Source organism: Dipodomys merriami, unplaced genomic scaffold (assembly GCF_024711535.1).
Source record: "Dipodomys merriami isolate MVZ:Mamm:240054 unplaced genomic scaffold, mDipMer1.0.p SCAF_5, whole genome shotgun sequence".
Taxonomy (NCBI): Eukaryota; Metazoa; Chordata; class Mammalia; order Rodentia; family Heteromyidae; genus Dipodomys; species Dipodomys merriami.
In genome coordinates this window covers 70,090,444-70,198,966 of record NW_027206068.1, presented here as the reverse complement: position 1 = coordinate 70,198,966, position 108,523 = coordinate 70,090,444, and the positions used below count along the sequence as shown (strand labels likewise).

Sequence of the window (108,523 nt, the reverse complement as noted above, 5' to 3'; positions counted from 1 at the left end):
GACAGCAAAGAGAGAGAGAGAGACACAGACAGAGACAGAGACAGAGAGACAGAGACAGAGACAGAGAGAGACAGAGATAAGAGAGGAGAGGAGAGAGAGAGAGACAGGGATTGGCCAGGTAGAAAGCTGTCTTTCTCATCCATACAGCATGTGAGGAAAATTGGAAACACAAGGCCACAAAGGTGTTAATGCCAATTTAGCCTCAGGCTGCCAGGCTGCCCCAAGTCAATGACACCCAAGATCATTCTGTGCAGAAGAGAGTTGGGGTGACATATGGGTGGACCAGGGAAGGGAACAAGTCCTGAAGGCCAGGAGCCCTGCAGAAGTGCTAAGGGGAGATCTCCCAAGGAACACTTGGCCCTTCAAGGGGAGTGTGGGTGAATGCTGCCCCCTGGTGGACAGACGCCACCCTCACCACAGGTGCTGAGAAATCTCCCCAGTGTTTTTTTGCCCACAGCCCACATCCTCTTTGGCCAGTCTCCCAGCTGCGTGCCCACAACGGGTGTACACTGCTGATCTGCACTGCTCAGTCCCTGTAGCATGTTGACCTTTTATAGGTTTGTGAGGATAACAGCCTTCCCCAAAGCTTCCAATTGGGCGAGCCAAAATCTGCATCCAGAAGCTGGGATTCAATTATTGTGCAATTCAAGTAGAGAAAGGCATCCAGGAGACTCACATGTGGTTGGGGCAAGTATGGGGTGGGGAAGAAGCAGGCTGGGGCGGGCTCTGGGCAGAGGAGGGCAGAGGGGTTGGGAGTCTGCTGTGTGGTTTTTATTCAAATGCTCCAGCAGGGCTTCTCACTGTGTCCTGGCTGCAGGTGCAGTACAGGCTCCTGTCCTGGGTCACATTAGCCACTTGCAATCTGAGTTCCGTGTCATTGACCCGTGTGGCCAGGTAGTCCGCTCCAGGGAGGGAGATGGCCTCCTTCTCCCCAGGACTCCTTAACTTAACCAAAAACTTCAGCTGCCGCTGGATATCTTGCTGGAACCAGCTCATCCAAGGGTACTGGGAATTCTTCAGGAGACAGCGCAGAGTCTTAGCCCCTCCACGTCGTACCACAGCCCACCGGGGCATTTGCTCCAGCAGGTGTGCGGTGGGATCTGAAATACAGGCAGGTGGAGATGAAGGCAGCTGGAGTTACCCAAGGAGTGCCTGACTGAGCTAAGACCTAAAGATAGAGACTCAGGAACCACGCTGGTAGGAGCCTGCTGGGAGCAGATGAGACTGTGGACCAAGAAGAGTGGCTGTGCCCATGGAAGCAGGCTGGCAGGTTAGGGTTAGGAAGGCAATTCTCTGCCTATGGTTTTTCCCCCTCTCTATTCCCTGGCTGGCTGCTTCTGCTTGCCATCTGACCTGCACTCATGACAGCCACCAACCCCCAGACACACAGCATGGAAAACGGCCCCATCCTCTGGCACCTCACACTCCCTCCAGAGGGTGTGAGGCAAAGCCAGCCAGGAGAGAGAGAGCCGCAGCCCACCCTGGGTGAAGGCCATTGGTTGGCAAACTGGGCCTTGGCTGCAAGAGGGCGTGGCTTCATCCGGACAGCCAACATCTTGTTTAGTCTGAAACACAAACCTCAAAGCAAAGGTTTTCAGGCTTCCTGGCTTAAAGAGCTCCACCTTGCATTCCCATTGACACCCCTGCAAGGGACTTAGTCCTGCACCTCCTGGATTGCAACTGACATGTTCCTGGAAGGGATCCCAATGTGGATCCTGGATTTTTGCAAGGGATCAACACATCTCAATGCCAGGAAACAATACCAAGAAGCAGGCTTCTCTCACCCCCAAGGCCTTACCACACACAGAGGCTGTCCTAGGGCCACATCAGACAGCATGACAATGGACTTTCAACTCTGTGAGGACAAATGAAAACAAGAGGCCACATCTCCCCTTTCATCTAGAATTAGGGAAGAGACTCTTGCTATTCCCTGGGAATAGCAAGTTCTTCCTGTCTCTGACTCCTTGAAGTGTGTGCAAATTTCTGAAAGGCCACATAAGTCCCTTGCTAGTTGTAAGACTCAGGGAGCATATTTTATTTTTCTCAAGGGATTGGGAATGATTCTGAAATGTCATCTTCAGGGAATGTACTCATCCTTCATTTTCAGATTCTGAAAGAGATGAAGCCCTCATTTAGGAGGTACCATAACTTAGGAAAGAGCACAGTGTAGAAGTTCAAGTTCAAGCTGACACCTGACATTGACGTGCAAATCCACCTTTCTGTTCTGAAGGTATGTTTTACATTATGGCTATGGCAAACACTGGTGTCATCACAGTTGCCAGGGGTGAATCTAGCGTAAGGTGGGTGTGACAGATGGTGGCTGAGGACTCTTTATGGTTCACCTTGGAAATATATATATATATATATATATATATATATACATATATATATATATATATATATATATATGATGCATTGCATCTGCTAGGGCACAGCAGAGGGTGAGATTCCTGGCTTTATAGTCTCTCAGTGGGTCGAGACTGACGGGTATGTGTCACATTCCAATTTAATGCCTTTTCACTAATGAAACTGTTTTCTTTTCTTTTCCCCTTATGGGGATTTTTCTTTTCTTTTTGTTTAGTTTGAAAATATTTTAATGATTTAGTAATTCGTTTGCTATAAGTAATTGATTTTGAGTAAATAAATTATCTAGGTATAATTGCACAATAGTTAACAATACTTTCCCAATCACAGATAGGAAGGTCACTGACATGTAGTACAGCTTTGGCCGCCAGTTCCCTCATCTGAAAATAGAAATCATACAGAGAACTCTTTCATAGGAATAAATTCATCCATACATGAAAATGGCTTAGAATAGGCATTGGAGAGTATTGCTTTTATTGTTGCAATGGAAAACTTTAATTTCAATTAAAATGTGATGGAATTAATAGTAGTAATTGTCTTCTATTACCCATTATGTAGGAACTAACCAAGATTGCAATACTAAGTCCCAAAGACCTCCTTATTAGCAATCAATTTGGAAACCAATGTCTAGGAAATTCAATTTAAAAGGTCCTGTTTAGTTTCAGCATGCCGATATTTGCTAGGAAATTGTCCATTTCTTCCAGATTCTCAAACTTATTATCATAAAGGTTTGAGAAGTATTCCTTTATAATGTTCTGAATGTTGGTTGTTTCTGTAGTGATGTTTCCATTCTCATCTCTGAGTTTGTTTATTTGGGTGTGTTCTCTTCTTTTTCTGATAAGATTTGCTAAGGGTCTGTCAATTTTGTTAATTTTTTCAAAGAACCAACTCTTCATTTTGTTGATTCTTTCTATGGTTTTTTTGGATTCTAACTCATTCAATTCTGATTTAATTTTAATTATTTGTTTCCATCTACTGGATTGGGGTTTAGCTTGCTGCTCTTTTTCAAGGAGCTTCACATGTCTCATTAAATTGTTGGTTTCAGATCTCTCCAATTTGTTGATGTAGGAACTCAGAGCTATAAACTTGCCCCTGAGTACTGCCTTTGCTGTGTCCCAGAGGAGCTAGTCCTGTTTCTACCAGCTCTCCAAACTCAACATTTTATAGAAAACAGAGAGTGAGACCAATGTATCAACTCATCTTACTGTTTCAAGGCCTGGAATACAAGGTAGTTCTGCCCATCATAAACCCTGGATAGTTATGGACAAGACACCAGATTCGTCTCCCTAAGGAGCTCCCATGTAGAGCTTAGAAAAGGCCTCATGTCTTGAGTGAGGAAGCTGGATGGGTCCAAGGGAACAAATGGCCTAGACATGAATAAATGGACTCTTCAGTTCTGTCCTGAGAACCCTGCTTCTTTCCTAAGGACAGTGATCTGGCCAACTGAACAGACTTCCAGATAAGGAATCTTGGGCCCTTCTCAGTTTACAGAGCTGGCTGTCCTGTCTCCCTGCTGTGTCCCTACTCTCCTTTAGCCTAATCCTCAGATGAGATTGGGATCAGGGTGTATTAAACACTCCCGTTATCTCTCAAGGTCATTGTGTCCCTGGAAGTTCTGCCTTGTCCTCTCTTCTTGGCTGAGTCCTTATCTTGGGCCACAGTAAGCCTCTTGCTTCCAAGAGGCTTAGCTTGCTGCCTTCTCTTCCAGGCCCAGAGGTGGAGTTTGTGTTTGGTCCTTTGAGAAATTTGTTTGTTCCCCTATTACATCCCCAATTACTACGCAAGTGCTCACAACAGCCTTTGAGCTCAGGAAGTACTTCAGTGACCATGCCTGAACTGATGGCATGGACAGAACATCGTAGCACCTTTTCACCCTTCCTTGAGTTGAACTCCCGTGTGGAGATACCCAACTCACTGCATATTGCAGAGGTCTGCAGAGTGCATCCTCCAGTACCATGGAGATTGTGTGCACTCTGTATGTGCTCTGGGACCAGGGTCACACGAGGTGACTCACTATCCTGGATCAGCTGTCTGAGCCACCAGGAGAAAGTAAGTCTGCAGCTAGAGCAAGATTAAGAAGCAGTCTGAGTATGACACCAAGAGTTGGGGATTTACCTCTGTGGCAGAGCACTTGCCTGGCAAGTACAAGGCCCTGGGTTCAGACCTCAGCTATGAAAAACTAAAGAAGAAGAAAGAAAAAATGATACCAGTTTTCTCCCAGTAAGAACACATCATGGTGGAAAAGCTTGAGCGAGTCTGCTGCCCTGTGGTTATCGGCAATGACAGTGCTCTGGGCTCTGTATTAGTTCAGCCACTGGCAGCGGATGTATTAAACACCATTCATGCTCCCAAGGTGTTACCAAAAAATTAGATAGATTGCACTTGCCTGCAGTTGAGTGGGCTTCAAGTTTCTATGTTTCCACTTTGATATCCTAATATTCCTTTGGTGCTTTTGTGGCTTGTAAAACCCATGGGCTTACAGGGAGAATCATGAAAGGCAACTCACAGAAAGAAGAAAAACAAAGCACAAATATCCTGAAGGGAAATTCATGTCTGCTTCTCATTTCTCCCTCTCCTTCCCCTCACTTTGTCTTCTCCTTCTTCCTCTCCAGGAATGAAAGCTGAAAATCAGAGCTGTTCCAGACTTGTCCACCAGAATACCAATTTCAGCTCTTTCACCTCTAGGTATCTTTTGTGTTCCCTGCTAGCAACTTCCTTGCTTCCTATGCTGTAACTGGCCAAGGCTGAATGGCTGGGTTAATTTGCCCTCCTGCCTCTATCCTGGACCCAGACAAAAAATGAGATATCTGAGGATATAGCATGCACAGGAAGGAAGGGCGGGAAGGAGAGACACAAGGGAGAAAAAAGAGGAGCCTGAAAACCTCCTTAGCATTACTGAATCTCCTTGGGCAAGACATTGGCATGGAATTAAGCTGGGAAATGTGATTTACTGCTGATAATTTCATGCCAAGTCCCTGCTTCAAGGTGAGAGAAAACTCCCCGCTCCACTCTCCAGACACATCTCACTCCAGTTATGTAAGTGGCACCACTTGGAAACCAAAGGATAATCAGCTCAGCAGAGTCCCGGCCCGCCCCTCCCCAGTGGCTCCAAGCCAAGCACAGGGAGAGGCACATATAAGTCCAGAGCTCCCGAGTGTTCATCTGCAGGAGAGATGCTCTGGGCCCCAGGAGCCATGAGCTTTGTCCTTCTCTTCAGGCTTTTCCTACTTCTGGGCCTGGTAATACCTTCACAAGGCAGCCGCCTGGGTCCTACATCTCCCCTGCGCTATTCCAGGTTCCTAGATTCTTCCAATATAATTTTCCTGCGCTGGGACTTTGATCTTCAGACTGAGATCATCACTTTTGAGCTCCAAGTCCAGACAGCTGGTTGGGTGGGCCTTGGCATTACCAATCGTTACACCAATGTGGGAGGTGATCTGGTGGTCGGAGGAGTCCTGCCCGATGGCAAAGTCTACTTCTCGGTAAGTCTGAGGGTGACTTCTGGCCAGAGGCCAACTTCCTGTCTGGGTTGAGGATGTCTTCATAACTTCACATTTTCCAACCAGGTCCCCCACCCCCTCTATAGCCTCCTGATCTCTCTGCAGAGATGTTCCAGTGTATGGTTCACAATCTGTCTTCCAGCACACACATTGCCAAGGCTGCTAAGAGAAAAAAAGGTTTAGGATGTGGACACACCTTGCTAATAGCCCAGTAAATTCAGGTCACTGGGGAAAATTCAAAGCTGTGGAAGATACAGTTTCCCTTCAGCCCAGTCAGCTGGATCACAACATTAAATTCGGCAGCAATGACCTCAGTGTCTTAAAACGGTTGGATACTCTGGTTTCAGCTGGCATGGCTCTGACTTCTTTTCATTTTAAACTTCATAACATCACTATGAAGTATATGATCATTGCAATCCTCATATTTCCGATGAAAAAGGAGCTTCACTCTGCTTTCCAAATCTCACTGATTCCGAGCTCAGAATCACTATCTGAAGCACACTGGCATAGGAAAAGTTTCTGTAATATAGTGTAAGGCAATATATGTGAAGAGCCACATGACAAAGGATGAATGGTTTAGATGATTCTCAAAATAAGTGAGTTTCCAAAGGTCATGGAGGTAAGATTCGAAACAGGAGAAGAGAAGTAGATCATGAGGTGAAATTCCATCAGACATGGTCAGTCTTCCCGAAGAATCCATGTCGGGGCACCATGCTGTACGGTAGGTGGAAGCTACTCACAAAGCAGATCTGGTTCCACTACTTCAGTACCTTGAGCTTGCTAAGAGGACACTCACTGCCCCAACGCATGATCGCCTGGGCTCTTGTTCTCACTTCTTGGCCTTCCCTGGACTCTAGGATCAGCACCTTGTAGATGAAGACACCCTAGAGGAGGATGGGAGCCAGGATGCTGAGCTCCTGGGCCTGACAGAAGACGGCCTGTACACAACCATGCGCTTCTCCAGACCCTTCCGCTCCTGTGACCCTCAGGATCAAGATATTACGGTAGGCCACAGAGAGGAGAGACGCAGCTATTTTTCCTGCTGAGATGTAATCACTGCCAATCATACAGTCAACGGCACTTCTCTAGAATGCAATCCTTTCCAGAAGTGTTATCATTCCTAGGTATTACCCCAACCCCTCACAGGGTCACCTCCCGGAGATTCAGTGCCCACCCTCCCTCCCTCTCTCCAAGAACCCTGCCAGTGTCATGTAACGGTACAGTATTAGGATTTCCAGTTAAGTCAATTCTTTGATTTACAGATATAGACTCCAGAAATGGCAGAAAGACACTGTGTTCAAAATGACCTGAAAGATTATCTTTGGAGACAGAATAAGTACTGGCTCCACTTTACAAGTTCTTTCCACCAGACAGTGGTGGCTCATGCCTGTAATCCCAGCTACTCAGGAGGCTGAGATCTGTGGGTCGTAGACTGAAGCCAGCCCAGGAGAAAAATCCCCATGAGACTCTTAATTCCAACTAACCAACTCCAAAACCAGAAGTAGAGCTATGGCTCAAAGTGGTAGAGCACTAGCCTTAAGCAAAAGAGCTCAGGGACAGTGCCTAAGCCCTGAGTTCAAGCCCCATGACTGACATCCCCTCCTCCCCCCAAAAAAGTTCTTTCCATTCCCCTGGGCAGACATGAGTTGCTTGCATAGAGCCTTGGCTACAAGGTGTACAAAGGGCTATTATTGGTGTACGGCAGCCCCTCAATGCTCATGACACCCCCAGAGTGACACCATGAGAGTCCTGACCGCCTACGGCCTGGATGACACACCCAAGCTTCACCGGAAGCGAACCTTCGTCAAGTCCATTTTCCTGCTGCAAATATTCTATCATGATGACACAGATGCTCCCGAAGATGCCATCATCTATGACCTGGAAATCACAGATGTGAGACCTGGGGCTCTACCTACCTGCCCCCAGCTTCCTTTCCATCTCCCCACTCAACCTAGACTGCCCCCACTTCATACCCAATGTTCAATTCATTCCTTGGGGGCCATGTTAATGTGGCTTCCCTCGTTTCCCCGAGTACCACTAGTCTAGCTCTAAAGCAAATGCCCTGGCTTGCTCTGTTCCTCCTCTGCTTCCGGGGAGGCCCCATTCCCATCCTATTTAGTGTCTTTCACCCTCTCCCAGTTCCTCATTCCAGAGGCAGACACCACATACGCCTGCACCTTTCTTCCTCTCCCCATCGTCAGCAAGAAGCATCACATCTACAAGGTACTCCAGGCAGATTGACTGGGGAGCTACAGATTGCACTTTAGCTACAGAAGGCACTTTAGCAGAGATATGGGCACGTTGTGCCCTGAAAGATAGTATCCAGAAGTTTTCTGGGAGGAAGCAAAGGGGAAGTAGATGGGAGGGAAGTCAGGGGAGGGGTCAGGCGGGGCTTGGTGAACAAGGAAGTGACATCATTTCCTGAGCCCAGAATCCACTCAATCCTCACTTGCAGTGGACATTACATTGGAAGCTACTAGTTAATAAGTGTTTTCTAAGAACCAGATTTATCCTGCCTCAGAACTCTGATTTCTTAACCTAGAAGGAGGTAAAGTCAGGAGGAGATGTGGTCAGGGCTCCTGGAAAGTAAGCAATCTGACAAGAAGAGTGAATTCAAACGGTTATTTTACTTCAAATTTGAAAATTTTCATTTTGACCAAGTCCATAAAAATATGATGTTTGACAAAGTGCTAAAGATGTGGGAAACATGTTTTTTAAGGTAGAGGTGCATGCTTGAAGAGTGTGACCTGACTAAAGTTACGGAAGAAAGTCAGAAGTCTTGGAAAATCTTAGCTGCTTTAGCACCATGTGCTATGTTTTTGGGGAGAGGTTCAAGAGGCTTAAAAAGAGTCAAACAGAGCTGGGCAAAAAGGTAGCTTGGGAAGAAGACTTGAGAATGATTTAGAAATAGGAAATAGCCAAGCTGTGAGAGTAAGGATTTGGCAGAGGGAAATCCTCACTGAGCCTTGCTCTCCTTTCTCGGTACAGTTCGAACCCAAGTTGCTGGCCCACAATGAGACGATGGTGCACCACATCTTGGTGTACGCCTGTGGTAATGCCAGCACACTCCCCACGGGTATTGACGAATGCTATGGGTTTGACGCCGCCTTCTCCCTCTGCTCCCAAGTCATCATGGGCTGGGCTGTCGGGGGCCCTGTGAGTCTTGTGATGGGAAAACGCATAGCGATGGGAGGAGCATGCTATTTGGACAATGGGGCTGGTAGAAATCTAGGAGATAGCGAGGTCTGGAGTGAGGGTTAGAAAAGGAGCACAAAAGCCCTGGATTCCCGAGTCTAGTCCCCAGTTCTTCTTGCGGCCACATTTCCCTCCTCCCCCAGAGCTACCAGCTTCCTGATGAGGTGGGCATCTCTATTGGGACCCCCTTGGACCCTCAGTGGATCCGACTGGAGATTCACTACAGCAACTTTCACAACATTCCTGGTAAGCTTCCCCCGAGGGCTGAGCAGGGAGACGCTCCGGAGCATGTGCTCTCCGATTGGTCACACCCCACCCCAGCTTCCTGGGCCTGCCCTCCTGCCTTCTGCAGAGGTGGTTTCTTTCCCTACTAGGTATCTATGACTCTTCAGGGATACGTTTATACTACACCGCTCACCTGCGTAAATACGACCTAGGAATCCTGGAGCTGGGCGTCTTAACTTTTCCCATCCACTTCATTCCACCGGGTGCTGAATCCTTCAGGTCCTATGGGCTGTGTAAGACAGACAAGTTTGAAGAGGTGAAGCTGCCTGCCAGGCCTTGCCTAAGGGTTCTTCATTTCCCAAGACAGCTGCGATCTGGTCCCAAAGCACATATAGCCTGAACAGCAGACCTGGAGGATGATTGGAGCCTGGTGCTTATAGGAAAATGATGAACGTCAATCATGCAAGGGACAGGATGAGTCTGGGATCCTGGGTTGGTGGGAAATGGGATAACAAGAGGGGCAGAAGGGCTTAGTAAGAATTAAGGAAGTTCTGGTCAGCCAGATGAGGAAGAGGAAGGTCAATGTTCAATAGTAATATAGACAGAGCTCAAGATCAGAGTTCTTAACACATCAAGTGTGCCTCTTCCCTGCTGCAGATGAACGGAGCTCCTGTAAGTGACATGATGGTAGCAAGCTACCTCCTCCACACTCACTTGGCTGGCCGGGCTCTGCGGGCTGTGCAGTACAGGTAACAGAAGACCGTGGTTGGAAGCTCTCTCTTCTGAATATGGGAATAGATATTTACTTTTCGGCATGAGGGTATATTCAGCTGGGAATAGGAGGAACTTAGAACTATCCTTCAAATCGAGACAACCAGAACAAGGCTGTGTAGGAAGGAACCTTTGTGTGTATTTTGGGGACAGACTGTGTTCACAGTGACTCGAGCATACTGCACCTTTTTACGGCGGGCCTCCTCTCTACTCCATCTTCATCTCAGACCTGCCTCCTCTCCTTCTCTCCTTCTAGAAATGGAAAACAACTCCGGACAATCTGTAAAGATGATTCCTACGACTTCAGTCTGCAGGAGACACGAGATTTACCTCATCTTGTGGACATCAAGCCGGTGAGAGCCGGGGGACGGGGGTGGGAGGTGTGGCTGGAGCTAGGGAAGAGCAGCATCGAGCTCAAAGGAAGCCACAAGACTGTACCTGAGTCCTTCCCACGCTTACTTAGTCTTCCTATTTCCTCTGAACAGGGAGATGAGCTGCTGGTAGAGTGTAACTACCAGACACTGGATCGGGACTCCACAACGTTTGTAAGTATTGTGAGCCCTCAAAGAGAGCTCAGCCCTGGCTTTGGCTATTCAGTGATTGGTTTTTCAGCCAGCGCCCTTTCTTCCCTCAATGACATTACGCATTCATATGGAACATTTCATGCTCTTCTTCTCCCATGTGTCCAAGATGGGCACAGATCAATGATGCATTAAGGCCATGGGAAGACAGGATGTAACAGTGAAGGCCATGGACTCTGAGTCTTCACTGGCCTGCCTGGGATGCCAACATAATCATCTAGTAGCTTTCTAACCTGAAGCAAAGATTCAACCTCTTTTTACCTCAGTTTCAAAATGTGTCCAAGAGTCAATACTATACCTATCACATAAGATCGCTGTAAATATTGGTCAGCACCTGCAGGACAGCTAGATTGTTGCCTGCCTGTGGCAGGTGCTTGCTAAGGGATCACTGTCATTGCTATGGGAACAGTGCTAGAAGTGGTTCAATGCTTCTTGCAAATTTCAAAAAACATCCATGCCTTTGAGGAAGAAAATGTAACCATACAAATGATTATAAGAAAGGAATATATTCTACAAGAGAAAAGTGGGGATAAGGGATGGGGGGGAGTTATAGAGAAGGACAAGAATGAGAAAGCCATGGAGTGTGCATGGAGCTTAAGGCCTGAAGGAAGTACCAGTCAAGCAAGCTAACTAAGTTAGAGTGAGGCCCTGAGTTCAGTCCCCAGTTCAACAAATGAGAAAAGCATAGAGAAGAGAGGGGAAAGGAGAAAGAAAGAAAGAAAGAAAGAAAGAAAGAAAGAAAGAAAGAAAGAAAGAAAGAAAGAAAGAAAGAAAGAAAGAGAGAGAGAGAGGAAGGAAGAAAGGAAGGAAGGAAGGAAGGAGGAAGGAAGGAAGGAAGGGAAGGGAAGGAGGGAAGGAAGGAAGAGCTCTTGGGTAGAGGTTAAAGGGATTAGGAAATATATCTGAAGGAATGGCACACAGTTGAGGGGAGATGAGACTCAGAAGGGTCCCGGAGCAGGGTGAGGCTGCTCTGCCTGTACTTTTCAAACAGCAGGGTCTAACTCTGCCACATTCTAAATAGACTCCAGGCAAATAAATAAGCATGGATTTTATTAACTATTTACTGGCAGCTCTAGAGAGGTCATTGATACTAACTGCAAGACAATCTAACTCTAACCCAAACAAGGATGATGGAACAGAAATGGAGAAAAGAAAGAAGAGGCATGGGATATTTCTATCCTATCAGCAATTGTCCAGTGATCAAAAATATAATATCCGAAAAGAAGATCCATGGACTCGCTCTCCAGAAAGGCAAAAATAAGAAGGAGTTTCTTGAGCAGAATGACTATCCGTGCTATCTTCTGCCTGCCTCGGGCCCTCCTGTCTGCATACCTCTGTTCTTGGTCTCTCTCTCTTTCACCTTTTCCAGGGAGGCATCAGCACCATTAACGAGATGTGCCTCATCTTTCTCTTCTACTATCCGAGAAATAACATCTCCAGCTGCCTAGGCTTCCCTGACATCATCTATGTGGCCAATGAGCTGGGGGAGGAGGCATCAGAGTAAGTCATCCCCACAAGGGTCGGGGAAGGGCTGGAGGAAGGAGGAAAAGGTGATTGGCCCACTACTGCCCAGGTTGATGAGCCAGGAGTCATCAGGGGGTGGCCAACCAATGCCTGCCCTTCTCATGCTTTTCTTAGTGCCTGATTCTCCAATCAGATTTTTGTGTGTGGGGGGAAGGTGGAGTTTGTGATGTCAGAAAGACTTTTGGGAGAGGCAGAAGAGAGCTGGTGGGCAAGTCAGATCCCTTAGGCACAAATTCTGTCTTTCTCACTGTGCCCCTTGACTCAAAGATTATTTGTACATTCAAGTCACGATCTTCAGATGTTTGGACGTAAAGGTCTCTGAGATGCTCAGGAGATTCCAGAAACTTCTAAGAAATAAATGTGCATCAATGCAGACACACTCCATTTCCCATGGAGCTTCAGGGTGACTACAGGTTTCCTGAAGTCGGTCCAGTCACATGCTTGGTTGTTCTGGCTACTCGATTGATTAAGAACCATGCTTAGATGTGGTTCTTTTCCCTTTCTCCAGTGTCTAAGATTCTCCTCTCTGATGACATTTTTCCTCTGTCAAATTCACGGTGGTGCGCCCTGAGCTATAAGGCCGTCCACGGGACTTACACTGACATGAAACTCACGCTCTTGAAAACACAGATGAGGCTTTCAGTGTATTCGCTGGAAGCTCTCAGTCAACCCAAAGCGAATCTGTGTATCCCCATCCTCACCACACCACCCACAGGAATCCCATGGAGAACCTGATCGTCTTGGAAAACATCGACTGGACTCCAGAGAACATAAGGAAGGCCGAGAAAGCCTGCAAGGAGGCCCTGCAGACGGTGATGATCAAAACCATCAATGTGGGTGCCTGGGGATCAGGTGCCTTCTTAGACCTAGGGCCAGGGCGGGGGAGTCGGGGATTGTGTTGGCCCAAGGCAGGAAAAGAGGAGGATGACTGAGGTGAGTGACAGTGAGGGGTTTCAGGGTAGAGAAAGGAGGGACTGAAGCAGTAGAATGACTAGTTGTTGCTGCCTGGGCGGGGGTTGGGGGTGGGGTGGGGAGTGAATGGAGGCGCCTAGTTAGCCTGGACAGAAATGATCTGGTAAGGTTTCAAAGAAGGGAAAGAAGGATGAGAAGCTTCTGGATTTCCCCCTTTCCTCCCCTCTCCTGAAGGAGCTGATTGAAAACACCACAGGATGGATTCCTGACATCACTCCTGCTCCTCGAGGGCCCTGCTTGGAGTCTTCTGGAGGCAAAGTGGAGCCTCAGGACAAGAACCCTGCAGGATTCAGGGCAGCACCTGTGGCCCTCCCACATTCCAACATGGCCACCCCTGCAGCCTTTCCTCTGGCTGCCCTCTTGTGGCTCCACGGTGCCCTCTTGTGGCTCTTGGTCATCCTCTAGACTGGAGCGTGATGCTGTCTCCCCCTGCCCCATCCTCAGAGCTCTGTCTCTCCGCCCTCCCTGATTCTCAACACACAGACAAGAAAGATGTCCCCCACGGGTGCCGTGACCCAAGCCGCAGCGAGCTCTAAAGCATCGTGCACAACTCCATCTGCAAGTCATCTTTTTAATGCTTTAAAACGATGTGTTCTGGCAATCTCTGACTCCAAGGCTGGATGTGAAATGATGGATCCATTCTCTGAGAAGTCGGTGACTGAACTCCATCCAGAGTCACGAGTTGGGATGGGCTTAAGTGCAGAAAGAGCCAAGCAACCTTCTGCCCCAGCATATCTCCATGACCGCTAATTCCTCCTTTCTAATGACTTGTTTCTGCCCTCTCTGTGGCGCAGTGGCAGTAAGCCACAGACATGGTGAGCTAGAGGTGATCTGTGGTAAAGGGAAGGGCTCCATGTATCAGAACAAAGTTCCAGGCCTCACATTAAATATAACTCAACTTGCTTCCTGTGTTGCCATCTCTTTCCTTTGAGCCTTTGGTCCTGGAGAGGGAGCTGAGTGATCTCTCCAGGTTCTCAGATAAGGTATCCAAAGGGCATGGAAGTTCTAGAGGGAGCTAAGTGATCTCTCCAGGTTCTCAGATAAGGTATCCAAAGGGCATGGAAGTTCTTGGCTGACTAAAATGATATTTACCATGCAATCCTTGACATTTGCTTTTGTCTCCACGGTTGGGTGATCTTTTTATTTCCCCAAATGTCGCATTGTCATTCAAGTCACTTTCTCTCAAGAGCCTTACTGGACAGGCAAACTGAAATGGGCTCTGGGAATGGATGAAGAACAAAGTGGAGAAAGGCAATCCTAAGCCCAGAGAATCAATTAAGTATAAATGCTTTGGGGAACCACAGCTGGTACCTGTGGTTTCTAGGAAAGGCTGCTCTGGGAGTTTCAAGGATATGCCTCTATGTGTTCTGAGTTTGAAAAGCTCATCCCCACACTAAAGGATTTGAAGTCACTCTTCAGGTGTATGGATTGCCTTGCTCCATGTGTATTGTAAAAGGCACATCTGCTCTGGCTGTCCTTGAGTGTTTAAAGGGATCTTAACCTCCAGGGATGTAGTCTCAGAAAGCTCCATGTTGCTGCTCCAGGGACTCAGCCTGGGGCATCACATCAGAGTCCTGCTTTCTGAGGAAGCAATAGTCCTCTTCTGGAACCGGGCAGATGCACTGGGGATATGGGTTGTGTTCAGCAGTGACCTTCACCATCCTTGCCCATGGGAAGGTCAGTCTGCACTCTCTGCAGTGCAGCACACTCAGTGCCCTCATTCAACTCCTGCAGATGTGACTTGCATCAAATTGATTGGAACTACATCTCAGCCCAAAAATGTGTGGACAGGGAAAGAAACAGGTGCATCTTAATTCTGGATGACAGCATGCAAGGGAAATGGAGTGCTTCCTTCATGGTAATAATCCTGAGCTGCCTTCCAGTTATCTGAAGGCTATGAAGTACTTTCTGTAACAAGGATACACATAAAAGCAAGATCCAGGTGAAATCTTAAAACTCAAATTATTTCTGCCAGTTCACAGTGATGAATGAGTACGTCTGACATTTCTGTTCTCACTTGTATTAATCCAGGGCTTCTCAGACAAATCATTGTTTGTTGTTGTTGTTGTTGTTGTTGTTGTTTGTTTGTTTGTTGTATGTGCTGGTACTACAGCTTGAATTTAGGGCCTAGGCACTATCCCTTAGCTTTTTTGCTCAATGCTTGAACCATAGCTCCACTTCCTCTTTTTGGTAGTTTATAGGAGATAAGAGTCTCATCTTGGGCTGGGAAGGTGACTCTGTGGTAGAGCGCTTGCCTTGCATGCCTGAGGCCCTGGGTTCGATTCCTCAGCACCACATAAGCAAAAAGAAAAAAAAGCCAGAAGTGGGACTGTGGCTCAAGTGGTAGAGCACTAGCCTCGAGCAGAAGAGCTGAGAGACAGTGCCCAGGCCCAGAGTTCAGGCCCCATGACCGGACCCCCCAAAAAAAAAAAGTCTCATCTTATCCTGTCCTTCAGAATGGCTTAGAACCACAGTCCTCAGATCTCAGTCTCCAGAGTAGCTAGGATTAAAGGTGTGAGCCATTGACGACTGGCTTACCAAACAAGGTCTTTCAGCCTCAATGCTCCATTTAAAGATTGCATTCTGGCTAGGTTTCTGATGCTAACCTTGGGTCTATACTGCAGCCTTACCTTAGGAAGTTTTGAGCCAGCTGGGCAGCTCCAGGTTCTGGCCCAACACAGATCTCAAGCCCTGTGTTCCTCCCTTTCCATTTCATGTTCCTCCCTGGATTTCCTTTGCTTTCTTTCACATTCCATCTGCTAAGGAAAGCTAGCATGCACACACACACACACACACACACACACACACACACACACACACTGACCCACCTTTGTATGTTCTACATATGTCAGGAACAGGTGTTAATATACATAATATAATATTTTATTAATTATATACAATTATATAATATATAATTATTATATGTATTATATATGGATTAACGGCTTAGCCTAGTACTACAGGAAAAATATCTTAAGATATTCCCACATAGGAAGTGACGCTGTGGCTCAAGCAGTAGAGCGCTCGCCTTGAGCTGAAGAGCTGAGGGACAGCGCCCAAGCCCTGAGTTCAAGCCCCACAGCTGACAAAAAAAAAAAAAAAAAAAAAAAAAAAAACAAATATTCCCACAGAGCTGTGTGCCCAATGAGTTAATGCTCAAGTTCCTTTTGAATGTTTTTATACTGTGACTGAAATTTCCCCAACTACTCAAAATCAGAAGCCTTTAGAAACCTGGCAGACACAACTGCAACCAAGTAACAAAATTAATACCACCAGTAATAGGTAAACAGACCTCACCTGAAACCCAAGTTGGGTATGATTGCTTCTGTATTATTTCTGCCCCCAAAGGCATCATCTCAGTACAATCATGAGAAAATGGAAAACAAACCAAGTACACAAGGGACATTCTACAACAAACTGGCTTGTCATTTCAACAAGTGTCAGAATCATGGAGAGAGAGAGACAGGCAAGGGGGGAGAGGGAAGAACACACACGGAGGGAAGATTCTAGAATAAAAGAGACTAAAAAATGAACCCAACCAAAAATGCAATAGGACATGTGTTCCTAGACTAACTTCTTTTATGTTTTTGCTTTTTTCTTGCTTATATTGTTGTTTGTGTTTCTCATAAAGAACATTGGCAGCACAATCAGTGAAATTTGGCTTGGGACTGGGCAGTAGGTGATGTTATTACTGCATGTTGATTTGCTGCATCTTTTTTTTTTGGTTAAATGTAGGCACATGAAGAAATGTTCTTTGTTTTATTAGGAAATTCATACAAACCTTTCTAATAATAATAAAACACTCTACAAACTCTCAGCTATGTAAGGCAGAGGGGGTACATAATTTATGACAATGATCTAGAGATCTGAGTGAATAGTATACCAGAGTTTTCTCTACTATTGTTGCGACTTTTCTCTAATTTTACTTTAAGTTTTCAAATATAATTTTATTGTTACTATGATGGTGTCGTACAGAAGGGTTACCATTTCATGAGTCAGGTAATGAGAACACTTCTTTTTTGGACAATGTCACCCCTTTGCTTTCCCAGTTTTTCCCTTTTCTCTAATTTTAAGCTTACTTAGAAACAAAATTATAATTAAAACAATCTAGCCCTGAATATATAACACTACAAAAAATGGAGGTAATATTAAAAACAAAGAAAGAAAAATAAGGCAGATAATGAATAACCTGGAAACAATGGATTTAGAAAAATCAATTTTCACAAGAAAGAACTTTTGGCCAACTCTTACTCTTGAAAAGATTTTTGGTCTTCAACTCTAGTATAGTCCTAGCCTCTCAGCGAATATCAGCGTCAAGCACAAATAAATACAAACTGCGTATCTTCAGATGCAAAGCACTAAAATAATATTTTAAAGACAATTATTCCTATAGCCACAAGATGGCGATAATTTAATTGAAAGTAAACAGTCCCTCCTTAGTTGTTATTTAATAGTTTAAGTCATTCATTTTTGTGGTTGGTTGGGGAAGAAGCGTCTGCATCTGGAAGAGTACTGTTTGTTGTGACCTTAGTGGTATTTGTTGTGTAAGATGGGGTTGTGGTAAGAATGGTATCATTACTGTTGGCAATAGTGCCTGTAGAGAAAGGAGTAGCTATACCAAGAAGAGTACTACTAGGTGTAACATCAGTAGTACGTGTTGTATAGGATGGGGTTATGGTAGGAATAATTAGAATAGTACTGGTGGTAGTATTTATAGAAGAGGTAGTTGTGCCTGGAGCAGTAAACTCCATAGTGTTTGTTGTGTAAGCTGGGGCTGTGTCAGGAGCTGTGACATCAGCATTATCAGTGGTGTTTGCAGAGATAGGAGTACTTGTACCAAGACTAGTACTGGCAGTTGCATTTGTAGAAGAAGGAGTAGTTGTACCTGACACAGTACTGTTCATTGTGACCTCAGTAGTATTTGTTGTGTGAGCTGGGGTTGTGATAATAGCTGTGACATCAGTGTTGGTGGTTGTACTTGTGGAGATAGGAGTGCTTGTACCAGGACTAGTACTAGCAGTTGCATTTACAAAAGGGGTAGTTGTACCTGACTCAGTACTGTTCATTGTGACCTCAGTAGTATTTGTTGTGTGAGCTGAGGTTGTGATAAGAGCTGTGACATCAGTGTTGTTAGTACTTGTGGAGATAGGAGTGCTTGTACCAGGACTAGTACTGGTAGTTGTACCTAACACAGTACTGTTCACTGTGACCTCAGTAGTATTTGTTGTGTGAGCTGGGGTTGTGATAATAGCTGTGACATCAGTGTTGATGGTTGTACTTGTGGAGATAGGAGTGCTTGTACCAAGACTAGTACTAGCAGTTGCATTTACAAAAGGGGTAGTTGTACCTGACTCAGTACTGTTCATTGTGACCTCAGTAGTATTTGTTGTGTGAACTGGGGTTGTGATAGGAGCTGTGACATCAGTGTTGTTAGTACTTGTGGAGATAGGAGTGCTTGTACCAGGACTAGTACTAGCAGTTGCATTTACAAAAGGGGTAGTTGTACCTGACACAGTACTGTTCACTGTGACCTCAGTAGTATTTGTTGTGTGAGCTGGGGTTGTGATAGGAGCTGTGACATCAGTGTTGTTAGCACTTGTGGAGATAGGAGTGCTTGTACCAAGACTAGTACTAGCAGTTGCATTTACAAAAGGAGTAGTTGTACCTGACACAGTACTGTTCACTGTGACCTCAGTAGTATTTGTTGTGTGAGCTGGGGTTGTGATAAGAGCTGTGATACCAGTGTTGGCAGTAGTGCTTGCAGAGATAGGAATACTTGTACTGAGAATAGTACCGGTAGTAGCATTTATAAAAGGAATAGTTGTACCTGGAACAGTACTGATTACTGTGCCCTCAGTAGTGTTTGTTGTATAAGCTGGGGTTGTGATAGGAGTGGTGACAATGGCGTTGGCAGTAGTACTTGCAGAGTCAGGCATGCTTGTACCAAGACTAGTACTAACAGTGGTACTGGCTGTGCTTTGTGGGGTTGTGATAAACACAATGGTACTTGTAGAGAGAGGGGTGATTGTGTCAGGAACAGTTGTGCCGGTGGTACTTGTGGCCCTAAGCGTGGGTGTGACAGCAACAGTGATTCCAGCTGTGGTGTCAGTTGTACTCCTGGGAACAGTGGTTGAGATGGGCGTGGTACCATTGCTTGTGGTAATGCCTGTGGTCACAGAGGTGGTGGTGGCCTGGGTGCTGGTGAACTCGTTCACTGATGTAGGTGGGGAAGAACGTGTGGAAAGGGGGGTGGCTATTGTGGTCGTGGGAACTGGAGGGTCACCACGAACCCAAGTGACCTCAGTTAGCTTCTCCAGGCTGATGTTCTTGTCAGTCAGTTGAATAGTTAGTGTCTGCCAGGAAAGAAAATAACCCAAGTTGTCCATGAGAAATGTCTTCATATTATATTTAAATCCCATCTCAAATTAGAATTTGAAAATGTGCTGTTTCCCAAGAGAGGAAGAAGATAAAAACTTCTCTTTTCATGTCACATTGATTTTGCTCAGGTCAGTAGGTGGAGAGGTTCCATCTGTGTAATTGTCACTGCAATCCCTTTCTTCTACCCCATGGGTTCACAATGATGTCTGCCATCATGTGTGGTAATTCTATGTGGCACTTGATGGTCTAAAATGCTTGCTTATTTATATATGGCAACCAAAGCAGGCCCTCTAACAGTGTCTTCTATTTATGTCAGTTTGTTTTGTTAATCTAATAAGTTTATCTCATACTATAGATGATATAAACTCATTTTTGGTCACTGCAGATCACCAAGTTAATGACCCCTCAGCACACCCAAAGTTGTACATACTACAGAAAGGAAAAAAGAATGGTCAAAAATTTAGGGAGCTACTCTTGTCTTTGTCTTAGCCTCTGAGCAACTTTCACTACATTACCTAGAAAAACCAATCCATTCAAACCTAGCACATTTCCTCAGATAAGCCCTCAGAGAGCTAGCATCATTAATCTTGGACTACACAGGGTTAGTCATTTTATAACATAACCCAACATTCAGAAAACTTCCGGAATACATCTATTGCATACATGTATAGCCTGACTAACAGGGTCAAATCCAATATGTTTGCAACAGTGACGATAATTGTTCAGGGTAATCAGATTAGTTTACAATAATATTCATTTCAGGCATACCTGATTATAAGGGTCATGGATGAAATAGGCCTCTGTGAATTGCTGGGTGTCAGTGGTGACATTCACTTGTGTCACATAAGTGGCGTTCACTCCCCAGATCTTAATATAGCCAACTTTCAGTGGATTCGAGTTACTCAGATACTCGTTGTGAATAACATAGATTCGTAAAATGTCCTATAAGGAATATGTAAAGGGAAAAAAGTATATCAGAATATATGGGTAATAGATTATATTCTCTATTCAAATATTTAGACAACCAGTTTTCCATTTTATTTTACTTCACCACTTCATAAAGTCATACTTCCAGTGTACCTGGTACAAAAATCTGGGTGATGTCAAAAATAAGTTTAGGTATTAAAATCATAAAAGTTATTTTATGTGTATTAACAGAAATCGCCATTATCTCTGTTTCACTGAGAAAGAAACTGAGGCTTCAGGAGACCCTATGAACAGCCCAGACAGCTGACGGGCACAAACAGGGAAGGGTGATGATGCTCCGTGTTAACCCACAAGTACACAAACAAACACAGATGAACACAAAAGTGTTGGGAAACAGTCCTAAGACTAAGCACACTCTATGGGAATGTAAGAAATCAACTAAACCATAAGCTGCTTCAATAGCAATACAAGGGCTAAAGCAAGTCACAAGATGCTGCATAATTGAAGCCAAATAAAAAGCAAAGCAAACATTTGTTATGGGTGTTAAGAGCAAGGAAAAATTAACCAAGCACTCAGTGGCTCATGTCTATAATCCTAGTTACTCAGGAGGCTGAAATTACTTAGGATGCTGAGATTTGAGGATCAAGGTTCAAGACCAGGGCAGGCAGAAAAGTCCATGAGACTCTTACATCCAGTTAATCAAAAAAGAAAGAGAGAGAGGGAGGAGACAGGGAGGAAGGAAGGAAGGAAGGAAGGAAGGAAGGAAGGAAGGAAGGAAGGAAGGAAGGAAGGAAGGAAGGAAGGAAGGAAGGAAGGGAGGGAGGGAGAGAGAGAGGGAGGAGGGGAGGAGTAGTTTAAGTAGTAGATTGCTGCCCTTGAGCAAAACAAGGCTAATGAGGAACACCCCCCACTGTGCATGTGAGCACACACACACACACACACACACACACACACCCCACACACAGACACAGACACAGACACACACACACACACACACACACACACACACACACACACACACACACACACACACACACACGGACATACACATAAGTGAAGAAAACGAGTAGCCATGAAAGAATTTAGTAGAGAAATGGAAATACCAATGACATGGAAGGATTGATAGGGTTTACAGAGGCACCAAGAATGTCAGGGGATGGAAGTACGGATATTTTGAACAAAAACTCACTTGCTGATTACAAAGACAAGTCTAGCTGGGGCTAAAGAAGCTGAGAAATGACCTGGTGGAGGGTATCAGATGTGATGAGCCTGGTCAGGGATACAGTTTCTGTAGAGTAAGCCATTAATGTCTTGACTCAAGCAGTACAAAGAAAATGGGACAGGTTCAACTGGCACTATGTAGATTTCTTTGGTTTGATTGGGCAGGCTGAATCAAGGGAAACAAAACTCAAGCGAATAAAATATAAACTGAATTTTAAAATATTTTATTTAACTCTATTTAAAACATTCTTTCAACATTAATTCAGTATAAAACTATGAGATGTTTTATCATCTTTGCTCACATTAGACACTTGAGCATTTCCAAGTAGGCTAGTCACACTTCCAGTGGTCAACACCTCCACATGGCCTGTGACTATCATATTGGATGGTGGAGGCCTAAAGTTTACTGTCAGTCCTCAGAACCAGGTGTCAAGACTATTCTAGATTAACTGTCTTTCACTCAGAACAATTAGATTTTGAAACCAGTATAAATACAAAACACAGGACAGGCGAGGTTTGGCTGGAAATGTATGATTTTTAGAAGAGAAGACAGAGGGATAAATAACAGAAAACAGATAAATAACTTTCAAGCATAGGATGCACTGATTTGTGCTACCAAATTCCTTATTTCCAGCCACTAAGTTAAAATTACAGAGAAGCAGATTTCAGATATAGAGTGATTTTCTGAGTTTTCTCATTAGTAGTATATAGAATGGATATCAGTGTTCTCTCATTAGCAGTTCATAGAATGATTATCCATAAAAACCTATGAACACACAAGGTATAGTGCGAGCATTATTATCTTTGCTTATTTATTTGTGTCTATCTTTATTCTCTTCTATGTATTTTTTGTTGTTGTTGGTCGTGGGACCTGAACTCTGGGCCTGGGCACTGTCCCTCAGCTCTTCAGCTCAAGGCTAGTGCTCTACCACTTGAGCCACAGCACCACTTCTGGCTTTTTATGTGTATGTAGTGCTGAGGAATTGAACCCAGGGCCTCATGCATGTGAGGCAAGCACTCCACCACTGACACAACTTCCCAGTCCCTTCTATGTAATTTTTATACTATCGCCTCTCTAGATGAGATATGTTACACCTCTGGGTTTGGTGAAGTGCCATTGTTTTGCTAATTGAGAAATCGATATCTCCATGTAAAAGGTGATTTTTAGTCACTATTCAGGCCTTTCTACTTTTGCCCTTTCCCATACCATCAAAAGCTCATGGACAGACCTTCTTATAAGGTCATTTAAAGCTCATCAACAGGTCAGCTGACCCACAAGATACATGAGTGAATGGATGCAAACTCAACCAAGCAAACAGACCAATGGCTGCTGGCAGATACATATGAGCTAGCCTTGGTCAGCCATGTCCAGCCCAGATCACCTACACTCTGAAAATCCACAGAGAATTAAGTTTTATGTCACTGCTTTTGAGATTGTCTTTTCTGCAGCCCAATTGCCTAATAGATAACTTGTGGCACTTACACTTCAAAATTATTTCAGCCAGAAAAATTCCCATCTCTGGAAACAAGTTATATATTTAAGGATGGAATTTTCCCTGGACTAATGAGTTTCAAGTTTCTTTTAATAGGATGATGAAATATTGGTCTGCTATAACAAAGCTGAGTTAGAAAACACTAGAAGAATGTCCTGTTAAGATGTGAGAGATTAGATTTATACAATTCATGGAACTAGAAAAGCATTATTTATAAAAATAAAAGACTTACCAGAGCTGCTATAAAGTTGGCTGAGAAATAGTTTCCCTTTTCATAGGTATCTGCAAGCAAGAAAAAGAGACATATGAAGAAATGGACAACATTATTAGCCAAAAAGGAATTGCAAGTCAAAACTAATACACTAAGATTCCACCTTACCCCCATCAGAATGTCCACCCTCAAGAGAATAAATAACAAATGCTGGTGAGGGGAAGAAGTAGTAGAGCACTAGCCTTGAGCAAAAGAGCTCAGGGACAGCATCCAGGCTGAGTTCAAGCCCCATGATAGACAAAAAAAATGCTGGTAAGGATGCAAAGCAAAAAGGAATCATGATACTGTGTTGGTAGGAATGCAAACCAGCACAACCACTATGGAAATCAGTATTCCTCAAAAATTTAAAATAGGTCTGCCTTATGATCCTTCCATACCATTGTAGACTAGAGTATCAATCAATACATGAGAGATTTCTTTATCCCCAAGTTTACTATAGCTTGTCCTTATACACGATCGTGTATACACATAGGGAACATGAATGTAATGTTGGATCACTTGGGATGATGAGGAAGAGGATGGAGATAGGGAAAATTATTGATGACAACTAATAATGAAATAGATGGTATTTATCTATATGTGAAGAGAGTATAAAGAAAGTCATTGAAAACTATTAAACAATAGGTGGCAAAGAACGCCGGTAAAAATGACAGCAATGAAGTTATCTGAATTTATTATAATATACAGATCCATGGGAAAAAAGAATCACAAGAAAGTAAAACAGGGGGTAGTTATCAGCAGGAAATGGCAGCTAATGAAGAGAGAGAGAAGGAGGCTGGATATGGTCAAAGTAATTTAGATGCCAAGATGAAAACTGAATGACAAAATCAGTTGAAATTGTATTAAGAGAGGGTGGAAGATGAGAGAAAGTGATACATGGGGTGAGTTTGATTGAATATATATTGTATTTATGCATGAAATGCCAGTGAAAATCTCCCTTTCAGAACTAACATGTGCTAATAAAAATGAAGAGATAATTTTAAAGATGAAAAAGAATTAGCATATTTATTGCCTCAATGATAGCAAATGATCTCATGTACATTGAAATAGCTTAAAATGTGCAAAACGCATGCACTGAAAATTACAAAACACTGCTGAGAGTAATTACAGAAAACATAAATATAGAAAGGCTCCATACAAATGAAACATGATGGATAAACAGGTCGATAAGATGAATGGATATCTCAAAATTGATCTATAGAATCAAAGCAATTCTAGTCAATATCCCAGCAAATTAGTTTTTTGTTGTAAAAAATTAGCAAGCTAATTTATAAAAGTCTGTATTGTATTAAGCATAAAATGGCTACAATATAATTTTAAAGTTATCAAAACTATGCTCAAAATATTATTTGTAATAATAAAACTGAAAATATTCTCTACAGGCAGGTTTTTATAGAGTTGGATAAATTGTGGTAGTTTTCTCAACAAAAATATAGTAATAATGATGCATATAAAGGACTCATAGATATGTGTCTATCATTCAGTTAAGGAAAATAAACAGTATTCACAAGTTAAACTTATGGTATCTTTTCAGCTGTATAAAAACATAAGCTATTCTCTTAAGTTATGTGAAAGCAAAAGCATACAGAAAATAGTGTTATTGTTTTACTGTTTTTCAAAATTTTTTAATCCTAGCTACTCAGGAGGCTGTGATCTGAGGGTCATGGCTCAAAGGCAGTCTGGGCATATCTCCAATAAGTAACCAAAAAAGCTTGAAGTGGAGCTGTGGCTCAAGTGGTAGAGCTAATCTTGAGCAAAAGAGGCTCAGGGACAGCACTCAGGTCCCAAGTTCAAGCCCCAGGACTGCCCCTTCCCCACCCTCCAAAAATCATGCATCATCTTGGAAGACTAGAGCGTTCTGATATAGAGAGGTAAGCATAAAATGATTTCTGGTTGATATTAATATTTCTATAAAAATGTCCAAGGAAGGAGGTATTCTAATTATGACAGATTCCAATTACCTAAACTAGAATGAGAAGAAAATAATAGCAAAGCAGAAAGTCTCTTTGCAGCAATAGTCAACTCCCCATTACAAGTCACCAAGACAATTTTGGGACTCTAATTTTTGTCTCCCCAGCAGACCTAGTTATGGAGGAAAAGAAGCCTGGTTTGAGTAGCCGGCCCAATCACGGAGTCACCTGTGTCCATGGAGAATGAATGGACTGTCACCTGATATTTGCTTCCACACTGCTTTTCCAGTGAGGTAATCCAGTGGGGTACAAGTCAGCCATGGGTGAATCTACACCGCCAGGCTTCTGAACCCACAGAACTAGGGACCAAACCTGATATGTGATCATTTGTAGTGGAATATAAACAAGGAGACACAGGCCACACAACATCCCATTGTTGCCTTCTTGGCAATAGCAAACACGAAGGCGTGTCTTCAGTCTCCAGTAGGGTCTGTTGAATCTCAATGGTATGGCTTTCCTGAATAACGCACGGGGACCCTGGTAGGTTCACACTCACCAATGCTTTGCCCATCATCCCAGAACATCTGGCCTTCAGCCTTCCCATTCTCATCCAAAGCCACGGTCAAGCCCATACAATTTTGTCGACTATAAAAGACAAGAGTTATTTCTCCCTAGATTGTAGGCTTTAAAAAATGAGAAACAGCAACTATTTGAAAATACAAGCCAGGTGAAGTATTTTATGCCTGCCATCTTAGCTGATTGAGAGACAGAAATGGGGGCGGGGTAGGGAAAAAGGAATTGCACTTCAAAGCTAGCCTAGGTTAAAAAAAAATTGTGAGATTCTATCTCAACCAATGGCTGAGCACAGTGGTCTGTCATACCAACAATCCAGGAAAGCACAAGTATGTGGATCACAGTCTACATCAGCCATAAAGCAAGACTAACTCAAAAATAACCAACACAAAAAGGGCTGGTGAGTTGGCTTGAGTGGAGAGTACAAACTTAGTATGTGGGAAGCACTGATTTCAAAACCCAGTACTTTAAATATCAGATATACTTATTTTATAAATAAATATATATTACAATAATATAATGAGATACGAATTCCTCAGGAAGAAATCCCAAGAACAAATGTCACTTCCATAGATTTCAGGTTGCTATAGCTTAAAACCCCAAATTCTTAGCTTGGCATTCACAGCCCTCCCATGATTTAAGCTTAACCTGCTTCACTTATATTTATTTACCTTTCCTTTGTCTGAATGGTTTACTGGTCCTCAAACCCAACTCAACTTTCACCTGCAGTTCCTTAATCTTCCTGGAGTATATCTATCTCCCTTGTATTCATACTTGCAAATCGTATTAGCTATTCAAGATGCAGCTCAAAACCCTTTCACGTAAAACCATGCATTATGCTACAGACTGAAACTTCTCTTTTGCATTATTGCTATTTTTAGATGCCTCTCTTGATACAAATTATTATTAACAAATGAATTCATATAGATACTAAAATGTGCTCTGTGTGTGTGTGTGTGTGTGTGTGTGTGTGTGTGTGTGTGTGTGTGTGTGTGTATGCTCTTGTAGTGTTGATCAAGGTAGACCTGGGAATGCTGACTATAAGGCCTTATGAGGCCCTCACAGGTGAAGGTGCTCATGATCTCCCCTCCTTTTCTAACAGTGTAAGAGGAGAAACATGGCTTCTTCCCCCAGGAAAACTTTCTCCATAAAATTTAGTTTTGTGACACAGCAGCACAGATGAAAGGTTTGCCCAGGATGAACTTCATGAACCAGTCACCCTCCAGATCCTATTCAAAAGATACTCACAGAAAGAACCCACCCATGAAACCAATAAAGTCCAACCAATAGAGACCATCTGTGGCTGAGGGCATGATTCGAGTACTTGTCTAGCATGCACAAAACTCCAAGTTCAAACCCTAGCACTGCAGAAACACAAAACCCATCTGAAAGTTAATTTATCCATGCTGCCCTGGTACAGGTGGGAAAGCCTTGTTATTTTCAGTTGCTGAAGGGAGGTGACCAAGCAGCGCCTCTTCTTACCTGAAGTGAGTGTTCATTGCAGGCTCTTGCCATGGCAGGATGTGGCCTCCTCTCACATGAAGGTTGATGTGGTCTAAGGGAGCCTGCAGCGTTCTCCACACACCTATAGATTCATAGCCAGATCCCTAGAAGGAAGCAAGCAGGCCAGAAACACTGACAGAGAAATAGATTAAATGCGTGCATAGGCTGGCTCTGCACCTCTGTAGATCTCATAGGTAAGTCTCTTTGCAGCACTGACATACCTCAGAGAGATTTGAATAAAATGAAAATTCATTTGATAGCAAAAGGAGCTGTTCTTGTAGTTTAATCCTATAAGGGAGCTCATGTCTCTAAAGTACTAATCTTCCAAGAAATAAGGAAAATTACATTCTTAAAAAGTTGGTAAAAAATAAAAAAATTAAAAATTTAAAAATTTAAAAATTTAAAATTAAAAAAAAAAATAAAAAATAAAAATAAAAATAAAAATAAAAAAATTAAATTTTTTAAATATTTTAAAAATAATTTAAAAAATTAAAAAAATAAAAAATAAAAAAGTTGGGATTATGGAATTTAGGTAATCCAAGAAATGAAGATGATGATGATCTTTATGATTTGGGCAGAAAATCCTCTAAAAGTCTTATTTTCTAAGAAAGCTTGTTAGAAAATAAGCAAAACTCTGCAAAAAAAATCTTTGCATTTCATTTTTGGTTTGGCCTCTGAAAATTCTGTCTTTCCTCTGTGTCTCCAGAAAGGGTTGAGGATAGGTCTCTGTGGGACACAGGTGCAAGGAAGTAGGAAGAAAACTCGCAACACCTTTCTTGCCTGCACAGGACCATCTGACTCCCCAAACTGCAATCATACGTACCGTGCTATAGTCATACCACCGGGCTCTGGGGAAATAAGCAGGGATCTCAAAAGTGTTCTGAAAGCAAAAGAATTGCACATGACTACAAATATGCCAGTAAGAACGAATTTCAAGTTTTAAAATGATTTCTGTGTGCATAGGATCATTAGGATGTCAGAAGTTTGAGAGATTATTGAAAATCGTCTAGAACATTTTTCCCCAAATACAGAAAATCGATGTTTCATAAAGTGAATTATAAAAGGACACAAGGTGATAAATTTTCCTAATGAGAAATTAGATTTATGAAGCTTTCATCAGTGAAGATTTTGGGGGGGTAAGTGGGGGGTAAGAATTCTTTTAGATGTTCAAGAAAGCCATTTGCTTAACACAGTGACCTGGACAAGAGCAGAGGATCTTGGAAATGGCTTTCCTGTGGCTTTTGACTATGCAGTTGGGAATTTTATGATCCAGACTAGAAAAACTCACATTTTCCAGCACGGGGCTGATCAAGATGGAGGGGCCCAACATGAACTGCTGGTCTATATCCCATGTTGTGTTGTCATCTGTAAACCTGAAAAAGTAAATACAAAAATCTCTCCAAGCTTCTTGCAACTGAGGGTTATTGGGAAGCCTTATTGGGACCCATTTCTTTTTCTTACTCATGGAGAAGAGGTCGGATGACAGTATTGCCATTCACGTGTGCTTTATGCATCAGTGTGTAGAGATAAGGCAGCAGAGTGTATCTAGTCTTCAGGACTTCCCTTACGTATAACTCAAAGGTTGAATCCCAGGCCACAGGGTCTTGTCTCTAAGGAGATACAAGAGCAGATAACAAGTTGCTTTTCACCCCATCTTAGTGGTTTCCCAGAAGGTTCATCAGTAATGATTTGATATCTAGAGGTCACATCACTCCTCCATTTCTAGTCTACCCACTCCCCTGCCACCTTCCAAAGGAGAGTTGTCATTCTTTATTGCTGATTCCTAGGTTCCCTGCCCAGATCTAGCTTTGATTCTGTATATATGAATGGGTCTTGTATATAGGTCTCTGTGCAGCATTGATATACCTCAGATGGATTTGAATAAAATGCAGATTTAATATTCTTGAGAGCAAAAGGGGGAGGGTCTTATGTTTTAGTCTCTTAGGGGAGTTGTAGAATTTCTTGTCTCTAAGTACTTATTTCAGAAGTGGAGCTATGGCTCAAGTGGTAGAGTGCTCTCCTTGAGCTGAAGAGCTGAGGGACAGCGCCCAGGCCCTGAGTTCAAGCCTCAGGAACGGCACACACACAAAAAGTTGATGATACATCCAGGGTTGTAGAATTTTTAGGTTTTCCAAGAAATGAAGATCCCAGTTATCATTATGATTTTGTCAAAAAATAAATGTAGTAGTCTTTTAAAAAAATAAAACAATGGTGTGATTTGCAGCATGAAAACGGCCACCTCACCCTGGTCCCGATGGTGTTGTGGTTCCTGGAGAAGGGGTAAAAGGCCCCCAGCTGCATCCAGCGAGCACACATCTCATACTCCGCATCTCCAAAGAACCCACAGATGTCTGCCCCTGTCTGAAAAGATGCAAAAATCAGAGAATAGAGGAGGACGTTTTGAGAATTCAGATACATTGAAATCAGGTTAGCAGGGTGCCACTCTATGACTTACATAAGGTATTCCAAAGAGACTGAACTCCATCATGCCTGCAATGGAACCACATAGTTGTGTTAGATGACGAAGCCCTGAGGGAAGCAGAGGGAAGGGTTGACCCCCACTTGCCTTTGATCTCACGGAGGATGAAATTATCCAGAGCTAGGGATCAATGGTAGGTAATAGGAAATCCAACTCCTGATTTTACCCCCCATGTAGATAAGAACCTAGACATCACCAGTATAGCAAACTAACACACACTCTGATGCCCCTCCCACCGCCAGCAGGGCCCTGGGAGCAAAGCCACACACCAATGATAGATTTCTTCAGCTGGTCCCAGGCAGCAGTGTTGTCTCCCAGCCAGTGTCCTGCCCAGCGTCCAGAAGAAGGGAATGTGGAGCGGGCGATGACGAGGCCTCGCTGCCCTGTCACCTCCTGCACAGCCCTGGTTGGAGGGGAACAAGTTGGAGGATTTGGAGATGTACAGACATGGAACTCCAGTTCACACAGGGCCTAGCTGCAGTGTGGTACACAAGGCAGCAGTGTTATTCTGTTGGGAATCAGAAGGTCTTCCTACCCAAAAAAATCTTCTATTCTCATCCAGACACCTAGTTTATGCTTAAATGATGACAGAAAGGTATTTGGGGGACATCACTAAGATTTACCAAGTGATTACAACAGGTTTATCTCCTGTGGGTTCATTATGCCATTTAATTTTCATGCGGGAAACACATGCTATGATTTCCCATAGTCGAAAGATGGAAAAGGCTATGAGAAAATGGCATTCATGAATGGTGAAAACTGGATCTGATTTTAATACCTAAATTCTAAATAAATACATCAGCAGAGAGAAGGTAAACAAAGAAAATTCATAAAGAAGTGAGCATCCAGGAAGGACCATTTGTGGAACCAGCTTTCCCCTGGCGAGAGACAGGGCTGAGATGAGGTCTCCTCCACCAGGGGGCGGGCTAGGACATGGAAAGGAGAGCTTCCCATTGGAAACTCCAGCACGTTTCCATGCAAGAGAACATTCTTTAAGATACAATGCAAATGTTACTTCTTCTGTGAAAGGTTTCTGCATTATTTTAGTGGAGTTAGGTGTTTTTCCTTCTCATCTAAACAGATTGTGCCTCCTAGAGTACTGGAGCTAAACCGTATGCATTTTTAGATAGGTGTAGAGTAAAGTAACATTTGGGAGTGTAGAATGATTTTCTTTGTATTTCTTAGGAAGATATGGATGTTTTCTTTCTTTTTTTTTTTTGTTGGTCATGGGGCTTGAACTCTGATGGATGTTTTCTTAAATAACAAGGCTTAGTGTGGTCTAAAAAACCTTGGCAAAAAAAATAAAAAATAAATAAAAAATAAAAAACCTTGGCATAGGTGAAGGAAGGAAGAGTAAGGAACAGTAAGGAAGAGCAGCTAACAGATTCAGAAGTAATTGTGAGTGCATGTGTGTGTGTGTGTGTGTGTGTGCGCGTGCGCGCGCATGTGTGCGTGTGTGCGCACACGTGTGTGTGCATGTGTGTGCGTGCGTGCATGTGTGTGTGCGTGTGTGTGCATGCGTGCGTGTGTGTGCGCGTGTGTGCGTGCACACACATGTGCGTGTGTGTGCATGCGTTTGTGGGAGTGTGCGCACACATGTGTGCGCGCACGTGTGTGTGTGCATGTGTGTGCGTGCATGCATGTGTGTGTGCATGTGTGAAGGGTAGGGAGGACCTCACCATTACTGAGTATGAGGACCTCCCATGTGTCAGTGATTAGCTCAGAGTTAAACACGGTGAGATTCCTCTGAGCCTTGGGAACATGAAGCGAAGGTTCAGATGCTTCACCAGTGGACACAGGAGTAGGAAAGATCATTGTGGATGGCAGATATTCTCCTCAATGAGTTGGCACAATTGGATAACCATATGCAAAAGGATGAATTGGATCCTTTACACCATAAATGACACAAAAATTAACTCAAAATGCATCATACATCTGAGTGTACAGGTAGACTGTGAACATTTTAGAAGAAAATAGAGAAATACTAATTATGGCCTTGAGTTACACAATAGTTTCTTGGATATGACATCAAAATCCCAATTGATGAATAAATGAATTAGTGAATAAATAATTGAATAAATGCTTTTGTAAAATAAAAATTGTGCTTCCAAAGGAATTATGGAAACGTAAGAGTCTTAATAACTAAGAGAAAATATTTGAAAATCATCTAACAAGGAACATGTATCTAGTATAAAGAGTTTTTGCAATTCAATAAAAATAGATATCTATTCAAAAGAAAGAAAATATATTTCCATCTAAAATCTTGCCACAAATATGCAAAGCATCTCTATCTATAATAGCCCCAATTGGAAACAAATTAAAGGACAAACAAAATGTTGCATATCTATCTATTCAACAAAACCCTATCCATCAGAATAAAAGGAAAGAAATGCTGATTCACAATTCAATCTAAATGAGCCTTAAAAACACTGTATCAAGTACAAGAAGCCAGACACCCAAAACAATACATCGTATGATTCTATTCATATGAGACATATAGAATAGAAAATCTAAGTAGACATAAAGTAGGTTGATCATGACTGGGCTTAAAAACAATAGTAAGCATGACTGCTAATGGCTCGATGTATTTTTCTTCTTTGAGAGAGAAAATGGTTCTTAAATTGCATTTTAGTGATAGATGTTCCATTCTGCTCACTCTAACAGGTGAGCTTAGCAACTTCAATGACAAAAGTATTGTGGCTGGGCAACCAGGCCTAAGGTTTTAAATTTCATTCATTTAACTAATATCGCATAGGGACAAGCACAACACAACTATGAAACAGCAAAAGGAACAATGGAGGACATTTCTTTGCTGCTAGGGAAGCAAACACGCACTCGTAGGTGGGTCTGGTCTGGGACCAGCCATACAGGCTGTGGACGTCGTAGTGCTGCACCCGCAAGTCGTCTGGGAGGATCTGCTCGCTCTCCATGCACAGGGTCTTGCTGCTCAGGCCTCTGTCCCGAGATTCCAAGTCTGAGAGCAAAATGGTTAATTATTTCTCAAACCATTTAATTTGCATATCAGCCCATGTCTCAACAGAACTCCTTTAGTGTTAGGACTCTGTCGTCCACTAGATGGTATTATTCCCAACGGAATAAATCTTGTTTCAATCAATTTTCCATCAACTTTCTAAATGATCCGATCTTTCAGATTTCTTAAATGTGTCAGCACTTGCCTGAAACCTAAATGTGATGTGAAAAGAGAGGGCAGCAACCTAATGAATGAATAAATAAGGTAATGAGTAACAGATCACACAGAAGACATCAAGAAACTTGAATTCTCTTAGGAACTCTCTTCTGTTCTTGAGACTCTGATCAATGAAATAATTCAGTATTCTGAGATCTCTAATCCTAACCTCTTATTTTAATTTTTACTACAGTATGCTCAAAAGGTTAGAGGACTAGACTTTCATTTCTAAGCAAATTTCATGGTGTGTGTGTGTGTGTGTGTGTGTGTGTGTGTGTGTGTGTGTGTGTGTGTGTGTGTGTGTGTGTGTGTGTGTGTGTAAGGGAGTACTTAAAATTTTAGCAGTCAGGTCATGGTTAACAGAACAATCAAATGGATTCCTTGGTGTCTTTTCTAACATGACATCATTGTTGGTGTATGTGTAATTACTAATTTATTAATTTGCATGTATTCAAGGCTGTTTTATTTGAGATTTTACGTCATGTTGAAAGTTGTCCTTATAACTCCCCTCCCCCCAAAACAGGCATTCTTTGACTTTAAGAAGAAAACACTGGGGATTTGTAAGCAGAAAAGAATGTGATGAAGTGCGTAGCCCTTTTACATACTTGGCATATAAGGTGGGTTGTTGAGAATTTCACTGCGGCAGCCCCCAACAGATCCATCCACAAAGTTTGATGGTTCATTCATATCCTGAAATAAGTTAGCAAAAAGGATCCCATCATGTGAGAAGGACTATGGCCTTTCCTGTAGAGGACACTAACTTCTAGCAGATGATCGGGTTGTATTCAAGCCCTCGCCTCAGCCAGTGCCTCTGCTATTCTCCCTAGTCCTTGGCATTGACCCAGATGGGCTAAGAATCCATGTGGGCTGTAGTGGAGTGTTCACCTTCTTCCAGATGACTCTGGGGTTTTTCTAACTTACAAGGGTTATGTCGTAACAGCATAAACAAGGAGTTAATACTGGTTGGAGGATGGGAGGAACTCTCGCCATTCATCTGTCCCACACAAGAAGGAAGCATGTCTTTGCTTTTCTACTCGTGGATTATGTGCTTATAGTGAAGGGTGCTGTAACCTTCCTCAGTCCTTTCTTTTGTACTGATTCTGATATTGGCATAGAGCACACACAAGGAGAGATGTCTCACTGTGCTTTAAATGCACTCTGAAAAGTTGTCATAGCTCTGAAACAAGTCTGGAACTCAATCACGTGTTGGGGAATGTATAACTCGAATGAGAGACATTAGAACCCCTGAGAGAGTATCAACTGACTACTTTATCAATTAGAAAAGTTAAAATGTTGTCTGTTGTACTACCTTAAATAGGCCATAGTAAAGAAAAGTGCTCATTATTTTGCATTACCCAGCTGCATCTTTCTCTCTGGGAACAAATAACTCACAGTTATAAACTCTCTTGTGTCTCAAAGGTACCCACAGTTCTTACTGTCTGGTTGCCTTTGGGGTTAATTTGTGCCTTTCTAAGGTCAGCCCTGGACCTATCTATTCTGACAGGGCAGGTGGCCATGATAGTGAATGGGTTTAGAGGCTTGTCTCTGAATGAATCAGGAGCTCTTCCCTTCTGAGCTGAAGAGCAGAGAGAGCTCTTCATAACCAGCCTACAACTTGTTTTCAAGCCACCTGAGAGTGGAGAAGGAACTCATGGTACTGATTCACCTCCCACTCCCAGGAATGGAGGAACACTTGGACACACAACCCAGGAATCTCTCTTCCTAAGGCCCACTGAACTCGATGATGCAGCTGACTGAACAGGCCCTGTAAGTCGCTCAGCCCTCAGGGTAGCCTGCACCAGTTCTATGGTGAATGTCTCTTGGTTTTGCCCTGTCTGCTCCCAGCTCTGTCCTATCTTGTATGATGTGCTTCTAGACATCTAGAGAAGTTTTGCCAGATGGAAGGTAGAAAGGAGGAAGGTGGACAGTGGAGGGTAAGAGATATCAGGCCACCTTCCCTTCCTTCAGGCTCTGGTACATCTCCTTTGTGGGCTTCAGTGGCCCAGTGCAGACCCACAGTCACCTCTGCTAACTCAGATCATGTAACATCACCTCTCTCTTTCAGCCCTCCCAGCCTGGCTCTCTACTTCACCGTCTGTAGATTGCCCTCTACCTGACTGTGTGAATTGCTAACATGTCCAAAGAGCAACAAATAAAGGTGCACTTACAAGCCACAGCCCATCAAACTTCAGGCTCTTCCCTGGCTCCCGAGGGTTGGCATACAGCTCTTCTATCTCTTTTTTCCACCAGGAAGCTGTGCTGGGACGCAGGAAGTCGGGAAAAGCAACGTGTGCCCTGTACAGCTGTAAAAGTAACACACACTCTCACGGAGGGGCCTCCACCTATCCAGGAAGGGGCTTCTAAGATCAGGAAGTGGAAATGAGTAGGTATTTGTGCCTGCTCAGCTCCCAGAGCAGTCTCCGATGTAACCTCAGGCCTGCTACTGCTACTCCTGTTGAGTTTACCACTGACATAGAGATCGGGGAAAGCTGCTTTCATTCTGAATTTTCTTAGAAAGTAGTTAAATGACTTCAAAGTCCCTTTTAGACATAAGACGTGTCTTATGATGAGACACTTAACTATGGAAACTAGAAAGCTAAGCATCTCTAAACCGTTGAGCTTTAGCGGTACAAACGATTTGTGTAGATTGACTACATAAACTGAAGGGAAACCCATCGTACAAGGCAAAGTGAACTGCACAGGGGCAGTGTGGGTAGGGGCCAGGGATGTGATAGTGCAGACTGAGATCAAGGACTTTGTCCTTTCAGCTTGCTAATATTGCCTTTGAAACACAAGCCATTCATTGAAATCCACCTGTTCGTAATGGAGATCATTCAAGTGACAATATCCTGGACCTTGACTCATTATTTGTTTAGTCAATGTAAGATTTGAGTCACAGCCTTTTAAAGGCATATACACATGGGATGTCATGGATGCTTATCATGCATGTCATGGATCCTCTTATGATGTTTCCATTTATTTTTCATCTGAGAATCTTTTTGTCAAAAACTACCTGCAGACAAATATGCTCATGTTAAAGCTACATAAGCAAAGAAATAAAGCCCCTAAGTATCCAGATATTTGGGGTAAGGTAGATAGACAAGTATAATGCAGCAGTACCTTAACCTGAGTCTCTTGGTCAAGAGATCCATCCACCTTCACATCTGGCAGCTCTGGCCAAGTCTAGAAAAAAAGAAGTTGAAACCCTTGAAGTCATTGTAGAAGCTGGTGATGGTAGGCAGAGGACCTTTCCAGGAAGGGCAAGGCCCTGAATAATCCCAGGACCACCAAAACACACATCGAAGGTCATTAGATACAGACTAAGAGATGCCAGATTCTAATGCTAAGACATCTTCACAAAGTGCAATGGTATGTTTGTCATATATTAAGTTGTAAAGACGGAATATATGAAATCCTGCTCAATACTGTGAGAAATGGGCTGGCATTTCTTGTGTTGTTGTATATGTTTTCATGTTTTAACCAAATTCATTTTAAATGTATCTTCTGAACAATCATCTTTTGAGTGATTACTCATGTCTCCCATCTGGTTTCTTTTTTACCTCTAACAAAAAATCTCTTTTATAAATAGTAAACATAAAGTGTGACAATAAAGAAAGACAAATGACTTCCATTCACAGCCCAGAAGATTCACGTCAGTATTTTTAAGAGTTGGGGACCACAAGTGTATGTAGCATTTTAAAATCCACAGTGGCAATGAACTTCATGTGATTATTAGGACCTTAATGAAATATATTGATTAATTAATTCAAAGAACACCAAAATAGCACTTGCACTGTTAATCACTTATAGCATCTGTACCTTCTAGGATTTAAGTAGGAAATAGCACTTATTTCTAAGAGCTCACAGTTCATGCATAAAAGTGTACTACATGCAATATCTGAAGACAATGGCACAGAAAAACAGGTTGAGCTCCCACAGATACTGAGCCCCTCACAGGGAAGATTTGAGTTGGTCTTGCAGTGTAGATGTTACCTGAGAAACTGAGAAGGTGATATTCAAAGTGAACAGGGCCCATCCTCCGGGGAAAAACAAAATAGGGAGCAGAGTTTGAATGTGTTAAGAACCATTGTTACATTGGGTGCACATATGCCATTGCTGATTAGAAAACATATGGCCATGAGGAAGTGAGGTCATAAAAAAGGAATTCAAGGAAATGAGAGAAAAAGAATCAATAGGACATGGAGATCTGTTTGTAGGAGTATAATAAGCATCATTGGTCTAGGCTGAATTCTGGGTTTGAGTGTAGGTGTCTGGGGACATAGACTTCAGGACCTGTTAAATAACCCACAATACATGAAAGATGGGAAGTCAGAACATTTCTAGGCAAGGCAGAACAATGAATATTTCAGAGGATTATATTTGTAATCTTGATCTTAGCTAATGGTTGTTAAGCTAATCAGCATCACATAGATTGCTATTTGCTCATAATCTGTTAATTACCCAATAGATTTTGTCCAGGATTTATGAGAACCTTTTCTGAGTCAAGAGAAAATGATGTCAATTCATGACTGATGCTTTCCCCAAGCCTCACCTTTCCCCACACAATGCTGCTGGTGTTAGGCCATTTGATGAATACGTTGCTTTCCTGTCCTCTGGTGAATGTTGGATACTGTGTTTCATTGCCAGAAATGGCTGGATCCTATAGTAAAAGTGGTAAAAGCACAACTATGAGGAAACCATCTTCAAGAAAACATTCCAAGTTTTTGATAATTCATAGCTCTGACAGAAATGATGCATTAAAAATCATATTAAATAAATGAAGAGCCATGATTAGTTTCACATCTGTTACTGGTAAATTATTATAACCAATGAGAATGGAAAATTGTCTGAGGAATCCAACGATAACTCATAAAGGTCAACCTCTTTCCAAATGAATAAGAATCTGTGTCAATAAAGGGAGACTTCCTATGTTATAAAAAGAAACCACTCAAACTGTAACTAATGAAGGGGCAAAACCTATAACATCTGAATGTTGACACGGTATGAGTGGTATTTCCAATAACATAGAAATTTATGAATAAACAAAGTCATACTAAGATTTGCAAAGCTAGAAGAGGCATTTTTAAGTGACTGCTTGTTTATTTTGCAAGATGCAAATTCAATGTAAGTTCGCATTCTCAGCTTAGCTGTTTGAGTTGAATATAGTAGAAATAAATCCCCTGAGATCAGCTCTGCTGAAGAAAGATACAAAGCAAGGGATTGTTGAGCCCTCTGATTTGGAGACAAGAAGAGACACGCTGCTCCTTTAGGCACATAGCCTGAAACAGTGAGACTCTTCATTCTTTTCCTCAAACGTATTAGTAAATTACATCCTATTGATATGAAAATATGGAAAAGCATTAATTCTTAAAGTTATTTTCACTTAAAGTCATTGTACTTCTGTCTGTTTTAAATATATATTTATGTCTTCAAAGCAGTTATCGAAAAACAAGACAGTTGTTTTTGTTTGTTTGTTTGTGACTCTTCATCCACTTTATCCCAGAAGTATTGTTTTTGAACCATGATTGAAAAAGGCATTGACGCTGTCTCAGCACCTACCAGAACGAGAATAAATCTCATGCCGCTTTTCTTCATGTTCTCCATCAGCACACTGAGGTTTTGAAAGCTGGGGCTGAGAGTGAAGTCCAGCTTCCGGTCCATGTAGTCGATATCAACATGCTGGACATCCTACCAGGAGGAGCAGGCTGGGCACTTAGGGCTCACAGTGCACACCAACAGTGCTGCCCAACTCCAGCTCCGGCTGCTCGCTGACACCACCCAGGCCCCGCCGAATCTCTCTTCTCACTACACTGGCTCTCCAGAGGTGGACTGAGATCACTTCCTGAATCCTGCTTGAACTTGTCCTCAGTCTTCCTTCCTCTTCTCCCCAACTCTAACTCTCTCCCCTTCCCTTCCCTCAATTCACGGTGTCCTCACATTTCAATTCTCAAGCTCAGCAAGCCCATCAAACAACATACTAGTTGAAATGTCCAAGGTTAGACAGTAGGACTTCTAGAAGGCACAGAAAAGATTTATAGTATTTACTATAAAGTAGTATATAGATTTATACTATACTATTTTATAGTATATGATAAAATATAGATTGATAGATTTATAGTGTACTACTTTATAGTATACTATAAAATATTGTATATATTTTTACATATATACGTTTACATATATCTATATCTGTATATAACTATACATCACCCACTCTGGTGTTTGCACATGGAAACTCATCTACTCACTGATTTTTGAACAATAAAGAAAATAGGAAAAAAGTTTTTTTAATCTCCCTTGCCTGAAGGCTTTAGATAAAACTTGTTTGCAGAAATAGGCCTGTGTTGCCGGGCACTGGTGGCTCACGCCTGTAATCCTAGCTACTCAGGAGGCTGAGATCTGAGGATCGCGGTTCAAAGCCAGCCCGGGCAGGAAAGACCATGAGACTCCTATCTCCAATAAACCACCAGAAAACTGGAAGTGGCGCTGTAGCTCAAGTGGTAGAGCGCTTGCCTTGAGCTGTAAGAGCTGAGGGACAGCGCCCAGGCCCAGAGTTCAAGCCCCACGACCGACAAAAAAAAAAAAAAAAGAAAAAAGAAATAGGCCTGTGCATAAGCCAAAACTTTTAAAATAATGGACCAATATATTATTGGCATTGATTGTTCTTGTTAAGGTAGATCAGTGGATTCTTTTATCCTGTAATTTTCCTGTTTTTTTCTTGCTTCTTCTTAACAAGTAGGATAAAAGGTATGTAAAAATTAAGTTTGGATATATGTGTGTGTGTGTGTGTGTGTGTGTGTGTGTGTGTGTGTGTGTGTCAGATTGTCTCTGATAAGAACTTCATAACACTTTATTCTCATCTTAAAATCATTGATTGCCTCCTGAAAATCTTAAGAGGTGAATTAAAAACTGAGAAGTCATGGCAGACAACTGATAATTATGCAAGGAGAATGGTATACTATTTGTGAAATTTGCCTTTTTGACACCGATTGACTACAGTTCTCAGGGCTTTCCTGAGGCATTAGATTGCCACTGTAGGATATGCATAGGTTTATACATGTTTTAGAGAATGTGAAGACTTGATTTAAATTGTCTCCTTTCATATATTACTCTATATCCATCTCTCCAAGGTCTGTCTCTATTTCCAAATCTCCAGAGACATAGCTTAAACACAGGCATGCCAACTGCAGGACATTCCCAATAACTGGCACTGAGGGCCAATATCCTCAGATCATTCCACAAACTGGTGAAGGATTTATGCAATTCTTATAACCTTGACTTAAAAGGATAAAATGCAGTAAGTTTTTAAAACCAGTGCATTCTTCTGAGGACTAACTCCCAGCTGCCTTTTTTTTCTACCCAAGTGATCACAGCAGTAATTTGTATGAAGCTGTTTCAATAATGATAATAATGATCTGGCATGAATTCTAGGTTTCATACATAGGGAATATGGGCTGCCATCATTTCATCATACAAACTGGAGATTTCAGTGTCATTCTGGTATCCATAGCGACTCAGCTGAAATCCCAAGGCCCAGTATGGCGTCATGGCTGGCCGACCAATCAACTACAATAGAAAAACATGAATTACCCTCATTTGATCATTACATAGTGTACACATTCATCAAGTTACCATACTATGTACCATAAATATTTACAAATATTTTATCAATATGAAAATTTCAAAGTGGAAAAATAATGGACCCAAGTAGACTTCTTAAAGAAGAAAATAGGTACTGATGACTGGTGCTTCAAATCTTAGCTACTCAGGAGGCTGAGATCTGAGGATCTGGATTTGAAGCCAGCCCTCCATGCCCCGCCCCAATTTTTATAAAATTCTTATATCCAATTAACCATCAAATATTGAAGAGTAGCGATGTGGTTTAAGGGGTAGAGATGAAGCCTGGCACAGAAAAAGCCAAGCAAGAGAGTGAAACTCTGAATCTGAACCCTGTGTGTATGTGTGCATGCATGCACATGCGTATGTGCACATACACACACATTAAATCAATCAATCAATCAATCAATAAGACAATATGGTTGAAGCAACCTAAACACTTGTAGTAGTGAATACTGTCTCCTCACTGAAGCTAAAAGAAATAAAAAATAAGAAAGTGAAATCACAATAAGAAAGCGAATCAATGTTGCACAACCTGGAGATGAAGAATGATACAAACATTGTGGCTGAGGTTTCCTCAGATGTTCTAGCCATCACTGCAGAAAACCTGAGGCCTCTATGGTTATTACTCATTAGTACTTCCTAAGTTATTATAGACAAGCAATCAAGAGAAGTGTGGGATGCTGGTATGCCTTTAGCATCCTATAATCAGGAAATATAACTTTCAGAAAAAATCGCAACAAGCTAGTGAGCACACCTAAGGAGAAAAAGAATAATTGGGCCTCAGTACCAGATTATCATAACAACATGCAATAAAAAAATAATTGGTGAATTGTCGATGGATGGAATGGCCTCCCACCTCAGTGTATTGTTGAGTTACAAGTTCAGGGGTTGGTCCCAAAACGACATAAAAGTCCAAAATCCCTCCTGTGGTGCGGTATGTCAGGGCAGGAGTGGGTTGGAGTGTCACATCTGTAAAAATGAAAATACAAAGACTAGATCAGGAACAGTTCGTGGATCTTTCAATCACTCAGACAGGGAATTTGCTCATTCTTGTTCTCACCCCTTTCTATCTCCTCTATAAAGTCTTTTCTCACTCTGTGGAGTCTGAGATGGCTTTGCAGGTGCCCAAATAAACTATGTCATCTCAACATTTCATAATACCCTGTGATAAGGAGCTAAAGTAGCCCAGAAAATTAAGACCACCATTAGTCACAATTTCATACTTAATACCAGGACACTTAGTAACTCCTTCATGAAGGAAGGAAGGAGTGAAAGGTCAGTTTGTTTTTCCTATATTCTCATTGCTCCTGGATTTCCTTCTTTCTACCAACATCCCAGCCTCTGGTGAACGAGGAGCACACAGCTGCCTTACCCATGGCGTTGCTGTTGAGCAGGAGCACTCCGTGAGCACTGCCGTCCTCCTCCAACGCCATGTAGTACGGGTGGACGCCATAGGAATTCTTCTTGTACTGGTTTAGAAACATGTCATGGCAGTAAACAACAAAGTGAAACTCAGTAAGTTATTTGCACATCACAACCCAAACAGCCAAGCCAACCCAATTCAATCACTGCTCTGCTCTGCAGAGCCTTTCTTTCCACACCCAGTAAAAAGCCACGTCTTCCCCCTCTGTGCCCTCTTCCTCATTCCATAGCTCTAGCCTAACACTGATTACACTGTGGGGTCATTATTTCCACACCTATCTCTCCTAGCTTATGAACCTTTGATGCACAAAAACAGTACCATATTTACTTTGTGCTAAGCACCCAATGTGCTGGATAGAGAAGATACATTAAGTGCCAGACACCAGGGGCTCACGCCTGTAATCCTAGCTATTCCTGAATAGGCTGAATCAGATCAAGGTTTGAGACCAGCTCAAGCAGAAAAGTCTGAGACACTCTTATCTCTAGTTAACCACTAAACAGCCATAAGTAGAGAGGTGGCTCAAGTGGTAGAGCATTAGCCTTGAGTGAGAAAGGTAAGCATCCAGGCCCTGAGTTCAAGCCACAATACTACACAAAGAAAAATAATAAAAATTAAGTAATGGAATGTAATTGTATAATCAAGAAAATCTGGGGTCCACGGGAGGGGTAGAAATTATAAACAAAATATGTGTTTTACAGAAAATACTGTATGATAGGTGACCTCCTGCAACTGAGAGCAGAATTAATTAATTAATTAATTAGCTAATTAATTAATATTGTTCTCTTTTTGTGCCAGTCTTGGGGCTTGAACTCAGGATCTGAGTGCAGTTCCTGAATGGTTTTTTGCTCAAGGCTAATACTATATAACTTTAGCCACAGCTCCACTTCTGATATTTTGATGGTTAATTGGAGATACAAGTCTCATAGACTTTCCTGTTCGGCTGGCTTCAAATCATGATCCTTAGATCTCAGCCTCCTGAGTAGCTAGGATTAAAGGCATGAGCCACTAGCACTCAGCCAGAATTTTTTATAATTTAAAAAAAGGTAAAGTTGATGACTATGGCATCCTTTATGGGCAAGGGAACTAAAATTTACATAAAGATCAAAGTGATTGCTAATTTATCCCCATCCTTACCGCTGGTGGTTCATCACGAGCAAACATTCCCCACGTGTACCAGCTCATATTTCTTCTGAAAGCTGTGTGCTCAGTTTCCCCAAAACCATAGATGTACTGAGAAGGGAGGCGAGTGGAGATGGAAAGGAACATGTCATCAAAGGTGAATCCAGGAAGCTGAGAGTCCCAACTGCAACACAAAGAAAGAGGTTACAGGCAAGATATAGGGAGTGTGGCTGATGGTTCCAACACCCCTGAACTACTGGGCATCTGGGTTGAGTGAAAATATTGTGAAGTGACTCTGGTTATTACAGTAGCCATATCTCATGCTTTCATTCTTATACTATGGTTTGCAAACCTAAGAGTTCCTTTTCCAAGTCATGGATGCATTGAGATCCAGCACTGCTGTCTCATTCATCCTTCTATTCTTAGTTCTCAGTACCTGGCCTATCAGCTCGAATAAACACATGAATGAATAAGATCACTTGCAAGTATTTTCCAACAGAATATATATATATATATATATATATATATATATATATATATACACACATATATATTATATTAGAAAAACTTCTCTGCATTCTAAAGAAGCTACTAGGGTTAGGAAGGTGGCTCAGTGGTATAGCGCTTGCCTTGCATGCATGAGGCCCTGGGTTTGATTCCTCAGCACCACATAAGCAAAAAGATAAAAGCCGGAAGTGGCGCTGTGGCTCAAGTGGTAGAGCTCTAGCCTCAAGCTGAAGAGCTGAGGGACAGCGCCCAGGCCCAGAGTTCAGGCCCCACGACCGGACCCAAAAAAAATAAAAAATAAAAAAATATATAAATAAATGAAGAAGCTACTAAAGAGGAGAAATTGGATATAGAGGTAAACACAGGAGAAGGCATTACAAAGGAAGAAACATTGGCACACACAGGTGACAATGCCGGGTAATGCCAGGAGCCTCATTCCAGGCAAATCCACACGTTGTGCAGCCAGACAAGGCATAGGTAATGCCAACGGCCAATTCCTTTGTGCTAGCATTGTGGACAGACTTTGTTTATGATGACAATAGAAGCAAATGCTATATGAAGCCATTTCTCTCTCCTACTTCTTCAGATATTATTTCTTAAAAATAATATTTCTTAGTGAAGCTTAAGAGGGAGCAGACTTACATCTTAGGTTATACATTGTAATTATTCAATAGAGTTTTCTGCTCTGCTTTACAAAATTAACATAGAGAACATATTTTTTTCTGTGGAATCAAGCAACAATTTGTTTGTTTGCTTATTTTTGCCAGTCCTGGGGCTTGAACTTTGGACCTGGGTGCTATCTCTGAGCTCCTTTTGCTCAAGGTGGGAACTCTACCACTTGAGCCACAGTGCCGCTTCTGGCTTTTTTTGAGTAGTTTATTGGAGATAAGAATCTCAAGGACTAAGGAAAGTCCAACCCAGGGAAGGAACCCTGGGTTGGATTCAAATCATGATCCTCAGATCTCAGCCTCCTGAGTAGCTAGGGAGCAATACTTTTTTACAAAATCTTTAAATACTGATTTTTTTCTGAGTTAATGACTAATAGAAAAATTAATTCCCTAATGAAGCAGGACAGAATCCATGTACCTCTCACTGTTATACTCAGTGTCTGAGATTAGCATTTCACTCACACCAATGCATATCATTGTGAATACACCAGAACCATTCTCAGAACCAAACCAATAGTGCTTACATCACAGTGCTGGAGTTTTTGCGTCGGATCTGGATTCCAAAAGGATTGGTCTGAACCCTGACATCATACAGGCAGTTTTCAGGGGAGCCAGCTGGTGAAGAAGGGGTGTTCAGAGGTACAGGTACCTCATACCTTTTAGTAGTGGGATCATAGATCTGGCAAAGAAAAAGAAGAAATCTCTTTTGGATGGAATCATGCACTACAACCTTTCGTGCCTACCAATATAATGCAATTCTGATGCTGTTGTGTGGCTGAATTTGAATCCACTTTAGGACATCAAATATCTCCAAGTAGGAAGATATGACTTCTGCCCACCTGCTATGGCTGACACAGATGTTGAACTTCAAAACTGCCCCAGTAACATTCATTCATAACCAGGGAGGGCATGCTCTCCAGACAACTCATGATCTAAGAGTGTAGAATCTCATAGACAGAACATATGTACACAAACTGTGTGTGCCAACTCAATGCATGTGTGTGTAACTACGCAATCACGTGTGTGAGCCTGTGGGTGTACACAAGGAAACAGAAAATTGAGTTCATATGGATTCCAAGACTCCTTCCTCTTTGAGCGTCTACCTGTGGCTCAGATTTTACACTCCTGAAGTTTCCCTTTTGTACCAACCACTGTTCTTGCTTACTGAATAGAATTGGTGTGTAGGGAAAATGCAGAGTGAATCGTGCTATGCCAAGACATTAGAAGCCAACATCACTTCCTCGTGGTATTGGTATAACGTCACTTCCTCGTGGTATTGATATAACACTTTATGCTTTGATGGAAGCATTTTCCCCCCTAAAGCCTTGTTTTTCAAAACTTCTCAAACCCAAAGCAATGGTATGGCATGGGGCCTTGCCAGCCAATGCAGATTTTTAGCCCTTCCTCTCGAGCTGCTGACACAGACCTTCTATTTCCCCAAGATATTCGGGTGCTTTACAATGCACCCAAATGTGCAAAGCAATGCAGCCAGCCGAGCTGACTGATGCCAGGGTCCTGGGCCACACATGGATCCTGAGTTCCAAGAGTTTCCAAGTCTAAACTGATGTTCGTTGTGAGTGCAAAATACACACCAGTTTTAGAGGTATGACTAAAGGACTGTGAAATCCTGCACAATTTAATTTGGATTTTGAGATGAAATGGTATTTATTTTAACACAGCGGTTAAATAAAACTTTACTAAAATGATTTTCATTTGTTTGTTTGTTTTTTTCAAACACCAATACTGGCGGTCAAGGGGAGGGCGACAGAAGAATGGAGAAAGAGTGGGCAAATGTTCTCATGATATCATATACCATACACGATATACATATATCTCAGGATACACATAGGTGAACCATCTGGAGCCCGGTAACTTGAGGGAATGGGAGGGGTTGGAAGATAGAAGAGGATGATAACAGGGTGACACTGATGAAGACATACCCATAAACTGACAATGCTGAATGAAACACATTTCTACAACTACTTGAGGGTAATAATTTTTTAAAATGAGAGCACAAAAACCAAGGCAGAAATAAAAACAATACTATGTGGTTCACATCTCATATCTAAGGTAGATCCAGGCAATAAGTTGTGGAGTGTGACTTTTGACCTGCAGTGTCAGTATCACCTGGGAACACATTAGAAATGCAGATTCTCAGGCCAGACCCTCAGAATTGGAAACTCGGGAGGTGAAGTGCAAAAGTCTGGATAATCACAAGAGCTGAAGGTGATTTTGATGAATGCCAATGCTTCAGCACCACCATTGCTAGATAAACTACTAGAAGTGCTGGAGTAAGTTAATGTTTTTATATGCATTAACCATAAAGCAGACCCATGTTCTCCAGATTAAGGGATAATTCTTTGAGGACATTTATGACTTGGAAGATTCTCCATTGTAGGATATTCACAATCCTTATGGATCTAAAAAGTCACATACTGGTTCTATTATCTACTAGCGTTGTGAATTTTACCTCTCTGGGCCTTAGCTCCTGTGTCTGTGAAATGAAGAACTTGAGCTGAAAGTCTTTTACAAACTTCTATCTCTACCGAGCTGGGAGTTTTTCTAGTCTGAGAACCAGACTCTGCCACCTGTGAATTACCTTGACCTGAAGCATGGTTTCTGTATGATAGGTCACGTTCAGTTTAAGGCTGCTGATCTTTGCAGAAAGAGACTCAGAGATGCGAGTGGCAGCCGCTGCTGGCTTTGAAGGAGGAACTGCTGTTCTTGCAGATTCTGGGGCCTCCAAGAGGGTGAGGTCAGTGGTGATGCCTGTGGACCAGTACTGAATGTTGCTGGCAGCATAGGCAGCAATGGTGTCATAGTAGCAGCTGGGCACACCTGGAGCTGCTGTGTACTGAAATGACAGAAGAGCTCCTGGTCAGTTTCTGTGACCACACTGAGATTCCAATGACTGAAAGAGCTGCTTAACAGACTCAGAAGCTTTGCCCATCACTCTCGGTTCCACTGTGACTAGCTACCAAAAGATCATTTCTAAGCCTTCAGCCTATGGATGGATGGAACTGCTTGAAATTGAACTGGATTGTTGCAGATGATTGAGATGTCACTCCGATGAGTTCTAATACAGTGTAACTGGTGACCTGATTAGCAGGGAAAATTTGAACCCAAAGGTGAACACACACACACACACACACACACACACACACACACACGTATGCATGCATGCACACACGCACACACATACATTGTTGGTCTCCGATAATGAGTGAACAGAACAGAAGCAGCCAGAACACTAATCTGGCACCTGGATTCTCAGCTCTAGTCCAGCTTACAGTGAATTATTGCTCCCAATTTAATTATGAGGAAATCTCTCCGCTTTCTGGATTTTGCTCAGATAAAAAGGATGAGCTTGCCTTACCCTTCCTATTTGGGCTTTCCAAAGGATTGAAAAAAATCACTTAAAATCACTTTAAAAAAATCACTTAAAATACTCAGTACTGCTGGGCACCAGTAGCTCATGCCTGTAATCCTAGCTACTCAGGAAGATGAGATCTGAGGATCACAGTTCAAAGCCAGCCTGGCAGGAAAGTCCATGAGACTCTTATCTCCAATTAACTTACAGAAAACCAGATGTGGCGCTGTGGCTCAAGTGGTAGAGCATTCACCTTGAGCTGAAGGGTTCAGGGACAGTGCCCAGGCCCAGAGTTCAAGCCCCACAACTGACCAAAAACAACAACACCAAAAAAAAAAAAAAAACTCAATGTATTGAATAAATGCCTTTTCTTTCTAGCACATAATAACTAATATTTTAATGATTATGGATGACAATTTGATGCTATACTGGACCCTATATTTCCCTCCCCCATTTCCCTTCTTTAATTGTCCTCAAATGTGGTTTTGAAGGATGTAAATGGACAGACAATGAGAGGGTCACTGCACTCCTTCTGACACGGGATACCTGAAGGCAAGGCTGTCCCATGTTATTACACAGAGCTGACAAAATGCATGTTGGCACATGGTCATGATAGTCTCCAAGCCGCCACCATTCCACAAGTACTTCCTAGTGCCTGGCGAATGCGTGGGGAACTGTTCACCACTTCCTCATCCCTGCGCCCTCTGTTCCTGACCATTACCTCCCAAAGGCATCCCCGCTGCCGGCAGCTGGCCTCCGACACAGCAGGATCCTCAGGGTAGCAGTTGAACTTCTCCAGGTCACTGACTAGAAGCTTCCACTCAATAGAGAATTCTCGTCCGAGTGCCAGTCCCTTGAGATCCGTGATGGTCAGCACCTGGAGGAGGAGGACAGGGACCCTGGACTATGTGGCTTATGCTCCTGCCTCATGGTCTGGAAGCCTCCCATGCCACTTTGGAGTGCTTGGGATTGGCCTTAATCTGACATTCCATTTAGACTTACTATTATCTGCTTAGCAAAATGCTTTTGTGGGAATAATGATAATAGAAGCAGTAGCTAAATTTCATGCAGCATTCCTATTGGACCATGATAATCACTTTATAAGCATTAGGGCCATGAATCCTATCAATTGGTCCCTTACTATGAATGTTATGGCTAGTTCCACTTTACAGAACATAAAAGTGAACTATAAGTCTGATATCGTGCCCAAGATGTCACAGTAGCTGAGGACTGGAACCCTATTCTGCCTAAACCTAGAAAACAAGCTCCTGCTCTCTGCTATATGTATTTTCAAAGTAGAAGATGACTGAACTAAGGAATAATTAACTTCCCAGACCTTCAAATAATAATTGGACTCCTCTCTCTGAGTTTATCATATAAAGGAATCACTCAGTGAGAGCAAACCCAGATTCTCTTGTGTTTGCTCCCATTCACATTTTTTCTTTCTTTTCTTCTTCTTTTTTCTCCTTCCTTCCTCCCTCTCTTCCTCCCTCCTTTCCTTCCTTCCTTCCTTTTCTTCTCTCCTTTCTTTCTTTTTGTGCTGGTACTGGGGCTTCAAGACCTCAAGGCCTTGCATTCTCCCTTAGCTTTTTCACTCAAGGCTGGCACTCTACCACTTAAGCTATATCTACACTACAGCTTTTGCTGATACATTGGAGATAAACTCTCTTGCATTTGTCTGGATTCATACTGTGATCTTCAGATCTCTGCCTCCTGTATAGCTAGGCTTACAGACATGAGCCACCAATACCTGGTTCATATTTTCTATCATGGAATAAAACTAGCATGAAACAGTGGCATTAAGGAAAATACATCCACGGTGTCTCAAAGAGATAGTTTCAAAGTCGCTCAAAGAGAGTCTTTACTGAGAGGACACTTATGTAAGTACTTGCTAGAAATAGGACAATCTATTCTGCAGTATTTTTACTGTGTCACATCTGGGGTCTTCTTGTCTTTTAAAAATTGAATTTCAGGAAAAAACAGCATGTTCCCTTATGATACTAATTCTTGCTATCTCCTTTAGGGCCTAATGCACACAAAGTGAGCAGGTCTGTATCATCCTTCTTCCACATCACCCCTGTCATGTGGCTTTCCCAATAAGCTGTTAACTGTACAAAGTCAAAAGAGCAAGAGATGGTCAACTGTCAGAATCTGAGGCCAGAGCTTTTCTCAAGGACTCTACCGATGGAACAATCTCTCACCTTTGTTGAAGGGCTATACGCAATGCTTGAAATAGATGTGGAGGCATCATTAACTACGACAATGAAATCAGATGGCTCCTTGTCCATGCCCAAGATTCTGATATTGGTAAACATCAGGTTGTCAGGGTCCGTGTAATTGTTATTTATAATCTTTGCCTGCAGACGGTTCTGGGGAGAAAAAGTCATTTTAGAAACTGTGCCCTTTGTATTCAACATCTGCTTCTGAGATCTAAGTTGTTTCATTTTTCTCTGTGGTTCTAAAGGTGACTGTCCTCAAGGAATACACAAGCTCAGACTTAATGCCCTAAACCCTAGTGTGAAATTTCAGAGCTGCTTTGGTTTACTAATTCTTTTCTGGTTCTATTTTTCTGATGATATGACCCTGAATTATGGAATTTTAACGTAGTTGCAATGCAAACAGAGACAAAAGCACATACAGAAACACACTGCCTCACAGCAGAGGCAGTAATTTCACTACCCCAATCACTTTTTGTTTCTATATTAGGAACAATGATAAAAACTCAATGAAGACTTTCCATATGCCAGACACTGTGCTAAGTACTCTACATACATCATAATCCTCTCAGCAGGCTGAGGTTGAAAGTATAATTGCGTCCATTTTCGATGAGCTTACAAAAACACAAAAAGCCAAAGCTAAAGAGAAAACCTCAAAAAGGACTTTGCCACTTATCACCTGTCCCGCGTGCCAGGAGCACCTCACTCCTCAGTAAAGACGTGTCTTGCAAGTCAGGACTCATCATGAAACTTCAAAGGCATTACATTTTTTCTAGGATAAAACTCCACAATTTCTGCACAGAACTCATACTAAGGTTCTAAACGTTCACGCCTCTGACACACACTCAACACCTTGATGTTCACTTGAATCCTCTGTGGGATCTTCATGGTCAAAAACAGTCCTTGTTTCACATGGCTGTGCCACTACAGATCAGCAAGGACTCCACAAGCCATTTTACGACAAAGCTCCTCAAAGCCAGTACTTACAGACGCCACGGAGAAATCGTACAGGATATAATTCTTTCTAGTTACAGCATCTGAAAGAGAAAAATGCATGTCTATTACGGGAAGCAGAGGAGCTGTGGGATCGTTTTCTACTCTGGAATGCTTTTGCATTTAATTCTTCTTATCTGAATCTTGCCTATTGTGACTCAAATTATAATTATTTCCACCAAAGCCAATATTTATGCTACATTTATCTCTATATCTTGGGCATATAGTATAATAATATAGCAGCAAATGCTAAATATTTAATATATGTGTTATGTAGTATAATATAATATAAATATAATATAATATAAATATATTCTTTAATACTTTTTAATATTTATTAATAATTTTGATTTCTATTAAGGGAAGGTGTTTTTTATAACAGTCTATCTAAAAGTTTATGTGACATTCATCTGAGGTTCCTTACAGTGGAAGTACATGAAACAACCTCTATACTTCTGGTTTACTGGTACTTTGCACAGTTATTAACAAAATACATTGCTTGGTATGAATAATGACATACACAGAAACTAAAAACAATGGTGTCTATTGCATGGAGAAAGTCCGTTACATACTTGGAGTCTATTTTAATTCATTATACTTGACTAACAAACCTTTTAGATGAGTTGTAACTCATCAGTTCTAAGCTAGACTAACAAGCCATTACTACTAGGATTACTGCTTTTGGGGTCAGGCTTCGATGATTAACGTTCACCCAGAATCCCAGCCATCATCCCCTGAGAACGACTACCTTTAGACATGCCATCATCCCAGTACAGCTCTCCCTTTGCTTCTCTCTTATAATCCAAAGCAACAATGAGTCCCAGGGAATTCTTCCGGCTGAGAAAAGCAATGCTCAGGTTCAGAGAATGAAGACATGGCATTGTCTTCTGACGTCCCCCAGGATAGGTTCCCCAGCATTTACTCTAGAACTGGAGTAGATATTATCATTGTGCATAGAGAGGAAGATTGATTATGTGTGGGCAGCAGAGTGAAGTAGAGCAAGCATAGAAAGAATGCTAGAGAACAGAAACCCACTGAAATCTCGTGTATGATCATCTATCATTGGTGCCAGTTGTCATCTAAGTATGATGCTATACACATTAGCATTATTATTAATCCATTTAGCCCTCATAATATATGTTGAAAAGGTCAGACTACTTTCTTCCTCCATTTACCAATTACAAGCATGAACACAAAGAAATAAATGCCCCAGGGTAAACATACCTAGTATATTGGAGAGCCAGAGTGACCTCAAACTCTTTCTTCTCTACAGTCTGAGCTCTTAAGCTCCAAGCTACACTGACTACCACATGAACACCATCACCTCCTCTTTAGTTAGCATTCCTTCTTGTCTTAGAAAAGGGTAACTTCCAACCATAGTTATAATGATTGCCTTGATTGTTCTCATAAGCCAATTTAATTGGATTGTGAATAACTACAGAAATATAAAGGAATTGACACTAGATGCATCCCCTACTAAATGAGGGTCCCAAAGCAAATTTTGGTACAATTCTGAATAGAGAGGAAAATTGCTGAGCGGATGTATTTTCTCTTGGCCCATCAGCCCTCAGTCCCTGTTTGTGCCTTCATTATCCTAGAGCAGACAGGAGCTTACCTGGTCTCCGTGGTTGTGTTTGGCTCCTGGGTAGGAAATATGCATCCCCCTCGTAGGTGAAGTCCTATCCTATCATCAGGAAATAGCATATCTACAAATTGCTTCCTCCATTGGATGGCCTCTCCCTGATTAGCAAAGGGTAAAAAAATTAGGTCATAAACTGGACCAGCTAGGAAGGACCCTAGAGATAGATCATCTAGTTCAATTGCCTCATTTGAAAAAAAAAAAAAAAGAACAGAAAGTGATTTTTTCCAAGATGCCTAACTAGTACAGAACAGAGTTGAGAATCCAACTTCTATTCCTATCTCTATCTCACACAGTATACTCTATGCAGGAATGTCCCCCAGAGTTCAGTTAGTTAAAGAAGAGGGTTTCCTCTTGACACTTGGGAAGGTGATGGAAACTGGGAGCGATGGGCCCTAGTAGGATGGTTTAGGTCATTGGGCATGTTCCTGTGAAGGGAATTATTGTACCCTGGTCTCTTCCTTCTTTCTCTCCAGCATTTCCTGGACATGACTAAGTGGTTTTTCTCCACCATAAGATTTCACCAAAGGTCCAAACCAATGGAGCCAGCTGATCATGAAGGATAACTTCTAGAATTTAAAACCCAAACAACCTTTTTTCTTTTGATGCATTGATAACTGTTACCTGGAAAGCTAACTCTACAACTTAGCTTGAATTCTCTGTTATCACAAAGACCAAAAGATAGGGGCTGGGAAGGTGGCTCAGTGGTAGAGCGCTTGCCTTGCATGCCTGAGGCCCTGGGTTCAATTCCTTAGCACCACATAAGCAAAAAGAAAAAAGCCGGAAGTGGCGCTGTGGCTCAAGTGGTAGAGTGCTAGCCTTGAGCTGAAGAGCTGAGGGACAGTGCTCAGGCCCAGAGTTCAGGCCCCACGACCGGACCCCCCCCAAAAAAAAGACCAAAAGCTAGCACATCAGTAATCAGATTGAGTCAGCAAATTTCCATAAATCTACTCCAGCTGTACCATAACTGCATTTTACTGTACACTGGAAAAGTTGTCTACTATGACATGAATGTTGGTGTCTCTCTAATATTCCTATGTTAGAACTCAATGTGACAGTATTAAGGGAATGAGAACTTCGGGTAATTAAGCCACAAAACTCCAGAAAGAGTTTACCATCAATGGAGTAGTCAGCCCTCTCCAAATACTAAATGTAACCATGCCTTGATTTTTGGTCTTCCATCGTTCATAAGTTCTCCAGTGTAAGGTATTTTTTAAACCATTCTAAATAGACAGCTACCCTTTACAGAAAAGTACACAATCAACTAAACATAAAACCTTGTGCTTCTATCCAGCCCTCAGTTCCCAAGTCTGCTAGTTTAAAATGATCCTATGCTATAGGCAGGTCTCAGCGACAGATGAGGATACTTTACTTACTGTCTCATAATTATACCAGATCGCATCTGGGATGTATGCTTTTACTTGGTCAACGTCCTGCGGAAAGAAAAACAGCTAACGTGATCATTGTCCTTAACAGTTTGTAGGCTCTGCCATGTGTCACTGCCTGAGGTATCTGAACAATTCTACAGGACAGTTGGACCATCTGATTCTACTAAAAAACACAGAAACTCAGCAAGACTGGGCAGTGTATTCAAAGCCAACCTGTTACCTAGAAATTCAGTTCCTTCAGTTTCAGTTTCAGTGTTCCTTGTTTTCTAGAAAGAGAGGCAGTTCATTCTCTGAGTCATGCCCTTTGACTGTTGGTTGGGAAGAGCCAGGGGGCCCTCAGGCCCACAGCAGACCCTTTCATCTGGGTCCCTAACCAATTAGCACAATCTATCCTCAGCTGATGTGTTAACATTCCAGCCCAAAGAGCCTTGGGCGTGTGCACATTGTCAATCTGCCATCCTTACAATCCTGAGCTTTCCAACCTACTTCTCCACTCACTCCTGCCCAAATCACACTTAAGTAAGTGTGCTGCACATGGCCTTCATATATAGACATCCTTCCTTCTTCTCCTCTTCACACCTATTCTTTCCTGCTGACTCAACACCAAGAGCAATCCCCTCTGGAAAACAAGGGGCATGCAAGTGTACATACACTTGCACACACATACATGTACCTACACACTGTAGGATATCAATGCTCATATCAGTACTAGCGTTAAAGGGCTATAAATACAGGTTATAAAGCAATGTTATCACATGGAAATTTCTTTTACTTAGTGGGATATTAAGAAAAAGAATTCCTATTTTCCTCATTTCTAAATATTCATGATCTGTCTCCTTTATGTTTCTATTAAATCTAATCATAGGCACTGCAGATCCAGCTCATCCAGCTTATCTAGGACAACTGTAATACTCCACCCCATTGTTTAGGTTCCAAACATACTTCATACAGAACGGGGGTGATGAGGAGCCCAGAACCCCATAAGAACTGCTCGTGTATGTCCCACGTGGCTGGGTCCTGGTAGAACCTAGAAAACAGAGCCCCGTGAGGCAAGTGAAATTTTCAATCTAAGCCTACACGCACCGACCTTGTCACCAAGAAGGTCAAGTGAACTTGTGATCTGAAGAAAGTCTTTGAGGATCAAGAAACTCACTCATGTACCAGGGGCCTCGCTACTGTGTCCCCCCGAGTGTGAGCGCGATAGAAGAGGGTGTAGAGGTAGGGCAGCAGGGAATAGCGAATGTTCAGATAATGTCTGGAGGAGTCCAACAACAGTGAGTCAAAACCAAAGGCAGCGGGGTCCTGGTCCTAGAAGGAAATGGAAACAATGACTGAATATTTCTTTCCATCATACTTTCAACTGTTTTCTTTGGATAAGAAGCTTTCCCAGATACACACAACTATGTTCTCCAACTCAGAGAATATCAGAGCATTCTCAGAACTGAATGGATTCTGGCTCTGCTCTTTTATTTTATGGGTGAGAAAGTATTTGTGAAGATTACATGACTGACCCACTGTGCTATTGCCAACAATTTGGTTTCCTTCTTCTTCTTTTTTTCTTTTTTTTGGAAGTTGGGGTTGGAACTCAGGGCCCTTGCACTTGCTAGGCTAGTGTTCTATCATGTGATCATTTGACCCATGCCTCTAGCCTGGCTTTTTTTGCTTGCCACTTAGGAGATGAAATCTCACATAGCTTTATGGGAGAATTTCCAACATTAAACCCATTCAATGAATGTTGAAAGAGGTGATGTTGGTGAAGATATATTGTATTCATTAACTGCTTTGTTAAATGGCAACTCCTTTGGACAACTACTTAAAGATCATAATAAAAATTTAAAAATTAAAAAAAATCAATGCACACACACATAGCTATTTCCCTACAATCTCACCCAGATGACCTACTTTTAGGCTCCTCACCCAAGATTTCCTTATCTTCCTTCTTCAGTTAGTGCCAACATGTAGGATTTTCCTGAACCCCTTTGTTGAGAACTAGTAGATGCTACAATCAAGGTGGTTCCATCACTTGTCCCGAGCCCCTTACCCTGTACCCTGGTCCATTGTGGTTCCTTGATAGTGGATAAAATGCTCCAAGCTGCATCCACCTTCTGCAAAGTGTTTCAGTCACATTGTTTGTATAACCACAGATGTTGGCCCCCACCTGGGAATCAGCATATACACAGGCACAGCAGTCACTTAGAGAAGCAAAAGCACTGACTACAGACCTACACGGTTAAGGAAAAGAATCTGGTTTTGTCCTCATTCCTTGTTTCGAGAGATCCCATTGCCCATCCAAAGAAAAGAAACAAGAGTGTGAGCTATAGTATAGACCAATCTCCTAGAACTAGGGGTTTTCTTCTTTATTCAGTTCCCAACTTTATACTTCCCAACTCACTGATGCTGTCCAGATGGAACTTCTCTGATTCTAAAATATTTTAGGCATGGTATTTCTTTCCTACCTCCAAAGATTTCATGGAAGGCCACCCATGATTAACATTTTTCCAACATCTCTTCTGTAGACAGTTCATCACACACATAGAAATCAGCTTTTCTAGTGAACATTAATTACAGTGTGACATTGTAACATGTGTTGTTCTTTCTATTTGTTTTACTTCTTTCTTTCCTTTCTTTTTCTTTTCTTTCTTTTACCTGCAACTGGGGCTTGAACTCAGGATTTTACCCTTGTTTGGCTGGTGCTGTACCACTTGAGCCACACCTCCTGCCCTTCTATTTGCTACTGATATTGGTGATGGAGTCTAGCAAACTCTTCTGTCCAGGTTGGCTTCAAACTGAAATCTTCCAGATCTCTACTTCCTGTGTCATTAAGATTATAATTGCAAGCCACCAGCATCTAGTGCTCTTTAGTTTTACAAACACCCTCTAAGACTGGCAATGGAAAGAGTGTCAAAGGGTACTGAGGTGTAAAAACAACTTCTTGGTTGGAAATGAGGCTCACCATTGGGATGCCAAACAGGTTGAACTCCAGGATGCTGGGAATGGACCATCGGAGGTCATCCCACGTGGCCTCATTATCCCCCAGCCAGTGAGCCGCAAACTTGCCAGAGCCAGCAAAAGTAGATCGCGATAAGATGAAGCTCCTTTTATTGGAGAAGATCTTCCCCATGGCACTGAAAAGTATAGCACAGCCTGTTGAGTGTGTGGTAAGCCATTGCAAATCTAGAACTCACTTATACCAAGGTAGCATGGGATTCTCAGCCAAACCAGAACAACAACAACAAAAACCCTTAAAAGTATCAAAATCAGATTTCCACAGTTGGCCATGTTTAGTTATTTTCTTCTTCCATATTCTGGGTAAGGTTTCTGATCTCTTATAAAGCTAATATAAACCCTAATTTCTGTCCTCCAAAAGTATTCCTTCCAGGTCCTGTCCTAATTGTGGTTTCTACTTCCTGGTAAAGAAGATCTGGTTTCGGTGTGGCCTATTAAAGGCCCCACCTTTACCTGTAGAAAATATTTTTCTACCATCCCTTGCTGCCCAGACATAGAATCCTGCTTAGCACAACACCACTTCACTGTCTTCACTACCCCTTGTCATAAACAAGCAAGTACCTCACCTTTTCTTGCCACTGGCTAGAAGCTTATTGCCCGTGCAATCAATGATTGTGAAAGAAGCACGTAGAAAGTAAAGCGAAACCAGGATGGAGATCTCTCAGGTTAAATCTGTGTCACTATGGTCACACAGATTAGATAACACTGGTTATTCCTGGGTTAGAGAAAACACCTGATTGAGAGCCAGATCCCTACAATTCTCTTTTCCCTCAGACCTGGCCTATTCATAATCAGTTCATGATCATGAGAAGGAGCTGTCTTCTGCTTTTAGGCAAGACAGAGGTGAATTGGACTCTCTGGTTAGCTCAGTGACCAATGTCCCCAAACCAAACTCCCACCTATGGTTGAATTGAACCTTCATTAGACCTGCAACTTTAGTTCTTCTGATGTCCACATATCACCAAATGAAAATTTTACCTGACAATGCCAGAGAAGGCAGAGTCACCCACCACTCACCCAGAAGTAGTTACCATGTAATTATTAACAATAGCTATTAGACTATAGTAACCAATGAAGTAATTCAGGCAATTAAGTAATTTGGAATTCTCTCTCCTTTAATCCTCCCTTACTTTCAACATTTATTTACATCAGGACAGAGACAATTGTAAACATCAGTTCAATTCTCTCATAAATGAGAGCTTGAGTCTTATTTATTTAGCTTATTTCCTAGAAAAGGCAGTATGACTAAGAGAGAAAACAGAAAAGAACAAAATTAGAAGTTGTTGCCTTGAAAGGATCAAGGTCCAGTTTCACATAGAGTCATAAAAGAAAGAAAGGATGATGGGAAGTTTCTCACTTCAGAGTCTGGGAGATAGAGATGGTGTCACCAATAACCAAAATAAGGAATCCAACAACTTCAATAATGATTAACCAACCAAAGTGTGGAAGTTAGTGAATGAAAAGTAGTAGTATATAAGGTATTGTAAAGCATTCACACAAAAGAGGTCAAACAGAGTGAAGTTGTGGCTTACATCTGTAATCCTAGCTAATTGGGAGTCAGAGATTGGGAGATCATGGTTAGAGTCCAGCCTCAGCAAAAAACCAAAAGAATTTCTATGAGATTCCATCTCAGCCAACAGTTGGAACAGGTAGAAAGACCCTGCTATCTCAGCTGTGGAGGAAAGCAAGGGCAGGGCATTACATTATGCACCTGTCACCCACAGTGACAGGGGGAAATGGGACCTCACAAGAGCCAATGTCCATTTGGGGGCTCCGATTTCCTTACCAATGATTGCTTATAAAGATCCTTGAAATAATAATGCTTCTTAATCCCAAATCCATCAAAGTTAATCTTGTATAGAAACCAAGCATTTTTTTTTAATGAGAGGACCTCTTAAATTACCTGTCACACCAATTTCTACATGCTTATGACCACAAAAACATATTTAAACAATATGTTTGTGGGTGAGAAGAGAAATCCTCCCACCTCCCGTTTCCACTACCCCAAACCTGGATTCGTGTAGAAAAGCATGTTCTTACGAGTCTGTGGCTTTTGCCATGGTGTAGCCGTACAAGCTGTGGGTGTCGTAGTGAAGGCCCCAGTAAAACTCTGTGTCCATGCACAGGGTTCTTGCAGACAGTGAATGGTTCAGAATGCCTAGGGGGAAGTACCCATCAGTGAGGCCCTTTCCCCTCCACACACCTCAACAAAATAGCCATCAAATCCCTTTCTTCCTGGTTACTGGACCATCCCCACCAATCACCACTGACAGAATCTTTTCCAGATCTTTAATTCTACCCTGAATACCACATCTTTTCAGGGCCTACATTGAGAGGAGGGAGGGATGGAGGGTGAGAGGGAGGGAGGGAGGGAAGAAAAAGTGTCACAGACTTACTTACTTCATTGTAAAGTATTTGTATCTTAGAGAGTTTTGAAATTCTCACAAAATCCATAATGGACATCCTGAGAAATTTAGAGGTGATGAATTGATTGAAAAAGTTTGTAAATCTGGAGTAGAATAACTGCCAGAGAAGGGAACAGGCTCAGGCTAACCATTTCTACCACAGGCTGCCCTGGATCACATCAACAAACTAGTCATCAAAGACCAAGCACCACCACCAAGACTGGAGTGGAAGAGGGGTGTGAATGTTTGGGGGACTCACAAGATTGGGAAGTGAATTGCTCTTTGCCACACTGAATATCACGGATATCATACCATCAGCAAACAAGGGGAAACTTACTGGGAGTAAAAGGAGGAAAGTTTAAGTTGTTTGCTTCACACTTGTGATCAGAGCCTTGGGCCAAGGTAGATACTTCATCCATTTCCTTCAAAGACACAAAGTAGAAAAGAAAACATTGAGTTACAACTAGCTGTTGAAGGGTGTTATCTAACTAGAAGTCAGGCTGTCTAGGGTATTCTGTTACCTGGCTTTAGATCTGAATTGTCTCCCCAAGTTTTCCTGGCCTCTGTTTCAACTTTTGTAAACTTAAGTCAGTGGGATTAAGTTATAGCTAAATTACATTCCGTCTTGGAATAAGAATGAACACATTTTACTTTTGATAAATTGATTTTAATCTATTAAGAGATATAATTCCAAATGTGCTCTTAGAACTTGTGAAGATCTTATTGATGGTGTCACTGTGCTACATGCTTAAAGAGCCAAAGATTGAGTAATTGTTTTGTTCTATTACTTTTCCTGTCTCTTATTCCACTAAATAAGAAGTAATAAGGGAAAACAGTTAAGGTAAAACTCATTTATCTAAAATGACCTAAAAATAAGTGATATCTGCTGTTGTTGACAAAAGTATTTTTCAAATTTCAAAGAAATCTACCTATTGCTGTCCAATAAAAACCTTAAGGGCCTCATTATTTTCTAGTGATTAAACTTGTAAAAGCCTATACTGTAAAAGAATAGCAATAATAACTTTTAATAAAGCAATAATTTAAGCTGAAAGAGAGTAATGGAGGGAAAGCCAAGGCCTTCAGTAAACAAAGTGAAAGGTCTGCTCCTGGATGGCCAGCAGACTCCACCCTCCTGGCAGCAAAGTCTCTGCCCAGTACCTGCGTTACCTAGGCAACTAGCACACCTGGAAAAAGTCACATCTGCATCCACTGAGGTCACATCTGGATTCAATGTGGCCACACCTTTCCCCACCCCTACCCTAGACAAGGCTGAGCCTGGTACCAGATGCCCTCTTTTCCAGGCTCTTACCCAGCCAAGTGTAGTGCCATCATGGCCTGGTGCCACCCGGAACGATGAATAAACCTACCCCTTACCTGAATACCATGTGTGTGGTGTGGTTCTTACTCGGCCACCTCTTCTTTAAAAACCTAACACAAAGTACTAATGAAAGGGAACCAGTTGATTGCAAATCCAGAGTAAGAACCCAGGGTTTTGAGAAGAATAATTTGCTATAGCTGAAGCTCAGCATTAAGTAAAAGAAAGCTGGCTGCAACTATCAGGAGCTCATGAGAGCTGATCATACTCATGATTTTCTGACTGTATTGACAACAGACAGCCAACCAATGACATCATGTTGTTAGCTTGAAATCAACCATAATAGGAGTAATTATACCTTGGAAATGGATAAAAGACCCACGTGAATGCTTACCTTATGTCCCTAAGAACATGTTATTAAGCATTTACTAGCAACTACTGACTAGTATAACCTTTAATATATATAATTTCTTTTTTTGTGGGTTGTGGGCTTGAACTCTGGGCCTGAGTGCTGTCCCTGAGCTCTTAAGCTCAAGGCAAGCACTCTACCACATCAGCCACAATGCCATTTCCCATTTTCTGAGTGTTTTATTAGAGATAAGAGTCTCACAGACTTTCCTGCCTGGGTTAGCTTTGAACTGCAATCCTCAGTTCTCACCCTCCTGAGTATCTAGGATATGTCTGTCAAGTCATATTTTTAGTTCAGTTAATTTTATTCACTTTCACTTGAAAATCTGAGGTGTCTGCTTCCAAAGGGAATTCGGGTCTGGAAGGATTACTTACAATCCACACACCATCAAAGTCCAGCTGGTCATGAAAATCTTTGAACTGATCTTCCCACCACTCAGTAGAAGCTGGATTGCTGAAGTCAGGAAAGACTGACTCTCCAGGATATCCCTGGAGAATGAAGCAAGAGGCTCTAGAAATGCATCTGATAGTTAAGTGATCCGTTGGTTATTGGCAACCATTTCTTACTGGAAACTCTGGAGTACTTGTCATTTGAGAGTCCAAATTTGGAACTCCCCTAACAAAAACTAAGCAAGCAGTAAAATACATACAAGGAAGCAAAGGAAGAAAAAAATAGAAGGAAACCTAGGCTTCTCTTAAGTAAAAGCCCATCACATATATTTTTCAATGAAGAAAGTAAAATTTTATTACATCAGACCAAGGTAGAGAAGGAGAAGGAGAAGAAGAAGAAGAAGAGTGGGGAAAGAAGAGAAAGGGGAAGAGGAAGAAGAGGAAGAAGAGGAGGAAGAGGAAGAAGAGGAAGAAGAAGAAGAAGAGGAAGAAGAAGAAGGAGGAGGAGGAGGAGGAGGAGGAGGAGGAGGAGGAGGAGGAGGAGGAGGAGGAGGAGGAGGAGGAGGAGGAGAAGAAGAAGAAGAAGAGGAGGAGAAGAGGAGGAGAAAGAGGAAAAGGAGGAGGAGGAGATGATGAATGGACAAGAGGTGAATAAATAAGGAAGAGAAGAAGCAAGTACAACAAGAAGCCATCAATAACCTCAAAAAGAAAATATTTGCAAGGCAATTTTCTCAAGAACCACAAAAACAGTAGCCACATGAACTTTTGAGGTTAAGTACAAGTTTCTGTAAATCCTACACAAGCCTAGTATCTAGGGTTGATCTGACATACAAGTGAAATCAAAGGTTGCTTATATGATTTTATATAAAATAGATATTTTCAGAATTCGGGTTCCTCAATAGTTTATTCCAATATCTGAAACTGATACCTTAAACTCAAACATGAGTTTTATCTACAAGTATATTAAAATATATTAAAAATATATGAGCTGCAGAGGCTTTAAGAAAGAGTAATAAAGATTCTAATTCACCCCCAATTAGAATGGCTGCTATCAAGAAAAAAATAACAACAAATGCTGGCGAAGATGAGGCCAAAAGGGATGTTTAATACACTGTTGGGGGGAATGTAAACTTGTAAAATCACTCTGGAAAGTAGTGGGAGGTTCCTCAAAAAATTAAACATAGAACTACCCTATGACCCAGCAATTCCATTCCTGGGAATTTATCCAAAAGAACACAAACAAGGTTACAATAAAGCCAGTAGCACAACCATGTTCACGTGGTGCCATTCACCATAGCCAAGATATGGAATCAACCTAGATGTCCTGTGATGCACAAGTGGGTCAAGAAAATGTGAGTATACACACACACACACACACACACACACACACACACACACACACACACACACACACACACATACACAATGGAATTTTATACATCTATTGGAATGATATTGTACCATTTGTAAGAAAATAAAAAAACTTGAGGAAATTAAATACAATATAATATAATATATATAACATATTTGTTCTGGTTGTTGTTATTGTTATTATAACAGTGATGCACAGAGGAGTCACGTTACATAAGTCAGGTAAAAAGTAATTTTCTTTCTGGACAATGTCACCCCTTCCCTTGCTCTCTCCCAGTTGGAATAATTTATATTAAACAAAGTAAGCAAGACCCAAAGAAACAAAGGTTGCATGGTTTCTCTCATTTGTGGTAGCTAGAATGAATCTACAAGAAAATAGAATCTACGAACCTATAAGTAAACATATTGAGAGGTATGCAAGTGGTTACAAATGAATTAACTGTGGGAAAGGGTGAAGAGAGGGGTAACATTGACCAATGAATGAAATGTACTCATTACCTGATTTACGGAATTATAACCCCTCTATACATTGCCTTCATAACAAAAATTTAGAAAAACAAATGAATTAACTGAAGTATAATACACTCTATAGAGAGCTCAAATCATATAATTTTTTAGAAAGCCTAGGTCAAAGCCCACAAAATCAGCAACAGGAAATGGATACATGCAAGTAGAGAGAGGTAGATGAATGAAAGGGGAAGGAGGGAGGGGAATGCAGTCAAGATTTCATTGTATAAAATCACAAAATTAAGAAAAGTAAGGGAAGGGGGGGTCAAAGGTGGTGACACTCATCAAGAGGCATTGTATTTATAAAGTGCTTTGTTAAATGGTGCCTCCTTTGAATACCTACCTAATTTAAAACACAATTAAATTAAAATAAATAAAATTACATTTAAAATCAAAACAAAAAATAAAATCCTATGAATCCTAGAGAAAAAGAACGAGTAATGTAAAGGGGTGGATTTGATTAAAGTACATTATATACAAGTTTTAAATATCACAATTGCGCTCTTTTGTATAATTAATTTATACTAATAAGATGTCCCAGAAGTATATATTGGCTAAGATTAAGATTACACATTAATCTATAAGCATCCTGCTACATTAGTGCAGTTGAATTTCATGTCTTGGAAAAGAGGTAGAAAGAATTTTCTTCTAATCATATATTCCTTTTCAACCGTCTGAAATATTAGTAGGTCAGGGACTAGCTTTTTTTATATCTGCTAGAATTTTAATCATATTACCATTTCCTCTATTGGTTTATGAATAGTAATGAACACAGGGCACATGAGTGCTTCAAGTGTGTAATCCTTGGTACTTGAAAGAAGAAGACAGAAATTATAGTTCTAGGTCAGCCTGGATTGAAAACACTTACAAGACTCCATCTCAATCAATGGTTATACCCAATGGTTCATCTGTACTCCCAGCTACAGGGGAAGACAGTGGCTGTGTACAGTAGCATACACCTGTCATTCCAGCAAAGTGCAGAAGCACAGGTAGAAGGGTCAAAGTCTAGTCCTAAAGACTTTATCTTAAAATACCAGCACAAAAAAGAGTTTATGAAATGGAATGGCTCAAGTGGCAGAATGCTTACCTCACAAGAGTAAAGCCCACAGAATATACTGAAGGAAACGTCTAAAATCACGACAAGAGTGGCAATAGTATAACTTCCTTTTCACTCACCTTCATACCAAAGAACCAGATTTCCCCAAATGATAGTCATTTACTCTAAATTTCTAAGAAATTACCTCCCCAACAGCAAAGCCACTGTTCCCTACGATCCATATTCTCTTTGTACTTCCGTTGGTATAGGCCTCATAGTCAGAGGATTTGAAGATGCCAGGATTCTAATAAAAAAAAACAGTAGATAAATGTTATTTTTAATAAATTTTCTTTTGCCCTCTGAAAGAAAATAAAATTGGAAAACAGAGACGTGTTTGAACATACCGTGATAATTATATATTTCTGCCCATGGTTATGCAAGTCCGTGACAAAATCTGAGATGTTGGGGTAAGTTTGATGGTCAATAGTGAAATCCTTTTTTCCTTCCATGAGGTCTATGTCTGAGTACTGCACATCCTGAAAGAAAGCTTGGGCCGATGATCATCTAGAGGAATGATCACCAGGTTGACGGAAAGGGTTTTGACTCTGGTGTGACCATTCAAATGGAAGCCAGAGCAGGGAGAAGGAAGGAAGAGATGATGTTGCTCAAGATGCATTGTACTCAGAAACTGACATGCAGAATTGTACAACTATTTAATGATTACACACATACACACATGCAAACACACACACACATGTGCAGCCACATTGCTTACTCGTCCAGGACCCTTCAGGGGGGCATGGTTAGTTCTTTGAGAAATGGGGCCCCCACTTAGGAGAGAAGCTACCCTAATTAGACCTAGGATAAACACTGTGCTCTGTCTCTGCAAACTGAGAGCCTTTGATGTGTGTAAATTTATTTAGATGAGTATATAGATAATGTTATAATTACATACTACCTTAGACCCCACACATCAAGCCAGAATATAGGATAAGAGGAAAAGTAGTCTTTTACCCCTTAGAAAACTACTTAGAAGAATAATTAACAAAGATAAATGACAGAGAGAGAGAGAGAGAGAGAGAGAGAGAGAGAGAGAGAGAGAGAGAGAGAGAGAGCTTTCACTGACTAAATTTTCTTTTGTTTGCAAACCAATGTATGAGGAATAGATAATATTCTTAGTGAAAAGATTGACACGTGAAAGGGTTGAGTGACATTTCCAAAGTCATAGGACAGAGGGTGGTAGTTGGTCATGAACCCTTAATTCTTCCCTTTCTTCTCCCCAATCTTCCCCTTTCCTCAAATACAAAAGTCCTCTATGCATATTTCATGTGCTCGTGTCTTAAAGGACTCCTGCTGTCCAAACAAGTCCACCTGTCCTGCTACTGGACAATCACTTATAACCCAGGTGTCCCTTGCTGTCACATAAAGAGGGAGGAAAGCCCACTTCTTCCTGAACTGTCAGCATCGCAGGAAAGCCCTTATCAGAGGCAGGACAGAGCGACCAGGCAACCTCCATTCTAACCAAATGCCCTACACCCAAATCAAGAGAAGAGTTTTTAAAAATGAATGACAAGGTAAAAAAATATGTACTTGCACTGGTCGCGCCACTGAGCTAGTTGTGCAACCTTGGGAAAATCCTTAAAACATACAGCATCTCCGTTTCCTCATTTACAAAATCCTGCTAAATGAGGGCTAACCAGAAATAACAAAGCCCTCTGCAAAGTAAGAAAGGCATAGCCGAATCTGCTCTCAGCCTCCCTAGAACTGGATGCTTTCAGACAGCAGATATGGGGAAAGTAAAACGAAACACAATACATTTCTTTCTCAATATCGAACAACACAGTGGGCATCTCATTTCTCAAAGGAAGACACGTTCCCCTGCCTGGCCTTAACAATATGCCATCTTCCTTCATACGCTCACACATCCACCCGCATTAATGTGCTGAAGTTGCACACAGCTAGCCCCTTATAAGTTCTTTTGATTACTTCACCAACCATAGGCTATGTATCTCCTTGGGGATCTTATCGAATACTCCACACTTAGAAATTATCTTTTGATTTACAGGTGAACATTGAACATCAAAAATAGTTGCAGCCATAGAGCTTTGAAGTTTACAGTCTATCAGATCTGAGAGGAGTTTGCAAGTTCACCATGAGAAAACTGTTAACTTTAAATTATTATTGTAGTTGCCAGTTGTTACTGGTACATGTCACTTCGGGTGCTACTCTCTCTTGAAAAGTAACAGCTAACTTTGATGGACTTTATTCCCTGACCTAAGTATTATATATTTGCTTTATGAGGTATTTCTTTATATCAGCCCACCAAGTCTTACATTTTCATTTTACCAGTGTGGAAACTAAAATTCAAAGGTGATAATTAATCATCCCAGATTGTGTGGAGCTAAGAAAAAGGCTTGAAGTCAAAGGCATATCCATTTGACTCCACAGACTATGCACTCTCCATGATCAGATGGGTGAGTCAGTGTACAAGTTCATGACAGTAAATATATCTCCCCCGCTATAATCAATCCTTTTCTCTATTTTTCCTAATAGGTTATTTTTGATGCAAAAATAAAAGATTGCAAATGGTGCCTAAATCATAATAAGAGAAGTCCAGCTTACATATGGGATCCCAGCTTTACGATTTCGGTTTACAACCTCTCTCAATCCATGAATACCACCATAATCTCTGCGACTAAGCTGGAACCCAAGACTCCAGTAGGCAGGCAGGAATGGCCGTCCAACAAGCTGGAAAGAGAAGTGGAGAAGTGTCAGTTATACCTCTGTGACGACAACCATACTTAAACCATGATTAACATGGGGACTGTTTGCTCCATTTCATTTCCTACAGAGTCCTCAGTCTAACAAATGTCAGAGAATTTCCCATGATGATCTGAAAAATGCTACAACTCACATCCTTCTTCACTAAACTCATAAATGCATTCCCAACAACTGCAATATCAGACAATACTAGGATTTTTAGGAAACGCTCAATTAATAGAGTCATCATGGAGGAAAGCAATAATTTTATCTGTTTGGTTGGTTGTTTTAAAGCCGCATATATTGAATCCGGGGCCTTGCACATGCTAGGCAAGTGCTCGGACAATGAGTGACTTTCTTAGTCCTGGAAAACTTTAATATTCATTTGTTTAGCGAGTTTTCACAGAATATAGGTATGGAGAACACAGTGATGTAAAGCAAACATAGCTTCTAACTTTCTAGAACTCAAAGCAAATAAATATACCTAATATCATTTTATATACTGGTATGTGCAGGGAGAGAGTAATAAGAATTAATAGGATTAGGATTAGGGTGGTTGAAGTAATATGAAAATAGCTTTGAAATCTGACTTTTCCAAGTAGTTTAAGTCACCACTTTAAGAAGACAGCTGACCAAATCCTGCCACACACTGTTCCTTAAGAGCCAGGTCCATCTAATATGAAGGAGCTTTCTCTCATTCCTCTGAATTCCTTCCATGAAACTGTTATACCTCAATACTAGCACATAGTAAGAGTCCTCCCTATTACAAAGGGTTCAGTCTGTATCATAGTTTCTTCTATTTGATTGTAAATTCACTGGCATCTGGAACTATACTTAATGTGCCTTTGTGCATCATCTTGAAAACACCATCTTTCTGTGCCTGTGTTTTCTGTCTGAAAAGTAAGAAGTTTAGGCAACATAGTGTCAAGTCTCCTTTATTCTGCAGTTTGAATCAAATTCCAGTTACCTAGCAGCCTTACTTTCACACACTTCCTCTTCACTGAATTTTTACTTGACGATCGATTGGACTTTGCTTATGAGTAGCTGTGGGTCCTTAAACTGATAGATTGTAGCTGGATGAATGATGAGCACCTTGCAAACAAGCAGTGATGAACTTATTTTGCAATTCTCATGGCTCCAAAAGTACCTTTTACTATGCAGAAAGGGTCCAATAAATGTTATCATAATGTTAACAATGGGAGCATTTATATTCATCCTACTAATAACCTATATTAGTATTCTAGAAAAGATCAGTGAATGAGATTGTGTATAAGAAAAGCCATACCTCCAGGTACTCCTGGACCACTTGCTCTGGGGTTTCTCCCAGGAACACATAAAAGTCCAATACGCCCCCAATTGTGCGGTAAGTGATTGCAGGAGCAGGCTGCAGGGCAATCTCTGAGAGGATTGACGTGAGGTGTTAGAATGTCTTGGCTGAAATCCTGTTTTTTTCTCTAAAGCATGAATATCTGAAGCATTCAAAATCATCCCAAGCTCCTTCTCAAATGGAGAAGAATCACACATGTATTTTTTTTATTAGAAGATTGTTGAAGTTTGCCAATGTATTGAATGAGACACCAATTTAGAATTGAATTCTGTTTTGATTAAGAATAGTTAAATCAAAATTGAATGACATAACAAGAGCAGTGGTGAGAGTGGGAGATATGGGGGAGTATAATGAAAGGAGTGAAAGTGATTTAGAGTCATTGTACTCATCACCTGACTGATAGAACTGGAATCTCTTTGTATAAATACTTAGTAAGAAAAGGAAGATCATAGATTAGGATCATGAGAAACAGCCCACCCAAAACATCCATTTGTCTAAAGGCAGGTGGATTTTCTGAAAGGGATGTGTTGAGATATGTCTATCAGTGGATTCTATTATCTACAGAACATTAAGAGACATTAGCCATCAAAGAAGACCTCAGAAGCAAATTTCAGTCAAATGGCTATAAACATAAGCTCTATGTTCTAGACAGGCGAAAGGACTTTTAGATTCTAGATTCAATAAAGGCAATGCAGTTTTGATATGCCTCTGTTAAACCATGTTCTCACCATACTTTTATTTTATATGAAAGTAGTGTCTCAAAAGTTAATCTCACTCATGGAAGATACGAGGATGTTCCTTACCCATGGCATTGCTGTTCATCAGAAAAACTCCAAAAGAGGACCCACTGGTGTCTTCCAGGCACAAGAAAAATGTATGTGCTCCATACAGATTGATCATGCCCTGTCAATGAGATAAGGGAAAGAGAAATAATCACACTGTATGTAAAAAAATTATTCTTTTAGGTATGATGGTGATGTTTCAAATCCCAGCAACTGAGATGTGAAGGCAGGAAGATCACACTTGGGGCTACACAGAGTTCTAGACCAGCCGGGGCTACAAAGCTACTAACCCATCCATCCTATTAAAAAAAAGTATATACCCATGAGTATACTTGATCAACATTTGATAAAGTATTGTACTGAAAATGTTATCATATTCTTAACATTAATTAGTGGTACAAAGGGACTTCATTTTGAAATGTCCATGTATGCAGGCAAAGTACCTTGATCTGACTCCACCTCTCCCACATCCTTCCTTCCCTTTCCCAAACCAATTCAACAAGCTTTAAAGTCCATTTTCCCACACACACATGAAGTTTTTTGACCATAATCTTTCTCCTTCATCCTTTGTATTCACTTCCCTCTTCCCACTAATACACCCAACTTAGACAGGACTTGTTTTATATTCCTGCCACTCATTATGTTAATGTATACCAGTTGTTCCAAAAACTTTCACCTTGATGTTTTGCACACCTACATTTACAGAACTTCAGATTGACCCATTTATTCTCCCTTTCCCTATCTCTGTATTCAACAGCTTTTGGCAAGTTTTATTTTACAATCTTCATTCATAGATGCAACGTATTCCAACATGGTTCACTTTCTAGCAAAAGGGATTGAAATGCTATCATTAATCAATAAATAGAGAAAGAAATATGGTATATTCATTCAATGGGATATTTTCTTGTGATAATAAGACAGAATACATGTTACAACAAAGTACACCTCAAAAATGTTGTGCTAAGGAAAGAAACAGATACAAAATACTATACCTACACTGCATGATTCTGTTTATAGGAAATGTCTGGGAAACCCAGATCCATAGACAGAAATACTGTTGTCCGCAAGAGGTTGCCTGGAGCTTTTGGACACACTGGGTTATGAATTGGGGTTAAGTCTAAAGGGGCAAGAGGGACTAGAGGGATAACAAAAACATTCTAAAAGTAGATCCTAGTAATGAGCACAACTCAGCAAGTGTGCTTGAAACCAGTGAATTCTACTTAAAACAGGTGAACTTTATGTGAATGCTATATCCCAACCATTTATTCTTGAAAGATTAGAAATAAATAAAAAATTGCAGAATATGATGACATTATGAGGAAATTTGAATTCTTTCTTAATTCTCAGTGTATTTTCTAATCTTTCTAAATTCAATAGGCAAAAGTAGTAAAGATTCTTGGAACTTTTTAAAAAGACATGGAGCCTCAGAGAAGGCTGTGTTGAGCTCTGACCTAGAAAGAATAAGGTGTTTGTATAAAGCTGTGTTATAAAATAGCAGATACTGAGGTGACAAGAGACAGAACATTTTCTCTAATTGCCTGTGGTGTGGCAATATCACAATCAGCCCACATTATGGGGCAATAGTTCTGATCATGGTATAAATTCCAAAGGGAAAAATGAAAGAAAATCAGCATTATGTGCAAAATAGACATGATCAGCAGGCCAGATCTGAATTTATATTTAAGAACAGACATGAAATCAACATTTAAAAGACAGGTGAATTTTTTAACTTTTTAAGGAAGAAAAGAAATGACTAGGAGAAAAAGGGAGAGAGGAATGTGAGAGGAAGGGAATAAGGAAAGACAGAAGAGAGCAAAGGAAGGGAGGGTAAGGGAAAAAGAAGGAACAAAGGAAACAGAAGGGAGGGAGGGAGGAGGGAGGAAGCAGAGAAGGGAGAGAGGGAAGGAAAACTATACTTAATCTAATCTGTAACTATATAACTGAAGAATTTCAGCTGTAGAAAGTCAAACAGTATGATGTTGAGGGTATTTGCTAGGGCTGTTGACCAAACATTGTAGCTTCATTTTTGTTGTTTTTAAATCATTTTTGTTTAATTCAGTAAGACTATCCCTTCCATTGCTTCAGATATTGGTAGGAGTGTTACACACTAATGTGTTGCTTGCATTGGTTCAACTTTTGCAGAGTATAAACTGCAAAACATCAGCTTCCTCCTCCCTTACACAATACACCTGCAGCTCTTGTAAGGGGTCTGAGAAGGACTGCAGACACAGTGAAGGCTTGGAGAAACACTCTACACATAAATGTTACTCAAGGCCTTGTCCAAACCTTTACTATCCGCCGCAACAAGACAAGTGCAAAAATCAAAGGTAAGCATTCAGAGTTTTTTCATAACAATTTAAAAGAGCAATTTTCAACCTGTTTAATTTGAATGCTCCAGGCTTGTAATGTGTATGTCTTTTGGTATTTGTGTTTCATTTTCCCAATGGTGTACCTTAATTGTATTGCACAAAAGTATTGTCCATACTGGAGAGCCAAAAAAAAAGAAAAGATAAAAGAAGAGACAGAAAAGATAAACTAAAGATAAAGCTAAGTCTTAACTCCAGGTAAATTGGGAGGAATAGGATGAGATTAGCCCTGCTCCCACTTTAACGCACCTCTGATTCACCTGGAGATCTCATTACCAGGCAGATAAGGAAATTGGAAATCAGTGGGTCTCAGAGCACTTCTGGTCTGAGATGCTACATTTCTATCACCAGCAAGATCATGTCAACAGGCCTACGTTTGAAGCACACTTCAACTAGCCATCTACAAGCTGCTAGAAAAGGAGCATTTTTCATCTATGAGATTCCACTGACTTTCTCCTAGTAAACAAAAAGTGATCTTATGAATAGGTTTTCTAATACCTACTGTCTTAATTATTAAGTTGCATCTCCTAGTATAAATCAGATCTTTAAAAATTACCATTTCTAGTTGTTCACAACCAGAAATTCCTCAATACCAACACTGCTAGTTAAGCAAAAAGATCGAGTTGTAATACGTAGGCTGTTTGGGAGGAAGAAGGGAGAGCAGAACTGACTGGGACCAAGGGGCAGGGCAGAGAGGTGCTCACCGCCGTAGGGGTGGTGTCTCGGGTGAAGATGGGCCAGGTCTTCCAGCTCAGGTCATGGCGGTACCACTGATGGACGTGTTCCCCCAGCCCGTACACGTTAGTGCTGGGCAGTCGGAAAGACAGCTGCAGGTACTGCTGGGCGAACAGGAGGGGCCCAATGCCGGTGTCCAACCTGGGCCGTGCAGGGAAAGAAAGAGTTACTGACACCCCCTCTTGCCTCTGCCAGTGCGCCTCTCCAAAGCACGCAGAACTCAGTTACTACAGGTGTTATCAGCAATTTTCCTGCTACCTTTGATGCCTCTCCTAAGGTGTCTCTATTTCTTTGAATCCAGGGGAGTATTGTATTGTATTGAATTGAATTGTACTGTATTGTATTGTAAAGATGCTGTATGGAGGGGTTACAGTTACATGAGTAAGGTAATGAGTACATTACTTGTTGATCACCAGAGGAGCATTTTATTAGTGATGGACCCCAGAGGCTTAGATTGAATGATCGGGGGTGGGGCAGAGAGAAAATGTGTGTCTTCAATTTCTGTGCATCTGCTACATGCCAGAAACTATTTGGAATACTTTCTTTGTAATTATGACTATAATTATTAATATCATCTTTAAGTAGTTGTACAAAGAGGCTTCCATTCAGCATGTCAGTTTGTAATACAATCATTCTCCCCCATTTCTCCCAACTCCACCCATCCCCTCAATTTCAGTCTCTCCAGGATTATTTTCAAAGTAACGTCCCCATTTCCCCTAGCATAAATGAATATTTTGGTCCTCTTTTTGCAGACAAGGAAACAGATGTTGAAGAAATGAGCTCTAGTGCCTTACGTTGCACAGCCAACTGGTGATTTGCTAGTGCCAGGATTTTCTCCTGGCAATCCCTAAGATATTCATCTCATACTACCACGAGGTGCTAAAGGAGAAGGTTCACAGGACGTGATACTTTGGAACCATAAAAGAATGATGTTGGTATAATTTGTGGAGGGGAAGGGAAAAAACAAATTGTTTAAATAGGGATACAGGTGGACCCATTGTAACAATGAGATGTACAAGATGTTATGTCAAAAAACGAACTTTACAACTTTGGCCAGGGCGGGAGAAGGGGGAAGGGGAGACGTGGGGCGGCGGTGGGGGGGGGGGGGGCGGGAGATTGGAAGGGATGGGAAGGGGAAACAAAGGAGGAGGCAACAATGCTTGATAAGAAATGTACTCATTACCTTGCCCATGTAATTGTAACCCCTCTGTATGGTATTTTCACAATAAAAAAAAAGAAAAAATAGATAAAGTTTGAATGCCAGTAGGAATGGTAACTGTAAACAAGAAAGTTTCCTGTTTCAAGGTATTTAAACCATGTGTATATATGCGTATTTACAAACATTATGAAACACTACATCTTTATATTTTTTTTTTTGCTCTACAATCATGACAGTTTACCACTGTTAATTACAATGTGTCATTTGGGATTTTTCTAAAGTTGAAATATATCTCGGAGCCATAATCATTTACTCTGTACCCCACATGCGTCAAAAATGAATGATGTTCTGACTCCATATGCCAGTAGCTGAAAAAACTCACAATACTTTCTTGTTGCTTTTCCGAATTATTCTGAAGCTAAAGGGCTTATAAGTGACCTCAATGTCGTAGTTCAAGGTAGATTTATCAGCAGTCCTATTAACGGGATTGATGACCTCAGGAGGGACTTCATAGCGTAGCTCATTGAAGTCAGTTATCTGTCAGGAGAAAAGCAGAAGACCACTTCTTTGCAAAGCCACCAAGGATATTTCCTCTCCAACAGGCCCCCATGAGAACCATTTCTGATTCGGAATCCTGTGGTTTCTGATGTGTGAGGAGACACCACCCAGATGCACATGCCCTATCAAGAACAAATTCACCTCTCCATCCCACACAGAGATTCTGAGAGAAAGAAGGGATGCTGTCTGTCTGATCACATTTTGTGCGGTGCATAATGGAGGGTGGCGTGAACCCAGGGCGGAGCGCTGTAAGCTGCAGAGATTTACCTTGAAATGAAAACGATTGGACGTCTGGCTCTCAGCTGTGAAGAGGGCATTAGCGATATCATCTCCAAATAGAGATGGGGATGGAGACCTTCTCAACCGGGCAGTGAAGTCTAGGGTTGAAAAGGAGGGAACGAGGGAGTTTTAGCTCTTCTGTTTCACTCACTTATCTGGGCCACCAAGAGTTAGTCCCTGAAGCCATCTTGGCGTGGGCTCACCTGTACTTCTATTTGTAGGGCCATCTTGGACTTCGTAGCCCCAGTTCCTGGGGAAGAAGCAACTTGGGATGTTGGGATCTGCCTCATGCTTCCAGCAGCATTTATGTTGCCAGCGGCAAATCTCCTGTAACGAGGGGAAAGAGTTGGCATTCTACAAAGTGAAGGAAGCAATTATTATTTGACTGTTTATTGCCCATTTTAGTCCCAGGAGAATTGAAGGTATGCCCTAATGACATTCATTTCTTTATTCATTCCAAGCATCCATCCATCAACAGGCATTCATTACCTACCATTTAAGGAAGGAACTGATGACACAGATTAATAAGATACAGTTTATGCCTTCGGCAAACTCACAGTCAGTCATAAATGAAGACAACTAAAAGAGCTGTAATGCGATGAGTTAAGTACTCCAACAGTGTGCCTAGGAATTAAGGAAGCACACACAGCACCCAGGCTGGAAGGCTGGGAGTGGAATGAAAAGGTCCTCTAGGTAGGAAAAATGTAAAATCAATTCTAAATCACTAGGAGGGGATAGACAGATGGAGAGCAAATCAGTGCTCCAGGCAGAGAAAGTAGTAATGCCTGATTGCTCATGTAACTGTAACCCCTCTGTACAGCATTTTCATAATAAAAAAACTTATAAAAAATTGTGTCAAGAGCAATGAGCTCTTGATCAAAAGATAAAGAAAGATGCTCACGAAGCTGGCAACGTGATTCCAGGGAGTGGAACAGCACGTAGAAAGAAAACTTTTTTTTACAATTTTTTATTGTGATTAAATGACTACATAAATTTCACAAATTTCACAGAATTGTGGGATAGTGATAATTAGTTCAAGTCACAAGCACATTCTAATCTTCATGGGACAAATTGGACTAGGTAAGTTTTAAATCAATTTTCAATTCTTCATTGCTATAGGACAAAATTGTCTGATTGAAAAGTGTCATAAAATAAAAAAGCGACATAAAATATACTGACAATTCATCTACTGAGGGGCATCTGGCTTGGTTCCATGTCTTAGCTATGGTAAATAATGCTACAATAAACATAGTTGTGCTGGTAGCTTTAGTATGGTCTTGTTTGTGATCATTTGGGTAAATGCCCAAAAGTGGGATTGCTGGATCATAGGGGAGTTCTATGTGGAGTCTTTTGAGGAACCTCCATACTGATTTCCAAAGTGGTTGAACAAGTTTACACTTCCACCAACAATGCAGTAGGGTTCCCTTTTGGGCACATCCCCTCCAGCATCTGTTGTTATTAGAGTTCTTGATTATAGCCATTCTAACTGGGGTGAGGTGGAATCTCAATGTTGTTTTGATTTGCATTTCTTTTATGGCTAGGGAGGTTGAGCATTTCTTCATGTGTCTATTGGCCATTCTTATTTCCTCTTCAGAGAAGTTTCTCTTTAAGTCTTTAGGCCACTTATTTATCAAGCAGTTGTTTCTTTGAGGATTTGTTGTTGGGGTTTTTAATTTTTTGAGTTCCAAGTATATTTTAGATATGAGACTCTTGTCTGTTGTATGGCTAGTGAAGATCTTCTCCCAATCCGTGGGCTTTCTATATATACGATGGAATTCTATGCCTCTATCAGAAAGAATGGCATCACCTCATTTGTTAGGAAATGGAAAGACTTGGAAAAAATTATATTAAGTGAAGTAAGCCAGGCCCAAAGAAACATAGGTCCCATGGTTTCCCTTATTTGAAATATAAGATGATGTTAAGCGAAATGGACCCCAAGATAAGGATACAAGTGGGTTTTTCTTTCTTGCTATTGTTTCTTACATATTTATAAGGTACCATGTGATTTTTTGTGTTGCTTTGTATATCCCTCCCCCACAATATAACCCCTGGTTTCACTGTGTTTGATGTTGGTATAATTGGGGGAAGGGAAAAAAACAAATTGTTTAAATAGTGATACAGGTTAACCCATAGCAACAAGACTCGATGTTGAAAAACGAACTTTATAATTTAGGCGGGGGACGGGGGAGGGAGAAAGAGAGTAGGAGTATAGTTGAGGAGGTGAGAGGGAAGGAATGGTAGGGGAAAAACAAAGGAGGAGGCAACAATGCTTGATAAGAAATGTACTCTTTACCTTGCTCATGTAATTGTAACCCCTCTGTACAGTATTTTTACAATAAAAAACTTATTTAAAATATATATAGACAAAAACTCTTGAAAAAAGTTTTGTGTTAACAAGAAAACAGAGATAGACTTGTGAGTGAACATGATTGTTCAGACTACAGTTTACAAGAGTATTACTGTATTTTCAAATCAATACTTCCTTGCTTTATTCTGTACATAACTATTCAGCCTGAATCTTATTGAATTCAGCGTTGGTTGTGTTAAATTCAGTGTTGGTTGTGTTATTTTTAAAAAATAAAGAAGATGTCACAACACTACTTGTCTTAAATATGGATAGTACTGAAAAACATTTCACTTGTCAATATCTTCTGTCATTGTTCTGGAAAGTCATGACATGAATTTAGTACATTTCATATGTACAATGAAAAGGCAATCACATTGTCGATATGCCATCACTTAAATATTTATTCCTCATAGAATAAATAAAAGTTATTCATTCTCCATAGAATGAAGCATTTCTACCTTCTTTTCAGATAAGAAACTTCCTAGAAGGGATCAGCAAAGAATTTGGAGCCTCTGGGTGGCCTGGGAATTACTAAGTTTTTCTAAGTCTGGGGCAGACAGTGATCATCTCTGCCACCCCTTAAACTGACATCTGTAAAGTCCAGAGGGTGAGTTTCACTGTTACAAATGGTTTCAAAGTCTACAGATCTCAGAAAGGGCAATAAACATTCAAATAAATACAATATCTTTCTGTGTAACCTGCTCTGATATCCTTCTTTCAGTCCCAGAAACTAAAGTGTCTTGGGGATAATTACTTAACTATTATTTAAACTCGATATCTCTTCCAACACACACACACACACACACACACACACACACACACACACACACACACACACACACACACACCACATATACACACACGTGTATTATATATAATATAGATGCATATTACATATCATATATGTACATTACATAACATATATAAGCTATTCCTATTATATATTATATATTATACATATTAGTATATAGAAACAATATTACTTTCCTTCTTTTCCAGTGTCACAATAATACAGACTCTTGTAAACTATAGTCTGAACTATCGTGTTCACTCACAAGTCTATTTATCTCTGTTTTCTTGTTAACACAAAACTTTTTTCAAGAGTGTTTGTCAGTATATTTTATGTCAAATAAGTTTTTATGGTACTTTTCAATCAGACAATTTTGTCCTATATCAATGAAGAATTGAAAATTGACTTAAAACTTACCTAGTCCAAGTTATATTTGATGCAAGCATTTCTTCAATTAAGTCTCTAATGGATGCTTAAATTCTATAAATGATGCATAACCAACTTCCTCCAAAATCAAACAATCCTTTTATATTCATTGTTTTACTAAAATGTTATGTAACATTTGCTTAGAGAAAAGCAGCCTCCAGAAAGTCCCATTTTCTAAAACATACTATGGTTGTGCATCTCCTTTTTGATGTACAACCTCAAGCAATATAGAAATTTTAGAAAGGAAAAAGAACTTTGGTGTTTTGAGATAAAAAGATAATGGGACATATTAGAAAACTACTTTAAAACATTATTATTTGATGTAGCATTGCTATATCATGAGATTCCAAAAGATTCCACAATAAAAGAAACAGAAATGGGCCAGGCCCTGGTGGCTCACACCTTTAATCCTGGCTACTCAGGAGACTGAGATCTAAGGATCACGGTTCAAAGCCAGCCTGGGCAGGAAAGGCTGTGGGTCTCTCATTAATCACCAGCAAGCCAGAAATGGAGCTGTGGCTCAAAGTGGCAGAGCACTAGCCTTGAGCAAAAAGAGCTCAGGGACAGAGTCCAGACCCTGAGTTGAAGCCCCATGACTTCATGGGGCGGGGGGAGGGAACAGAATTGATGAATAAAAGAAAAGTTATTTTGCAGTTATCCACTAAGCGCAAACTTGTGTCCTACAACCTGGAAATTCCATTCCTAGGGCCAGGCCAATGGAATCCTCCATGTGGTCACGTGGTCACCAGAACACATGCTGTTTAGTGTTCCTGGCAGCACTATGGAAACATACTTATCAAGAGTATAGTGGATTTTTACAAAATTGTGTTTCATTTCATACAGTGAAAAACAATATGGAAAAAAGGATGAATTTCCCAAAACTATGCACAACACTAGGATAAATCTAAGTATTTCTCTAAGTCTACATCTAAATCTTAGGACAACTCTAAGTTGATTAGCTTGAAAGTATGAAAAATGAAACATGCTGCTATAAATATTCTAGTCAATGGGAGAATGGTTAAAGAAACTGTGCAAACTCATCTGTTATTCTTTATTATTAATTATTTGTTAAAATAATTTTATATACAATGGAAATATTTTAGAATGGAAATGTCTGAAACTATTGAGATATTAATCTTGCTTAACTTAATAAAAATTCAACATAGTCCTAATTAATAGGATACTACAGGATATTGAATGCAAACTCTGGGTGAGCTAAAGAAATAGCTCACTTTGCCTAAACATAGCTTTTTAGGCAAAGTTGCCTAAGCAAAGTCAAAGTCGTTTAGGCAAAGTCACTATGTGGGGTTCAAATAGTTGATATTGTTATGGAATCTAATTAGGGAGGGGAGAAAAATCTGTACTTTTGCCACGTTTTTTGGGGGACTTGCCAATAATAATTCTAGAAGGCTCTTCTTAGAAAAGTTACCTGAGGGGCTGGGAAGGTGGCTCAGTGGTAGAGCGCTTGCCTTGCATGCTCGAGGCCCTGGGTTGGATTCCTAAGCACCACATAAGCAAAAAGCAAAAAGCCGGAAGTGGCACTGTGGCTCAAGTGGTAGAGCACTAGCCTTGAGCTGAAGAGCTGAGGGACAGCGCCCAGGCCCAGAGTTCAGGCCCCTCAACCGGACCCCCCCCCCTCAAAAAAAGAAAAGTTACCTGAGTGCTGCAAGTGCCCGGTGTTCCACATGGCTTGATGATCTCATTTCCAAGGAAAATAAAGTGCAGCTGTCAGACACCTAACTTTCCATGCTCAACCTTGAAGTCACAGTTATGATCCATTTAGCCACGTTTCTGCCTTTCCTCCTCTTTTGGGCTTTTACACTTTTATCTCCTCCTATTGTTATCTCTTTTTAAATTCTTTTATCTTGTTTCCCTCACTTCCTTATTACCAATGTCTATTTTATTAAGACAAGAAATAAATGCCTCCAAAGAAAAGACAGATCCATAAGCCTCTGAGACCCTCTCCCCACTGAACATACTCATTTCTTCTTCTTATTATTATTAAGTAGCTGTACGAAGGGGTTACAGTTCCATATGTCAGGTTTTGAGTACAATGCTTCTTTGGTCAATGTCACCCCTTCCTTTGTTCTCCCCCATTTCCTCCTCCCATCCCTACCCTTCAATAAAACCTAGTGAAGCCGGGCGCTGGTGGCTCACGCCTGTAATCCTAGCTACTCAGGAGGCTGAGATCTGAGGATCGCAGTTCAAAGCCAGCCCGGGCAGGAGAGACCGTGAGACTCCTATCTCCAATAAACCACTAGAAAACCGGAAGTGGCGCTGTAGCTCAAGTGGTAGAGCGCTCGCCTTGAGCTGAAGAGCTGAGGGACAGCGCCCAAGTCCAGAGTTCAAGCCCCACGACCGACAAAAAAAAAAAAAAAAAAACCTAGTGAGGCCCCAGGAGAAACCTCATTGCTCTGACCTCTGTCACCGTCTTGCCTGGTGCGCAATCAATCCTGTCTGACACGGGGATCTCTGGGCATTCCGGAATAAATGAAGTGTCTGCAGAGAAATTCAAGAATAAAGTTGAAAATTTTCAGGGAGATCACAGGCCCAGATAAGAAGGGATCAGTTTCAGACTTTTACTCAGTTCTGAAATGAACGCATCACAGGTAGCCAGTCATGACCTCTGCACACATGTTTAACACTTCTCCAAATATTAAAAATACTTGATTTCTTGTTTTTACAAAAAAGTTGTTGATAGGTTGGTTTTTAGAGACTGAAGTCACATACTGCAAAATGCACCTTCATAAAATGTACAGTTCAAATACTTCACAGAGTGGCACCATCAATAACCAGTGACTAATGTTAAAACATTTGCATCATGCTGAAATCATATGCTCCTGAGTGATCATTTCCCATGACCCCTTTCTCCCAGGATTTGGTAAGCATTCATTTGTTTTCTGTTCTGTGGATTCACTGATTCAGAACATTTCATGTAAACAATATCATAAAGTAAGTGGTGAGTGTGAGTATGAATGTGTGTGTGTGTGTATGTGTGTGGTGTGGTGTGCCATAACAAAGAAAGAGAACAGTTTCAAGCATCTATAGAAATATCATGGCTATTTCAGTCATGTATAGTACAATGCAATCCACCCTGAACTTCCCAGTGACTAAGATTCTTTACTATAGTGCAATGGAGTTGGGAAGCATCACCTTAGCTGGAGTCCCTTCTCACTGAGGCCTCTCTTACTTTTATGATACTGGCTGAAAGGTAGGTATCTAATGAGTCTAATTTTTCATCCTGTTAAAATGCACCAGGTAGGGCTTAGGAGAATCTGAGTGTCACAAGCTTTCAAGGTTAGTTGTAAAAAAAAAAAAAAAAAAAAAAAAAAAAAGAACTCTTATCTTAGAGATTGACTTAAATTAATTGCGGACATGGATTTTTGAATGCTGCCATACAGCCACACACTGAAGAATGAAGACATCAAATGATCTCCTTGGCATTCAGAACACTTTTCCTTTAACCATTCTTCCCATTCAGCAGCCCCAAGATCTCCTTTACCTGAAGGTTTCTCCAACACAAGAAGCAGCAAGAGGATATCCAGGGCGAGTACAACTAGGATGTAGACAATCAGAAGTATTTCCAATACACTGAGCTTCCCCGCCATCTAGATGGACACAGGTAACCAGATCAAAGCAAAGCATAGAGTCAGATCAATCCACGCGAATAGATAAGCATCGTGTCGAAGCGGTACATTGGCTTATGCCTGAAATTGCAGCTACTTGTGAAGCACAGCTAGGAGGATCCTGGTTTGAGGCCAGCATGGGCAAAACGCTAGCAAGACTCTATCTCAAAGAACAAACTGGTCATGGAGGTTCACACCTTTAATTCCAGCAGGCAGAGAGAGTAAGGTTTTAATAGGAGGCCATCCCAGGGGAAAATTTGCAAGACCTTATCTGAAAAATAACCAAAGCCAAAAGAACTGGGAAAATAATGTGATTGCCTAGCTTGCCTGAATTCAATGCCCAGTACTGCTGCAATCAATCAACCAATGATCAGTTAATCAGTAAAAACAGTATATGAAATTTCTGAAGACCACTTTGATTATCAGCATCATCCAGAGAATATTTGTGGCTGCCATCAACATGTTGCTCACTAACTCCAGTCTTTGCATCTAGCACTTCTAGAACTCTTATCTTTCTCTCTGAAAAGATAGGGAGTAGGTATATGTCAGGAAAAGTATGTCATCCATAACAAGCAGCGAGAAGGGAGAGTATGAGGGGAGGAAGTGGTTCACAAGGCCCTATCCGATGCCCCTTCAGCCCTTCAACCTTTATGTTCACTGTGAATAGTTGTAAAGGGAGAGAAGAAACAGGAAAAAGGGAACCCAAGCTGTTGTCTCCTACTTCCTGAGGCATGACCAGGGGTGTTTAGCTGCTGAGAAGACACTGAGCCTATGAAGAATCTGGCAAGAGAAACCAACCTGATTCTGGTCCCCAGCACAATACCTACTTGGGCTCTCAGATACTTACTGTATTGCAAGGTAGAATGAACAGGAAATCAAGGGACTCGAATTCCTGGCCTAGTTTTCTAATTTGACAGATAAGCTGTTTATCCATTGCATTTCTTCATCAACAAAACTGAGGTCAGATTGTCGGAATCTATGAGAATCCCTTGGAGTCTGACATTTTTTGCTCGACTTCACACAAATCTAACGTGATATTCATCTCATAGCTCTAGGGCAGTTGGACATTCCAATACCCAAGAGTCCACCACACTTCCCTTTCCACCATGCACACCTCATCTGATGTTATCCTCCTGCGTTGTTCTGCTTCCTAAATTCTGAACCTTCATTCTCATTTACTCATCACAAGCTAGGTCCGCCTTTTGCCTCATTCCGATCTTCTTTGTTGTTCCATCATGTCTGGGTTTCTGTCCCTTTTCCATTTCCCTTGTTCTCTGAGTCCTTCCTGGAGCCTGGATTTCATTCCTACCTAGTAGGCCTCAATACCTATTGTTTAACTTGCCATGGGTATCATCTTTCTTCTGTATTATCTACTAACAAAAACTATATAATGAAACCACTAGACTGAGCGTCTGTCTCTGGATTGACAAGCCATTGCCATGTTAAAAGCCATTAGGGATCACATTTTCCCCCTTCCTTTTTCACTGCGGCAGTTTTGTTGGTTTTGTTTTTGTTTTTGTTTTTGTGCTTGAACTCAGAGAATTGTCTGTCCCTGGGCTTTTGTGCTCAAGGCATGCATTCTTTCAGTTGAGCCAACTTTACTAGCTTTTGGGTAGGTTAATTGGAGGTAAGAGTTTCACAGACATTTCTGCCTGGGCTGGCTTTGGACTTTGATCCTCAGATCACATCCCCCTGAGTAGCAAGGATTATAGGTGTGAGACATTGGCACCCAGCAAGTGCAGTTTAAACAACAACAACAACAACTAATTCTTCTTTCCTAGACCCAACCTTGGTCATCAGCAACATATTATTTTTTATTTTGTTCTCTGAATGAGAGATAGCTCTATCCCTACTTGTTACTTTTCCACAATATCATCCCCAATGTTTGTGGAAATCATCTTATCTTCTCACAGCTCTACCCACAATTTTTATTTTTAAAATGCGTAACTAGATAAATTCCTGTTTATCCTCTGATCTCAATGTAAGTTTCCCTCTTCTTATCCATGCACAATCCTACGTACTCTCTAGTTTTCACTATTTTTAAATGATTGTTGTATGCATTCTTTCTTTCCTGTTTTATCAAACTATCCCTCCCAACATTTTTTTCCCCTTCATAGAGAGATGACAAGTCCCCTTAGACCACCCATGACTCTGTTCTTGTCAAGATAGCATTTTAGCTTTCGGTTTCCTTTCATAGCTAACCTTCTATAACGATAATTACACCTTGCTCTTCTCACTTCCTCATAGGTAACTGGCATGCCTTGTGTTTTCTACATTCCCATGACACTGCTTTTGCCTGACAGCAGTGGCCTGGCTGCTAAATACAGGGGGTACTGTCTTCATTACCCAGCCCAAACACCTCTCTCTCCTCCTTGACACTCTCTGCCCGCAATGTCTTGTATTTCTTTCAATCTTGGTTTTCCTGTGGTCTCTTAACTCTTCTTGGATTAAGTATTGATAGTCCTGGAATTTTCATACAACACTCCTTGAACAATCCCCTAGATTCATGTAATTTCATATGGCATCTGACAATTCATTCTGCAGTTCTAGCCCAGAGATTCAAGTTCATCTATTCCTGAGCGATATCTAGTATGTCCCAAACATCCAACCAAAATGAGCAGGTTTAGACATGAAAGCATCTTTCCCCACACTCCAATTCCAGTTTTGCCCTACCTGCCAATCAATTACTCCTCAAATAATTCATAGTTTGAAGAAATCCCCCAAATTTTCATTTAACACATACTGGGAAACTTTCTGATTTCTCTCTTTCTGGAGCCATTACTTTCTAGTAGACAGTTACTCCCAGTTCAGTTGTATCTTTGGTTCATTTTCCCCATGACCCAGCACAAACAAGGTCATTAAATCTCCTATAGTGAAATCTTAATTGTTCTCTACATAAACTATAAATCTTTTCAACCTTGGGCTCAAAATCCTTATGACTCCTCTCATGCCCAGGTGCTTAATGCCTTCTGTCCATATTCTCACCTACTAAACCACCACCAATGCACCAACAGCCAACCAATGTGCAAAAGAATTCATTAGGTTTTGTTTTATGTTTTGCTCTTCCTCTCACTTTACATTTCCCTTTGCTCTTGACTTTCTGCAAGACAACACTATGGCTATTTATTTCTATTAGTATTCCAACATTTAATGGAGGCAACCTTTGAATTAGTGTGTAATAATCCAAAAAAAAGGAGCATTTAAATATTTAAATGAGAGTGGAAAGCAAGGATCAATAGATAATTTACCAAGAAGGATTTAGAAAAATAATCCTTAGCTCTTGGAGAAACGGAGCCAGATGATTGAAATTGAGATTTATTACCTATTCTACCCTACGAGTCTAAAGCTATCAAGTGTCTCTTTTACAGTACAAATCATTCTGAAGATTGATTCTATTCCCCACAAAACATAGATCACATTATTTGTTTTTAAATCATTCATCAAAGTTGAGCTAGAAGGCCTCATAACTTCCATCTCATAGATGGAGCATTAAAAATTCTATTTAACAGTTATTTGTGTTGGAATTGAGGTAAACACGGACACCTCCTCTTTCCTAAGCCAGTACTTGAGTGCTTTCTGTGCATCTCTCAGAGAACAAATCATCCAGGGTGGGATTTCAGGCCCTGAAAAAAAATCCATAGGACTCACCCAAACACTCATAATTCCTAGCCTGCTTTCTCTTACACAGTGCTTACAAGTCAGCCTACAACACAGCAGACACCTTGATCATCAAAGCACTTCTTCCCCATCTTATTTTTCTCCATGAGAGATTTTGCTTTCCAGCCTCCAAGACCCAGAGGTAAGCACCACTGCACAACTCCTTTATTTTCCCAAGGGAGCAGGTGCCACATGGTAGCCCTGGGAGTTTGAATGCATTTGGGTGGGGGGAGACAGTTCCAGGCATTTTCCTACCAGAGAAGCTATGGTCATCCAAGAAGAAGGTAGAAGTGGGGATTTGTAAAAGTGAAAATTCACCCCAAAGCTAGATACATCCATGTCCTCTGAATCTATACCACCTCCAATCCCAGGATTTCCTGTTCTTTCCACTGCTCATTCCACTGAGAGCTGATGTCTCACATCAGACCCCTTCAAACACACACACACACACACACACACACACACACACACACACACACACACACCCCTCCACACGTCCACCTCACCAGTGTTCCTCAAGCCCAGAAGAAAAACAGTGGCATCTAAACCACCTAACAGAGGAGCAAACTGGAAAATTTATAAAGAGATTCCGATTCCTCAACGCACTACTTTCATGGAAAAAGGACTCACCTCATATCCTTGCCTTTCTCTTTGCTGGGTCTATTCCTCAGCCTTGTCTGAGGAGCCCTGGGCAAAGGGTGACTAGGCTGATCAAGCCAGCTTCTGTCTCAATTGATTTACTGCCCCATAAAGTTGATAGCCATTAGAGGAAAGGAGTTCATTTCTCAATAACCATAAACGAGTTGGTGCTTTTCATGAGACAAGGAGAAAGCTCCACTTGATAATAAAAGAGGAAGACAAGTTATGTATCTGGAGTTTTTTTCCTCCTAATTTTTTTTCCAAAGTTCCTACTTTGTGTTCCTCTTCCTATTTGATTTCCATGCTTGTCACATGATGTTTTATTTGCTTATCTGCCCATGTCAGCAATGTAAGTGCTCAAGGGTTAAGCTCTAGCTATCTTTTCTGTGATTTTATCCCCTGGTTACCACTGTATGACACATGGACAGATGTTTTTAAAATAGATATCTATTTCTGAATTGGTGTATGTTGAACAAGTAATTCTTCATTTGTCACACTGTTCCTTTCTCCATTTGATCTTCTAGAATTCTCCTGGTTCAACCTATCTTTCCATCAAGTTAAATACCCCTTTCTCCCAATCGTTAAATAAGACAAACCCCATTAAAGCAGCATTTACAGAACCATGAGGTGTGAAGGCAATGCAGATATTAATACTGAGACCCCTAAATATCTACTTATCTACTGCCCTCTGACTATTCATCATCTTTAACAATTCTTTTTATGCTTAATGAGTTTCTCACCTTCAGAACTCTGCTTCCCCAAGGAAAAGGCTAGAAATTTTCCTTCTCGGCCTTCTTTTCAGCCAAGGTAGAAACAACGGGCCTGTCAGTGGCTTAGATGCAGAGGAAAGTACCAAGAAGGAGTTCCTCCGTGGACCAAGGATGGTGGAGAGATATGTTTATGAGGTGGTGGAGACTAGTGGTATCCTGTGCTTCTGATTGGATCTAGGAGCCACCATACATGTGCTCAGGGCAGTGGCAGATAATCTCCACAGGGTCACCTGGATTTTGCTCTTACCACATTACCTGAAATCCTGATAAGTGGCCATCTTAAGTAGCATTTTCTTTTCTTTTCTTTTCTTTTCTTTTTTTTTTGTCTGTTGTGGGGCTTGAACTCCGGGCCTGGGCACTATCCTTCAGCTCTTCAGCTCAAGGTAAGTGCTCTACTGCTTGAGCCACAGCACCACTTCCAGTTTTCTAGAAGTTTAGTGGAGATAAGAGTCTCACGGAGTTTCCTGCCCGGGTTGGCTTTGAAACACGATCCTCAGATCTCAGCCTCCTGAGTAGCTAGGATTACAGGCATGAGCCACCGGCACCTGGCTTAGCTTATGTTTTTATCAGAATGTGTATTCCTCTCTCCTCTATGCCTGAAACCACTTTTTGCCTTTATAGATTGCCTGTTCAGAATATTTCAAATCAGTGTGACCATACCATTTGCTGTATTCATCAGCCAATTTGTTGGCTTCTTTCACTTGGCATAATGTTTTCAAAGTTCAGCCACACTGTTGCAGGTATCTTTTGTCTTTTCCCATGTTATTCCTTTCCATCTTATTCATCCATTGCATGGATAAATAAGACCATATTTTGTTTACCCTTTTTATCAGTTCATATTTCATCTGCGTAACATCTGAAGGTACTGCAGATTCTTTTAATATAGTGATTATATGTGACAATTCCTGTAGCCGTCCTCTGTGTTTGCTTCAGATACAACAGTATAAAGACAAAGGTGCATGCGCAAACACACACAAACACATTCCAGGAGGAACTCCTGGAATCACACAATCACCTTTTGCATAAGAGCAAAGTAGACTTTCTTAGAGGGGTATGGAAATGGATCTCCTTTCAAACTGGGAAGATATATTGGCAAAAGATCAAGAAAAGAGAGTTATTGTCACACAAGATCCTTCTTTCAGTGTAGCTTACTCCTTATTCCTCACATTGTGTTTATCTGAGACCTCATTTGTGTTGTAATGGTAACATACTATCCTAACTAATCTATAACCTGCTTATATAATTCAGTAAATAGCTGCTTTCATCATTCCGTTTTCCAACAGGGAGGTATCTGATCACATGCTAAGCTGGCAAATGGAAAAGTAACAACGACATTTTTTAAATTTTATTTCATTATAAAGATGCTGCACAGAGGGGTCACAGTTACATGAGTAAGGCAATGAGTGCAGTTCTTGTCCAGCATTGTTACCTCCTCTCTTGTGGTTCTTCCACTATCCCTTCCCTCCCCCATCTCCCTCACTGCCCCCCCCCAGTCCCCGAAGTTCATTTCCAACATAGTGTCTTGTGGGTATCATTGTTGCAATAGGTCATCCTGTGTCCTTGTTTCAGCATTTTATTATTCCCCTTCCCCTCCCCAAATTAGAAAAATGTATATACAACATGCAGGGAACCAAAATCAAGAACAGTGACAACAGGAATGTACCACAGGAGGAAGAACATACAACAGAAACAAAAAAAAATCACATAGTACATTAAAAACAACAACAAAGAAAGACCTCTTCTTTTGTGTCCATATCTTCAGGTTCATTTCACTTAGCATCATCTTATATGGTCATATGTACATAGCTTTTGAGCTTTTCTGCTCATCTGATAAAATTATCCTAACGTATACTAATTATTACAAATGAGGAAACCATGGGACCTATGTTTCTTTGGGTCTGGCTTACTTTGTTTACTATGACTTTTTCCAAGTCTTTCCATTTCCTCACAAATGGGGCAATGCCATTCTTTCTGATGGAGGCATAGAAATCCATTGTGTATATATACCACATTTTCTTGATTCATTCATCTACTGAGGGGCATCTGGGTTGCTTCCATATCTTAGCTATAGTGAATAATGCTGTGATAAACATAGTAGTGCTGGTAGCTTTAGTATGGTCTTGTTTGTGGTCATTTGGGTCAATGCCCAGAAGTAGGATTGCTAGGGAGCTCTATGTGGAGTCTTTTGAGGAACCTCCAAACTGCTTTCCAGAGTGATTGAACAAGTTTATACTCCCACCAACAGTGCAGTAGGGTTCCCTTCTGTCCACATCCCCTCCAGCATCTGAACAACAACATTTTAAAAAGGAGCGACAATCCTGTGACCCAGTATCTCCCCATGGCTAGCTAGCAGAAAGAGATGGTGAAGTCCGCCACTGACAGATCTTAAAGAGCTATCAAAGCAAGCTGATGGCTGGTGTCTCGTTGTAAAGCCTCAGCTTTCAAAGAACCAACATCCAAGGCCTCATGTAAAACTGCTTCAGAACCTAATTCCCAGCCTATTCTCCTTCTTGATTTTGTTTCCAAGTATAGCCCAGACTGACCTGGAACTTATGACCTTCCTACCTCAGCCTCTCTAGTTCCAGGAGTGAAGGCAGGCACCACCAAATCCAGCTTACCTTTCCAAATGGAACATTTATGTGTTGCCATTGAGCTAACCGCTTAGAAGCCAAAATGTACTTTAAAGTGTAGAGTGTGAACGTGTGGCTTTACTTGTGCAAGAATGTGCCCTGAGTGAATGTGGCTCTGTGTGTGTGTGTGTGTGTGTGTGTGTGTGTGCATGTGTGTGTAAGAGAGAGGGAGAGACTGAGTGGTAAGCGTGTGTATGAGTACATGTCTCAGAGTGACGCGTGGTCACGTGTGTGTGAGCATATATATGAATGTGAATGGGGCTGCCTGTGCTCAGTCATCTCAGTTCTCAAGGACTTCAGAAGCTAAGGCTCAGGCAGCTCAGGAAGTACAGCTCATTTTGGTGGCAGATTTTGACTTCATGAGGAGTTGGTGGACTGGAACTGTAGGGGCTGTCTAACCAGCACCCACCCACTTCTGACCCCCACAACATCCAGATCACGACACAGAGTGTCTGAAGGACCACCACCTGGGCGAGGCCTCTCAGGAATACGAGACCACCCACTGCTCTAAAGAGACAGGGTCACTGTGAAGGAGCAAACTCCCTGTATGTCGCTTAAGGAAGCGACATGTAATCTACCTGATAAAGCCGACAGCACAGCATTTTGGTTGAGTCTTTTTGTTGTTGTTGTTGTTGGCCGTGGGGCTTGAACTCTGGGCCTGGGCGCTGTCCCTCAGCTCTTCAGCTTAAGGCTAGAGCTCTACCACTTGAGCCACAGAACCACTTCTGGTTTTCTGAGTGGTTTATTGGAGATAAGAGGCTCATGGAATTTCCTGTCCGGGCTGGCTTCCAGCCATGATCCTCAGATCTCAGCCTCCTGAGTAGCTAAGATTACAGGTGTGAGCCAGCGACGCCTGGCTTGGTTGAGTCTTTAATCAATCAAGGTGACCTGCCTGAAGGCCAGCTGAGGAAGATTCTGAAATCAGCATTCCCTCAGCCTGTTCTCCCTAGTACTAGGGTTTGAACTCGGCCTGCAGCTCTCTCGGGTTACTGCTCAGCTCTCCATCTCCAGTCCAAGTCTTTGGAAGTTATTTAGGATATGTAGTCTCATGGGCTTTTCAGTCTGGGCTAACTTTGAACTGCAGTCCTCCAGATCTCCACCTAGGAGACAGGACTGATAAAGGAATGACAAAGCACCTCGCTCCCCTTGGCTTTCTAACTAAACCCAGTATGCACTTACTGCTCAAATGAAGGACAGACAAAGAAGAGAGAACACATGTGATCATGTGCTAGTTTATTGTAAATTTAGTGAGCAAACAGAAATTAGAAACCATCTCAAGAGTCCATGAAAAACAGACGGGAGTAGAGTGGCCCCTTCTCTCCCTCAGGCTAAAAAGATACTTTTCATCATCATCATCATCATCATCATCATCATCATCATCATCATCATCATCATCATCATCATCATCATCATCATCATGTACTCCCAAAGTTTTTGCCTAAGTAGGTTATGGGAGATTGTCATTCAGTTTTACGGATTACACTCTGATCCAGGCACCAGGGCACATGGCTGTAATCCTAGTTACCTGGGAGATTGCAATTAGAAGGGCCATAGTTCAAAGATAGACTGAGAATAGTATATGGGAGTCCATGTCAATGGAAAAAGTAGGCATGGTGATAGGCACCCATCATCCAGCAAGGGAAAAATAGTAAGTAAAAAATAGGAAAATGGTGGTCCAAGCCTGATACCTGAACAGAATGAGTCCCTTAAAAAAATCTCAAAAACAGTCAGAGGCCTGATTCAATGGTAAAGCCTACTGAATGTAAGATCTTCACATTCAAATCAAAGACAAATCTATAAAGTATTTCAATGCCCTTTCTGTTTCTGGTTTGAAAGTCTGCACTACCTCGTTTTTCAAAGACTATATTATTTCTACACTGAACAAATGTTTTTCAATTCTTTTTTTTTTTTTTTTTTTTTTTTTTGTCGGTCGTGGGGCTTGAACTCTGGGCCTGGGCACTGTCCCTCAGCTCTTCAGCTCAAGGCGAGCGCTCTACCACTTGAGCTACAGCGCCACTTGTTTTTTAATTCTGATATGTCAGACTTGTGAAAGAGACATTATATAGTGTTCTGTTTCAAACAATTAGTAAGATTTATTGTTAACATGGACCTACATACAGAAAACTACATAATTTCTGCAGATGATCAAGTTTCTCACCAAAAGCCATGGAGACCAGAATGAAGTAGAGTTGAATTAAAAAAAAAAAAAGCCACACAAATCCTGTCAATCACCAGAACCATGTCCTCCCAAATCTGTCCCCAGAAATTTGGAAGCAATCAAGATACTCTCAGATACAAACATTGAGACCTCCAGGTACAAGGGAGTCTTTCATGTTGAAGTTCAGGTTCAAAGCTATACAAAGAAAAGAGAACTCTGGTGAAGGTAAATTCATAGATGATAATGAAAAGCAGGACTCATTTTGTTTTCTACCTGATGTAAGAGACTCATGTATCCCAGATTCCCAGAGAAGTATATTTAAGATAGCAAACCGACAGAGATGGAAGCTTATGACCTTAGGTACTGGCAGGGGTGAGGTTGGAGCTGACTTAGCACTGGGGGCAGGCAATCAGGTCTTTTCTAGATAAGAGCAGTTTGCTCCTGTGTTCTTTATTGTAATTCAGAAGTCTTCTATGAAGTCCTCGGGTGAACATCCCGGCATCGGCCTGTATTCATTGTCACCTTGAGTTGTTAAGGTTCTTGGAAGTTGAACGTGGAGCTTCAGAACTTGATGGTAATCATCCTCGTTTTCTCAGGGATCAGCAGGGAGGTGGGATATGAAGTGGGAGAGGGACAAAGACGCAGTTTCAAACAAACTTGCGCTGATTTGTGGGACCTCTAGAGTTTAATGGCAGTGTCGTATGCCCTTTCCTGGGCAAGGGGAAACCAAGCTTTTGAGCTGTTTTACCCACTGTCAGACACTGGCTGTCCATGTGGACAGGTGCCGTGCAACCTCCCAGGCCCCTGGGTGATTCCCATGTGGTAAGCCCCAGGCCTGAGGCAGGAGACAGACTATGGTTCTTCCTGCCAGGCCCGGAAGGAGTCAGCCGCAGTGAAGCCAGAGAAGACAGGGCACCGTGAAGGGATTTCTCTGCCTACTGAGTCTCCCTAGAATATTGGAGGTCCAGCTCACCCTCTGTCACACTCAGGGTTCCAAAGCCAGGTCAGGTGTCAGATGTTGGACAAGTAAGGAAGGCAGCGGCGGGGCCACGAGTGAAATGTACCACAAGAATGACAACACAAAGGCTCCAAAGCGGAGACTTAAGCAACCCAAGTGAGTTTAATCCAAATGCGGGTTTAGCACACGCTGTCCAGGTGGCCTCCTCTCATCCCACCTCGTGCTTCTGGTTCTGTCCTCTAGAGCATTTCCCATCTGGTACACATGGGTGGGGCCACCATGCTCATCATGGAAGGCACACGCTGGCCTGCGGTGCTCTGTCAGGCTGCCCTGGGCTGGATTGATGCAGGTGACAGGCCAGCCCAGGGGCATCAATGCAAGCACACACCTCCTCAAACATAAAATCTATGAAGACTCATTGAAGACATGTGGGGAAAAGGGTGATCGTCACGCAACTGTTGATTGAACTAGAAGAATCCTTAAGCTGATGTGAGATTTCCCATGAATTAAATATTACAAGCTACAAAATGTCTTGCAAATTCACTTGTTTCTTTCTGTGACATATAAATTACATTGGTGTGTGTGAACTGTTGTCACGTGCATTTAGCAGGGTAGAGAAAGAAGACATACACTTCAAAGCACACGTCTGTGAATGTAAATGATTATTTTAGCATCCACATGCTCCACACAAATCTCATTCTCATCCTCAGATGATGCTAAGGATTTCCCCAAGACCCTCTTGTCTTTGTCAAGTGAGTTTACTCCTCCTTTCCCCCCCCATGAGCCTGCTTATCCTGATCCTTGTAAGCACGTGACCACTTTTCCCCTCATCTGACTCAGTTCCCTCAGATCTTTCCTGCTTACCTTTCCTGTGTTTGTCATTTCTTCCCCTCATTTCATACTCTACCATCTGAACCTCCTCTGCCTATAGCTCAGTAGCTCAAGTGTATTGATTTTTTTTTCCAGATTCTTCCTTGGTTTGTTTCAGACCAGGAACTATCATGGCAAGCTCCCTGTGGTTTCTTTAACACAAGAGTTAGAGCCTTCCCTAAACCATAAATGCCAAACAGTGCGCGCACACGCACACCACTTAACTTTATGATTTTGTTTATATGAAATGTTCTGAATCAGTGAATCCACAGAACAGAAAACAAATGAATGCTTACCAAATCCTGGGAGAAAGGGGTCATAAGAAATGATCACACACACACACACACACACACACACACACACACACACACATACACACTTCACTAGAAAGCCACGTTAGCTTCAGTGAATGTAATTATAAAAAATTATCTCTATTATGTAATCACCATGTGGAGACATTATGGAACCCCCCTCCCCTGATTTTCCATACCTTCCTACTGACTACCCCATGGCAAAGAATTTTAGGACAAAACACAAAAGAAAATCAATAAAATACTATATTCATATTGGGTATTGACCAATTAGCAGCACACAAGGTTATATTTCAGATATATTTATAATCAGTATCTTATGCTAAAGTTTTATGGAGAGATATTCCATGTCAGTGAATTGAAATGATGCAGGCTGATGGCTCTACTGGTCACATTGATGCTTAGAACCTGTTAGAAATCAAAGACAAAGTATAAGGCACTTGCTTGAAATTTCTTTTATACCAATAAATCCGGTACAAGTCAATAATCCACATAACCCCACACTATTTTCGTAAGGCATGGCCTCACTTCCAACTGCCCATCACTTTCTGGAGGAAGGAGTTTCCCAAGACAATGATTATTCAATGACAAGGATGGGCCTTTCACCAGTATAACACATGACCAGCAAGAGAAACAGCAGCACTCACAAGCCAGAGAAAATCCCCTCTCCCATTCTTCTAAAGTTCAGTTTTCTTCAAAGCTCTCTTTGTCTAAATTCTCTTCACACTCCTTGACTGCCTATGAAGGATCTAATATCCCTGCCTTTTCTACGTCTTACCATGTGCACAGGTGTTAGCCTGCAGATTAGTTTAACAGAATTAGGTGGGCATCTTTTAAGAACTCACTCTTTGTAAAGTTGGAAATGGTTGACAAACCATCATCTGAGAAAGTAAAAATTTTTTAAATACAAAAATAAAGAAGAGCATTTCTTTTCAAGTCTAGAAAAGGGAGTTTTGTTCTGGAAAAGAAAATGTAAAAAGCCAAGTATGATGTCTCACACCTATAACCCCAGTACTCGGAAGGCTAAGGCGTGAAGATTGTAAGTTCAAAGCTAACTTGAGCTACACAGTGCAATGCTACACATTAAAGACAAGATAACCTAAAAGAGCACATAGGAAACATGGTCCCACTTCCCACCAAGGTGGCAGGTGTCAGGACGAGAATACTGCATGAATTTCAAGGTGCCAGATTTTCACATGTTGGCATTCATGAAATCAAAATTATTTGTGAAATTTTAGCCCTAGAATGACCATGAGCCTGGAGACATCATGACACAAGGGCCACTATCTGTGTGCATGTACATCTCATTGCTAGTCTTAGAGTTAGCAGTGGATGGACTGCAGCCATCAGGTAAAGATGATGTGCGGAAGGAAGATGTAGTGAGATCAGGAAAGCATGTGGATGGAGACTTCAATAAAGCTTGTGGGTGACTTGGGAGAAACTCTAATAGGCACTGGTGGAAGAATCTCTATGAAATACTGAATTGCCACTCCTGGCATACACACACACACACACACACACACACACACACACACACACACACACACACACACACACACACACACACACACACACACACACACACACACACACACATTTGGCAGTAGGAAGAGTTTGAACTCAGAGTCTCATGCTTGTGAAGCAAATGTTCTACCATTGGAGCCACAACTCCCAGCCTTTTTACTTTTGTTTTTAGCTAGACTATTATGTTTTTTGCCTGAGCTGGCCTTGGACTGTGATCTTCCTAAATCTGCCTCTCCAGTAGCTGGGATTATAAACATGTACCACAATGTCCAGCCAGCATCATGTATTTTCCTTCTAAATAATATAGACAGATATAGATAAAAAGATGATTTTAAGAATCTGAATACATTTTTGTATAATTAAGGGAAAAGATGTGCTATACTTATTTTCAGTTAAGGTTATTTTAATACTTCTCATTCAGCTTTTACCTCTTCTAAACTACTTTGATATAGAATTATTATTGCATCTTTTCTTATTGTATATTTTCAACTGCAGTATCACTTAAAATAGGAAAAATATTTAGAATAAAACTCTAATGTTCACAAAAGCCTCAAACAACCTTATGAAAGTTTAAAGTCCAAAAATTGAGTGATACACTGGGCGTGGGTGGCTCACACCTGTAATTCTAGCTACTCAGGAGGCTGAGATCTGAAATCACGGTGCCAAGCCAGACTGGGCAGGGAAGCCATGAGATTCTTATGTCCAATTAGCCACCAGAAAACTGGAACTCATGCTGTGGCTCACAGTGGTGAAGAGCTAGCCTTGAGCAAAGGAGCTCAGGGAAAGCGTCCAGGCCCTGAGTTCAGGCCCCATGACTGAAAAAAAATTAAAATTAAAAAAAATTCAGTGATACTAAGGAATTATTTCATATCTTTGGCATCCTTTTTTTTTCTTTCTGAGTGGCATGTGAAATACAAGAGCAATCTTGTCGTTGATAAAATATGTCAGTTTAGGTTATTTGGGATGTTGGTTTCCAAAGTTTCCACACAGGAAGGAAACACAGAAAAAAAAAAAAACTCCAAATAAAAAAGTATGGCATTTCCCTCACCTTAGCAAAGGTTTTGCAAGAGAGGGCAGCTTAGGCACTAAATGCCTGGGGTTGGAAAATAGCAGTGGCATGTCTGTGGTCACAAACCTGTGCAGCAGGGTCGTATTCAAAGGGGATTGCTGAGTTCGTGTTATTTTCAGTGATGCTCACGGAGGTTACGGAGATGCCGCCCACTCCCCAGATTTCAATATAGCCCAGCTTCAAAGGGTTGGTACCAGTGATGTAACTGTTGAAAATCACATCCATCTGCATTGTATTCTGTCAAATTGAAAATAAAAAAGAAAGGAAATTATAACAAAAGGAGTTCCTTTTTACTCCTCATCTTCTTTTTAGGCATCAATGTAGAGGATTGGGTGAGATAACCTCAAATAATCACCCTGCGTCGCTAAAGGCTACTGTCTATGATTTCAGCACTGTTTCTCTGTTACCAGCTCCATTCCCTTTGTGCTCACAAGACACCTGCAAGGTTAGTGTTGCTTTGAAACCAATAGCAGATAGTCTCCACTACCAAGAAACGTGTTCCACATATAGAGAAGTCACAGAAGTGCAGCCCATTCAACAAAGGAACAAGGGCTAGACAATACAGAAACAGTGTATACAGATGCAGAATGGCAAAAAAGGAAAGATGACTGGTAAGACATAAGTAGACTCAGACACAGAAAACATTCTGGGAGCACAGGGAATCTCCATCTGAAGTCTGGTAGAAGGGAAGGGTGTGAATTAGAAGACAAGCAGTGGAGATGGCTAGGTGATATGTTGTGCCCTTATGACCTGCAGCATCCTACCATCCTGAGAAAACTCTATTCTCACTTCATGGTGACAATCACACCTACCTGGCTGACAGAAAAGCGGGCCAAATAATACTGTCCATTTCTGTAGGTATCTGCAAAACACAAGATAAACATAACCTGAGCCTGGTGATAATATGCTAATGGAATACTTGTCTTAGTTGAGAGATTAGGCTTTATTTTTGTTTTGTTTTAATCTTTACAGAATTTCATTTTATAATGTAAACTCTCTTTCTGGAGAATAATTTACACCCTGTACCCAGCCTCAGTTGACAAAACATCTGAAGTGAGTGATGGATGTGTATTTCTGATAGTTGTTTATAAAATTTTCCTAACCCTCTTGATTGATCTCTTCACCCTGTGGTCTACCACCCAACATCATCCCAGTTGCCTGAGAATTTCTGGATTCCTTGCCCTTGTCCACCTAAAAACAGGTGTAGTCATCTACACAGACACTAAGACCAGTACCTCGGGGGGATTAAGACTCCATGGATATTTGCCAACTCTTAAGATGTGATCACCCAGAGAACTTAGAGAAACCCTGTTTGTGCCCACTAATGAATGCACGCCGCGGGCACCGGGTGAGCGTGGGGCTTCGCATGGCCAGTGAAGGTGGACTGGTCAGGCCCTTGGCCCTTCCCCACCCTCATGACTTTGTCTCTCTTCCCCATGTGCCAACCTTTCTCTTTAACTCGCTATTTCCCATTTCCCCAGGGGCCACAGGCCTAGTATCTCTAGATCGGATCTGTCCATGACAGTAGCCATCAGAAAGATGTAGCAATGTAAATTTAATTTTACTTAATTTATTTTATTTAATGACTTAAAATTAAATAAGATAAAAATTTCAGTTCTTCAGATGCCCTTGTCATAGTTTAAGCTCTTAGTAGCTATCTATTGCATTGGATACCAGAAAAGAGACCATTCTCATCACTGTACAAAGTCCTACTGGACAACACTGGTCCAGACAGCTAATTATATGCGAGTCTTCCTCTTGAAAGGTTACCAATGCCTGTAAAGTAAGGGAAATACCCCCCAACAAATGGCACAACTGAGAGACACTGTCTTTCTGGGACAATGAACTATATATACAATACAGAAAACTGCCTTTGATCACAAATCATATGCAAGGCATCTTAGCTGGCAACGAACAAATGTCCCTTTTATTCTATTTTATTCCACAATAAAATAAAATAGTTGAGCCAGGCACCAGTGGCTCATGCCTGTAATCCTAGCTACTCAGGAGGCTGAGATCTGAGGATCATGGTTCAAAGCCAGCCTGGGCAGGAAAGTCTGTGAGACTCTTATCTAAACCTGAAGTGGTGCCATGGCTCGAAGTGGTAGAGCTCCAGCCTTGAGTGAAAAATCTCAGGGACAGTGTTCAGACCCTGAGTTCAAGTCCTACGACTTATAAAAGAAATAAAATAGTTTGATAACAGAGATTCAGAATGAATTTGCATGATGCATAAGGATCATGAAAAAGATGGATCTACATTTAAAGTAGCAAATTACTATGTTTTTAAAAACAAAATTGCGTTAATCTGGGCAATGTAAAAGCAGGCTCATAAAATAGCCAAGAATCTCATGAATGGACTGGCATAAACCTCAGGCCACCCCTACTCACCGATGCTTTGCCCATCATCCCAGAAGAGCCAGCCCTCAGCCTTTCCTTCGCTATCCAAGGCAACCTTGAAGCCCAGAAATTTCTGGCGGCTGCAATAAAATGGAAGAGAGTTGTTAGCTGCAAACAAGGCCACAGTCACCAGCCACAAAGACAAAGTAGCAAAGGCAGTGCTTCCTGGGTAAGGGTAGAGCCCTGGAATTGAAGACATCTGTGATTCTAGCCTGGGTTCTGTCTCCATGTAGCCACCCGACTCTGTTTCATGTATGAATGAAGTTGTGACTGAATTAGGGGGTTCAAGGCAAACTAACTTGCTTCGCCCGACCCCTTTGAGAGGAAAACCCTGAGAATGCAAATCCTTGTCCTTCATGACCCAGTTCCTAAAACACATGCAGTAGACTCTACGTATAAATATCCTAGGGCTTCAACTTTGATCTGCAGCTCTGTGTAAGGGAGTAAGATTTCAGGGATGATATGGACAGACATGGCTTTCAGAGTTCATCCACTTACTATCTGTGTGGCTGACGAAGCACTGAGCTTAGACAGTGAAGAGGGACAACACAGTGCCCATTTCAAACTATTCTCTCCTTTTACAAAGGAGAAGGAAAATCTCCAAGGACTGGCCCTATGGGCCCCGTTCTAGGCCCAGACCAAGCACACGCTTGAGGTGCATCACTGTCAATTACCATACAAAGATCAAGAAGTTTTAAATCTGTATGAGGAATCTCGGTCCCAGGTGTCAATTGTGATATTTAGCTATTTTTCAGCAACAGGTTTTTTGAGAGTCAAATAAGAGATTGTCTGAAAAAACTAGCACCATGAATCATAATGTCCTAATTGTGGTTTCTCTTTTTAAAATGTCTACTTAGACTTATAATTCCACTGAAGTACATGTTAATAATTACTCAGAATGCAGCATTGAAGAGGGCTTAAAAGCAAACAAAGATGAGACAACACAAGTGTTCAGTGAAATCACATTGGGCCTTGAGAGCGGTGTCTATGGGATTGAGGTCTCTCCCTGCAAATAAGTGAGCAACCAGCATGCAAAGCAGAGCCCGGTCCCTCCACTCACCTGAGGTGGGTGTTCAGTGCAGGCTCCTGCCAGGGCAGGATGTGGCCCCCACGCACATGAAGATTGATATGGTCCAGAGGTGCTGGCAGGACCTTCCACTCTCCGCTTGCATTGATTTGTGCACCCTGTGGGCCAGAGGAGGAAGGGATGGATGGTGAGTGAGAGGTGACAGACCTAACCTGAGCAGCGCAGGTACCTGACATCTCAGCTGCTCTCTGGCCTTGCTGCCTGTCCCTCACTGTCCAGCACACACCTGCGACTACAACCTTCACCTGTTGCTGGGTGCAATCTTTGTTGTGTGAGAACCCCTAGGAATGTCAACAGCGTGTCCTACATGAGTTCCTGGCATGCGTCTCAGCCCACCCTCGCCCTCAGCTTGTTTCTGAGTCATAGAGCACTGCTGAGGAGTCAGGAAACCTTTACTTCCTTGTGGCTCCTATACACATCCCTCAATAACAGTAATTCTAGACCTTTTCTTGCACCGAGAGTTAAAACTGAGTCTCTATTTCCCCTCCTGCCCCACTCCATGCTCTCAGATGAACTAACATCCGTAGGAGATTTTGGTTCAGGTTGGCTCAGGCAAAAATCTGGGGACCCTTGAAACTGACTGAAGTAAAAAGGGCAAGAAGCACAGCTCATGTGGTAAAACACCTGCCTAACAAGCCTGTGGTCCCAAGTCCAAATACCCAGCGCCACCAAAACAATGACTAAAGACAAGCAAACACTGGCCTTTCCCTCCTCAAAAAGCCCAGGCTTGGCTGGAGAGCACATAGCAGAGTTGTAGTGGATGGGGGTGAGTGGCAGGGCGTGACTTAGGACAAAGCAGAGAACAAACTCTACTTTCCTTCTCCACACCCAGTTTGCATTTAGTCCCATTGCCATCTTTTGAATGACAAGGGGTGGCACAAATTCTGCCTGCTTTCCTATTACAATTCCAGCCTGTCACTACCCCTGTCTCTCAAGAGACCGCTGTGATGGCTTCCCAAGGCTCTGTCCTCCAAGGCACTCAGTAGAGAGCTCCTGTGGGCTCCCTACATACAGTAGCACACGAGATGCACAGGCTTGAAATCTGAGCCCCTACCTCTGTGTACGTTTTCCCACAGACTTGTAGTATAGATAATTACATGATACATTTTCCTTGATCACTGATATTACAGAAACAGACATTTGATGAACATCAGAAGATGCTGTACTTGACAGGCTTCCAATAGTAGGAGACACAGTCAAAGGCCATTTTACAGCACAATTTCAAGCTCCCAGAGGCTGCCTTTGAATCTCACAGGTACAGGTGAGAGTGGAGAGTTAGAAGCTCCTCTGTAAGGAACACCAGGCACAGAGACAGGTGCACTGTGTTACCCCACAGCACTGCCTGCAGGAGCGATCGGTCTCATTCCACTCCAGGGGAGAATGCTGAGGCTGCAGGTGTAAAGTAACTTCCCAAGGCCACCACTTGGGATTTCCAGAGTCAGCATTTGGCTTGAGTTCTGTCAGATCCAAAACCTTTGTACTTTATCATTTCCCCAGGCTATCTAAATTTACTCAGGCTTACCGTGTAGAAATCGTACCAGCGGGCCCTAGGGAAATACGCTGTCACGTTTCTGGCATTCTGAAATTAAACACAAACAGGACATGAGTTTAGTCACTATTGCCCAGTACAGATCATGCAATCTGCATAGAGCAGGGGTCCTAAATCAGTGATGAAACTGGACTGCAGGCCTCAGCTCTCCTGAGATCAAGAAGGTTGGGCAAGCCTCCTTTCCTTCTGCTTTCTCAAACAGGAAATCTACACAACACAAGATGCTGTAATAAAGCCCTTTGGGATAAGAGATTAACATTTGCTTACAGACTGATCCAGTCCCTTTCTAAGGAGACAAAAGTTAGAAGAAACATGGGAGAAAAAAATATGCAGGCACAAAATAGACTTGATGTGTCATTAAGGCATTTTAATCAGAAGATTAATCATTCACAGAGGAAGAAAATAAATGGCTTTTTCTTCCTGCTCGACCATCACGGAAAGAAAGCAGGGGCTGGCCAGCAGCACCACATGACCCCATTGCTGCAAGCTGTTTTCCCAGGAGCTCCTGGGTGAATTCACTCACCAGTGCCCCACCTGACTTTGTGCTCCTTATTTCCATTAATGGAGAAATGGGGGCAGCAGCAAATATATCAGAAGAGTTAATTTTTCTTCCTGACTGTTCTGTGACATAGGCTGATCTATTAACAAGGATAGACTAAGGGATAGACTTCTGTTCAGAAGGGAAGAGACAAGGAGAGAATAAGACACCATGTCTCAGTATCATCCCTACAACAGATTTCTCCTCCCCTTGTCACCCAGCCTCACATCTGAGAGCCTCCACCCATCCCAGGCCTCCACACTCACAGGCTCCAGGACAGGGCTGACCAGGAAGGCTGGACCCAACAGGAACTGACTGTCAATATCCCAGGTCTCCCGGTCAGACACAAACCTGAAACAGAGCATTGAAGGTGTTGTCAGAGCTCCATCACCCCTAGTAAAATGCTCAAGTTGAAGCCCAAGTCCAAAGTCCAGCAACAGCTCCTGCCGTTTTATTCCCCCAGCTTCAGGAGGGTCAGATCCTCACTTTCTGGAAATCATGGGCCTCCAATGGCAGCAATATCTTAGACATTTTCTCCTACAAACTATCTTCATAGCTCCTCACCATAACACATTTTTTCCTTGTAGCATTTTTGTATTAGCTTATTCATTGTACAATCATGTGTCAGTGCAGAACTGCCATACATGTACTTTCCTGTCCTGCTCTTTCTTACCATTTTAGTGGGTTTTCTTATTAAATTTCAATACAGTCTTACAAAGCAATCATTCACCTGCCGTCACCCTCTCCTTTGACCCCCCACCCCACCCTTCCTGCTGCTTTGCCAAGGCACAGCAATCACCCTTTCAATTGCACATCGGTTTGGGGGATTATATTTTCCCAACCTTTTAAATTTATATCATTTTTAGGACGATACTTCTTTTCTTTTCTTTTCTTTTTGTGAAAATACCATACAGAGGGGTTACAATTACATGGGCAAGGTAATGAGTACATTTCTTATCAAGCGGCAAGGTGATGAGTACATTTCTTATAAAGCATTGTTGCCTCCTCCTTTGTTTCCCCTTCCCATCCCTCCTCCCGTCACTCCACCCTCCCCTCCCCCTGCCAAAGTTGTAAAGTTCATTTTTTGACATAACATATTATACATCTCATTGTTGCAATGGGTCCACCTGTATCCCTATTTAAACAATTTATTTTTTCCCTTCTCCTTCACAAATTATGCCAACAACAAATACAGTGAAAACAGGGGTTATACTGTGGGAGAGGGAGATACAAAGCAACAAAGAAATATCTTATAAATATGTTAGAAACAATAGTAAGAAAGAAAAGACATTTGAGTCCTTATCTTGGGGTTCATTTTGCCTAACATCAACTTATCTGACCATTTCTGCTTGTCTCAGACATATACTAGTTATTGCAAATAAGGGAAACCATGGGACCTATGTTTCTTATATTTTTTACTGTATTTTTTGTCTTTTATGTTTTAGTGCTGGGGATCAAGCCAAGGATGCTGCACTTGCTAGGCAAGTGCTTTGCCACTCAGCTACATCCTGACCTAGAACTACATATTTTTTGACATTTATATTTTATTAGGACTATATTTTTATATGAGAGAAAACATGCAATATTAGTCTTTCTGAAACTAGTGTATTTTACTTAATACGTTGATCTCCAGTTCTGCCCATTTTCCAGATAATAACATAATTTCATACCATCTTCCCCAAAATTCTCTCATTTCTGCCTCCCATGTAGCTGGAATTACAGGCATATGCCAGCATGCTCAATTATATTTTCCTATACTACTATGTTTTCAAGTCTCTCCGCTAGGTTTCCTAGAATAGTATCACAGTTTCAGGCTTTACATTAAGATCCCTCATCCATTTTGAATAGATTAATATTGAAAGATTAAAAATTAGAGTTACATTTTACAATTGCTAACTGCTGGTTTTGCTTCTGTAAACTTGCTTGCACTAGCACTGACCCTTTCCCCTCCCTGGAGATAAATAAAAAGTTTCAGAGCCTAGATGTCGGCCCTGGGACAAGCTCTGTAGTCAACTAACAAGTAAAATCCCCAGGTGGCCAAATGAGACCCAAGATAAGGAACAAAGAGTATGTTCCTCTGCATTCCTGTGTAAAAATTCTCGGTTTAGAGGACTCAAGATAAGGACCGTCTGGTGAGCCCAACAAATTAGGCCAAATGTTAATTAATCACAAGTCTGTAACTCCATAAACTCCCTAACCCTTATCTCCCAGAGTGACTATCTCCATTTGATCATCCGGGCCAATTGTTTTATTACAAAGAGTGTTATAAACTTCCCCGTGTAGTAAACTGAGCCAATCCTGGGAAACCTGGGGTCTTATGCTAATCCTATGGCTTTTGTCTTTAAAAGTGCCTGTAACCACTGCTCAGGGCTTCCTGTCTGCCCTGGACAGAGAGCCCGTTTGCGCAACCGCCAAATAAACTCCTCTTGTTTATTGCAGCTGCTGGCTTGAAGTCTTGGTTCTTGGGGTGCCCTCCCGTTGAAGAAAGCATCCCAGGGGGTCTGGGGTCTTTCAAATATCATTTGATAGGGATTTAGTCTTAGGTTTATAGGTATAGATATACCGTTTTCCAAACACTATTTGTTAGAGTCTTATCTTTTCTGGATCATCTATTCTATTCCAGGTCTAAATATCAGTTCATATGTTTGCACCAAGCTGTTTGTGTTACTATAGTTTTGTAAAACACTTTCAAGTCAGATATTGTGATATCTTCAGAATTGCTCTTTTTTTTTTTCCTTCCCCACAACGCCCCCCCCCCCCCCCCCCCCGCGTGGGGCTTGAACTCTGGGCCAGGGAACTGTCCCTGAGCTCATCAGATCAAGGAAAGCGCTATAAAACTTGAGCCACAGCATCACTTCCAGTTTTCTGGTGTTTAACTGGAGATAAAAGTCTCACAGACTTGCCTTGCCCAGGCTGGCTTTGAACCACGATCCTTAGATCTCAGCTTCTTGAGTAGCTATAATTACAGGTGTGAGCCACCTGCACCTGGCTTTTTGCATTTCTCTAGTTGTTTGGGGACCTTCCTGCCTTCATATGCGTTTTCAGGATAACTGGGGTACTCTGTGGAGGATGTCCCTGGAGCTCTGAGAGTATTACACTGAATCTGCAGAGTATTTGTGCCAGCAAAGGCATTTTCACAAAATGCTTCTCTGTCCACGAGCATGGGAGGCCTTTCCCTTGCCTAGCCCTTTGTGAAGTTTCCTTTTCCAGTGGTTTATCATTTTTAGCATTCACCCTCCTTAGCCAAGTCTCTTCCCAGGAAGTTTATCTGATGGCACATGTTCAACATAAGATTGGTCTCATCATTCTGATCTGACCCTGGAATGCCCTCCTTCATGACCAGACCATGTTTTCCTCTGGATCCACATAACCAAACTGACAGGAAGGGCTACAGAAGATAGAAAGGGTCTCTCATGGCTATGTGAAAGATAAATTGTTCTGTGCTGCATTTTATCTGTCAATAATTAACCACTGAATAAACAGCCTTGTATCCATAACATTTCCTGTTATTGTCTCTGCCTGAAGTGCTAATGATTGAAGAACCATATTTCCAATTTGGAAGAACGGTTTGCATCTCCTTCAACGCTACACATGGCCCAGAGCTCAGCAGGATTCCCGCTCTACACTCACTCATGGAGGAGAGGCCGCACCACAGTGACGCCCTCCGTGTTGGCCTTGTGCATCAACGTGTAGAGATACGGCAACAGGGTGTATCTGGTCTCTATGACACTCTTGGAAAGATCCACAAAGGCAGCATCCCAGGACACAGGGTCTTGTCTCTAAAGGACAAAGAGAAGAAGGTTCTGTACTTGCTGTGGGAAACCAATGGCACTTAGTGAAATCATTGCTGGAATTTATTTCCTATCAACCACACAAAGCTAAACTAAAGATAAATAGGGATGACACTTCTAAGAGGACATTATTAATAGCTCAAGGTTCACCAAAGCTCTGTCTACAGAAGAAAAAACTCCCCATAATGGACTCTTGGAGTATGCGGGAGATGATTTCTTCTAATGGAAGGAATCATCCTTTCAATACTGAGGACTATGGTTCCTGGGAGGATGTCCCCAGAGAATACACACTGCATGAGCTGCACCTGGAGGCGCATGTGCCACAAAGCAGGGAGAGGAGAGCAGACGTCCTACCCTGGTCCCGATGGTGTTGTGGTTCCTGGAGAAGGGGTAAAAGGCCCCCAGCTGCATCCAGCGAGCACACATCTCATACTCCGCATCTTGAAAGAACCCACAGATGTCTGCCCCTGTCTGAAACAAGAAAAAACAAAAGAAGCCTCTTGCACAGTTCTAAGAGATGTGCCATCTCCGTGTCCATCAAGAGGAGCCAAGGTCACTTACATAGGATATGCCAAAGAGGCTGAACTCCATCATGCCTGCAAGGAGAAGCACAGCTGAGTCAGGCCAGGCTCTCCTGACCTGCCTCCTCCTCCTCCTCCCTCACCCAGGCTCCTAACCCCTGCCCTGGGGGAGGGGCAGAGCCCTGGGAGCAAAGCCACACACCAATGATAGATTTCTTCAGCTGGTCCCAGGCAGCAGTGTTGTCTCCCAGCCAGTGTCCTGCCCAGCGTCCAGAAGAAGGGAATGTGGAGCGGGTGATGACGATGCTTCTCTGCCCTGTCACCTCCTGCATGGCCCTGGTTGGAGGAAGCAGGGGGAGAACTGAGGCCAGAGCAGGCTTCAGAGCACCTGCATCCTCATTCCTCACTCCTGTCCTGGGAACTTGGATCAAAACAATGCTGCTGTCTGCATGGAGAGCATGGATTTCCCTCTGGTTGATGGAGATATTCAGAGAAGACTGCCATTTCAGTGTTTCATGAAAAGTGCATCATGCAATATACCATTGCCATGGTGTAAAAGACAAAGCCATCCTATGTATTGACACAACACTCTGTCTTCCATGGCAATCTAGAAAATGAGACTGGCTGATGGAGGGATTCCACAATAGAAAGTGGAAAAGAATGCAAGACTTAGAGTTAGCTTTTCTGTCCTTTTTACTGAACATAAAGCTCTGACCCCAGAGACTTCTGAGAAATGTGAACCCCCACATCTCTACACTTTTTCCTCAAGACAGAAACCTAATAGTGAACTGTTCCCAGACCTATTAGGGTGCCATTCCCCAAAGAAAGCCTACTGCAGTGTTACTATCAACACCCAGCTAGTTCCTGCAGAGCACCATTCATTAATGCAGTGTGCACTCTGTAGTTTGAATCTCTTTTCCTGTTTGAAGACCCACAGCCTAAAGACAGGAATTGTCAGGTAAGAATCTGACAACAGCATCCTCAAGTAAGAACCTTGGGGTAAAAGGGAAATAAGAACTCACTAACTAAGGCACCAATAAAAATTACAACAACAAAGATTTGAATCAATAAGTATCATCCCAAAGCCTACCTCTGACTCATTGTAGTTAGAAAAATGACTTTTCACACCCACACTCTACCCCTTACCTGTATACTTTCCTACATGTAATGATCTTAAGTAAAGCAGGCCTGACAGGGCCTAAAATTAGTTTCTTATGGAGGACTCATGGGTTCTGTCTCTCCTACTGGAAGCTTGAGCCACCCCTCCCCAATCCTGTCTTTGAGACCTCCATGGTATTCCACCAGTCAGCCACAGAATAAAGCAAATTTCCTTCTAAATTTTTCCACAGGGCAATTGGTATTACTGAGCTGAAAAAAATGCCTAGCCTATAATATGAAATAAGTAGAGATAATTAGCTATTGAAGTGAAACATTGTTGTCTAGCCCATCACATTCCTGTGTTCACACTAAGGTGAGTAATACATTGAATATACTGACATTAACTAATATCTACATGTAACACTATGTATACATTAAATAACAATTGGTGTATCACTGTGCATACATCAATCCACCATCAGGACTGTCAGTCCTTCACTGATGCAAGCATGCCTTTTTAACACAAGCACCTCACTCCTATTTTCATTTATTATTTATTGAAAGAACAAAAATTACCACATTGATGGCATTCATCTCTGGTGGGCTCTTAGAATGGGGTTTGCAAGGTTAAGTAGGGAAGCTGTCCCCATCACTGTTTCTATCCTCAGGGCACAGCTGGAGAAGGGAGACACAACTCACTCGTAGGTGGGTCTGGTCTGGGACCAGCCATACAGGCTGTGGACGTCATAGTGCCGCACCCGCGAGCCGTCTGGGAGGATCTGCTCGCTCTCCATGCACAGGGTCTTGCTGCTCAGGCCTCTGTCCCTGCCTGCCAAATCTAAGGGGCACGGGGAGGAAACACAGAGCTGATATTTTCAAACCCTAAAATGTCTTTATGGCGTTCAACTCTGGACCTTAAGGCTAACTTCACTTCTGAATGGCCTCTCTGCCTCACCAGTCACAGAACAGAGCACTTGGTGAGTTGCCCTGGTGCTGCAGTTATTTTCCATATCAACACCACTGGAAAAAGTACAGATGTCAGAAACGACAGAGCCTTTTCATGCATTTACTATAGAGCAGGCCCTGATCCAGGCTTTTTGGGAGGAAGTGGAAGGCAGGTCCTGGGGCTTGAATTCTGGGCCTGGGCGCTATCCCTCAGCTTCTTTTGCTTAAGGCTAGTGCTCTACCACTTGTGCAACAGCACCACTGCTGGCTTTTCAAATAGTTTATTGGAGATAAGAGTCTCATGTACTTTCCTGCCCAGGTTGGATTTGAACAAATGTTCTCAGATCTCAACTTCTTGGGTAGCTCGGATTATAGGCATCAGCCTGTAATATTTATAATTC

The 108,523-nt window shown here is 41.8% G+C and overlaps 3 protein-coding genes across 3 annotated transcripts in view; 1 reads left to right on the top strand and 2 right to left on the bottom strand.

Annotated features, from left to right (window-relative positions):
* Nucleotides 1-5,558: 5,558 nt before the first annotated feature.
* LOC138810153 (putative DBH-like monooxygenase protein 2) lies at nucleotides 5,559-14,020 on the top strand. The gene is made up of 13 exons (XM_069997330.1): nucleotides 5,559-5,846; nucleotides 6,722-6,868; nucleotides 7,596-7,757; nucleotides 8,004-8,087; nucleotides 8,853-9,020; nucleotides 9,203-9,305; nucleotides 9,434-9,600; nucleotides 9,942-10,033; nucleotides 10,312-10,408; nucleotides 10,541-10,600; nucleotides 12,006-12,139; nucleotides 12,882-12,993; nucleotides 13,307-14,020. Exons 1-13 carry the CDS (start codon nucleotides 5,559-5,561, stop codon nucleotides 13,535-13,537), a joined length of 1,845 nt encoding a protein of 614 aa, XP_069853431.1. The 3' UTR covers nucleotides 13,538-14,020.
* Nucleotides 14,021-17,592: 3,572 nt separating this feature from the next.
* Nucleotides 17,593-81,592, bottom strand: Mgam2 (maltase-glucoamylase 2 (putative)). The gene is made up of 47 exons (XM_069997378.1): nucleotides 81,487-81,592; nucleotides 80,404-80,483; nucleotides 74,625-74,748; nucleotides 74,410-74,519; nucleotides 73,967-74,121; nucleotides 72,395-72,566; nucleotides 69,346-69,445; nucleotides 68,501-68,613; nucleotides 67,078-67,203; nucleotides 64,860-64,991; nucleotides 64,661-64,759; nucleotides 61,527-61,640; nucleotides 59,766-59,850; nucleotides 59,064-59,181; nucleotides 56,971-57,142; nucleotides 56,059-56,175; nucleotides 55,171-55,325; nucleotides 54,960-55,044; nucleotides 54,006-54,062; nucleotides 52,606-52,730; nucleotides 51,739-51,827; nucleotides 50,985-51,034; nucleotides 49,983-50,150; nucleotides 48,503-48,658; nucleotides 47,011-47,265; nucleotides 44,936-45,090; nucleotides 43,252-43,420; nucleotides 42,067-42,163; nucleotides 41,551-41,663; nucleotides 40,515-40,640; nucleotides 38,634-38,762; nucleotides 37,627-37,734; nucleotides 36,195-36,257; nucleotides 35,243-35,377; nucleotides 33,680-33,764; nucleotides 32,723-32,861; nucleotides 30,157-30,290; nucleotides 29,864-29,898; nucleotides 29,653-29,769; nucleotides 28,870-29,018; nucleotides 28,697-28,781; nucleotides 28,232-28,288; nucleotides 27,388-27,512; nucleotides 25,889-25,977; nucleotides 23,384-23,433; nucleotides 20,279-20,452; nucleotides 17,593-19,485 (listed from the first exon to the last, which is right to left on the bottom strand). Exons 1-47 carry the CDS (start codon nucleotides 81,590-81,592, stop codon nucleotides 17,593-17,595), a joined length of 7,290 nt encoding a protein of 2,429 aa, XP_069853479.1.
* A 12,239-nt stretch (nucleotides 81,593-93,831) lies between these two features.
* Nucleotides 93,832-108,523, bottom strand: part of LOC138809870 (uncharacterized) — a 234,816-nt gene continuing 220,124 nt past the window's right edge. Inside the window, exons 131-142 of the mRNA XM_069996922.1 lie at nucleotides 107,877-108,015; nucleotides 106,282-106,415; nucleotides 106,120-106,154; nucleotides 105,913-106,029; nucleotides 105,398-105,546; nucleotides 102,034-102,118; nucleotides 101,203-101,259; nucleotides 99,654-99,778; nucleotides 98,585-98,673; nucleotides 97,009-97,058; nucleotides 96,263-96,433; nucleotides 93,832-94,011 (exon numbers count right to left, since the gene is read on the bottom strand). Of these exons, the coding sequence (XP_069853023.1) occupies nucleotides 93,934-94,011; nucleotides 96,263-96,433; nucleotides 97,009-97,058; nucleotides 98,585-98,673; nucleotides 99,654-99,778; nucleotides 101,203-101,259; nucleotides 102,034-102,118; nucleotides 105,398-105,546; nucleotides 105,913-106,029; nucleotides 106,120-106,154; nucleotides 106,282-106,415; nucleotides 107,877-108,015 (1,229 nt within the window). The 3' untranslated portion in view covers nucleotides 93,832-93,933. The remainder of the gene's footprint in view (nucleotides 94,012-96,262; nucleotides 96,434-97,008; nucleotides 97,059-98,584; nucleotides 98,674-99,653; nucleotides 99,779-101,202; nucleotides 101,260-102,033; nucleotides 102,119-105,397; nucleotides 105,547-105,912; nucleotides 106,030-106,119; nucleotides 106,155-106,281; nucleotides 106,416-107,876; nucleotides 108,016-108,523) is intronic.

What these genes read in the sequence shown, in the direction of transcription:
- Mgam2 (XM_069997378.1), bottom strand. Translation starts at nt 81,592, where the DNA reads ATGGCGGGGAAGCTCAGTGTATTGGAAATACTTCTGATTGTCTACATC. An exon ending in CCCTACAAATAGAAGTACAG is followed by an intron (nt 74,520 to 74,624) that starts GTGAGCCCACGC and finishes TTTCAACCCTAG; the next exon opens with ACTTCACTGCCCGGTTGAGA. An exon ending in GTGGCTTTGCTGTTGGGGAG is followed by an intron (nt 61,641 to 64,660) that starts GTAATTTCTTAG and finishes TTCATTCTCCAG; the next exon opens with GGATATCCTGGAGAGTCAGT.
- LOC138810153 (XM_069997330.1), top strand. Translation starts at nt 5,559, where the DNA reads ATGAGCTTTGTCCTTCTCTTCAGGCTTTTCCTACTTCTGGGCCTGGTA. An exon ending in ATGGCAAAGTCTACTTCTCG is followed by an intron (nt 5,847 to 6,721) that starts GTAAGTCTGAGG and finishes CCTGGACTCTAG; the next exon opens with GATCAGCACCTTGTAGATGA. An exon ending in ATCGGGACTCCACAACGTTT is followed by an intron (nt 10,601 to 12,005) that starts GTAAGTATTGTG and finishes CACCTTTTCCAG; the next exon opens with GGAGGCATCAGCACCATTAA.